The following is a 127,887-nucleotide window of genomic DNA, read 5'->3' as shown; positions in this document are numbered from 1 at the left end:
AACCTGTAACACAAGCCTGTAAGCCTCAGTTATTCTGTTGCTGCAGTTAGCTGAAAGCCAAATGGTTGTTGGTTAAAGCAGCAGTCACAACCTTGCTACCTTTCAGCATTGTCATTAGGAAGAAATTCCTTTACTATGAGAGTGGTGGAATGCTGGAACGAGCTGCCCACAGGGGTGGGGGAGGCCCCATTCCTGGAGACGTACAAGTTTAACCTTTATTAGAATAAACCAAACCAGGTTGGAAGAGACCTTCAAGATCATCGTGTCCAACCCATCAACCAATCCAACCCACCCAAACAGCTAACCCATGGCACCAAGCACCCCGTCAAGTCTCCTTCTGAACACCTTCAATGACGGCGACTCCACCACCTCCCCGGGCAACCCGTTCCATAGCGCAATCACTCTTTCTGTATAGAACTTCTTCCTAACATCCAACCTGAACCTCCCCTGGCGCAGCTTGAGACTGTGTCCTCTTGTTCTGGTACTGGGTGCCTGGGAGAAGAGACCATCATCCGCCTGTCTACAACCTCCCTTCAGGTAGTTGTAGAGAGTGATAAGGTCACCCCTAAGTCTCCTCTTCTCCAGGCTAAGCAGCCCCAGCTCCCTCAGCCTCTCCTCATAGGGCTTGTGTTCCAAACCCCTCACCAACTTTGTTGCTCTTCTCTGGACTCGTTCCAGCAAGTCAACATCCTTCCTAAACTGAGGGGCCCAGAACTGGACACAGTACTCGAGGTGTGGCCTAACCAGTGCAGTGTACAGGGGCAGAATGACCTCCCTGCTCCTGCTGGCCACACTGTTCTTGATGCAGGCCAGGATGCCATTGGCCCTCTTGGCTGCCTGGGCACACTGCAGGCTCATGTTAAGCCTACCATCAACCAGCACCCCCAGATCCCTCTCTGCCTGGCTGCTCTCCAGCCACTCTGACCCCAGCCTGTAGCACTGCCTGGGGTTGTTGTGGCCAATGTGCAGAACCCGGCATTTGGATGTGTTAAATCTCATGCCGTTGGATTCTGCCCATCTGTCCAGCCTGTCCAGGTCTCTCTGCAGAGCCTCTCTACCCTCCAGCAGATCAACTCTTGCCCCCAGCTTGGTGTCGTCAGCAAATTTACTGATGATGGACTCAATGCCCTCATCCAGATCATCAATAAAGATGTTAAAGAGCACAGGGCCCAGCACTGATCCTTGGGGCACACCACTAGTGACTGGTTGCCAGCTGGATGTGGCACCATTCACCACCACTCTCTGGGCTCGGCCCTCCAGCCAGTTCCTAACCCATCGCAGTGTGCTCCCGTCCAAGCCATGGGCTGACAGCTTGGCCAGCAGTTTGCTATGGGGGACGGTGTCAAAGGCCTTGCTGAGGTCCAGGTAGACTACATCAACAGGCCTCCCCACATCCACCAGGCGGGTCACCTGATCATAGAAGGAGATCAGGTTGGTCAGGCAGGACCTGCCCTTCCTAAATCCATGCTGGCTAGGCCTGATCCCTTGGCCATCCTGTAAGTGTTGTGTTATTGAACTCAGGATGACCTGTTCCATGATCTTGCCTGGCACTGAGGTCAGGCTGACAGGCCTGTAATTCCCTGGCTCATCCAACCAGCCCTTCTTATGGATGGGCACCACGTTGGCCAGCTTCCAGTCCTCTGGGACCTCGCCAGTGAGCCAGGACTGCTGGAAAATTATGGAGAGTGGCTTGGCCAGCTCATCTGCCAGCTCTCTCAGCACCCTAGGATGAATCCCATCTGGTCCCATGGACTTGTGGGGATCCAAGCTGCTAAGGAGAGTTCCAACTACCGCCTCATGGAACATAGGGAAACTGTGCAGCTCCCTGGCTCCTTCTGCTAGCTCTGCAGACCAGCTGTCAGGAAGACGTTCTGCCCTTCTAGTAAAAATTGAGGCAAAGAAGGTGTTAAGTATCTCTGCCTTTTCCTTATCCTTGGTTACAATGTTCCCCTCCGTATCCACCAAGGAGTGGAGGTTTTCCTTCCCCTTCCTCTTACTATTAATGTATTTATAGAAGGACTTTTTGTTGTCCTTCACAGTAGAGGCCAGTTTAAGTTCCAAGTGTGCTTTTGCCTCCCTAATTCTCTTCCTACAAGACCTAGCAACATCCTTAAACATTCTGTGGGTTGCCTCCCCTCGCTTCCAAAGGTGATACACCCTCTTTTTTTCCCTCAGTTCCATTAAAAGTTCATGAACCATCCAGGCTGGCCGTCTGCCCCGGCGGCTCATCTTCTGGCACATTGGCACAGCCTGTCCCTGAGCCTTCAACAATTCTTCATTGAAGTAGGTCCAGCTCTCCTGGACCCCTTTGTTTTTAAGGACTTTATCCCAAGGAACCCTCTGAATTAGTTCCTTGAGTAACCCAAAGTCTGCCCTCCGGAAGTCCAGAGTGGAGGTCTTCTTGCCGCCCCTCTTGGCTTGACCAAAAACCGAGAATTCAATTATCTCGTGGTCACTGGACCCCAAACACCCTCCAACCACCACATCACCCACCAGTCCTTCCCTGTTGGTGAAGAGGAGGTCAAGCATAGCCTTGCCCCTGGTAGGCTCTCGCAGCACCTGGGATAAGAAGCTGTCCTCCATGCATTCTAAAAACCTTCTAGACTGTCTCCTCTCTGCCGTGTTGAGTTCCCAGCAGATGTCAGGCAGGTTGAAGTCACCCATGAGAACAAGGTCCGGAGATCTTGAGACAGCCCTAAGCTGCCTATAGAATGCTTCGTCAACATCTTCCTCCTGGTTGGGTGGTCTATAACAGACTCCAACCAGGGTGTCTGCCCTGCTGGTCTTCCCTCTAATTCTTATCCACAAGCATTCAACCCGATCATCCCTAGCCTCCATCTCAATGGCATCTAGTGCCTTCCTGATGTAAAGGGCCACCCCTCCACCCCTTCTTCCTCGCCTGTCTCTCCTGAAGAGCTTGTAACCGTCAATTGCAGCGCTCCAGTCGTGTGAGTCGTCCCACCACGTCTCTGTGATGGCAACTATATCATAATTTTCCTGCTGCATCAAGGCTTCCAGCTCCTCCTGTTTGTTACCCATGCTTCGTGCATTAGTGTACATGCACTTCAGCTGGGCTGCTGGTTTCACCTCCAACTCTAGCTTGTCGCCCCCAGACTCTTGTCTGAGAGGACTCTCTTCAGCCCCTTCCCCCTTCGAAACTAGTTTAAAGCCCTGTCTATGAGACCCGCCAATTCCCTACCCAGGATTTTTTTATCTTTGGGGGACAGTTCAGGCGTGATGTGACTGAGCAACCTGTTCTAGTTGGGGATGTCTCTGCTGACTGCAGGGGGTTGGGCTAAATGACCTTTAAAGGTCCCTTACTACCCAATGCATTCTGTGATTCTCTGATTGTCACCACTGGCCACCGCACACCAGTGTTAGGCTGTGAGCTGCTATCTGTTCCCTGGGCACATGGCAGACCCCTGCATTTCTGGTTAGTGTATCACTTTTACCCCTTAAGCAATATTAGTGGCAGTTAGCAAATAACTAAGAGAATATTGTCCATGTGAGGAGAAGATCCAAAGAGGAAGGCCTAGCAGGTCATCCAGTTTCTCTCTTAGATATGGGAAAATTGTCCTCTGAACTTCATAGGCCAGCTTTTTATGCTAACTTAAAATGTCCCTACTGAAAGCGGCCTGGAGCTTCCAACACATCAGCTGTCAGCCTGCTCCACAGCCTGCTATGGCACTGCACAACCTGTGTAGTAGTAAGGGTGACATTGCCATGTGACTTTGCACAGATTTGCATACAAATGTACTTTTCAAAGGCTAAGTGAAGCCACAGGGGAATATATTTATTTATAAGTGCCCAGGAATAAGGGTCACAGGAACAATCTAACAATTCATGTTAATCCATTGCTAGGGCTTACCCACAAAATAGATTGTATAAATTATGCTGTCCAATGCATAACCATTTTTGTGTGAGTGTTTTTAGTCAAATAAAAGGAAGTATTTTGTCTCAAAGAGGCTCACAAGCTACAAAAGATAAAAGAAGCAAAAAGGCTTATTCATCATGAAATAAGGGGTCTCCTGTGCAGATTGCTATCAAAACAATTGCATCCAGTTCAAATTCAAGCCTTCATGTATGTCAGAAATTTCACAATGGCAGGCTGGTTTTGTGTCTTTGTCCTCCCCCCCTCTTCCCCTAAGCAGATCTCTCATATCATTTGTCTTCTGAATTTGCCTGGGAAAACATCAAAATAATGAAGGAGCATGATTTGCTCTCGGCTGGCATGTATTTATGTATGAAGGGGATACACCAGTTGGTTTACATGATAGCAGCTAAAACTACAAATTGTATTTGATATAACTCATTTTTCTCAGCTTTCTCAGTTAGTAGGTTAGTACCAAGAGATTTTGTCACAAGAGGGTTTGTCTTCATATAAATCAGTAATCTGAAAGCTAAATTCAGGACACAAAGGCAATATGTGTCTGATTCTAGCTGGAGGGTTGGTATGAATCTCATTTCTTCCTTCTCACTATTCCTGACATTTAGAAATCTGTTTTGATATTTGATTGTATTACTCAATAATTAATCCAGGATAACTTAGGACATCTCCCACCAATTAAAGTTATTTGGTTTTACTCAACCATTTCTCAATATCATACTTGCAAAAAGGAGAAATTTGTTTACTATAAACCATACCTACATGTCTGTTATTCAGGGAGGGCCACATTACATGGATGAAATTATGTCACAGCAGGATGAAAGAGTTGATCCTATCTACCCACCTAAGCCAGATACTTAGGACACACCTGACTGCTCCATGGGTGTGAATGGATGAGCATGTGTACCTCATACATACAAAAGCACAAATAAAACAACAAGTGTGCTCCAGCAGGACAGAAATACCTGTTACTGCATTGCCAAGGTGCTTCAGCTCAGCTGTGGGAGCCTGTTTCTTCACTCCAGGGTGGTGTAACTAACCCCAGTCATGATGCCAACTGTGCCGTGACCATGGAGGTTTGCCAAAACATCTGTATCCATGCAAGAGGCTTGTGCTGGAGTGGTTTGGTAGCCGAGGGTTGGCCATCCTCACACAGCCCCCACCAAGACAAATCTGTGGCAAGGACGTGGTCAGCACCTGTAAATTAACTGAACTTGATTTACTGGCTGAAATGAGGAGCAGTTCCAGAGGGAGGTCAGAGAGGTAGCAACCAGCAGCTTCAGCCATCTGAGAAGTAGCTGGCAGGGAGTGTGTGAATACAAACTGTGTTTATGGAAAGAAATTAACAAATATTTTCTTTATTAAAATGTAGTTTAACTTTGTTGGTCAAAAGAAGGTAAACCTTGGAAATTAGTCATTTGTGTCTACTTTGCTTTTAATTCCCAGCCTTTGACTGAAGGGAGACTCAGTTTCACTACAGAGTGAGCTGACACATTTGTTCTAGCACCATTCTGCTGTTTTGAATAGTGCCTGATCTGTGAGCTGATCTGATAAATGAAGACATTTTGTGCACAAATGGTATGCATTTTAAAGAGCTCCACAGTGTTAACAAACTGCTCTGAGAATGATGAGCCCCACTGGGAAGCACATAACTTGAGGCACTCGAGGAGATGCAGACTCAAGCAAGGTGGTCCACTTGGAAAGACTGAGGGGGCACCACAGAGCTGCTTTCTAGGGTGGGCATGAGCCTTCATTTACTTTTAATACAACCTCTACATCCAAAATGGTCAATGAATTCTGACCATGCAAATGAGAATACTGAGTTTGGAGAAGGCAACACCTCTGCTGTCCATTGCTTGTGACATGAATGCAAGTGCTGCACATAGTGGTATCTGTGATTCAAGAAAGATGTTAAAATATTGGAAAGACATAAGAATGAAAGAATGAATTCACTGGGGTGAAAGCATCAGTGCATTCAGTTCTAAATAAAGGAATTCAAGGAGTTGCTTGATTTCTAGGGATCCTTGGCATTGTTGGAGAACTCTGCACAAGGGTAATAGTGAGCTCTGTACTCCAGCAAACAAAGCTACAGGAAGATTAAAATCTGTGAATAAAAGCCAGGCAAACAAATAGAAGAAATGTGGCATATTTCATTGCTCTGGTTCTTTTGTGTGGCAATTTTGTGGCACTAACACTTGATTTCAGGATGTTTTTGAAGTGATTTATGTGACATTGAAGACTTGGGCTCTTTACTGGGTACATCTTTGGCTGAAGATTTAGAATGCCTCCTGAAACTGCCCTCTGCCCTCTGATAGATTACTCAGTGTGACAGACTCCAATGTCACTGTTGTCACAGTGACATGGCTGCCTAGCTCTCTGCTTAGTTTAGGGCTGCATTTCTATCTTTATCTGCAGCAGAGTGACTTGACCTTTGAACACCTCAGTTTAGGTGCATTCAAAGACTTCTCTGGATGCAGTGGTTAATTTTTATTTCATACAGCTCAACTGGCTGTGTTTCCTGGGGTTTATTTAGAAACCAAGAGTAAACTGTTTAGCAGGTTCTTTATTTTTTTTTCCTCCTTTTTGGGGAACAAGAACTGACAGCTGTCTTTCCTTATTAACCTTTCCAGCATTTACAGAAGCTCTGATACTAAGCTTCTCATGCTGAACATATGTTATAGTAACCAGAACATTTTAGTGCAAAGTGAAAAAGCAAACAAACAAAAACCCCCCACAACACTTAAGACACTTAGGAAATTAAGTTTTCATCCATTCCTTTTACTCATTCCAATAATTTTCTGCTTAAGAATTCTCAGCCTAAAAATTAGTTCTCTGTTTTAAATGGCAAAACCCAAGAGGCTCTGATCTTGAGATGCTGTGCGATGATGTAATTCACCACAATGAAATGGATAGACTTTGTCACCTCAATATTCTGAATCAGAGGTGACTCCTTTATTTCATTTGAGCAGAAATGGTTGAGCAGAAACAGTATAAACTGAAACAGCTCCTGAAAGTCAAATTTCTTTCTCTCTAAAGCTTCCCAGATAAATTTCCTTGGATAATGCCCAGTACCAAACCTGACCTGCATATGAGAGTGAAAAAGCTGTGTCTTACAGCTGGAAAAAATGTCTAGCTGGGACTGACTTCTAAGGAAGTAAGATTTTTTTTCACTAGGGCTTGCACAGCAGCAGACCTGGGTGCTTATGGGGATTGTAATGGAGTGGTGGTCCTCTGCTGAGACACCCAATTAAACTCAGTTTTAAATCCTCCTGAAAGCTTGTTTGTTGGAGGACTCATTCCAGAAAATCTCCTCTTATCTATTAGATTAGGTTGCTGAAACCTATTGACCAAAGCCACAGTAGTATATTTTCTACCTGAGGAAGTATCCACAATGATAGCCAGAAGATGCTTCAATTCAGTTATCTTTGCCAGTTATATCCCAGGTTTTGTGCACTGTTAAATGTGGGTCATGAAAACATTTCCACAAAGTCAGACTTCAGATTTGCTAGAAAGAAGAATAACTTTCCTCTGCTGGAATTTTAAAAGAACAGGCTTAAACTCAGCGTGGTTTATTTTCTTCCCTTCCAGATATTAAGGAGAAAAAAAAAAAAAGAAGAAGCAGAAAAATAAATCAAAAAGAGCTGTCTGGCTATAAATATGCCCTTGCATAAGCACATTAATATGATACAGTCACAGTGTTTTGTTTGCTATTCCTAAGAGGCAAATTACACAAGGATGGGTTTCTAAAACTTTAGCAGCAGTAGTTGTGAAGATAAGGAGCACAAATGTCAAAACAGCAATAATAAAGCAAGCATGTTACATTTCTGAGTCAAATTCTACTGATCTGCATTGCAGAAATGTGTAACACCATAAATAGCCTTAAATCAACCAACTAATTCCAAATCTGCATCACTGTAAATGGCAGCACAATTTAACCCCCAGGTACTGTATTTTGTACTGAGAAGAGTAAGTGTTCTGAGCTGGCTGCTGCTGCTGCTGCTGTTTATAACCAGACACAAATTGTCATTGCTGCAAGATAAAACTGCCTGCTTTTCAAAGCTGCCTCCGTGGCTGTGTAAGGGAACAGGGTATTTTAAATGTTCTTTCTACAATATGTGCAATCCCAACAATTCTTTTATAACTGTCTGCTGGCTCCACAAGAATAATACCTTGAGGCAGTAAGGAAACATGAACTTTATTAAAAATTTCATTAAAGAAATGAATAGCAAGCTTGGAGAGAGAGAGAAAAGAGGGGGCTTAAGCTACAGGCACTGCATTATACTTTAGACCTGCAAAGATAGAAACCTGTATAAGGTTTTGACTTCCTAAGTACTGTGTAGTTCAATGCAAAGTCAAATGATGCTAAATGTGCTTGGAAGTATGAACAAATTTTGTTCTCCAAAGATCATTTTATGAAACAGAGCTGATCTTATACTTTTGTTACTGCATCTTCATTTTAGCAGTACGTGACAAGTGAGGAGGGTTGGGGGGGAGAAACAAAAAAGTGACTCTATATATTGACCCGAGATACCCAAATTGAATAACTCAAAAAAGATTTGCAGTGGGATATATTACCTTTAACACCTTGGAAAACATGGAGCCTAATCCTTAGGCAAAGCAGCAGCCATTAGTAATGGTTAAAAATAAATCCATTACTTAATTCCCACTGTGAAATTTCTGTTGGAGTCACTAAGGGGTGTATCTAAACCTCATAAGGAAACTTCCCTTCCCCAAAGCCTTCTTTGTGGCAAACCAGTCCTTTGCCCAAAGGGCTTTTCCTGAAGAACAGTGATTGGCCTACATAGATGGACAAACTTCAGCTGCTAGTTTTGCCATGTTCACAGCAGGCAAATAGTTCTGTTTCTCCAGAGCTGTTGACACAAATTTCTTTCATTATTTCATTACAAAATCCTGTAAGTCAAGGCAATTTGATGCATTAGCCTTTCTACTGTAAACAGTGTAGAAACCTACTCCTGACGAGTAGCTCTTCCCTTCTTAGACAACATCTTCCCATTCTTCATGGGCATGCAGATTTGACTTAGAAATTGTAATGCTAATTTAGTTGTTCCTAATTATGACGATTAGGTTTGAAGTAATTCATTCTCCCTCTCTGCTTGATTACATACTTCAAAAAGTAAGCTTTCCTAAAATTACATGCTCCTGGATCTGGTAGCTTACAGAGCTTGCTCATAATGCATATGAGACTGTGGTCTACGTTCTTAAGAACCATTTAAAATACTTCTGTCAAATAAAATGCTATGATTCAGACCCTTGAGGGAGCGATAGGCATAATTGTTCCAGTTTCTGCTTTTCACTTGCATAATTTAACCAATTCCTTTGTCCCTCAAGTAAAATGAAGGTGCTTTTCACGCTGGGTAGCATGTAGCTTGGCACTGGAAGCAACTACTAGAAAACTAAGGCAAACCTGGGACACAAAGGAGAACAACATGAAGGGACAGTGGCAGCTTATACATGGCACAAAATGAGGATTGTAAGGTAGCTCAATACATCAGACTTTGACAGACTTTCCTATGCTGCAGCACCACTGGACTCAACAACTATCCCTGATCCACCTGTGAAGGGTAGGTTGAAGGTTCACAGGATCACTCAGGATCACACTTGTCTGCCTTTTCTCCAGACATCCCCTAAGTTACTTCTGTAATTACAACAGCATGATTCCATACAAGGTTTTGTGCATCTCAGCATTGCCAGGAATGCCTCATATTCGCAATTCACAGGCTCTCCATAAGCAGATTGTGAAACACAAGTGAAGTGTGAGGACAGCAAAGTGTACACAGTGCACTCACTGCCAAGGCACACTGGTAGTACCATGGTCTCTCTCCTCTCACATCTCAACTGAGCTGTCTTTCTATCACAGTTCAAAATGCTTAGTTTTTTATCCACTGGATCAAAAAAAGAGTAAGAGGTGGTCATACTTATGACTGCTATGGAGACCGCTTCTGCAGAGCAATAGGAACACAGCCCAGCTGAATGCACAGAGATTTTGTGGTCATTCCCAGTAGGTGTTCAGCAGACAACAGAGAGACATCATATAATGCTGGTTCCCTAAAGAATGGAGTCTAGGTCCTCAGCTTGAGATAAAGCTGCAGAGCCATTCCTGAAAGTCTACAACAGATGAGAAGGTCTCCTCTTACTACCTGTACTCCACATTTGATTACTGTTACTGCTATACAGACATCACTGCAATGGGAATGCAAAATGTATACAAAGGGACAGCTAATAGAAATGCTAATTAATATTATATATGGACATTTAAATTACCTAATCATTTGTGATCTGTTCTCACAGGCTCACCAGTGCTAAAAATTTGCCTCTCATTTACTGTTTCATCCTGCTGTCAGGGCATGATGGTACCGATTATTTTGGATTACTTCAAGTGTCTCATTCTGGATCTGGTGATCTCAGACTCTCACACATCTTCAGTGCAAAGAGGGCTGCTTCTGCTTCTGTGCACAGCCATTAAATAGGTTGTCATTTGCATCTCTTTTAAAGCCTACTTGCAGTGAAAGTCTGGGAACATTCATTATAAAAATGCAAACTGCATTTCTCCTAAACCAATTAAAATGACAAACATTTTCTCAGGTTAATAGAATTTACACATCAGGTGGCATCATAAGAGCACCTTAATTTTTTGTATTACTTTTTTTGCAAGTAACTCCTTGAATGCTCAAAGAAACCCTATTTATACAGAGACTCACTTATCTTCAAACAAACACTTCCCTTTGATCTAAACTTCTGTCATTCCTACCTTCATGGATAAGAAAAAAGATGATAGATCTTAGTACGAAGCTTGCAAGAGCTTTACAAACCTGGCACTCAAACCGAAAAATTCAGAGAAATGAATCTGTAATGTTCCCACGAGGGGAGCAGTGGTGTTTGCAACACGGGTTCGTCATTTGCCCTGTGTGGGGAATCCTATTTGACCACCTCTGGAAGTGTCAGCTTCTCTCCAGCAAAGCTCTCCCCTAGCCAGCTGGCTGCTGACCTTGTGGAATGTACCAGCTCAGCAGCGCAGGGGCTGATCTGCTCTAATTCCCTCTCTCTGGAGCTTTTCTTTCCCACCAGAGGGCATACACAGAGAGCACACAACCACCTTCAGAGGAATTTAAGATATATATATTGTGCACCAGATAAATGAGCCGACTCAAATGCCAACATTTTGTACTTGATTCTATTCAAAGGGGCTATTAACTCATTCTGTTGCTCACTGGGCAAATTATTCCACTTGCTACAAAAGCAGTTGGTTTAGCACACTTTTGTTTGACTTTGGAGAGCGCTGGATGCGCAGTGCCTTTGAATAAGGCCATTCATTTATTTAGCTACTGAGCTAGCTGGTTGTACTGTACTGGCATTCACCCTCATCTCCCAGTACCATGGAAATAGTCACTCCCTGGGCTCTAGGCTTTTAAAATCTCATGCTTCAAATGTGAATGTAAATAGAAGTCATTAAAGCTGTTACAAAAATATGTGACTGCAGTGATAATTTAGGTGAATTCTGTGGAATAAGTGTGGACAGGAGGATGGCTGTGAGGAGGGGAGGCAGCAGCTAAGCAGACTGCCAGGGCATCTCCTGAGGATAACCGAGGTCCAGAAAATGGGTGGCACATGGCATGTTTTGAACTGGTCCTTATCACAGTATCACAGTATAACTTAGGTTGGAAAGGACCTCGAGGATCATCGAGTCCAACCTATCAACACAGACCCTATGACTAGACCATGGCACCAAGTGCCACGTCCAATCTCCCCTTAAACGCCTCCAGGGATGGTGACTCCACCACCTGCCTGGGCAGCCCATTCCAATGACGAATGACTCGCTCGGTGAAGAACTTCCTCCTCACCTTGAGTCTAAACCTCCCCTGGCACAGCTTGAGACTGTGTCCCCTTGTTCTGGTGCTGGTTGCCTGGGAGAAGAGACCAACCCCTTCCTGGCTACAACCACCTTTCAGGTAGTTGTAGAGGGCAATGAGGTCACCCCTGAGCCTCCTCTTCTCCAGGCTCCAGGTTGGAATGGTAGCTATACAAGCACCAAAGAGACAGGTAGGTGAGGAAGGAAGCAGACAAGGAGAGAGAACATGAAAAAAAAAAAAAAAGGAAAAAATAAAGGGGATTGAGTGCACCATCAGCAAGTTTGCTGACTACACTAAATTGAGCAGGAGTGTTGATCTTCCTGTTGATCTACAGGAAGGCACTGTAGAGAGATCTGGACAGGTTAAATTGATGGGCTGAGGTCAGTGGAATGAGGTTTAACACCACCAAGTACAGGGTCCTGCACTTTGGTCAACCCCAAGCAACCCTGCAGGCTTGGGGCAGAGTGGCTGGAAAGCAGCCCGGTGGAAAAGGATATGGTGGTGTGGTGGACAGCAGTCTGAACGTGAGCCAGCAGAGCGCTCAGGTGTCCTAGGTCAGCGGCATCATGGCCTCTATCAAAAACTGTGTCCCCAGCAGGAGTAAGGAAGTGACTGTGCTGCTGTACTCAGCCCTGGTGAAGCCATAGCTTGAGTCCTGTGTTCAGTTCTAGGCACCACAGTATTGAAAAGATACTGAGGTCCTGGAGTGTGTCCAGAGAAGAGCAAGGAGGCTGGTGAGGGGTTTGGAGGGCATGTCATGAGAGGAGCAGCTGAGGGAGCTGGAATTGTCTAGTCTGAAGAACAGAAGGCTAAGGGGAGATACAGCTCTGTACAACTACCTGAGAGGAAGGTGTAGTGAGGCTGGCGTTGGTCTCTTCTCCCAGGTAACTAGCAACGTGATGAGAGGAAATAGATTAAGGTTGTGCCAGGGAAGGTTTAGATTGGGCAGTAGGAATACTGAGAGAGTGGTGAGGTGCTGGAACAGGCTGCCCAGAGAGGTGGTAGAGTCGTCATCCATGGAAGTGTTCAAGAAGCTGGTCTTAAAGGTCTATTCCAACTGTAATGATTCCATGATTCTGTGAACTGCTTCCTCAGTCTACAAGGGAGACGCTCCTCAGGGTGGGCACTTAAACGGTTTCTCGGGCCCCAGAATGGACCCTACCATTAGTCAGAACAGATCTGGGAAGCCGCTGGGACAGGCTGGCCCAGGGGCTTCTTCTTGGCCTCAGCTTAGTCGCCCGGGCCAGCCGGCCACCTCTGCGCAGCGCTCACGTTGCCCGGCGAGCGGCTGCCGGAGAGGCGGCAGCCTGCGATGGCGGCGGGAGGAACAAAAGGCTTGTCGCGGGTACCCGCATGAGGCCCGGCTCTGCCGTGCCGTGCCGGGCCGGGCGTACCTGCGTGAGGCCCGGCCGAGCGGCGGCGGGCGGACTACCTTTCCCGGCGTGCCCCTAGGGGCCTCGGGGCGGTGCGAGGGTAGGGCGCCGCTGTGGGAGACAACATGGGCGTCTGAAGCCGGGGTGAAGGTAGGGATGAGTTGTGGGTTGTGTTTGGTTTGCGGGGCGAGGCTGGTCCGAAGTGCTGGGTGGGTTGTGCCCAGTCCTGCCGGCAGTGGAGGGCTGGGGGATCGGGGCGGGGGCCGGGCTCCCCGCCCCGCTGCCGCCGGGGCTGGCTGCCCGTGGCCCGGCGCCTCTCAGCTCCTCTCCCGTGCAGTCAGCTGCAGGCGCCGCGACGAGGGAGGCTGAGCTAAGCCCGCCCCGCCGGACGTGGCCCCGGTAGCTGAGCAAGAGGCGGCGGGCGGAGAGGGGACGGGAAAGGGACATGGCGGAGACCGGCTCCGTGCACGCCACCAGGTTCGAGGCGGCCGTGAAGGTGATCCAGAGCCTGCCCAAAAATGGTAAGTGCTCCCTGGGGGACGGCCTGGGGGAATGCCGGTGGCATCGGCGCAGGGCCCGGCCGCCCGGCTGGCACTTGGGAGGTGGGCAGGGCCCGGGGACGGGGAGGCCCTTCTGCCGGCGGCCGCTTGCTCCGGGCGAGCGGTCCCCGGGCCGCGGTGGTGCGGCCCGCAGAGTAGGTCAGGCCAGGGCAGCAGAGCCGGCCGCCCTCGGCCGCCCCGGGCCTGCCGCCTGTCAGCAGGCAGCGCCTGGAGATGCGCCTGGAGGCCTCGATCTTAGTCCTACCTTCTGCCCGTGCTGAAGAAATGCCTTGTTCTGAGGCTCCCGAGCCCAGGACAGAAGTTCCCCAGAGAGGCGCCCGGCAGAGAGGGCGGAGGGGACCTGTCAGCGCCTCTCGGTGCCGGGATGCAGGGGAAGGGCCTCTGCCTCCCTGAAAACCTGCAGTTGATTTGACAGCTTCAGAGCTGTTACGTTGAGTTTCCTCTGCTGAAAGTGTTAACAGGATGGGAAAGTGAAAAAGATCCGAATCTATCTTCTCTTTTTTGACCGGAGTAATGAACATAATTGGTTATTACATGCATCGTTGAGTCGGTTGTAAATAAAATTAGGTTGGTTGAAGTACTAAGATAAAGTATTTGATCGAAGGGATTAGTTATGGATCTTCCCCACCAGTCATTACAGCTTTTTATTGGTGTTTTCTACCTCTACAAAAGTGTGTGCCACAAAAGAAGAAGAGAAAACTGGGAAATGCAGTGAAGCTATTACTGAAAGTGCTGTCAAATACTTGAAGTAAACAAAAGCACTGTGGAAGGCTGTGTTTTGGGTTTGTTGTGTTTGGAGGGTTTTGTTGTGTTGTTTGGGTTTTGTTGTGTTGTTTGGGTTTTGTTGGGGTTTTTCGCTTTTTAATTTCTGGAGCCTTTCAGGACTTGCGACATACTTTTGTTTACCGTTAAACTGAGTGCAAGGACTTTGGCTTTGTTAAGGACTACTTTTTTTTTTGGCAAATTGTAATTGTGGAGCATGGTTTTAGGAGTAGTAAAGGTTACAGTCTCTTAAGTTCAATCTGGAACTTGTTTTTAGTGAAGTGAATATTGTCAGCGGCGCTGCTTCATGGTAGATGAAGTGTGCTCCATTGACTTAAACTGTACTCTTGTGACTCAGGCTGTAACAAACTGCAGGCTATATTCTCACAGAAATATTAGGCTTGTAAAATACACTTTTAATATTCTTGATTACAATTTAATTGTATTTTAAAATGCTTCCACTAGGTTCATTCCAGCCAACGAATGAAATGATGCTCAAGTTCTATAGCTTTTATAAGCAAGCAACCCAAGGACCCTGTAACATTCCACGACCTGGATTTTGGGATCCAATTGGTAGATATAAATGGTAACTTTTCATGAGTTGTTTTGTTTTTGTTTTATTCTTGGGAGTAGAGAACTTTAGAAGAGTAGTGCTTGGAGAAAGAATTAAGTGAGATTATTTCTCTGCTACGAACATTCACAACCTTTGCTTGAATTAATTTTCTGTTTTGTGGTCCAGCTTTTTAGCTCAGATAATTTATAACTTCTCAGAGTTGCAGGTGAAAACATTCCCTCAACTTCTGCAGGTAGGCAGGTTTTTCTTGGGCAAACACCGTCATGGTACTTCTGCAATGTTTACCCTGTGTCGTAGAACAGAATTGTAGGTGCTCTGCAGAATGAGTGATGTAGATGAGTGTCTGGAACTCTTCCTTCTCAAGTTTTCTTGCCTGATGTGAGCCTGAAGTAATTAAGTGCTCACTGACAGCCACTGAGACAACTTGAAGCTCATGGGGAGAGATCTGATTTGTCTTTCTGGTTTATCTGCTCAGTGGCAGGGCTTCCTACTGTCTGTGTTTTCCTTGTGCTGGCAAGACTTCCTATTGACCAATTGCTAAGGTCTGTTTGAAAAGCCATGTGAATGCTTTGCTGATTACATCTTGATGATTCTTTGTCCTGAAAAACAACTATTGACTGCTGCCTGATCATGATCTTCTTGGGATCTGTAAAATTATTCCTTTGACTATATATTATTTTTTCCCCCCTCCTTCCTCCCCAGTCTCTCCAAGTTAGGGTGAAGGGGGTATCTTTGCAGAGGACTGGGGCAGTGAGCTTCCATGCATCTGGTTGGTTGTAGCTGAAATGTGAGCCACCAACCTTTGGGGTTTTGCTGTAAGCGGGACAAATGCTCTGGCAGAAGGATGGGACGGTATCAAAGTGCAAGACTGAGTATGGAAATACTTTTTTCCATTCTGTGTTCTGACAGATTCCTTGTGCAGTATGGATAAATATAATTGGATTTTTCTGTCTTGCAGAGCTGGAGAAGAGGAAATTTTGTTTAGGTGATAAGTAGCTGCTGTGGTTAAACTATTTGCCTACTAGACTGATGTGTCTAGTTGCTAAACTTGAATAGATTTTTCTTGTAGCTTGTTCTAACTTGCTGACAACTGTTTCTAAGTGCTGGCTGAAGTGTCTGTGCCTGGTCTTTTTCTGCACTAGAGGGTCTTAGAAAATTCACTTAATCAAAAGGGAAATGTGTCTCTCTTATCTGGGCTTGTTAACAGCTTACTGGGTACAAGATCACAGCTGGTCAGCGGGGGGACTCTTCAGTTCCCAGGCTGTTCAGTTTGTACCACTATGTGATTATCCTAGTAAAATAGGCATTTGGACTTAAAAAAAACCCCACAGAAACAAAATTGTGAATTGCTGTTGCCTTTTATTTGCATCAGAGAAACTTTGGGCCTTATGTAACTGACCTACTTAAGACCAGGATGAAAAAACCCAGTGGGCCCTGAAGATACTGAACATGTATACGGCTTTCTTTCCTAGGGATGCTTGGAGTGCCTTGGGAGACATGTCCAAAGAAGAAGCCATGATAGCCTATGTTGAAGAAATGAAAAAGGTAACTTCACTAATGGTTGAAAGAGATCTTCTAGAGCAAATGTGCCAGAAATAAATGAGGGCATATCAGAAGGTTCTTGCTGACTAATGCTATCAAAGCCTCAAATGAATTACTGCCTATGTGAACTGTTAATTTCACCATTATGCTGTTCAGTCCATGAGGAGAAGAAAATCATGTAGTTCTTTCCAAAGCTGTAGAATTGGGGTTGCTTTCAGAGCTGGTGGGAAGCTTAAATGACAGAGCTAAAGAAACTGAAGCACTGAAATCATCATAAGGAGGGCAGTGGTGAAAACACTGAAACTTAAAATACAAAAGAAAAGCTGAGTTACTGCACACAGCCTCAGCTCTCTAGAGATGAGAGGTAAGTGATCTTGGCAAGGGAAAAAAACAACCCTCCAGAGGGACTTCAGAAGCAAGGGTCTCATTCTCATGACTGGAGACATGAAGATAATGAACGCGTAAACTTAATAATCTCTAATTTTTAAAACCTCAGCAATCTGAATTTTCAGTGCTTGTCATGGAAATATTCCTCATGTATTATTATAGTTGCAGTCAAAAAGATTTGAGTCATTTGGGCTGTCTTATTTGGAGTGCATGTGCAACTTGTGAACACTCATAGTTGCTGTATTAAACAGGAATTGCAGCATCAGCTAAAGTAAACACTTACAATTTCTTATCTTTTATTAACTGACTCTTTTCACTGCAGTCTTTCCACTGAAGTTGTTCTAGGTAACCTTTCCAGAGTAAGATTATTTACTGTCAGCCTGGATAAAAGTACAATTGTAATCTGTTATTATAAAAGATTAGCATAAAAATCTCTGTTTCAAGGGGTTCTACTCTGAATACTTCCCTTTCTCATAGGCCCCTGTCTTCATACTGAATAATTAACAAGTTTAATGGTTGATCTAACAAAAACTTTTACTAGGCACAGAGCTGGAATGTGAATACTGTTCTCTTTTCTGCCTGTAATTTTGGTAATGTAGTTCCTGCTGGTACTGCTGTAACTGATTTAAAATGGAAAATAAACAACTCCAGAAAATGCAGAAGGCCAAGCATTAATTAATTTGGTCAAAAAAAGTCTCACAAAATATTAATTCCTTTTGAATGAGTACCACAAGATTTAGTGCTTCATTTCAGGTCTTGGATTCCAAAGGTATTAGTGCTGCAGCAGAGCATCTTTTCATTTTCAGTGTGCTGGCTGGTTTGGTCAAGACACAAAAACTAAGTGAAACTGCAGTTTTTGTCCTAAAAACCCCAAAAACCAACCCTAGTAAGCCTCCTGTGAGGCTACTTACTTGACCCTAATGAAGCTTAAATATTCTGCCTCTGTACAGATTACATGTGGGGACTGGAGAGCAAATGACTTCTTGCCTTCCTCAGCTTTGAGACTGAGGAATCTATTTACCCTGCTTTGATGCTGTTTCAGATCTCACATTTGAAATACTAGCTTCAGCTTTTCTAGCCCAATTGATTCTACTTGAAATTTCAATGGAAGTGAATTTCAGCTGGGTCTGCTGGGTTGTTCTATCAGCACATACTGCACTAATCCTCATGGTGTTACTCTGGGCATTCTGCTATTGCTGCATAGGTATCTATGTCTAAGAGGGCAAAAAAATCACTTGTCTGCTGGATTGTGTAAGATTGCCCTATCCCCCATGCCCTGGGGCATGTCTCTAGCATTGACACAACGATTTTGGGCTATGTGTGCATCAGAAAAACCTGTCCCAAGATACTTTTATAGTAAACTTATTAGGTGGTGAATTTTTTCCCTTCATGTGATAGCCTTGAAAATCACATCTGTAGAGGAGTGTGTATCTATGTCAGGTCTCGAGTTGCTGGTGGTGGGAGATAACCAAAGATGTCTTTAGTCTTAGATAAGATGAATCTGAACTCAGGAGCATTTTGTATAAGGTTAATTTATCTTCCAAGCAGCATTTCTGAAACTTTATATTGCAATACTATTTGAAGTGGTTTATTTATACTTCAGATACCTTGTTTGGTTTAATATCAGAAATGAGTGATACCTTAGGATACGTAAGTGTTAACAGTGTGGTGTTTCTCTTTAAACCAAGAGTCTTTCCATGTGAGTTTTCTAATATCCAAAGCAAGCAGTAATTCAGGGTACATAACAACTTACTTTGCACTTCCCAATTTTAAGACTACATGTTATGCCTGGTGGCTAATAAAAGTGAGCAATTGATTTTGCTCGTGGAAGTAATTGTTCTTTTCTTGCTCATCTTAAAGCTAGCAGTTTGCAAAACTCTAACAGGAATAAGATTCTAAGAGTTGCTTCTAGTTGCAGAGTACATTGAGGTCTGTTTAGAGCAGTTGTGTGCAGCCATCGTAGAAATGCATGTATGGAAGCTTACAGTGCAGAGGTAAGTCCATAGCAAACACAGGTGTTACTCTAGCATAGGTTTCTTGGCTCAATCAATGCAATTGAAGTTAAAAAATAGTTGAGTTAAAAACAAACAAACAAATCACAAAGGTGTCCTGTCTCTGGTTCACATCCAGCTGTGTATCTGAGCATGGAGCACTTCTCTCTTACAAATATGGAATGCATTACATGCACTAAATAGATCAGAAAAGTGGCAATGAAATTGCAGTTTGGTTGTTGTCTCTTGGCATCCTTGATTGCCTTGGTACCTGCTAGCCTACTTGCAGCTCCTGCTTTGTGAAGTAGTACTGTAGCTTTTGCTTCTGCTGCTGTGTGATGTGCTTGCTGCTTTAGAGCATCGTGCTTTGTGGCAACTTGAACCATCATCTGTTGCTTTCTTAGTGTTGTTCTGGAGAAGGATGTCTCTGTAGCTGTTAGTTTGCCTTTTTCCTGAGTCCTTTCCTATAGCTGTTGCTTCTTTAAAAAAAAAAACAGAAAAAAGGGATGAAGGAGGAACAAAGCTGTCAGCAAAAAGTTTAGTTGAAAGGATTTAGACTGGAATGGGACAATGCTATGGTATGCTTTTAAATGGTAGTTATTGAATCTCTTCTCTTTGTTTTAGTTTTAAGATTTTGCTTTTTTATCAGGTGGTCAAAGGTACTGGTTTTGTAATTTCAAGTGAAGACTTTTTTTTCTCCAAAGATGAGCTCCTGATTACTTCCAGGGCAAGATTTAGTTCTAGTTTGCTCTTCTTAGCAAGTCTTTGCACTGTCCTGGTTTTGCTGTATTCTGTCCATTTAATTTGGGTTCAGACAGGACCCTGTATGGCTACTTCTCATCTGCTCAACAGTCCATTGAAGATGGCAGGTTTGACAGATAGAAGGAATCTGCTAAGGAAAAAAAGTCTTTCAGTTTCATATTCTCTATGGGAAGACATTGTAAACTAATTTGCATCAGATAACATCAGTCTCTGGACCTTTGAGCTGGCTTAGTTGGAAGGTGCTGAAGTAACAGATTCCAAAGCCTTGTAATACTGTGCCGAAGCAGTCCTTCAGTGGTAGCAAATGCATTAGCTCTCCCATCTTCTTGTTACCTAGAAAATGTTAGTGCAGCCATTTAAGGTTCCTGTTTGGTTCATTTGGTTTATGTTGTTTGCTTTTAATTAAAGAAAAAAAAAAGTCCCAATAACTCATTGAGTGACTTAGTGAAGTGCTACTGAGCTTTACAACAACCAGCACTTTCTGAAATCAGTTGAGATGAGTGACTCATGGAAATGCTGTTTCATAAGATGCTTCATGTTTTGGCTTTGTGCAGATTCTTGAGAGCATGCCAATGACGGACAAAGTGGAAGAGTTACTGCAAGTGATAGGCCCTTTCTATGAAATAGTAGAAGAGAAAAAGAACAGAGGATCTGACCTAACCTCAGGTTCGGACACATAACTTCCTTTGTACTACTGATCATTACAACTCTGCATTTTGGGGGGGCTTGTGTCAAAGTGATTTTAAAGCTAAATGTTGCATCTTTCTGTTAATTCTCTTTACCCTATGGCAGTTCAAATGGAGAAAGTCTCTAAGTATTTGGAAGGTAGGAATAATAAATTATGTGTAAGTCCATCTTTTCCATTGTTTTGGTGCTGTAGTAACTTCCTGCTGGCACTTGTGACTGCTGGGCTTGCCACTTCATTGAGGCTGGGTTTTGGTTTCCTTTGCATTTGAGGTACAGTACAAAGTTAGACTGGGAAGCTGCATACTCAGTCCTTGCCTACAGGCTTTTTGACCTGCTGAAAAATGGAAAGTATATAAAGCAACTCCCCCACCCAAATCGTTTCTGCCTTTTTATTGATAAAAAGAACAACTTGGAAAAAGAAAAGGAGCTATTTGAAATGTGTGCTGCTATGTCCTGCTGTGGCTGTGGATTAGCAAACTGCATACACAGCTGGTAATCCAGCTCTGTCAGCTCTGATCTGAAATTTAGAGGGGGAGGAGGGGAAGAAGGAAAAACCCCCACCCCATACTCAAGATCTGTGCTTGGTTTCTCTAGTATATACAGCTTCTAAGATGGGCTTGTGACACTTTCAGGTTAGGTTTTCTGAGGCTGAAGTTCATGAAGTGAATATCTGTTTAAACATTTGAAGTCCCTGACAAGTGGCAAACCTAGAGGTGTCACAGCTGCATGAAAATCAGTGTGGTGATTTTTATTTGAATTTTTTTTTATTTGGCAGTGCCATTGTGACAGTGTTTTGAAAATAACAGTTATGCTGCAGGTAATGTGTTCCAAAGGCTGTAATAGAAGGCTAACCATTGTTTGAATGCGTCTTGGAGTTGCAGTGAACTCTTGCTCTGTTGCAGTTCAATTTCTGAGACCATTTGGAGACAAACTATCTCACAAATGAATTGGTTTAATGTGTTTTAAGAAGTAGGAGTCAGCTGGTTAAGTTGCCTTTTGTGGGGGGCTTTTTTCCTTCACACACCTTAAAGGACCATGGTTTTGAGTTTTGGTTTTGGTGTCAAGTCTCAGAGAAACAGAAGCCATTTTTCAGAGTTTTTTGAGGAAAGGCAGAAGTTCAAGTGATCATTTTTGAAATCTGGGTGGCATTTTTCTCAACTAAAATTGAGTATGCTCCGTGGCTGGGATTTAATGAGCTTGCCTGACAGCTGGATTGACAGGCAAGATTAGAGGAGTATCAGTAGATTCAGGTCAGTGATCTGTGTAATAAGGATTTACTTGGTCTTGGTGTCTGTGGCACAGTGCCAAAAGCTATTTCTTAAAGTGACTTGCCTAAGCAAGGAGAGAATCACTGCACTTAAACCACACCTATATCAATAACAAATTCAGCCTACTGTTTTTTTGACAGGCAGCTTGAGCACAAGGCAGTGTAAGTAAAGCAGCACAGCAAATTTCAGCTTTGTCTTGTGCTGTTGGTGGTGCAATAAATCTGATGTCATCACTCATATGGTTTAGAGGTGCAGCATCTAATTATGCCACAAATGAATGGAAACAGAATTTTCACAAAGTCTGTTTCATGTTAGTCTTAAATGCCGTGGTAAAGTTCGTTGAAACCCTTTCTTCAGTGCTCTTGCCACTTTCCCCCATTAAAAGTGAAGCTGGAAATAATATTATTGTTTGCAGTACAGGTCTCAGTATTTCCCAGAAGCATGGAAGCACAAATGCATTCAGTCTCCCAGATACACACTGAAGATAGGACTAATCTGCCCATGTCTAACATGGTGCAGATACTGGTGACAATACTGTCAGAAGTTGACGCATACTTATGTTTTGGTCATGCAAATTCTTCCAGTTTTCTTTCTTCTCCAGCCCCCAAGCCTCTATTCTCTTTAGGTGCTGTTGCAGGAGATTGTGTTTTCATGGGCACACAATTGGTATGTTCTGGAAAGTGGGACCCTTCTTTGGGTCTTTGACTTCATACTGCATGCCTCCATTTTCTGTCTCATTCTGTTTTGAGTTTGTCCTCCAGTTTTCTTCCATCAGATTTTAACTGCATGAAGATTACTACCTAATTGTTTAAGAAATGTATGCCACTTACTCAAAATCAAGGGTACCCTTGAATTAGTGAAAGGTTATCTGGAAGTTTAGTGCACATTGCTTGTGGCTGGCATATATCATCTCCAGCAGACTGTCCTCAACAGAGATGTGGAGCCTTTTAGAGTTGAATCCTACTCCTTGTGGTTTCTTTGGACAAGTTAAATACAAACCATTGAAATACTGTCTTCCTGAATCAAGAGAGCTTGTTGCTGTCCTTAATAAAGAGCACTGAAGCCTGACATGCCAGCATTAAAATGACTTACCATCTATTAGACGAGGACAACCTAGCTGGGTCCATGGGTTATGAATACCCAGACTTGGATGTGTTGGTAAAGAAAGCAAAATCAAGAATTCCCTTTAACAGGCTGAGCAAATCTGAGGGCTATTTAAAAAAATGTGCAACTTGGGTAGTGTTTTGAAAGCTTATCTTGCAGTGGTGTGAGAAGCTTAGGTTCTCTGGAAAGTTCAGGCAGTAGTCTTTTCTGACAGGTATGGAGTACTTTTATACTGAGGAAATTACTGACAAAGGATTTTCAGGTACATGAAATACTATCTGTCAAAGAAAGGAGTGGGCTCTTAGCTGTCATAGTGCTGCAGAAGAGAATGGGTAACTGTTGCTGTATTACAGAAGGACTCTTGCTTACAGCTGCTGGAAGAGTAGAGGGAAGACTGTCAGGGGAAGTGGGAGAGGTGGTTTAGAAGACCAGCCTTTCAATTTTTCACACTTGCTGTAAATGTAGAAGAAATCTGATGTCCAAGCCAGTGCTAAGACAAGCTTCAAAAGACCACTGCTCAGTGGACTGGAAACTTTCCAAATGAGCACTCAAACATTATTGTTATGTTATACCTGAAGAAGCCAAAGGTGGGCTCGAATTGGCACCCTACTGATGTCATACTGGGTGAAAATACCAAAGGTTTCAGAGCCAGCTCATCTTTCTCTGTATGTTTGTGGATGGTTTCTTTTTTTCTGAATGTGAGTAAATCCAAGGTGGAGGATAGGGGAAAATCCCCTACCTGAAAATCCCTACCTGACAGGTCTGCACTAAGTTATCTCAACAAGTAAACACAGTATCTGGGAGTTGTTTACAAGTTCTTCAGCAGAATATTCCTGTGTATTCTTTCTGCTTTGTAACAGAACATTTAAAAATCCTATTAAATAAAGATGACCCTTCAACTTTGTGCTGAGTAGTAGTACACTTTGTGAAGACTTAAGTCCTGCCCCCAGTACTGACAAGTTACACCCTGCAGAGGCTGTGGAAAGTTGCAGCATTTATAGCATCCCACAACTTTGTCATCCTCATGAGAATTCCTCTCCTGAAAACTCTGCTCCCAGCTGTATTGCAGCTATGCCACGTGAAGCCCTGTTGAAGCAAGGTGACTCCTGTTGGTGCATTTGTTGGCTCTGGGCAATGCTGATTGCAGTGAACCATGTTTGCACTGGCAGCCCACCCAGGGCACTGCTTCAGGAGCAGCTGGTGTGAATGGCAGAAGCTGACCTGGCTCACAAGCAGGTTCAGATAGTCAACAATTTGCTTAGTGTCTTTCTGCAGTGCCTGTGGGAGCTAGGGTTAAAAGAGGACATCTACTGAGGCCAGTGTGCTTTTAGAACAAACAAGTATGTGTAAACACTTCTGTTTCAAAGGCAAAGATAGTGCAGAGTAAGCTTGGTAGTAGTGCAGGTAAGCTTGGAGGGGGAGATTGCATTTGAAGAAGTCGAGTCTGTTCTTAATTAGGATTTTCAGCTAGAAACACAGCTGATAATGCATTTTCACAGTGCTTTGGTAGATTGCATATGATAAAATGTTAGTTGTGTCAAAGAACATCTCATGTTCTTATTTTCAACATCTTATCTTCTTAGTGGAGCATTTGATGGCTCACTCTTTCTGCTTGTATGTGGCCTTTTTGGTGAAACCCCTTCTCTTTGATTCATGAGCTCACTTGTTCATTTGTTTGACTTGAGATGTACTTGCTACACTGATTTCCTTTCTTCTCTTTCCTTTTTTCCTTACTAGGATTTTTAAGGGACTCAATGGCTGTGAATCTTCTTAGTGCTCTGTTACTCTGAAGTAGCTGTGCTTTAGTAGGGCATGTTGGATGGGTGGTAGCACTACAGCTAAGAGGTGTGTTAAGGCAGGGGAAGCATGGGGCAGGAGAGGGTGAGAGGGACTTCTACATTTCTGTCCTTTGAACTTCCTCCCTAGTTTCCAATGGTAAATTAACAGCTACAGTTAAAGTTACAGATTACATTCAGGGAGGCTGTTGTGAAATTTACCATACAAATACTTTTGTTAATATCTCACTAGTGTAATAGCTTACCTTCAGAAGCATCTAGAACTCTCTCCGCAGCATTTGCTGCAGGATGGGATTGTGGTAGGATTAAGGGCTGGGTCAGCAGGTGCCAAAGTCAGCAGGGAGTCTCAATGAGATGTGGATCAGTGTCTCAGCAAGTTGTGGCTTGTCCTGTTGCAGTATGTGCCTGCTTCGTGCTTTCCAGTTAAATCTGAGCCTACATTGTGATTTGACTTCAAGCTGATGGTTTTATGCCACTGCCATCTAACAATGTTGGAAATTGGGGCAGAACATCAGATAACCTCAAGCCTGAAGATAGCAACAGCTCCTCTCTCATACAGAGCAGTACAGAATGTATCACCACAGGGTATAAGCAGCAGGGTATCCTAGTGTGAAAATCTAAGAATCAGAGTGAGCTAAGAGAAGCTTTCTTCCATGAAAAGAAAAGCCTGTCTGGATTCTCTCTCATGCTGGATTGAGTCAGCAGTAACAGGTTTTGTGCATAATTGCTTGTTGGACCTGGATTTTTTTCCTCCAGGCACGCAACAGTTGACTGCAGAAGGAAAGTAAGTTGTCAAAAGCTCTTCAGGTTTTGAGAATTCAGCAGATGTACACACTTGCTATAAAATGTTGGTGGTTTACATTTTAGAGGTCTCACTTGTAGTGAAGATCTTGTGAGGAGACAACTGCAGTCCAAATTTCTCACAGCTCTGTTCTACAAAGACAAGCTACAAAGAAGTAGTAGTAAACAGAGGTATGGGAAGCTGGGGAAGAAGAGATGTCGGTAGTCATATCTTGATTGCTCTCAGAAAAGTGCCTGGTGGGCATGGGCTGGTGTTTAATGTCTCACTTTGTTGTCATAAAGATAATTATTTCAATTATAGCCTTTAAGATATATGGAAAAGCCATCTGGGAGGCTGTGTTTGATATGGACATTGTAGATGGCTGTTCAGCTGATCAGCTTGGAGTAAGTGGCAAGAGAATATAAGCTTAATGCTGCTTCCCATTTGTTGTTTCGTGGGGTGGTGGGCAAAACAATACTTGATTCAGGATACAATGCTAGATTGGAGTTTCTGGGCTGTAGGTGGCTCAGCCACATGGCTTTCTGTTGCTTTCAAGCTTAATTCCATTTTCCCTGTGGAGGTCTGAGTTCACTATGTTCATGTTTTGCATTTTCTGGGAGAAAAGTACAGAGTGTCATGATCCTTTCTGCTTGCTATGTGAAATTAAAGTTCCAAACGTTGACTGTACCTTTGCCATGCAGAAGAGGGCTTAACATGACCTGCTTGTTCTTCCAGAGGGAAATAGTAGCTCACATGCACAGAATGATAGGGGTTGGAAGGGACCTCTGGAGATTATCTAGTACAACACCCAGCCAGGCATGGGGACATCTGGATTCTGAAATGATCTTAGTGTTCTTGCAGGTTACTATAAATACCTATGGAGCACCTGTGCTGTGTTCATTCTCATATGTGATTGCTGGCTAAGGTGCTGACAGTAAGTTGGCCTTGCTGTGTGCTTGGTGGTTCTGTACTGGTAGCCTTCGTGAAATGCTATGCTGGTGTGGGCAGGTTGTCTCTACTGGTGGAAGGTTCAGGGGTGACAGGGAGGAGGAAAATGTGCCCAGGTCAACCCCAGGACTTGATAAACTTATTTATATGGAAAGTATTCTGAAAATTCAAGGGAGCAGGTACTGGTGAGATGGATGGAGATGAGACACTGTATGGGTACCGAAAAGAAGAAAGGTCCAGGGTGACCAGTCACTAACCCTAGTACCATACTTGCCATTTACTGTAGATGTCTAAGAAGCTGCTACTGCCTCTGTTCTTATCCAAAAACTATTGTTTGGATCTTTATAAATGGTAAAGAAAGACATGGATATTGTTGATTACATTGGTTTTTGAAATACAGCAGCATCTCTTTTGAGTGTAACAGCTTGAAGAGCTCATGAGTAGAGAGAGGAATGCTGAGAAAACAAGGTTGTAGTCTTTTTGAATATATGAAAAGGAAGGCAAAAAGGAGGAGAGGCTTCTTTTTCTGCATGATAGCAAACTTTAGGAAGACTAAACCACACAGAAAGGAAAACTGTCTAGGGGAAAGTGTGGTTTCCACAATCTGTGGGGTTAGGTAATGCATTTTTCAGAGGATGTGCATTTAATGCACATACCATTGACAAACCAGTGGTAGTTAAAGTAAGACACTGTGTATTTTTCTGTCTTTGTTTTTGACAGACCTCTGTGAAATCTCTATTTGTGGTGGCAGCTGGTTTGAGTATTGCAGACCAGATGTTGCAGGGCAGACTGGGCCCCCTGAAATTTGCTTTGTAGTGGGCTGTATTAAAAAAAAAAAAAGAAGGAAATGAAGGTTCTTCTGGCTGGAGAGATTATTGCTTCCAGATGCTTACATAGCCTTTTCTCGCTGCAGTCACTCCTTGCGGTCTTGGGATATGTGAGTTTCAAACAGGAGGTGGAGATTTGTGCAACTAAGTGTGTTGGAAATGGCAGAATGTGCTTGCATAAACTTGTGATGGAGGCAGAGAGCCTGCTTGGATCAGTAACAAGTATGAAACAGGCTGTGATGCAAGACAACAATTCTGGTTACCTGGATTTCAAAACAATTTTACACAGCCTATGGGCTCTAAGGCTGAATTTTGACAGAGTTTGAGCCTAGTTAAAACATAGGTGTATGGAGAGATCCCCATATGAGGTAGGTCAGGGAAAGAATCTTTTAGTGGGTGAGATTTTTGCTGCTGTTGAGCAGATAATAAAGTGATGGTATCTTACAAAAGCTCAGAATTTTTGTTACATGGTGGTGTGCACAGCTAATGTTTGATGTGATTCACCTGCTGTTGTTGACTAGTTCCTGGTCCCTGGTCTCTACAGAGAATAAGAGGCTGTTGGACTTGTGTGAGGATACTGTGTTGTGCTGAGCCAGCCATAGGTACATTGGATAAGAAAGATGTGCCTGCTCAGAGAACCCAAAATAGAAAGCATTTGAGAACAGCCTGCTAGGCTGTGCTTGCTCTGTAAAGTGACCCTTGAGCTGGGGCAGATCCACAGAGGATTTGAGCTCATAACTCCCATCTGGGTAACAAATTGCCTTGAAAGATGTAGGCAGTTAGAAATCAGATAGGTATTTTTGAGAAACTTGGCCCTGTTACACAGGTCATTGAGAAGAGTTGTAGTGTTGCCTCTTAAATATATTGAGAATTGCTCTTATGAAGTCTCTTAATAGAGCTGACACAAGAAGATAAACAGCTACTGGAAGCTCATGGAGAGGCTATGTCTGTTCTTTGCATCCTTTCCATCTCACTGTTTTGTTGAATCCTTCTTCCTTCTGTTTGCCTGTTGTTACTGTTACACAGCTCTTACTGTATAGCTGTAAAACAAAAAGGAGAGCAAAGCAACAACAGAAAACAAAACCAAAACACACACACAACCCCCCAATCCAGACTTTTTCAGTAGAACATAACTCCCTTTACAGCTGCAGAGCAGAACAGCTTTGATTTAGAGAACGGTCACAAATCTCACAGTTGTTTGTAGGTGGTGAGATGAAAGTAATAAAGCAAGAGAGATTCTACAATATCTAAATGAGGGCAGCAGAGAAAGCTACTAGCATTTTGCCTGCAGTTGTGGGTGAACAGAATAAGGGAGTGAGGGATGGTTTGGATTAGCACAAAGCAAATAAGGTTTTAAAAGCTTGCTTGGCTCTTATATTTTGTATTAGAAGTTATGTTCCCCAGGGAGTAGCCACTAACCGACTAACAAGGACTGTAGAAGTCACTGTTGGTTGGCTTTGTTTAGTCTTTAATGCTATCACCCCCAATGTTAGGCATCATTGCTTGTTTCTTAGCTGATACTTAGAGCAACAAGGAGGGTGGCATCAAGTCATGGTTTTACCATGTGGAGAAAACAATTGTGGATGGACCTGGTGAGGGAAACAGTGTGAGCACACCATTAGTGTGGTATTTCAGGTGGCCAAAGCTTTTTGATGCAATGTTCTTCAGACTTGGCATCAAAGCAATGCCTCTTTGTAGTCTACAGGAGCACTGATGCTTAGAATGACTCTGGAAGAAACATGATGCTGATGGAAGTCAGTTACTTGTGTGTCCCCACCTCATGACACTGTTAATCTGCTACTCCTTAACACTTTCTCTGAGTTCCATGATGTTATTTAAATACATGCAGTGTATCACTTAGTTTCCCCAAATGAATAATCTTATGGAAATAAAGTGAAGAGACAGCATGCTTGAATATTCAGAGACTTTCCCTTCAAAAAGGTAAATCTTAAGGAAAAAAGCTTTCAGAATAGCTGGAGCTCTCTATAAATGCCTTTAGTGGGGTGAGGAGCTTTACACTTTTAATATGCCTTGTTTCACTGCTAAATGTTCCTCCTAAACTTGTCTTTCCTGTTTACTCCCACAGCTGGGTAGGACACATGGATGATTGTGCCCCTGTTGCCTTTTTTTGTTTGGAAGGGAGGGGTGATGCCTGCCTTCCCATGCCAGGGAAGCTGTGTCTGTGCTTAGCGATCATGTTGTGAGAACATAACTGCTACCTTACCTCCTCGCACTGGTTCTCAGAAAAACACCTCAAGAGCTGGATTTCACAATAAATGAGACATGCTTATGAAAAATAAACTGGAAATATGTTGGGATTTTTCTTATTTCCTTGGAAAGAAGTGGTGTTCTTCAGTGAGAGGAAAATGAGCACCTGATTGCTTTTCACTCTTGTAGTCTACCAGGGAGACAGTAGCTTTTCAAGTTCTCCTTTAAAGAAGCAGGGTTTGTTTAAGTCTTTGGATGAAGGTTACATTAAATCAATCCAAAACAGTGATGCAGGGTGCTCACACTTGCAGTAAGCCTAAGACTTGATGATCTTTGAGGTCTTTTCCAGCCTTACTGATTCTGTGATTCTATGGACAGGATGTTTAGCACATCCACTATGTCTGTGTAGAAAGTCAAGTTATTTTGCCTTCTTTCTTCCTTGCTTTTTTTAAAGCACTATGGATAAACTTTGAAACTAGAGGAATGTGGGAAGGCTCTTCCTTGCAAGATTAAAAGCAGAAACCTCTTAGCTCTAAATTGCCACTCAGCAAGGAAGGTAGAGGAGCTGGTTTGGCAGCTCCGGTATAACTGGATGCTCTTTTGCTGTTTGTGTTAAGCCTCACTGTAAGAATTAATCTTACATGATCCTGACAAGGGAATGTAGAAATTAGGCCCTTGGAGTCTGCATGTAAAATGTGCAAATGTCTCACAGGAATTGTCCCCCTCTTTTGTACCTTAATCTGTCCAAATACAGGGAGCTGAAATGATCGTCAGGATGAAGTTGGCTTTTTTTTAACTGGCTGTGGTAGAATTGTCCCTTAAATTCTTCATATCTTTTAACTTAAATCTTGACCTTGCAATTTTCCATGCAGTCAATTATTTGTGGTTCTTGGAGTGATCAAAGATGTGGATGACAAGAACTGAGCAGCTACTTTGTTTCAATGTTATTATTCTGGCCCTATTTGTGTAATTGGGCTTGCAAGCAGGTGCAGAGGGTATTTATTTCAGCATGTTTTTCACTGAAAGCAGAACTAATTTCTGTGTGCCCTTTGCCAGATAAAGATCTGTGTAAACTTGAGTCTTCTTGCCATGTCTTGCACCTGCTTACATAGCTGCAGGAGAATATGCATGGGCTACTGTGACCCTGATTCACCTTTTCATGTGAGAGCCTTGTTGCTCACATAATTGAATAGAATATTTGAACGTTTGCCTTTTGATTTGAGTGCAATTTGGAAGTAGTTTTAGCACTTCTGAATTTATAAGAGTGTGCCACATTGCTCCTAGATAAAAATAGAGTCCTGATCTGAAACTTGGCAGTGAAAGTGGCTGCTGTCCCTTTCCAGTAGGTTGGAGGTTGGAAGAGACCTCGAGGATCACTGAGTCCAACCTATCAACACAGACCCCATGACTAGACCATGGCACCAAGTGCCACGTCCAGTCCCCTCTTGAGCACCTCCAGGGACGGTGACTCCACCACTTCCCTGGGCAGCACATTCCAATGACAAATGACTCGCTCGGTGAAGAACTTCCTCCTCACCTCGAGTCTAAACCTCCCCTGGTGCAGCTTGAGACTGTGTCCCCTTGTTCTGGTGCTGGTTGCCTGGGAGAAGAGACCAACCCCTTCCTGGCTACAACCACCTTTCAGGTAGTTGTAGAGAGCAATGAGGTCACCCCCGAGCCTCCTCTTCTCCAGGCTAAACAATCCCAGCTCCCTCAGCCTCTTCTCGTAGGGCTTGTGCTCAAGGCCTCTCCCCAGCCTTGTTGCCCTTCTCTGGACACGTTCAAGTGTTTCGATGTCCTTCTTAAACTGAGGGGCCCAGAACTGGACACAGTACTCAAGGTGCGGCCTAACCAAAGCAGAGTACAGGGGCACTATGACTTCCCTGCTCCTGCTGGCCACACTATTCCTAATGCAGGCCAGGATGCCATAGAGTTTCCTCAGAGTCATTAGGGATCTCTTTGTCATTAGTCAGGTGAACCACAAAAGAGAAGCATTAAACCAATTAAGGAAAAGCTCATAGCAATGAAGAATTATTTGGTATGTCTTCTAATGTGGAAATACTTTTGAAGAGCTTTGAGTAGTAGTTTAAAGGGGGAGGGTTGTGGGGTTTTGTTTCTTTCAACACACTTTTATTTTCCTCTTTGAATTTTTTTCTCAGGCCTTAGCAATGTCATGAATTCCACTCCAAATATAAAGGCTGTGAATGGAAAAGCTGAAAGTAGTGACAGTGGAGCAGAATCAGAAGAAGAAGGGCTTCGTGAAGAGGAGGAAAAAGAACTGCAGCTAAATGACAAGGGTATGTTTTCTGTCCCTGCCAAAGTAATTCTTTGGCAGAAAATCCCAAAGCATTATGAATGCTGAGCTTCTTCAGGAGAATTAGATGCAAATCCACGTGGATGCATGGGTGAAAAATAGCAGTGCCTCAGCCTGGGTTACAGGATTCAGAACTGGTTCAAATTGGTGAGCTGTGCTGTGCAATGTTTGACTCGGCTAGAAAGTTCTGTCAGTGGGTTAGCTAAAAGTCGGTACCCTGTATTGGTTTGGGTTTTGTTGCCAGTGCTGTTTGTAAGTGCTGTGTGTGGGTAGTAACAGAGTTTAAAATCATATTTATTTTTTACTTCAGAGAAAATAAAGCAGAACTTTCAGTGAGATTTCTTTAGGGGGCCCATGAAGAGCTTTGAGAAATATCAGCATTAAGTGAAAGTCAAATCCAATTACTTATCTAGAATTCTCTACAGATTATTTTCCTTTGAGGGCATTAGGGGTTTTATTTAGTTTATCAGAGAAACCTACTTTGGATTTGCTTACTTAGGTTTCAAGTACCATTTGCTCTTTATGCAAATGAAATAGTTTATTTGTGCTTCTTCCAAGAACAGTGCAATCCCTGGGGATGTGAATCCAGGAGCACATATAGATATTCTTCTGGAGATACATTGTCTGTGCAATTCATTAGGAAGTTAGGTACTTGCAGAAATACCTTTTGAGCTATTAGGTGCCTAGCTTTCTAGTTGCAAAGTTTTCCTCTTCTTTTACAGGCTACAAGAATGTGAAACCAGACTCAGCAGCTGCTAAGGATTTGGAAAGCATTGTTACCAATGGCTGCTGCGAGGACAGCTTTATCCCAGAGATGCAGAATGGCATCCAGACCAAATCTGCCCTGAATGGCTTGAACCTGAAGGAAGAAGAAATAAAGCCAATGGAGCAAAGCTTAGGAACAGTTAATAACAGTGCTCACCAAGGTATTGTCCTTGCAAGACCATGTCTTCATTTGCACATGTTTGTCATGGAAAGCTTAATCCTGGGATTCAGAGACTAGCAGTGATGCCTTTCAACTGTAGAAACCTGAAGAAAGTACTCCAAAACTAACCACATTTCATACTGCTTTAAATAAGGCTTTCTGCTAGGATCTTCCACAGAAAGAGAGATGAGTTCAGAGACAGAGCAGCCCCAAACCTACAGAAATACAATTGTTTGCTTTTCAAATCATGATAGTGCCTATGCAAATACTGTTTGCCTTTCAAAGCTCATTTGTAGTAAAATGACAAGCACTGATATCTTACTTGTCTTCCTCAAAGGCTGATCATATAAATGCCACTGCTGGAACTGCTGGCTAAATACATCATTTTAAAACTAACAGAACTTTAGGCAAAACTTTGTGCTGAGCTTAGGAAGGAGAGTGGAATGGACAAGCTGAAATGAAAATGATCAACTCAAGCTGCAGAAATGCCAACAGGAGGTGTAGTTTTTACCATTAGTTAAAGTTTTATATAACTCCTTTATTAATTAATCCTCTTTATTGAAAGTCTACCTTCAGGGTGACAGTTAGGTTGTGGTGGGTTGAAGTTTCCCCCCAGCATTAACTTTTGGCCAGACCAACTCACTTAGAAGCAAATGAAGCCGTATTTACAAGCAAAAACTACACTCTACAATGGAATGCAATGAATATGTACAAGATATGCAGGATTTACAGTGTTATACAGATACTTACAATAAGCAAACACTATGATACCCTCCCTGGTCAAAAAGACCAGGGAAGCCATTCCACTCATCCCCCCTACTCCGCCCAAGCCCCTCCTGTCCCAAGAGAGAGAGGAGCAGAGAGAGAAAAGCAGTGGCTTAGACTCAGCCAAGGCCAGCCAGGAGCACATTGTCTCTCCTGAGCAAAGCAGAGACAGCTGAGATCAGAAGAGAAGAGAAAAGGAGCTGGAGGTGTTTAGGAAGAGAGTGAATGGGGCACTTAGTGCCGTGGTTTAGTTGATTAGATGGTGTTGGGTGATAGGTTGGACTTGACCATCTCGAAGGTCTTTTCCAACCTGGTTAATTCTATTCTATTCTAAGGAATGGGGAAAATTGTTATGGTACAGCTCCCCTTGTCCCAGATAGTTACCCAATGAATTTGTTCAGAATCATCTTTTGCTTTCCTTTCTACACCCAATAGTGTTTTATTGATATTTTTCTCCTTTTCTGCTTGAAATCTGCAGCTAAATTTTTAAAGGCATAGCCTAAAACCACCACATAGGTGAAAGGGGCATGAGGTGAAGCTCAGCTAGGAATTTTAACTCATTGCTTGTACCAAGACTGGCTCACACTTACAAAGCCTGTGTGTATCTCCTTTGCATACAGCTGCAAACGATGAGAGCACTGAAGAGGTCTCAGCAACTCAGCACTTAACCAGTGATTCGGACAGTGAAGTTTATTGTGACTCCATGGAGCAACTTGGACTAGAAGAGGTAGTGTTAGTACTCCTAGGTGTATTTTGAAACTGCTATGCTTCCTATCTGTCAGGTGAACCTGGAGGTGCCAAGGGGAATGAAGTAGCTCATGCATACATCTACCCTGTCTGGACTATCAAGTTCTGTTCTTTTTATTGTCAGTCTGTTAAAAACTTAGTTACTACTGATCTAAAAGCCTTGAAATTTTTGCCCTTGGAATTTGTGAGGGGAAAGTATCAAAACCAACAACACAAAGAAACAGCTGTCAAAGCCAACAGTAAAAAAGAAGCTGAGGCCTGTGTCCACAAAGGAATTTAGTCTCATAATGTACATAGGGACCAGAATCCAGCTGTCCTAAGAAGCAGGGATTGTCTTTGTAACAATGAGCTGTTTGCATGTTCTTTTTGGCCTGATGAATCCTCCATCTGTTTGTCAGAATAAAGAAAGAGTGAGCCTTATCAGGTGGCCTGTAGGCCAGAGCCTGGAAGTGGCCTAGGTTTAAGGACATGGGAGATGACAGTGATTGCTGGGTTCTCTTGTACTCTTTTCAGCTGTGGTGTACATCTCTGACTTTCATATGAAAGGTGGGCAGCAGCTGTGCTGGCTTAGTTTTAACTGGGGTTGTGCCCCTCATCATATTAAGTGTAGTCTCAGTTGACTTACTGGTTGACTAACTTGTTGACTTTGTTAACTACCTGTCGACATAGTTGACTTATTTCAGAGATCTGGTTTTGGTGTGAATTTTGTGGCTTATACTCAAAACTCCTAGTGTCCTTTTTCTGGGGAAGGACATGTATGAATGATGCATGGCATCAGGAAGTACGCTGGTAGGTTGGACATGATGATCTTGAAGGTCTCTTCCAACTTAGTCTGGTCTCGTCTCCTCCATTCTCTCCTCCATTCTCTCCTCCATTCTCTCCTCCATTCTCTCCTCCATTCTCTCCTCCATTCTCTCCTCCATTCTCTCCTCCATTCTCTCCTCCATTCTCTCCTCCATTCTCTCCTCCATTCTCTCCTCCATTCTCTCCTCCATTCTCTCCTCCATTCTCTCCTCCATTCTCTCCTCCATTCTCTCCTCCATTCTCTCCTCCATTCTCTCCTCCATTCTCTCCTCCATTCTCTCCTCCATTCTCTCCTCCATTCTCTCCTCCATTCTCTCCTCCATTCTCTCCTCCATTCTCTCCTCCATTCTCTCCTCCATTCTCTCCTCCATTCTCTCCTCCATTCTCTCCTCCATTCTCTCCTCCATTCTCTCCTCCATTCTCTCCTCCATTCTCTCCTCCATTCTCTCCTCCATTCTCTCCTCCATTCTCTCCTCCATTCTCTCCTCCATTCTCTCCTCCATTCTCTCCTCCATTCTCTCCTCCATTCTCTCCTCCATTCTCTCCTCCATTCTCTCCTCCATTCTCTCCTCCATTCTCTCCTCCATTCTCTCCTCCATTCTCTCCTCCATTCTCTCCTCCATTCTCTCCTCCATTCTCTCCTCCATTCTCTCCTCCATTCTCTCCTCCATTCTCTCCTCCATTCTCTCCTCCATTCTCTCCTCCATTCTCTCCTCCATTCTCTCCTCTTACCTGACTCTTTCCTGAGGATCTAGAGAATTCCTTTTAGCAAATGAAATTTTTACCCAGTAGTGAAGCATGTTGGGAAAGGTGATTTGGTAGAAGTGCTGCCAGGTGATTTCCCAATCATCTTGTGTATCCTTCCAGCTTGTTTGGGATTCTATAATTGAAGTGGGTGGATAATTTGTTAAGAGTTTCCCAACCTGCATGAGGAAAGTTCTAGGTTTTGAGCAAAATAACAGAAGATCAGATGTATGTGAATAAATACACAAGTAGAACTACAGATGAATCAATTCAAAATAGGTGATGATTAAATTTGCAGACTTAAATTCAGCTTTTCATTGGTGAAGAGGTAGCAAACACCCTGTCCTTCAGTTCTGATGAGACAGGTTTATGAGCAACTTGAGAAATGGGATTTTGGCAACTGTTTCCATTTCTTTGCCCCTTTTGTTTTGCTTTTTTTGGCCCTTTGGTGGAGTTACTTTTCAGGTAGCTGAGGTCCCCAGTCTGCTTCAGCATGTGCTTGTGTGAGTGCTTGGCCTTGGCACTGAACAAAGGATTACTTGAGCCACTTTAAGGCAGTTTAAAAACTGTTGCAGAAAATGTGATTGTGACCTGGCCAACATAACGTTATTAGTTTTCAGTTTCTTCCTAAACTACTGCAGATTTGGAGTGAGGAGTTGGTGGAACACTCTGCCAACACTCTGCCTTTCTTCTCTTTGGTGTGGGATTCAAGGTGCAGCCAAGCTGTTTTGAGCAGACTGATGATAAGCAACTTGATCTCTGCTGTGAGCAAGTGCTGATGGCACGTGGCAGGGTGGCTCACGTCCAAGTTAGGATCCCACTTCATTCTCTAAGAAGCAAAGACAATGATGCAGAGGAAAAATGGATTTTCAGATCTTAATTTTCTATTTTAGTGATTCCTGGGTGTTACTGTATCGTGGAATTGTCTGGAGTAACTCCAGGTGTTATCACTGTTTGGAGAATATTTACCTCAAATGCCTTCTGATTCTGAAAAGGACATTTAGACAATAGTAAGCACACTGTGCAGGGAAACAACTGTTCTTCTTAAAAGTCTTAATTCTGGGCAAGCCATTTTCTTAAAGTGGAAGTAGAGATGATGTTGTTTCCTTTTTATTGATTAACTTGTCACATTTTACAGCATTTAACTGCTTGCTGCTGTTCATTTGTAGCCCTTGGAGATGATCACGTCAGCTAAAGGACCTTTAAAGCATTCAACCCGTTTCTTGGACATAGAGCACAGTCTTCCATCAGAAAATGCAGATTTACCAAGGCCTGCTTGCCTGACTTATGGGAATCTCCAACCTGGAAATGCTGTAGAGGGAGCAGCTCAAGAAGAAGGTGAAGTCAAGTGTGGAGGAGAAGATGGCAAAGCCAGCAATGGAGGCCCTCACAAAGAGAAGAAAGGTGGAGAAAAAGCAGATTTCTACAGTGTCAGAAGAGGGAGAGGTATTGTGCACACTGCTTTTGTGTTCCTCACTCTGACTGCCATAAGTCATTGGTGCCTGAGAAGCACTTGCCTGTGTTGTCCAGTGAGATAGTGATGCTGTGTATTGCTTCTGTCCTTCACAATAGAAACAGGTAACAAGATCTAATGACAGTGGGTGGCAATCAGCTTTATCTTCAGAGTATTTATTTCATTCATGGTAAATATTAGAAAAAGATGTTCTTGTGTTTTGGGTGTCCCATACTAAGCACATTGGCTTCTTCTGGTTTGGTTTATCTCAAACTCCAGCTGCTCTCCTGGGACCTGTCTGTGCACGAGAGGTTTCTGCACAAGTCACGTACTTACTTTTAAATGCATATGCATTTATACCTCTGTGGTGTCTTAACTGAAACCATGGAACACCTTGGAGAGGTGGCATATAATTTTTTATACAGTTGGGAGTGTTTGCCACACTGAGGTCTGAGTGATTCTGACTGTCCCTATCTTATTGACAAGCCACCCTTCAGATATTTATAAACATTGATAAGATCCACTGCTGGCTTTCTCCAGGCTAAGCAGCCCCAGGTGTCTGAGCCTTTCCTCATCAGACAAGTGTCTCCAGTGCTTTAAACATCCTTGTAGCTTCTGATGGACTCTCTCCAGTAGTTTCCTGCCTGTCTTAAACTGGGGAGCCCAGAACTGGACAGGATACTCCATATGTGGTCTCATCAGGGTGGAATAGATGGGGAGAACCTCCCTTGACCTGCTGGATGCACTCTTCTTAATGCCCCCCATAATAAGACAGGTCTGACTTCCATTTTGCTAGGGTAGGCTCTGCTGCTGAACTTGACTGAAGGTGAATTAATTTTTGCTAAATGTTTATGCAGTCCTAGGAGGTTGAATGATACTGCACAGGCTGCAGGAAACAGCTCAGATGAGCTGCAGCAACCTCCCAGTGGTCTGAACTGTCTGAACACGGCCTAGGATTAGGAGCATCGCTCTCAGTTTGGGAGGGGGGAAACTGAGCTGTTAAAGTCAAACATTTCCACTGGAGCTGGTGGCCCTTTCTGTGGTGTATGGATCTATTGTTTTTATTCTTCTCCCTCAAAACAGGGCACAGACTTCAGCCTCTAGGAGATGGTTCCCAGGGTGGCCAGATGGGTAGTGGAGGGGACGGAGAGCGCTGGGGAGCAGACAGAATACCCAGGGGTAGCCTCAATGAACAGATTGCAGTAGTGCTGATGCGGTTGCAAGAAGACATGCAGAATGTCCTGCAGAGGCTGCACATGCTGGAGGTGGCTACAGCATCACAGGTATTGCTGAGTGAAGTGATGTGATTGGGTTTTATTAGGTTTCCTTGGAGATTTTATGCTTTTTTGAGCTGAAAATTTCAGACAACAATTCCTGACACTAAAGGCATTGCAGTTAGCTTCTGGAGTTTATTTCAGCTTAAAATGTCTTAGTGGTTACCTACTCTCAGGAGCACAGTTGAGGACTGCTGCACATCAGCAAACCATGCCCTGGAAATTCAAAATGGTGCATTTCCACCCAGAAATTCACCATCTAATTTTGATCAGACTAGCCTCAGCCAGAGTTATTGTTAGTAATTTGTGATCCCAGATGATTTCTTCCATCAGCAGATCTCAAAGTATTGTCCAAAGAAAGTCAGAAATTAATCTAATCTTAATCTTCCAGACTGGTGAATGTTTGCAGGCAGAGCTTGTGATTCCATTTTTCAGTTAGCAGAAGACTGATTCTTTTCCTCACAGAGTAATCTTAGAGTTTCACGTCACATACACAAGACAGGCAAAAAATCTTGAGCAAGTGTAGCTACTTACTCCTTTCTGTCTGTTCAGGAGAATAGGATATGCCTTGAGTGTAGCTGAACCAGCAACCTAAAATCCTTTGGTTTTGTTTCACTCGCTGATGTGTTTTGATCTACCTAAGAATGAGAGCGCTGTACAAGCAGTACCCTCTGGGATGCACATACTCGGAGGCAGCCAGGGAAAAGGATTTATTGTAGACCATGATGCTGCTCTCTCACAGCAGTCTTTGTTTGTATTTAAAGGCAAAATCTGCAGCAGAACAGTCAAATTCTGAGCCTGCCTCCTCTGCCAAGGTAAAATACTGGGGGGGGGGGGTGTGTTATTTGTATAATGCAGTGTGAATGGTGAAGGGAGATGAGATTAATATTTCATATCTGGCTCTTGCTGTGTACTTTTATCCAGCTCTTAGTGTGTGCAAGTGTCTCCCTTGAAGTTATTGGATTCAATTTTCTTTTCTTTTTTTTTGTGCCTTACTAGCATTTTCTACTTTGATACTGTAGCATTTCAAGTGCATACCTGGATTATTGGATGTGTACACAGGTTGCTGACTAGAATTTGTTTCTTTTCCTTAGAAACCATCATGGTGGCCCTTTGAAATTTCTCCTGGAATCTTAGCCTTTGCTGTTGTATGGCCATTTATTGCCCAGTGGCTGGTGCATGTGTATCTCCAAAGGAAGAGAAGGTAAAGGTGTGCATGCCTTGTTTCCTCTCTTTCTTCTCTTCAGACCAACGCCTGGGTTTTCACCTTAGATAGGACACAAAACATTGCCTCCATGCATCAGAAGAGCACAAGGGTGTGCTCTCAGTAAGGCTTTGGCAGTGTAGCTGAAACTTCAGGTCAGGATCCACATGGGCAGCTTGATAAGAATTGCTCTGATAAATCCTATTTCTGAGTTCTTTGTCTCAGGACCTGTCCTGCTTTGCTCTCTGCTGTGTGCAGCAGTGACTTGCCACTGTTGTCCTCCAGGAGGTTCCTGTCAGCCAGTTTCTCTGTCCTGTTGAGGTCCCTCTGGACGGCAGCACCACCCTCTGGCATGTCAGCCACTCCTCTCAGATCTGTGTGATCTGAAACTTGCTGAGGGTGCACTCTGCCCTTTCACCCAGATCGTTAATGAAGATGCTAAACAAGAGTGGACACAGTGCCAGCTCCTGGCATATGCGGCTAATTACCGACCTCCAGCTAGACTTCTGTCACTGAGCACCGCCCTGTGGGCCCAGCCCTTGGTGCTGTTAACGAGACAATGGCCACACAGTCTGCCAGGGAGTTGTCCTGACCCAGAGCTGTCATTAGCAGCAGTGGTGGCACCTGCATGGTGATGAAACCAGATGTCACCACTGGGGCTGTTGGCAGTCACACACAATCCCTGTTTCCTGCACCGGTATGAGAAGATTCCCATTGCAGCAGCAAGGACCACGGCTTTTGGAAATCAATGGAATTTTAGCATCAGAAGCTCCTCTGAACTTCAGTGCTTGTAGCTCTCAAGTGGCCACGTTGTCTGTCTGAGCAGTGTGCTGTTCTTGTAAACCTTGCTGATCACCTCTGCTGACCTCTCTAGCAGCCTCTGAATGCCCAGGTTCAGTCAGAAATCAGTGTGTAGAAAAGTGTCCTTTCCAGCACTGTCTCTGATGGATTGTGCTAATGATTGAGAGCCGAGATGAGGAAGCAGATGGTACATTATTTGTAGTTTGGATTTGTCCAGCTTCAGCTTTCACCCACTGGATTTTCCTAGATCTTTATCTACTTGACAGAGAGCTTCTGATATGTTTTCCATGGGTACTGTATTGCTTAACACCAGGTCATCTCTTAATCTCTTGCTTAAACAAAACAGATGGAGCAACCGGAATCTCACTTCAGAGCTGTTTTCCAGCCTTGGGCTGGTTCTGGTGGCTCTTTCCTGAATGCTCCAGTTTAGCAACCTTCTTTTTGAGTCCAGGACACCAGGATTTGTACCATGTTCTGCTGATGGTGATACTGGCATCTCTGTGAGACATGGAGACAGCACAGCCCCAGATAGTCCTTGTTTTGTTTGCTCATTCATGGACTGTATTAAGATGAGATGAACTTCAAGAACAGAACAACTCAAATTTCTGTCTTCTTCAGACACCTTCTTTGTTTCTGAAGAAATCAGCCTGGGGGGCAGAATGTAAAGATCATCTCCTCCTGTGTCTCCTTTCCATTGAGTTTCATCTCCTTTAACAATGAAGCTGATCAAATGCACTCAGAGAAAAGGGAATTGCAAACCAAGAGTCCTTCTCTGTTGTGCCATTGCCACTTTCAACTTGCACTCTGCACCATGTGGAAGTTTAGGGCACAGCTGTACATGTGTGTTTATTGGCCATGTCTGTGTACTTGTGGCATTGAACCTAAGAGCCTGTGCTACCTTGTGGAGCTTCTGAACTTTCACATGGTGGAGCAAACACTAGTGGGGAGAAGGTCTTCTGTCCCTGAGAAGGGGCAGCCCTGCTCAACTCTCAGCACCTTGCAGTGTGGTGGTTCTGGCTGATTGAGGCTCTTGAGCCTCTGAATCTGCCTCATTCCTTTATAGGATACTTAGTGCTGAAAATCTGAGCAGTCCTATTGGAGCCCTCACTGAAGACAGCTTGAAAATCTGAACCCTGAGGGCTCTAAAATCAGAGGACAGGCAGAAATGTATCTTTAATGATCATGATTGTTGAGAGCTGTTCAGATTCAACTCAGCATTTTATCTGATGGTGTGTTTTGAGTCACTGAAAAACCAGCTGGAAGTGTTGCTCTGCTGTGAGCCAGCAAACCACTGACTGCTGTGGTCCAGGCCTGTTCTGAGGAATTTCATCTGCACTCGAGAATTCCCAGTGGCATTTCGTGCTCCTGGGTGCACGTTGTGCCTGTACTCTAGAGTTGAAGGTTGTTCTATAACTTCAGAGGGCACATTTTGACATTTCCTGGAGCAGTGTTGTATTTGAGTGGATTGGAAGCCATTGACATAACTTGTGAAAAAGAACATTAACTTATTTGGTTCTTCTTTTAGAAAACTGAACTGAGAATTGATGACTTTGCTGAAAGACTGCTGGAGAAGATGGCCCTGGAAGGTGAAGGAATTCTGAAATCTCATGGAATTGCAAAATCTGGGATGATTCCTTCTGCTGTAGTAATACTTTGTACTACCTTTGAGCTAAGCATTGAAGGACTAACATTATTGAAACTTGAATGATTCACAGCTCCTAGGCTACAAATAATTCCATCCTCAAAAAATCATAGGAACATTAATTTTGGAAGGTGCTTGTGGAGGGGCCTGCAGTAATTACTGATGTCAGAGGGTGAAGAGGATATCATCTTTGTAAAAGAGGAAGTGAAAACATACAAAACTGTCACTTTAATCTAGAAATGATTTTACATCCCTGCCTCTTTCTCCACAGGGTTAGACATTATCAGAGGAAAGCACTAATAAAGTACAAATTCAAGACTCTGTAAGCTGTTGGAAAAATACAGTCTAGCTCTGAGGAATGTAACTGGTTCTTCTTGCTGCTAAAAGAGTGTGGGCAAATTCCCATGTGCACTGAATCCTTTAGCATCGTGCAGGAGATCTGGGAAGAGATATCAGTCAATATGGAAAGATAGAGACACTAGGACCAGAGGGACTGGAATGGAAGGGTGGAGCAGTGCCTGGTACAAGGGAGCCAGCTAAAGCAGCTGCACCTGACACTTCTATCGCTGAGAACTTGTCCTTGCTGGCAGCAGCTGGTTGGAGCTGAAAGGCAGAGTTTAAGCACAAGCTGCTTTCAGATGAGAGTAGCCAGCCTGGTAAGCATCTCTCTGAGCTCAGTTCTGTCAGTTTGTCAAGATTTAATCTTGCCCTAAACTTGTGTGGACTTGTTCCAAGTCACATGAGGAAAGTTACCAGTTCTGGTTTTCTTCTCTTATCCTTCTATTTCCTTTCAGAACAAAACTCTTCAGCTAATTTTGGTGCCACTTATCTTTCTTCCCCACCCCCTATTTATTAATCAGCAGACAGTGACAACCTGGTGAAGTCTGCTCACCTAAAGCATGCTTTACACTAAAAGTTAATATATTGTCTAAATCTCTAGCAAAGGGAAATGTACTCGATTTGACAGAGGAGTAAGACATTCATTTGCTCTAAAGAATTACATCATACCATAACCTGTGCTTAGGATCTGAACCTTCAGGAATGCCACACTGTTCACGCTGTGCACCTTGTACAAATAGAACTGTTGAGGGAAGTTTATCTTTGTGTCCTTCCTGAAAACCTTTTATAGTTTGGAGAACATTTTTCATGCACTGTAGACATTTTAATACAGCTCTACTGTATAAAAATGTAACCCCAGAACCAACTCTTTGTTTTACCAGAGCAATTTTAATCCTGTTTTTAGTTAAGTATGGGGTGTTTTTAAAGAGTTCCTTCCCCCTTCTTCCAGTTTTTCTTACTGTAAAGCTGAATTGAAAAATAAAATGTAAAGAACCTCTTTGAGGACTGCTGTAACACTCAGGTGGTTCCAGGTGCCAGAGATGAGTTTTGGCATGAAATGTACCAAAAACTCAGGTTTGAACAAAGCTTCTGCTGTGACCTGAAGCCATTGTGCCTGTAGCTTGAAGTTCCTTAAGTGTTTGACTTCTTACCATAAAATGATAGAGATGACTATACAGGAAGGATAGTGAAGCTTGAAGGTCACTTTAAAAGCCACCTCTTGAAGCAGTGTAGCTCATGACAGGATGAAGCACCCAGGAGTGCCTCCTCCCCTAGTTTCTACCCATGACATATTGGTGTCTAGCTTTTAGAGGTGGTACAGACATCCTCTAAGATACTGAACTGTTACCTTCCCCTGAAAGAAATGTAGGCCTGTGCCATCCTTGTTATTTATTCATGTTCAATAAACCAATCCCTTAATACTTGCTATTTTATCCTGCATTTTCTTACTAGGTAATAAGTGCTGTATCCTAGCTGCTTGGGCTGTAGAGAAGAGCCTGCTGGCTAGTGTCAAGCAACAGCCTAGCAGCAAGTTATGCTTTCCCATTGCCAACATTTGTGCTTCCAACACTTACCTTTGATCAGTCTTTGCTGGAGTAGGGGGAAACAGCCATTCCACCTCCCACCCTCCTCAAAGCAGGGTCAAAAGCATGACCAAAGTCCAGAAACAAGGCACAGCAGAATGGCAGTATTTTATTTTAGGTTTATATTAAGTGTTCAAGGTCAACTTTTTGAGAACACAACAGAGGGGAAAAGAATGGATTTTAGACCAAGTAACCACATACAGACCAGCTTGTGCTGCAAGCTCAAGAGGCGTGGCAGCATTTCAACATCTTAGCCTCCAAACACTGCACACATGCTAGGTGAGCCTAACAGCAAGTTAGTGGCAGTAAGAGTTATCCAAGACTTCTATTTCTGTGTAAGTGTGAGACTGTCACACCTAGCACTGGGATTTGCTGTTCTCAGATCCTAAGAATTAGCACTTTTGGTTCTTAGAAGAAACTTCCTTTTTCTCTCCCCATTCCTTTCCCAGCTACCTGAGGGGACAGGAGAAAGCTTAGCAGCCACTGTTTCCTCAGAATTCCATCAATAAATCTTGTCTTTCAGGAAGCATGGCAATGAAGGGACAGCTCCCTTTCCCTGCAAGAGAGATCAGTTCGAGACATGAGAGCCACTTAGCCAAAACCACTAACAAAGTGCTTGGCACTGGGCCACTGGCACCGCCATCTAGCCAAGTGCTCTTCAGCTGACAAGCACAAAGCTTGAGAACAAAACCCTGCAGTAAGTCAGCTGAGAAAGATACCTATGCAAGAAAAATATCAAAGGTAGAAATTTATTTGTAGGCATGTCTAAAGCCTGGCAGATGTAAGGCTGTGTGGCATTTACAAGTCAGTTTAAATACTCACCCCCTCCTTAGGATTTCTAATACTGAACCTACCCTTGTGGCTTGAGTTCAGACAAAAACCCCAGATCTGGGTGGCAGTTTAAAAAGCACCTTGGACATGCAATGCATTACAGTCTTCATAGCAGCTTCAGTAAGACCAATACTTCACTTGTTAGCTAACACCTGGGTGATTCTGTTTTCTGTTATCTGACAGGAGTGAGCACAGAGAGCATCTCCTACTTAAAACAAGCAGTTGCTAAAACTTTCAGCCCCTCTTGGTACAGCGTGTGTGGTTACAGTGCAGGAACGGAAGCACAGCCTGTGTTCAGTAGACTTGTTCCACACATCCTCTCCCTGCTCCTTTGTCTAGGAAAGGGTAACCACCAGTGGGACTACTGCTTATCTATCATGCCACAGCTAGCCCAGCTAACCTGGAACAACACTGCCTGTCTCTCTTACCCAGCAAGGGTTAAAACACAGAACATGGCATGGAAACTTCCTACTTAAAATTCCAACTTTCCATCTCCACCAGGAACATCAGCTCTGCTCAGTGGACATCTATTTACACTGCACAGAAAGGGCTGCTCCCAAGCCAAGCTGCCAGCACCTGAGCCACCAATACCTGACTTATAATTAAGTAATTAGTATGCACTTACATCCTTTCCCTGTTAGGTTTAACTGGGATATAACTTCACACTTCCTAACCAGAGTTCAGAAGCCCCACCATTGCTCCAAGGAATATAACCCTCAGGCATCTTAGCAAGGTGCAGTAAGGGAGTAGCATGAAAGCACTTGATACCAGCCAAGTTATGTAGAGTAGCTTCCCTTGAGAATAAAGGGCACAGCAATAAAGACAGACTGATAGAACACCCTACATCTGGCAAGGAAACATAGTTCAGACAAACTAGTGTTACAGGACAACCTGCAAGTGTGCAAAACCAGAGCAGTTTGCTTATCATGATGCTATAAACTAAATCCAGACACAGTCAGGTGCTGAGCATTGTTCCTGGCATCAAAGTAGGAGGTGTCAGTTTCATCATCTGGCTGAGGTATGAAGGGCATCGCTTGATTCTGTAGATTGTCCCAGTCCACACCATGGAAGAGGGGATGCTGCTTCAGTTCTGCAACAGAAGTTGATAAAAGCATTGTGAGCCTCCTTTGGTTCAAGCCTCATAGTCACTTTGTCCACTCAGTGGGTAACTCAAATTTGCTCTTATTTCCCCCTTTTGGAAACTCACAAACATGCAGATTGCAGCTGGGCTTCAATTACCACAAACCTCAAGTATTTAAAGTCCTTCTACAGGGCTTTGGTATAGCACATACTGTCTAACTCTGTGTTCCTTTATACACTCAGTAAAGGCAGGCTGACTCCAAAGGAAAAGCTCCTTTGCATTAACTTCTGGAGGATGCTTTTAATCAAGGTTCCTAAAATCAGTTAGGTTAAAGCCAGCAAATATCTGTTACTTAGTTATGTAAGAATAACCTTTGGGGCATCAGGTGTCAAAACACTAAACAGGGCACAACAAATACAGGAAAGACCACAGCTTGTTCTGGTACTATTCATGGAACCTGAAGAGTCCATGTTTCACAAGGAGGACATCACCACTGAGATTGAGAACAGAACAGGTTGGAAGAGACTTTCGAGAGCAAGTCCAACCTATCATCCAACACTATCTAATCAACAAAACCATGGCACCAAGCACCCCATCCAACCTCTTCCTAACACCTCCAGTGATGGTGACTCCACCACCTCTGTGGGCAGCCCATTCCAGTGGGCAATCACTACAAAGAACATCCAGCCTAAACCTCCCCTGGTGCAGCTTGAGACTGTGTCCTCTCGTTCTAGTGCTGGCTGCCTGGGAGAAGAGACCAGCCCCTGCCTGTCTACAACCTCCCTTCAGGTAGTTGTAGACAGCAATAAAGTCCCCTCTGAGCCTCCTCTTCTCCAGGCTAAGCAACCCTAGCTCCCTCAGCCCCTCCTCCTAGAGCTGTGCTCCAGACCAAATAAAGGCATTTTAATACCAACCCTTCAGACCAGCTCTCTTGGTGCTGTCAATGGTTAGAAGAATGTCTATTGCATTTTGAGCGTTATCAGACAGCTTCTCCTCACCCTCAGGCCAGGGAATATCTACAGAGAGATGCAAACAAGTCAGTAACTCAAACCACAAACCAAGTGTTGGCATTGCATACTTCCCCTAGTTAATGAAACCAATTACCTCTTCTCAAAATGTTTTGGAAGACTTGGGTGGGGGTTTCATCATTAAAAGGTGGAACTCCAGTTAGAAACTCGAACAGACAGACTCCAAGGGCCCACCAGTCTACAGCAGAATCTGGTGAGAGAAACCCAGGTCATTACACTGCCACAAAAGTTTAATCATATTTGCAAAGACTGGAAGGTTAGCCATGGCAGAAATTGGAGTGTGTTTAAATCCTCAAAAAATTCTTTAAAACAAAGAGAAAATAAGTTGTACTTAATAATCCTGCAGAAGATATAATATATTAAAGTGCTTCTTAAAGCCAGTCTTGTCCTTAATTGATTACAGGTAATAGCTGCTTTTACTAGTAAAAGCAAGGAGGCTTTTAGGAACAATCTAATTATCAACTCCCATCACAGAGAATCTGGGAGCTGATGTGTCCAGGACATTGTGTTGTGAGAAGAAACAGCTGGCTTAACACCTGCTCCACAGCCTGGATGAATGCTCTGCGTTGTGACCTACATCATTGTCTTGGTTCTTTGAGAAAACTCCAAGAACCCAAACTACTGAACTTCATTTTCATTTGTCCAAACTTACATCAAAACACTGGCAACAGGTTGCAGAGACAAGTCAGCACACAAGCAGCTGGAGTCACTTTCCACTACACTACAGCTGATTAGGGCAATGTGTTAGTAGCCATCTCTCCTTTACTGATTTTGGTTTTCCACCTTCTATTTCCCTCCCAAACTCATTTTATTAACCTACTCAAAACCAAGCAGGCAAAGCAACCCCAGACACCACTGCATGCATTCTGAGCTTTCTGCACCTTTAAGCCATGCCCACTCAACTGCATTAAAAAAAACAGATGCCACACTTGCTGCAAAAAGAATCTTTGAAACAGAGGAAGTGTAGTTTTTTGGCATACAGAAAACAGATAACCAACTTCCAAGTTAAAAACCCAAATGTCTTAAGTAATTTCAAAAGGACTATTGACTAAATTTAGAACAGCTGAACACTGAAATGTGTACCTAGTAATCTAGTGCACTTCTAGCAGCTTTGAGTAGCAGCACAAGTGCCCCACCAAGCTAAGCATCAGAGCAGTGAGAGATCACACCCACTGTTAGAAGTACTTGAGTGTTCAGATGAACTATTCCCTGCTTCAGTCAAAGTCTAACAAGATCACAACTCTGAACAATGGAGTAACACAGGTTTCACCTGGTCTAGTGGAGGTTGCCCCTGCTCATAGAAGGGGGTTGCAACTAGATAATCCAAACCATTTTATCAATCTGTGGAAGTTTAACCAAAGATGAGATGAACTCCTATCACGTGCCTGCAAGCAAAAACCATAAGTACCAGGTCTTGAACCCTCTTCACCCACACACAGTAAATCAGTGCATGAAGTGAAAGGAGGCAATAAGAAAGTGTCTCTGGTTTATGTTCTATTACAGAATGCCAATGGCAACTTCACTCCTGAAGTGCAGGCTTAGGTGTGATTTCTGATAGCCCAGTCAGTGAGGCTGATGGTTCCTGAATCCTCTGAGGAAGCATCATGTGTCCTTATGTGGAATGCACACTGGGCACATCTGAAACATGGTTCACCCAGACAGTTCTCTTGGGAATTGTGATCTAGTTACACTTTGACTATCCAGTTATGCTGAGCACTCCATTTCTGCACAGCATGTATCAAACTCACCAGAGATCTGAGTCCCTGCATATGAAAAGACAATGAAGAACATTACAATTATTGCAAAAACCCCTACCAAACACAAGCATCAAATAATAGGTAGGATTTTCTGAAGGCATAGGAATGCAGATTGTATTTTTTCCCTCTCTTGAGGTAGTAGCTCAACCATAAAAGGAAGATGACAATGTTACATCTGAGTTAGAAATAAAACAGTTTTATAACGTGATTCTAGTTTGGGATCACAGCTGCACAAACAGTGAGGGAAAACTTGAGTTCCAAAGGCAGAACACTCTGGTTTTACTGAAGGTACCCATTATGTTACTTGAAGGGTTTAGAACTCTAAAGACATATAGAAATGTAACTATGTCACCTTTCAAGTGTTTACAAACTCCATGTTTGTCTGCCTTACCATGGGATTTTGTCAAGAGCAGCTCAGGTGCCAGGTAGTCCGGGGTCCCTAGGATGCGTTCACCTTCCACTGGGGCAGCTCCTCTTCTTACACTCTTCGGAGTCCTGTGTGGTGCACCAGCATCTCCAGGTGTCTCAAAGATGCAACAAAGATTTCAGATGTTAAACAAAACCAGCTGAGAAACTGCCATCTCCAGGTTTAGTAAGAGATATAACAGGTGTTTAGTAATGGGTACAACAGGTGATGCCAACTAACCAAATCAAAGACTCATTACATCAGGAAACCTTCAACTACTCCTAGGGAGCACCATTCTGCACTACAAGCTGGATGAGACAAAAGAGCAGTCCCCTGCAAGTGTGAAGGATTGCTCAGGGAAGTGGACAGGCAATGCATGTTGAGCTAGAGGTAAATCAGGGGACACCAGTGAGAGATGTCCCTGCCCATGGCAGGGGGGTTGGAACTAGATGATCCTTGTGGTCCCTTCCAACCCTGACTGATACTACTATGACACTTACTGCTAAGCTTTTACAGAAATTAACACTGGCCACACAACAGGGGAAAGGCTGTCAAAGGTCACTTAGACTACCCCAAACCACTCCTTTTGCCTAAGTTAACAGCTGAAATAATTTTAGTGCACTAATGTCTAACACATGCACAAAGTTTCTACATGTCTCCTGACATACCTGATAGACCCTGTATGGTCTTCCTTTCTGTAATGGAGTAATAGCTGTTGGGTAAGAGCCACTGCAAGCAGGTGAAAGATCCATTATATCTAAGGAAGTCATGCTGCATGGCTCAGATGCATTGGATAGATTAATTGGACTATTATAGCTTCGAAAAACAACAGCATTTTTTTTGAGGGCACTCAGTGCTTCCATGACCTTTTCTGGAGGAGAAGATACTGCATCAAGGGAAGTTTCTTCCATGTGTTTTTGGTCATTATGCTTGTCATGATGCAAGAGCTTGCTGTCCTGGAGAGTATGTGCTTCCTCTCCGTTTTGCAAGACATCTCGGGACTCTGGAGATGTCACCAGCACACCTTCTGCCTTTGGTTCCTCAAAGGAAAGGTCTTTCACACTTCTGTCCAAATCTGAAAGCTGCTTTTCTAAGTGGCTTTCAGTAACAGACATTTCTGTTAACTCAGAATCCGCACCGAGGATTCCTAAAGGTTTTTCATCAGCAGTGCCCAAGAAACTCGAGTTCATGTACTCTTTTGTATCCTGCTTTTCACAGTCTGCATCCAGGTCACACATGAGGTTTTTGGCAATAGATGGAGTAAGTTGGTTTTTAACTGTTTGCAGGTTACCAAGAGAACTCTTCATTTCCTCCTTGCTTTCACTGGGGTTAAGTAGGTGTCCATCCTCCGAGAGCATCAAGGACTGAATTTCTGCTGTCAGACCTGTCCTTTGGCTTGCTCCAAACTCCAAGATCTGACAGCCACGCTTATATTCTGCAGTGCTTTTTTTGACATAGTTAAGCTCCTGACAAGGACTGGTGTCCACTAGTGCAAAGCTTCTTTTCACACCTGGCTTTTCAAGAATGTCTTCCTCTTTGAGGGGCTTGACAGGCTCATTCTCCCTTGAAGATGGCTGCTGTTGATTGGAAGTTTCTGCTGTTTCATTAGCCATCTCTCTTTTATTTACAAAGTGCTTTTCTTCCCAAATCTCATTTTCAGAAAGACATTTTCTGACTATGCCTTTCACATCCAGTGTGGTCACAGGAGTATCTATTACATGAGAATATTTACTTTCCAGCTGCTGCCTGCTGCCAGAATCATTGCTGCTGAAGGGAGAAATGGCAGACTCCAGCTCTTTTTTCCTTAAGTTTTTAACACCTTTGCTGTTCAGGAATTCTGCACTGGAAGGGAGAGCTGTTTTGCCTGTTGCAGAACATGGTTCATCTTCACTTTGCTGCAAGTAAGCACATGAAGTTTTGAGTATTGAAAAAAACAAGAGGGCTACAGCTGTATTCTTTAAAATACCTTATTTCCACTTCCACACAGAACTACAAAATGGGAAGCATTACTTGTCACTGCTAGTGGTTACAAAGAACAAATATGACACAGTAAAAAGAAGCAAAACTAAATCAGGAATAATTTTACCCTTTAAAATCCTAAATAAGTTTGCTAGAATACAATGGAACAAGCAGTATTTTTAAGTGCCTAAGGAGCAAAACATACAAGAATTGAAGGTGGTTTTGTGATTTTTGTTATGCTAAGAAGTTCTTAGAAACTAAGAAACCCCAAACCAAAGCACCCCACCATAAACCCTGTGGTATATTACACTTCACAGATGGAAAAAAAGAAGTCTGATAGTATGGGAAATGGAAGATAAACCAATTATAAACTCTTTTAACCAGAAGTTTGTGTGATCTAAACAGTAATTGTGCTAAGGGACTAAAGACCACAGCAGCATTTTTGTGCAGGTCTGTATTAGTACAGGATTTCATTAACAGTTTAAGAAGGTATTTCCTATCAGCTGTAATTACTGGTCTTGGGTTAATTGATACAAAACCCTTCAGTACTACAAACTTTAAGCTTTTTCAGTGGCCAGAAGTTTGAAGCACATTATTTTTCCCAACTTCTGCCTTTAAAGAAATTTTGTCTGAAAACCTGAGCTAATGAAGCTGTAGGGATAAGGTCAGCTTCCAGAGAGCCAGTGCTCCCAGTGTTGCCCACCTGTGTGAAGAACAGGACTAAACCAGTGCCAGTAGAAACCTCCTTCACTCCTTTGCTGCAGGCTAAATGGCACTCACTCTGCCTGTTATGCTGCACAAGAGTATTTGAAGAAAAAAATACTAGTTTGATCCAAAGCTCCTACTCAAAGTTTACAACCCCTGCTCCTGTAGGAAGGCTCTGTATGCTTGAAATCACTGGAGAAAGACAGTAGAGGAAATCTGCAACAGTGCACATACAAGTACAAGCCAATTTAAATGTAGAGTGGGAAGATGGAACAGTCCTGACCTCTACATCTCTCTCCCACCTGGGGCTGCTGCAGCTCTCTGATTCCATACCAGACAGGCAGGTGACTGACTGACTGCTGGCACTGGAGGTACCAAACCTGTTTCTTGACTGCAGTAGAGAGGCAGTTAAACTTCTCACTGGCATCACAGGAGTTAATTGAGAAGTCTCAAGACCTTGAGAGGAAAATAAAAATAAGTCAAATGTTGATACAAATAAGCAACATAGTAACCAACTTCACAATACATCAAGTTCCACAGAGGAAGTTACAGAAAGCAAAGCATGACATCATTGCTGTGGAAAATGATTTTCAATGAAAGGATGTCAAGAACTGCCACTTTCTGTAAAACCCTGAGGGCTCATTTTGCAGTTGAAAAACAGATATGAGAAGATGACATGTAGGTGAAAGTGTCAGACCTGGAGGAACAGTAAACAGAATAGACAGCAAGACACTGATGCAAGCACACCTTTTATGAAATGAGTCCAAGCTACTCACATAAAATTAAGAGATCACAACCTTCCAGCCAGAGTATTACCCAGTACAAGGCTTGGTATACTCACATGTTTTGAATAATTTACTGGAAATGGGGGTAGTTTCCTTCAGGATGGTAGGTAAGGGAGAAAGCATTCCATGCAGACTGTCAGATGATTGACTTGAATTGTGCTCTGGCATTTTCATTCCAACAGGAGTATACTATCAAGCAGGAAGAAACAGTTAATGGAGCATGAACAAAACATGCAGGATTGAGAGTGTAACTTCACGTGTTCTTTACGTTTGCATTGGAGTTTAGCCTTGCTCATTCACCACATTTTTTTGAATCACAACTGATAGTCAGCAGTTTGAAAGAGAGTTTCTGGAGCATGTCCAAAGAAGGGCAATGAAGTTGGTGAATGGTCTAGAGCACAAGTCTTCTGAGAAGCAGCTGAGGAAACTAGGATTGTTCAGCCTGGACAAGAGGCTGAGGGAAGACCTTCTCACTCTTCACAGCTACCTGAAATGAGGCTGGAGCCAGGTGGGGGTCAATCTTTCTCCCAGGTAAGAAGCAACAGAATGAGAAGAGGCCTTCAGCTGCACCAGAGGAGTTTTCAGATTGGACATTTGGAAATGACTTCACTAAAGGACAGTTAAGCATTACAAGATGCTGCCCAGGGAAGTGGTGGGTTCACCATCCCTGCAAGTGTTCAAAAAATATGTAGATGTGGTGCTTAGGGACACAGTTTAATGGTGGACTTGGCATCATCAGGTAATGGTTGGACTCTGTTTCAGAGGCCTTTTCCAGCCTTAATGATTCTAGGATATATAGCTCAAAGAATTCACTGCAGACCTTCAAGCTGCTGGAAATGAAAGTCATTCTATCAGCCAGGAGAATTTAAGGTATTAAAGCAAACTAAAAGAATCAAGTACTTCAAAGAATGAGAATTACTTACAAACCCCAGAGAACTGATGAGAGACAACAACTGCCCTGGAGTACGCGAGTAGTCTTGTTTTGGCTTCACCATTGATGGTGTCGTGAGGATATCCACCATATTTATCTCTGAAAACAGACCCCAAGAAAATAAAGCAGGTCAGGTTTTCCTTTTGCTGTTACATAAGCAAAATTTACAGGCATTCACTTCAGTTTTATCAAATAAATTTAGTCACATACTGAACAAATACACAAAAGCAGCCACCAAAACCAAGTGAGGACATAACCAGCTCTTCCTACCTATACAGTCACCATAAAATTAGTTTATAAATACAGAAACAAAGTCCAATTTCTTCTCCAATATACTGCTGTATTAAACGTGCTAACTTGATAGCCAGCCATGAGTTTTAGGCAGCAGTTCCAGCCTATAAGCTAAGATGGTAACTCCAGGCCAAACACTGCATTCGCTCTTGAAGGCACCTCAACAAAAGCTACAAGTTTTCATACATAAAAATTCAACCTTAGATGCCATCTTTTGCTCATTAAAGGTAAGTAGACTTATAGCTAACATATGTTCCACAAGACACAGTAATCCCATTAGAATTTATAAATTAAAGCAGTATAGAAAATAGTCTACTTTGGATTTTCTGTTATACTCTTAATTAAAGCCCTTCATATGAAACTCCACAACTGACTGAATTTCTCCATTGTTTTAACTCCATAAAAGGATGTGCCCACCAGCAGCTGTCTCAAAAAACTGAGCTGGTGCTGTGCAGCATTAGTGTGGCTGATGTGGCTAAGGCATCAGAAGTGCCAGCTAGCTCAGGAACTGGCTGTTCACCTCAAGAGCTGCACAGCCTATTGACTATTTAGTTCTGTTTTCTGCTACTTTGATAGGGTATGTTCATAGGCTAAAGCACTGATTTACCATCTTCTGTTAGCACTCACAACCTCCTCCTGCCCCTCACATTAATGTCTGGAATGGTACAGTTCAGGATGGAAAATAATATATTCAAAGACAGAGAAACATGCACTGAAGGACAGAAATAGACAGAGGTACAAGAAAAAGCCAGAATTATTCATTCACTATTTGAATTCCCTTAGTGGGCTTCATAGAAAACTTTGAAATCCATGCACCTCAAGAGAAACACTCTAGGTCAGATTTCATACACCACTGTCCCAAAGAACAAATTTTAGCCTCTGAAGTGTAATGCCTGGAGCAGACCCTCACCTTATCAGTACTTACCTACTAAAAGCTAGATATTAGTGTAGCATTTGGGCTTAGTTAACTGAAACCTGCTTTCTAGGGAATGTAAAGCATTCAAGAATATGGAACCCGATAGAAATACATTCCAATGCAAACAAAAGGATACTGACATCTCTTACCTCTGTTCAGAGTAACTCTGGAAAGTCCAAAGTCTGTCAACTTTATATGGCCCTGATTAGAAATGAGCATATTGTCTGGCTTCAGGTCCCTGAAGACAGAAATGTGGTTGAAGTCAGCAAGAGGACAACTGAGCAATATTAAGTTAACATTCAATACAAAATATTGGTTATAGCTGTTTCTCAGCAACATTTTTTAGCCAGAAGCCTCTAATTGGGGAAGTACACCAGAAGTACATCCACCTAAGTACTGCACAAACACCTCAGGCCTTGTAAATCCACTGTGAATGTCCCAAGAGGTGCATATTCTGTTTCAGCAGGTTTAAGTGTTCCTCATGAGTACTACCATCACATCATTTACTACTGTGTAGCTCCTTTGCATGACAAGTACAGATGACAAGAAAATTCCAGCAAAAGTTCTCATAGATGCTCTGTAGGCACCACTGCACACAGCAAAGAACTCACTACAGGGGCAGCATTAGAGCAGTCATTGTCCCTTTGTCCTACAGTTAGAAGCCTGCAGCATCCAGAGGGTTCCTGAACTAACAGGCATTTAAGGGCTACAAGGAGAGATGACCTAGAAGGCAGCATATCGGACAGACTGCTTCACTGGGGGAAGAGCACACAGGCAGAGAAGGTTGTGTGCATCTGTCTGCTTAACATATGGACAGATTTCATTTCAGGTGTTGTTTCACAGCATTGCTCCAGTACAGAGGCAAAAGGAGCCTCCAGAAACTCCAGCAAGTGTTACTATGGCATGGTGACAGGTTTGGTATTTGAGTGAAAGAAGTGAAACTCAAAAATAACAAAGGCTTATTTGTAAGAAAAACATTAGAAGTATTACCTGTGGATTATCCCATGCCTGTGAAGATAGTCCAGAGCCAGTGCTGCTTCAGAAATATACTTGATTGCCATTTCCTCATCAAAATACCCATAAATATGGAGAAGAGACTTGACATCTCCACCAATAAGGTACTCCATCACCTGCCAATCAAGACACATTTCAAATTTGCAAGTAATGAAAACCCAACCCACACAAGACAGCTTTCACTACTAAGAAAACAATTTCACAGAGCAGAAGCTGAGAGAAGCTTCCTTATGTGGACATTTCCCAGGAAATACCTTTCACTTGGCTAAAATAAGTAAAACCTCAGAGAGCAAGGACCTTTTCATCTTAATAGACCATTTACCTATTCTTATATTACTTGCCCAGCCTATGCTCTGTAGTCAGCTCTCAAATAACCACTGTATTCAGCTTTTTAATTAGCTTCTAAAAGATTTCTCTATTACAGAAAATAAACTGCAGAGCACTTCAAGGCCAAAACCAAAAATGCCATTGATATTGATTTGTATTGAGAGGAGGTTTCTCAATGATTTTAGTTTCCAAGTGTTAATATACAATACTAAATTCAGACCTGAGCCTTGTGAAGTAAGTACAAATGTCTAGACATGTATGCAGTGAGAGCTACTGTGCATTTAAGACATAAAAAAGCATCTAAAAAAAGATATAAAAAGACAAGGAAACCCCCACACTATTATGGTCCCATGTTATATTCAGGATATAAAAAGTTAGTGGGATTCCAGAAACTCACTTTAATGGCAGGAAAAGCAGCCTTCATTTACACTCAAAATGCACTATGCAGTAGTGCACAGCAACTTTGTCTCAGAATTTAATCAAGCTGATCAGTCTGCTTACAGCAAACCAGAGGTTTGGTAGACAGTCTTAACCCATATCTTTGTGTGCAGGTAGTATGTAAAATCATATTGAAGTCCTGCTGTACTCCACAGTGCTCCATATGGACTAACACTTAATTTTGCCATAGTTATCCTCTTGTCATATGGGCAAACTACCATAATGAATTTGAAGCACAGGCAACAAATAAAAGATTCCTTTAAGTGAGCCACAGGACATCTTCCAGTCAGATTCTGCTTGAAGAGAATGGTTTATTCTGCTTTCCTTAAGACTTCTACATATTCCTAAAATAGGTTAGCTATTAGAAAAGACTCCCCAGTAAAGGGAACACAAGTGGAAAGATCTCAAAGGTACCAGGGGAAGAAAAATACTTCACTTGCTCAACCATTCAGAGAAAGAAGAAAGTAGAAGTGATGCAGCAATACCCATCCCTACCATATAACTATGTATTCAGACACAGCTGTAGTTATGCACTACATTTTCAACACTATCATAAAACACCATAGTAGTTTATTTACTCACTAAATAGATGTTATTAGCTGATTGCAGTGAGTAGTATAAGTGCACAATGAAAGGACTTTTACTGAGAGCCAATGCATCCCGCTCTGCCTGGACCTGGTGAACCATGTTTTTGTTGATCATGTCTGCTTTTTTCATCACCTGAAAAACAACATAAAAATCCAGTAAACACTCTTGTCTTTGTTCAACCCACAGTTCCATAGTCAAAGTATCACAGTATAACTAAGGTTGGAAGAGACCTCGAGGGTCATCAAGTCCAACCTATAAACACAGACCCCATGACTAGACCATGGCACCAAGTGCCACGTCCAATCTCCTCTTGAACGCCTCCAGGGATGGTGACTCCACCACCTCCCTGGGCAGCACATTCCAATGATGAACGACTCTCTCGGTGAAGAACTTTCTCCTCACCTCGAGTCTAAACCTCCCCTGGCACAGCTTGAGTCAAACCATTTATCTCTGCACTTCAAATTTGCTTGTGTGTATGCATATAAAACAGAACTGTAACTTCATGTACAGACAATTTTAAACCCTAGGTTATTCAAGAACCTTTTTCATTGCCCTCCTAATTCAGTCCTGAATGGAAGTCACATTAGTAATATTTACAGCAATTGCACACATCAGAAGATGAGTAGGGTCAGCAAGTATATACACCCAAGCACTCAACAAGTCTTGCCATCTCCTCAGAGGCTAAGGATTGAAAATACAGCACAGCAGCAAACCATCCCATCTTGATATCTAGAACTGCATTTGTAACAAGTGCTGACCTTAACTCTATAAATATCTAGCCCTTTTTTAAGTGTTGTAGCTGTAAACAATCCATAAACTTCATTACAATAATGCTCAATGATTTACACGAAGGTTCTCACCTCAAAATGCTTTTAACGAGCTCATGCAAACAGACATACATTGCTCTGAAAGCCAACGTCTACATAGCACTATTTTCACATTTTCTTTGTGTACTCTGTGGCTCGTTATAGCCCTTTTAATTGCAAAGTCAAGCTCACAAGCCATCAGCAAATTTTTTACTACTGCCAAGCCCAGTTTGTTCCTTTAGGTAAAACATAGAAAACGCAACATTTTTTCAAAACAATATAGTCAGTAAAAATTCTTGTTATAACCTGCTCTTTTTGGGTATCTCTGAGGCAGATTTTTAACTCCTGAACAAACGTGGGAACGCCTCCCCAGCGGTACAGCTGACTGGAGGCAGCTACAGGTATTTACAAGCAAGCAGCAGGCCGCACGCTGACGCTTTAGAGGCTTTTGGAGTCGTTTCCTCCACTCTTAAGGTACTTCCAAAAGCAGCTGCTATCGGAAGCCTCCGAACCAAAGCTTCCAGGGGGACAAGAACTTGAAGAGAGATAAACACGGACACGCCGACAACACGTCTTACAGGTCCTTAGCTTCTGAGAAGGGAAGGTGGCGATGGAGATCATGTCCAAGCAACCCAGGGGCCTGACAGGACGGGCCCCCGCGGGGCGCCTGCCCTCTGCCTGCGGGGTGTCCCTTTCCCACACAGGGTTAAACAAAAGCGGAGAGCGGCGGCACCACGATTCCAGGCAGCGAGAGGGCTGAGAGACGGCTCGGAAGCGGCCCTGTCTACAGACGGTACCTCACCTTCACGGCATAAAGCCTCCCCGCCTTGCGGCCCAGGTACACCTTCCCGAAAGCGCCGCGGCTAATGGGCTTCACGATGGTGAACTCCTCGATAGAAGGGGGCCGGGGAACCTCGACGCGCCTCGGGCCGGCAGCAGCAGGAGAAGCAGTCGCGGCGGCTCCCCCCTCCTCCTCTGCCGCCGGCCCCCCCGTCCCCATGTCTCAGCCGGGCGCTGGCTCCCCGCGCCGTTTCAAACCGCGTCCGCCCCGCCCTGCGCGGCAGCGGCCAACGGGCAGGCGCGCGGAGGAGGGCGCTGCTCTCGCGAGAGCCCTGGCGCTGCGGCCGTTACTGCCTGGCGGAGGAGCCTGTGATGGCTGCCGCGGCGGCGCGACCGCCCGCTTTCCCCTGCGGCAGTGAGGCCAGAGTCCTGCGGGGGGCAGCTCCCTCTCTCACAACCCCGAGCAACGGCGGGGACCTTCTCGTACCTGCTCTCAGACGCGCCCGTCGCACACAGAGTCGCCATTGCTCTCTGGCGCAGGCCTTTGCGTGGTGGCGGCTGCCGTTGGTGCCCGCCGGTGCTGTCTGGTGAGCGGTGTGCTCTGGTTTGAGCACAACCGGGAGCAGTAACGTGTTTATTAGGGACAGAGATACGCTGAATAACATTGGCTGTAGTGTTGCCTTCGGGATCTGCAAGTTCTGCTCTAGTGCAAGTGTCAGCACTCTCTATGGCAGACCATGTTGCCTCATTATAGCCTTCCCAGCCTCATCAGGACTCATTGAAAATGTCCTCATTTATTGTATACAGCAATTAAAAAAGCGTAGCATTATTTGAGCTTTTTTTTTGTTTAATTATTGGAACGTTGTGACAGACTGTCAAAGCTTTGACTAATAATTACTCACTTTATCACCTAGCTTTCTAATTTGGTCATACATTGTCCCTTGCTGTAAGGAAGTATTGTTCTCTCAATCCCATGGGATGCTTGAAGGTGTAGGAGTTCAGCAGAACTTGGTGTGACACATTAAGGATCTGGAAGGCAACATTTCTTTGCAAGGAAATGGATTTTTGTCTCATTTTCTTACATGCTTCCCTCACATCTTCTCACACTTGGATACTTGCAAGCTGCAAGAGTTGTGTGTAGCCAAGATGGCTTTATTAGAATAAAACCTTTATTAGAATAAACCAAACCAGGTTGGAAGAGACCTTCAAGATCATCGTGGCCAACCCATCAACCAATCCAACCCACCCAAACAGCTAACCCATGGCACCAAGCACCCCATCAAGTCTCCTTCTGAACACCTTCAATGACGGCGACTCCACCACCTCCTTGGGCAGCCCATTCCAATGGGCAATCACTCTTTCTGTATAGAACTTCTTCCTAACATCCAACCTGAACCTCCCCTGGCGCAGCCTGAGACTGTGTCCTCTTGTTCTGGTACTGGCTGCCTGGAAGAAGAGACCATCATCCGCCTGTCTACAACCTCCCTTCAGGTAGTTGTAGAGAGTGATAAGGTCACCCCTGAGTCTCCTCCAGGCTAAGCAGCCCCAGCTCCCTCAGTCTTTCCTCATAGGGCTGTGTTCCAAACCCCTCACCAACTTTGTTGCTCTTCTCTGGACTTGTTCCAGCAAGTCAACATCCTTCCTAAACTGAGGGGCCCAGAACTGGACACAGTACTCGAGGTGTGGCCTAACCAGTGCAGTGTACAGGGGCAGAATGACCTCCCTGCTCCTGCTGGCCACACTATTCCTGATGCAGGCCAGGATGCCATTGGCCCTCTTGGCTGCCTGGGCACACTGCAGGCTCATGTTCAGCCTGCCATCGACCAGTACCCCCAGGTCCCACTCTGCCTGGCTGCTCTCCAGCCACTCTGACCCCAGCCTGTAGCACTGCATGGGGTTATTGTGGCCAATGTGCAGAACCCGGCACTTGGCTTGTGTACAAGTGTACACTACCTATCCATTCCTTGCTGTCACTGCTGAGGCCTTACTGTCTCTTGGCGTGCTCTGGATTAGTGATGACAAACTGCTTTCTGGATGGCTTTTTAATGATCAGGAGATAGAATAATGTGATCAGTTATTGCCCTCCAGTTCTTGCTTACTTCAGCCACATTAATCATAGGCAGGGTTGCTTCCCATTATCTTTGTTTCCTTACTTAAGCTATCTCCATGGCTACAATCTGCCTTGTTGTGACAGCAGGTATAGGGATTGCTGTACAATGTGCTCTGACCTTGTTGCCAGCCTCCTGTTCCAGGGCACAGGCCGCCTGACAAATCATGGGTGATAGCACCTTATTGGAGCACAGGCCTTCTGCTCTCTGTTTACACAGCAGAGTGTTTACCAGTGTTTACTGCTCTGTTATGCTCTTGGTCATTCTTTTAACCCTTTTATTACTGTTTTTATGTTGCTTTCACATAGCCATTGCTGTTCATAATTTATTCACACTGATTTTACTTTGTTGCAGTTTCTACATCAGCAAAGTGCTAGCTATAGAGAGGTCAATATAGGATAGGCTTTTCCTGTAGATTAGACTCATTAGGCCTTTCTTTGGCCCTAAGATACATCCTTACAAACTGATAATGTATAGGGAGGCCTTGCTTGTACTTGTGAAGGGGTACTGCCATCCCACAGATACAATTCAATAAGCAACTGTAGGAAACATGTTTTAAATTAGCTTTCTGTAACGGTATTAAATACAACTGATCATTGGCTGTATATGTCATTTAACTCTGTAGTAGCTGTGCCTTGTCAGCAGCTATTTCAGCAGAGAAGCCCAGCAGAGATTGCTCCTTTTGGTGCAATCAGGTTATGTCAGGTGTGAAACTCTGCCACAGCCCAAGCTCACCCGAGAGAATACCTCTGATCCCTGCCCTCCAGGCAGCACAGGCTTCATGGAGAACTACTTCCTGGGGTGGATCCAAGTAAATGTTCGTCACCTTTTAAGGTGGTTTTTGGGTGTGGTTTTATGTTGTTGTTGTTGGGGCTTTGGAGTGTTTTTGGTGGTGTGGGTGGGTTGGTTTGTTTGGGGGGTTTTGGCGGCTCCGCCGCCAGCCTCCCTCACCCGTCCTGCCTGGCGCTTGCGAGAGGGGCCTAACTCTGGCCGCCCCCTGGAGGCGGTGATCCCCGGTCAGGGGCAGATCTGGCAGCTCCGCCGCCCACAGGTGACAGCGGGCACCCGGAGGGGCCTTCCTTCCTTCCTTGCTTGCTCGCCCAGGGCATCTCCGAGGCTTGGCTTCGCCCGCACCCCTCTGCACCACGGCTGCTTTCCATGCCGGCAGCCCCGCCGCCCAACCCTGCCTGCAGACAGGCCTGCCCGGGAGGATGCTTTGCTCCTCATCCCCCACCTCCTCCTGTAGCTAGAGATTTGATTCCGCACGCCGCACAATCGGGAAACGGGTGCTAGGAAACCCGGTTACGAGGCGGCGGCTGCGCGGGGGTGGAAGGGAGAGGCAACCCGGAAGCCCTACCGCCGCCAGCCGCTTCCGGGCCAGGTCCGGGCCCGGTCACTACCGGCGGTAGGGGGCGGCCATTTTCCCGAGAAGTGGAGCTGCGGGGCCCTCTTGCTGGCGGCGGCGGCGGCTGACAGGCGAGCACGGCTTCTGCGTCTGGGCTGAGGAGCGGGAGAGGCGCCTGTGGCTGCCGCCGCCGCCGTCCCCGCCGGGAGGATGTTTTCCTTCTCAACCGTGCAGCCTCAGGTGAGGGGACCGGCGGGGCGCCCCGGCGCGGGCCCGCTGCAGTGCGCAGTTCGCCTCGCGTGAGACCCCGTCCCCACCGGGCAGCGGTCTGGGGCTCGTTTCCTGTCCGGGTAGAGGTAGTGAGTCTGGGCGGAGGCACTCGGGCGGCCAGGGGAGTTGCGGGCCTCCGCTGGAGGAGCCGAGATCCTGGCTGCCACGTTTTTGGGCTTTGGAAAGCGTCGCTCGGGTGTGAGCGAGCGAGGAGACGAGTCGCGGCGGCACCGAGCGTGGCAGCGCGGCGAGCCACCCGTGGGGGCTACAGCGCCCTGGGACCCTCACCTAAGGAAAAAAGTATAAAGGGAGCGGGGAGAGGAAGGCGCAGAAAAAGCTTGTAAAGTCCCAAACAAAGTAACCTGGAGAGAGCACTTTTTAGTATCTTTTATATCAGAAGCCGGGGTGGTGGTGGTTTATTACGGCTGAAAGTAAATTGTGCTGTTCATTGTTAGGGGTTCTTGTGTAAACCAAAGAGAAATAATTAGAAGAGTCGGTGAGGGAAACACCCGCAGTTATTTGTTACGTAGAACAGGCTGACCGCAATCAGGAAGGCATCTTGCATTAGATAATGAGGCTGGTGGGACTTGTGGGGTTTATGGACTTGGATCCAAACCAGTGGGCATTAGTATGTGATATTGGTGTTACACAGCGGGATTTGATGGTCCTTTCCAGATGTCCAGGATGTGTTGATTCCTTTCGTTAGTGACAGGGCCATTTCTGATGGTATTTTTAGGAGTGTGTCACTCTGCCTTTTCATGGTGGGTAAGTAAGGAAGAAAGCTTAGTGGGCGAGATGCTGACTTTGACCTGTGGAGGCTTTATAGTTTTACCACAAATTCCCGGAGTTTAATTACAACTTTGAACAATTAATTTGAGGTAGTTTTCATGTATCTCAGCATTGTCTCTTGATCTTCTGTCTAGTCAAGACAGAGGTGCAAGTTCTTGTGGAAGGACTTTGACAGAGGCTTAATCAGGTGCAATCAGATACTGTTTCAGAAGCCAGTTGCATCCTAACTCTCCTAGAGATGTGTAATGAGACCAAGGTGTTTTGGGAATGCTGGAATTATTTGTTCCCTATGTTCACAATAGACATAGTCATGTGCCAGATGAGGAGTCCTGATGTGGTGCACCTGGACTTCTGTACTTTGATGAGGTGCTGTCACTGATATGGAAGTAAATTGTCATGATTCAAAGCTATTAAGAGGCAGGCACTGAGCTTTCTGTTCAAGTTGGTTCAAGGGAAAGCAGCACGGTGAGATTTGTTGCTTGGCTATCTGTCCAGGGATAATCTAGAAGTCTACCACTACGTGCAGTACCTCAGTTACCATTCTTTTATCTGTTTATATTGTTTAGAGAATATTCTCTTCTGTGGCTGCGCTGTGAAGTCTTACCAGAACAGTGATCCTTGGTTTGTCTTGATGCACACCAAGACAGGCTGAGTTATTTTAAGTAAATACTTCTTACAAGGAAGAGAATGTCTATGAATGAGAATAACTATAAACAGGTTTTAAACATTTTGAGAGACGGTATCAACTTGCAGACCTTTCAGTGCAGAAGTCATTTACTATTGGCTTTCCTCTCTCTCTCCCCATATTGCTTGTGTTTCTGGGTTTGGGCCATTTTATTGCTTTTGGGGGGAAGAAACCCACCTATTTGGAATGTAAGTTAAAAGACTGTGATGGGACCTGGTGATTACAAGGGAAAACTTTATCTTTTTTTCCCCAAAATTTTGTATTTGTATGAAATGATTATTAGGTTTGTAACATTTGTCAAAAGAGAGTTTTTACTATCCAGTTGTCTGGGTGCAACAGCACAGCTCTAACACAGCAAACAACTGATGAAAAAATTCCTCCAGAATTTGTTGTTGGGTTTGGGGATGTATGAAGTGTAGTAGCATTTTGGTTCCCTGCTGTTTCAGCAAAGAACAATGTAAGAATTTGCTTATCATCGTTATTATTTTTGTAAATAAGCATTTCCTTAAGCGCAGTTTGAGGGCAGTCTTTGAGTCTCCTGAGTGCTGATGATCTGTACCTACTTCTGTTTGAAGTTCTAGTGATTATTTTCTTGAAAATCAGGAAAAGAAGCCTCTTACTATTTTTTTTTCCTTCCAAGCTCTGTCATTCATACTTAAACTTTCTTTTTTCTTTAAGTAGAGGCACCAGCTAGCACTGATGTTGAAACTAAGTTTGTGCTTTCTAGTATGAAGTCCTCAGTTAAAAGGCAGTGTACAAGATATGCAATCATAAGTCAGGACTTGGAATGGAGATCTGTTTAAATAGCTAAAAGAAATTTCAGTGATTTTGTTTTTCCCCTCCCCAGGCTACAGTTCCTCTGAGTCACCTTATCAATGCCTTTCATTCACCAAAAAGTTCCACTACTACTGCCAGCACAGCATCTGTACCACCTGTCCAGAGGGACACATCACCAGAACATGATCCTCAGAAGAGCGAGGTACTAAAATCTCCTTGGAAAAAGTGGTGCTTTGCATGGTTTAGTTGATTAGGTGGTGTTGGATGATAGGTTGGACACGATGATCTTTAAGGTCTCTTCCAACCTGGTCTGGTCTATTTTCTACTCCTATTCCCTTCCTACTCCTATTCCCTTCCTACTCCTATTCCCTTCCTACTCCTATTCCCTTCCTACTCCTATTCCCTTCCTACTCCTATTCCCTTCCTACTCCTATTCCCTTCCTACTCCTATTCCCTTCCTACTCCTATTCCCTTCCTACTCCTATTCCCTTCCTACTCCTGTTCCCTTCCTACTCCTGTTCCCTTCCTACTCCTGTTCCCTTCCTACTCCTGTTCCCTTCCTACTCCTGTTCCCTTCCTACTCCTGTTCCCTTCCTACTCCTGTTCCCTTCCTACTCCTGTTCCCTTCCTACTCCTGTTCCCTTCCTACTCCTGTTCCCTTCCTACTCCTGTTCCCTTCCTACTCCTGTTCCCTTCCTACTCCTGTTCCCTTCCTACTCCTGTTCCCTTCCTACTCCTGTTCCCTTCCTACTCCTGTTCCCTTCCTACTCCTGTTCCCTTCCTACTCCTGTTCCCTTCCTACTCCTGTTCCCTTCCTACTCCTGTTCCCTTCCTACTCCTGTTCCCTTCCTACTCCTGTTCCCTTCCTACTCCTGTTCCCTTCCTACTCCTGTTCCCTTCCTACTCCTGTTCCCTTCCTACTCCTGTTCCCTTCCTACTCCTGTTCCCTTCCTACTCCTGTTCCCTTCCTACTCCTGTTCCCTTCCTACTCCTGTTCCCTTCCTACTCCTGTTCCCTTCCTACTCCTGTTCCCTTCCTACTCCTGTTCCCTTCCTACTCCTGTTCCCTTCCTACTCCTGTTCCCTTCCTACTCCTGTTCCCTTCCTACTCCTGTTCCCTTCCTACTCCTGTTCCCTTCCTACTCCTGTTCCCTTCCTACTCCTGTTCCCTTCCTACTCCTGTTCCCTTCCTACTCCTGTTCCCTTCCTACTCCTGTTCCCTTCCTACTCCTGTTCCCTTCCTACTCCTGTTCCCTTCCTACTCCTGTTCCCTTCCTACTCCTGTTCCCTTCCTACTCCTGTTCCCTTCCTACTCCTGTTCCCTTCCTACTCCTGTTCCCTTCCTACTCCTGTTCCCTTCCTACTCCTGTTCCCTTCCTACTCCTGTTCCCTTCCTACTCCTGTTCCCTTCCTACTCCTGTTCCCTTCCTACTCCTGTTCCCTTCCTACTCCTGTTCCCTTCCTACTCCTGTTCCCTTCCTACTCCTGTTCCCTTCCTACTCCTGTTCCCTTCCTACTCCTGTTCCCTTCCTACTCCTGTTCCCTTCCTACTCCTGTTCCCTTCCTACTCCTGTTCCCTTCCTACTCCTGTTCCCTTCCTACTCCTGTTCCCTTCCTACTCCTGTTCCCTTCCTACTCCTGTTCCCTTCCTACTCCTGTTCCCTTCCTACTCCTGTTCCCTTCCTACTCCTGTTCCCTTCCTACTCCTGTTCCCTTCCTACTCCTGTTCCCTTCCTACTCCTGTTCCCTTCCTACTCCTGTTCCCTTCCTACTCCTGTTCCCTTCCTACTCCTGTTCCCTTCCTACTCCTGTTCCCTTCCTACTCCTGTTCCCTTCCTACTCCTGTTCCCTTCCTACTCCTGTTCCCTTCCTACTCCTGTTCCCTTCCTACTCCTGTTCCCTTCCTACTCCTGTTCCCTTCCTACTCCTGTTCCCTTCCTACTCCTGTTCCCTTCCTACTCCTGTTCCCTTCCTACTCCTGTTCCCTTCCTACTCCTGTTCCCTTCCTACTCCTGTTCCCTTCCTACTCCTGTTCCCTTCCTACTCCTGTTCCCTTCCTACTCCTGTTCCCTTCCTACTCCTGTTCCCTTCCTACTCCTGTTCCCTTCCTACTCCTGTTCCCTTCCTACTCCTGTTCCCTTCCTACTCCTGTTCCCTTCCTACTCCTGTTCCCTTCCTACTCCTGTTCCCTTCCTACTCCTGTTCCCTTCCTACTCCTGTTCCCTTCCTACTCCTGTTCCCTTCCTACTCCTGTTCCCTTCCTACTCCTGTTCCCTTCCTACTCCTGTTCCCTTCCTACTCCTGTTCCCTTCCTACTCCTGTTCCCTTCCTACTCCTGTTCCCTTCCTACTCCTGTTCCCTTCCTACTCCTGTTCCCTTCCTACTCCTGTTCCCTTCCTACTCCTGTTCCCTTCCTACTCCTGTTCCCTTCCTACTCCTGTTCCCTTCCTACTCCTGTTCCCTTCCTACTCCTGTTCCCTTCCTACTCCTGTTCCCTTCCTACTCCTGTTCCCTTCCTACTCCTGTTCCCTTCCTACTCCTGTTCCCTTCCTACTCCTGTTCCCTTCCTACTCCTGTTCCCTTCCTACTCCTGTTCCCTTCCTACTCCTGTTCCCTTCCTACTCCTGTTCCCTTCCTACTCCTGTTCCCTTCCTACTCCTGTTCCCTTCCTACTCCTGTTCCCTTCCTACTCCTGTTCCCTTCCTACTCCTGTTCCCTTCCTACTCCTGTTCCCTTCCTACTCCTGTTCCCTTCCTACTCCTGTTCCCTTCCTACTCCTGTTCCCTTCCTACTCCTGTTCCCTTCCTACTCCTGTTCCCTTCCTACTCCTGTTCCCTTCCTACTCCTGTTCCCTTCCTACTCCTGTTCCCTTCCTACTCCTGTTCCCTTCCTACTCCTGTTCCCTTCCTACTCCTGTTCCCTTCCTACTCCTGTTCCCTTCCTACTCCTGTTCCCTTCCTACTCCTGTTCCCTTCCTACTCCTGTTCCCTTCCTACTCCTGTTCCCTTCCTACTCCTGTTCCCTTCCTACTCCTGTTCCCTTCCTACTCCTGTTCCCTTCCTACTCCTGTTCCCTTCCTACTCCTGTTCCCTTCCTACTCCTGTTCCCTTCCTACTCCTGTTCCCTTCCTACTCCTGTTCCCTTCCTACTCCTGTTCCCTTCCTACTCCTGTTCCCTTCCTACTCCTGTTCCCTTCCTACTCCTGTTCCCTTCCTACTCCTGTTCCCTTCCTACTCCTGTTCCCTTCCTACTCCTGTTCCCTTCCTACTCCTGTTCCCTTCCTACTCCTGTTCCCTTCCTACTCCTGTTCCCTTCCTACTCCTGTTCCCTTCCTACTCCTGTTCCCTTCCTACTCCTGTTCCCTTCCTACTCCTGTTCCCTTCCTACTCCTGTTCCCTTCCTACTCCTGTTCCCTTCCTACTCCTGTTCCCTTCCTACTCCTGTTCCCTTCCTACTCCTGTTCCCTTCCTACTCCTGTTCCCTTCCTACTCCTGTTCCCTTCCTACTCCTGTTCCCTTCCTACTCCTGTTCCCTTCCTACTCCTGTTCCCTTCCTACTCCTGTTCCCTTCCTACTCCTGTTCCCTTCCTACTCCTGTTCCCTTCCTACTCCTGTTCCCTTCCTACTCCTGTTCCCTTCCTACTCCTGTTCCCTTCCTACTCCTGTTCCCTTCCTACTCCTGTTCCCTTCCTACTCCTGTTCCCTTCCTACTCCTGTTCCCTTCCTACTCCTGTTCCCTTCCTACTCCTGTTCCCTTCCTACTCCTGTTCCCTTCCTACTCTATTCAATATCATTTTAATTGAATTTAATAATTGACTTGTTTAATAAAATAACGTGACTAAACAGAATGTTAACACACAGACTGTAACTTTTAGACAGAATTTCAGTCAGCCAGTGATTTGGCAGTGAGGATTCCACAAAAATACATGATTTTATTAAAAAGAAAAAAAGCTAGTACTTGTCTCAGTACTAATTTGCAAATGAGGGAATTTGTTTTCAGTTTGAACTGCTTTAGTTGTGCCCTTTTGTTCATTTATCTTAATTTAGAAATTTTTCAGTCCAAACTCTGAAATATAGATACTGTACCAAGCCAGAAAGTTAATTCAGTTATTCTTAATTACTTTTTCCCCCCTAAGGTAATCTTAAGTAACTTTTGAACTTTTATTTCTATTTCTCAGTCTGTATTTAGTTTAAGAGATCTGGGATTGTCTGACTTGAAAGCTAATCAGTTCAAAGAACTGGTGAACAGGTTGCTTCCTGGCTACTGTGCAGAAAACAAAGTCTCTTCTCAGTGGCACACATCCTACATCTCTGCTGAATCCTTCTTTGAAAATAAGCATGGTATGTTTCAGAGTAAAGTGCTTATGAGTATTGGTAAGAGTTAGATTATAGAGGTGAATGTGGTTTTCTTTACTTCAAAACTAATCTCTTGTGACATAGAGAACACATGGCTTAAAAGAAACCCTTCAGTGAAAAGAGTTTTAATGTTCCCTATTGCATACAGGCTCTCTCTAGAGTTGTGCTGTCAGCTCTTGGGAAGTTTAGAAAACCCAACCTGGATTATTCAAATTTGTATTTGAAGCTGACTGCTGTTACACTTGTCTGAGCTCAGCTGTAGTGCAAGTGCACTGTCTCTTAATGATGAACCTCAGCCAGGAATTTCTTCACCAATTTTTTTCACCAAATAGAAGAAACAAGATTTTGCTAATCCAGTGTATCAGTGTCATGAGCATCTCTCATTTACAGTCCTTTTTTGCTCGAAGCAACATTACCTAAGAATTGCTGACATAAACCAAGAGTGGTTCCTTACAGTTAAAGGTGTTTTGTGGGGATTGGTCTAAAATCCAGAAAGCAAGGCCATTGTAGATGCTCTAGAACGTGTTAGAAAAAGAAGCCTGTATCTGACTTCTGAGGTGCTGGCCTTAGACTATTGCAGCTCACAGAAAGAGTGTTAAGAATAATAGCTTGGGGCTACTGTTAGAGAAGAAGTATTAAATTGCATTGTGAGGTGAGAGATAAAAATATTAGCCCAGAGGCAGCTTCCTGGATGCAAAGAAAGCTGCAAGTCCTTCAAGGCTTTGAGAGGTGAACATGGAAGCTCATCAGACTGGTTGCATTCACAGCTGAGAAGGCAAAGTTATAGGTGTAAAACTGCCACAGGCAAGGGAGATGCTAAATCTTCAAGCACTTCTAGTGGAGGTGATGGCATTACTATAGATACGTGTCTGCTGTGCATATACTTGTGCATTAAGTGAGGAGAGATTTGTGGTTTTTAAACCAGTGTGCTCACAGTTATGTTGTATTAGGCTAGCCAGTAGCATTGTAGAATGAAGAGTTAATTTTTTTCCCCCTCCTTCTCATAGTTCCTCAGTACTTCTGTTGCTAACTTGTAAGCTGGTTTTACAATCACATGACATTAGAAAAAATAGTAGGAACTTTCAGGGTTGTTCTTTGCTGTCATAGATGTATCTTGTGTATATAGTGATAACTAGTCACTAGTGATAACTATAGTGTGTATAGTGATAACTTCTTCAGAATATGTAAAATAAACAAAACACCCCCACATTTTTGTGATGACATTAGCTTCTGGAAGAGAACCTCAGGTTTTTTCATCTCCTTCCCACATCTCAGATGTTTCTTAAACAATTCTTACCTGCTAAAGGAGGAGAAGTTCTTAGAGCCTTTGGGAACTAAACAACAGACAAATGATGGTCCTCTTGTCTCGCAGTCTATAGCATGCTAGAAATAGCATCTGCTAAGCACATTTTCACCATGATGCTGATTTGTTTATTCTTGTTTCTGTATTGCGTGGGGACTGTGCAGTTTGAAATGTTTGCATACATTATACCTGGTGAGCAATCTATTCTTTAATGATGGCTCTTCCAACTTTGTGAAAGTCCTGTCCAGTCTAGATAATTTCATTCAGCTCTGTACAGATGTGCAAAGTTCCCCTCCTAGATACAGCTTCAAATTTGAGCTTCTGGCCACCAGCATTTTTTGAAAGCTCTTAGCAGAAAGAATTCTGCTATATTGCAAAGTTCCTGACCTAGCAAATAGTTAAATGTCTTTGTACTGGTTAATTTGGTTAGTTACGGATGCTTAAAAGATCACAATAAAACAGAATTGATATTTAACAGTGAGAAAAGAACCTATGCAGTTAGAAGTGATGTTTAGTTGCCTTTTAATAGATGATGTGTTTACACTTTGCTGTTTCTTTTTACAGGATTCGTGGATATTTTCAGCACTTTACGCTCATCTTGTTTGTACAGGCAGCATCCTAATCCCCTCCACAATTTCTGTGCAGATGTTCGGTGCTGGCCAGGTATAAACCAGTAAACCACACTGGTTTTAACCTCTCTAGTATCCTTTTTTTTTTTATCCTGGGAAAGTATTTCTGTCTTGGAGGTGTCACTCAGGAAATGATGGCAAACTTCCAGGAGGAATTTTATATTGCTATCAACACTTTCAAATTGTTATTTTTGCATTTCAGCAGTATGTTGCCAGAATTAAGGTAGTAAACATGGTGTAGCTATGGAACATTGTTCAAAGATGTTGTTATTTGTGGGTCATATTCTGAAAAGATGATAGCTAGCTGACTACTTCTGAATCAAAAAATATGTTGGATCAAGTATTCAGCCAGATGAACTTTCGAAGGTGTTTGGTAGCTGATTTAAACTACTTCTGGATGTATACTGGGTAACAACAGGCCTGCATTAGCAAGAGCATAATTAGGAGCTCAAGGAGTTCAGGCTTTGTCCTTTATTCAGTTCTTCTGACACTACATCTGAATACTGTGTCTGGTTTTGTGTCTCATGGTTGACAGAGAGATGCTGACAAAATGAAGATAGCCCAGTGGTGCACCACAAGGAAGGGTTCAGATCCACAAGCATTTAATGTACAGAGGAAGCTGAAGGATCTGAGATTTTAAAGTGATCAGAAGGGAAATGATCTAATTGCTACTGGAGCCATATTAGTTACCCTTCTCTTGCATGTCTTGGAGAAGAGGTAACAAAAGCAAAGGAAATTCTAGCTGTAAAATATTCACAATGAGAATAGCTAAGTTCTGAAACACTGTCTGAAGATGTTGAAAACACAGCACAACACTGAGCTGAAAGAGGTCCAGATTAACTGTCATGTTAAGTTGAATCTGCTGATCAGAATTTGAAGTTTAAACCTCTTTAGAGCAGAGGTTTGACTGGATCACCTGTAGAAGTTCTTTTTATTTGGTGCTGTTCCATGATAACAGAAAGCTTAGTTAAAACTGATTGTCTGGTATTGGAGATGATTTTGAAACACAGCAATGAAAGAAGGTGAACGTTCCTGGCTTCTCTCATCTGTGATAAATCTGAACTGCAAAGTTTGCAGTTCACTTTTTACCGGGGGTATGTTGGGCAGATCATACTCAGTTTAATCACCATAGTCTTCATATAGTAGCTTCTGAAATGTCTTTAGCCTCTCTTTTTAAGCAATAGTAATGGATGTTTTTAACTTATTTATCATCTCTACTTTCAGTTTACATCCAATCACGGAACTTCAAGACTTTGAGATCAAGAGCAAGACGTCTGCAGTCATCCTCTGAACAATTTACAGAAACAAGAAATTCACTTTCATCACTTTTGAAGGTAAATATAAGTAATACTGTGAAGTTGTTTGGGGCTTATTCAGGCCATATCTTTATCTTGAATAGAACTTCAGAATTTACCAAGGGTGTTTTCTTTCACTAGCTTGAAAAATGTCTTAATTCTGGAACTTGAGTTCCTAACATCGTCTCAGTTTTCTTACTAAAACACAGATTTATTTCATATGTCACCAACATAATCATTACTTGAAAGTTTTAGGAGAGTAGTTTGAGAATATAAAAATAGTTTTAAGCTCTAGAAATCATATTCTGGTTTTGTGGCTTTGTTAAAAGCAGCTTGGAGTCAAAGTAGGTAAGGTAGTCGTGTATCAAAACTTAGTGTATACTAACACTGCTGTGGAACATATTTTAGGGCTTTATCCTCAGGAAGCGGAGATTTGATGTTGAAAACTTGGATACATTAATGAAAACTAAAAATATCCCAGAGGCACACCAGGATGCTTTTAAAACTGGTTTTGCAGAAGGCTTTTTGAAAGCACAAGTATTCCTGCAAAAAACACTTGGTAAGTTGTTTTAGGTCCTGTGCCTTGTCTTTGCATTCAAAACGTTGTTTATTTAAGCCCATATTGAAACTTTGTTGTTGTTTTCTTTTACAGATTCCTTAAGAAGATCACGTTTGCTTTCTTTTTTCCTCTTTGTTCTCTGTTTTTATCTTGCTATATATTCATCATTTTTACCTGGGAAAGGTTCCTTTTCCGATGCTGGTAAGTTGACTTTTCTTTTCCCTCGTGCTGTTTCTCTTGTGTTGTTCCACCCAGCATGGTTAGCACAAACTGTGTGTGTTTTCACATGATTGTTTTAGGAGAGCATTCCAATCTACTAATGAAAGAGGCTGCTGTGGAGCCTCTGATTAACCAAAGCTGGTTATGGAGCCAAGCAGATTAAAACTCAAACTGTTTACCTATTATTTGTCATTGGATTTAGAGGATGTGTTACTTAGATCAGCAGTAGGCAAAATGGTTTTATTAATGGTGCCCAGGCAGCCAGGAGGGCCAATGGAATCAGGAACAGCGTGGCCAGCAGGAACAGGGAGGTCATTCTGCCCCTGTACACTGCACTGGTTAGGCCACACCTTGAGTATTGTGTCCAGTTCTGGGCCCCTCAGTTTAGGAAGGAGGTTGACTTGCTGGAGCGTGTCCAGAGAAGGGCAACAAGCCCTATGAGGAGAGGCTGAGGGAGCTGGGGCTGCTTAGACTGGAGAAGAGGAGAGTCAGGGGTGACCTTATTGCTCTCTACAACTACCTGAAGGGGGGTTGTAGACAGGCAGAGGTTGGTCTCTTCTCCCAGGCAGCCAGCACCAGAACAAGAGGACACAGTCTTAGGCTGCGCCAGGGGAGGTTCAGGCTGGAGGTCAGGAGGAAGTTTTACAGAGAGAGAGTGATTGCCCATTGGAATGTGCTGCCCAGGGAGGTGGTGGAGTCGCCATCACTGGAGGTGTTCAGGAAGAGACTTGACGGGGTGCTTGGTTGCATGGTTTAGTTGGTTGGGTGGTGTTGGATGATAGGTTGGACGCGATGATCTTGAAGGTCTCTTCCAACCTGGTCTGGTCTGGTCTGGTCTATTCCTATCTGTGTATCTCTATCTGTATAAATATACTCAATATAAAGATGACATATGATATATAGTAGTACAGTTGCATTACTATAGTATTATAGTTTCATGTATTACATTATAAGTAAAGATAAATATAGTATTACATAATATTGTATTCTTTATTGCAGTGACAGACTAGTTTATAGTGACTAAGTATTTGGGTGGCTAAATTATCATCTTGAAAAATCTATTGGAGAGTGTGAAAATGATTAAAAGCTGAGCTGAAATAAATGGAGAATTTCAGTGTCATACTAAGTTATGACCTGAGAGAGAGCTTCTGGATTTTTGTACCTGATTTGGATGCAGGGCTTTCTCTACTCCAATGAGTAAAAAGTGCTTACTTCACTGAATGAATTGCAGCTATTTTAAAGGTTGGGTTTTTTTTTTAAAGTAGCTGTTGTTCTTGCTGGACACTTGCAAATGGAAACATGCCCTTTTAAAAGGGCAGGTGTAAAGTTAGTAGCTTAATGGTATGCATTCAAGTGCCGAGTTCTCTCTTGGAATGCAGTGACTTCATGTGTGAACTTGTTGTGTAAATTTGTTGTTCATCATCTGCTGTTTGCTATTAGTACGCTTTCGAACATCGAGTATCTTTGATGCAGCAGTTGACCCCATCCAGCTGAAAAATGTCACCTTTGAACATGTAAAAGGGGTAAGTCTGAGTCCTTGCTTAGCTGGTCACTGTGAGCCTGAAGAATGTCATCCTCTCTTAAAGAAAGTTCTTTGTATGAACCAAAGCTACCCAAAAATCAAGGAGGGTTTTAACGACTCTTCTGTGTCTTCTTGACTTACATTTTTAAAGTCTAGAATAGCAATGGGCAGGCCATGAGTATTTGTTACTCTGTTTATTGCAGACATTGGCCAGTACAAGAAAATGGTAATGCCATTTGATTGTTTCTCTCTTAGTGCCATCTCTTTTGGTTATCTGATACTGGGATATGAGACAGAGATTCTCAGAAAGAAGTGGGCATGTCTCTGCTGATGGGATAGCTTTGTTTTATTCCATTCATCTGCTCTTTGGCTGGCAATGGCCAAATGAGGACTTTGTCCTTCTCCTTCCCCTTAGACAAATAGATAAAATTAATCACTTTTTAACTAATTAGACTTGTATCTTGATGTAGGTTTTTTGATTCTGTATTTATCTTGTTAGTCAGATCTGGTCTTGAACTGCTCACTTATTCCTTCAGCATTGTTTACTTCAGTATTTACTGATTTATATGAACAGTTCCAGCATGTAGGTTGAAACTTGGTATCCACACATCCTATAGTACGCTGTTATCTCCTTTCTGTTGTGTATTTTTAATCAATAGTCAATTAGAGACTTAGTCTCTAATAGAGACTTAGTCTCTAATAGAGAACACCTACCAAAAACTGTAGTGTTTTATAAATGCTTAATGTATTTTGTGACATGTTTTTAATGTGTAGGTTGAAGAAGCTAAACAAGAATTGCAGGAAGTTGTGGAATTTCTGAAAAACCCACATAAATTTACTGTACTGGGAGGCAAACTTCCAAAAGGTAAACATCATTGTTTTAGCAGAAGTGAAAATTGTGCATGGCTGTGGCTGTCTTTGTTAGCTTCAGTTTATACTGAATGACTGATTTACAGCCCCGCCTTTTGGGTATTTCTTTGCCTTTAGGGAATCAAAAAGTGTATGACCAAATTGGGCTTAAATACTGCTGGTGTGTTTAGTTTGTATCTTGGAAAAATAGTGAGATAATGTTAGATGGAGGTGGTGGGTTTCCTTATTTAAAATATCTGAGGAATAAAGGAACCTTCAAGAAGAATTGTGAAAGCTTCTTCCATAAAGCACACCCTTAAATGAGGCCCTTGGGTGTGGAGGAGCAGAGGTTAAAGTGGTTATGTTGCATGCTTCCTGTCTTACTTTCAGTTCTCCATGTGTAATGATTAGTCATTACTGCCTGGTCCTTGAGAGAAGAAGCCACCTCCTTGGGGGCCTTGGGGGTGTCCAAAGTCAGGCTGGAGGAGGCCTTCAGCAGCCAAGTCTAATTGAGAGGTGTCCCTGCCCATCACAGGGAGGTTGGAGTAGATTGTATCTAAGGTCTCTTCCAACCTAAGCTGCTCTATGAAGCAAAGATACCTGGGTGTACCTTAGGTTTGGTAGAAAATCAACAATTTGAATTGGAGTAATTATGTTAGGTCAACAATAATATCAGAGGTAATGAGCTGTGACAGTGCAGAGGGCTGTAGATTGCAGGCAAAAAGCCTCTCAGAAATCAAACATGTGTTTGTAATTAACAGCCTCATTTATGGGGTTAAGAATTAGTATTTCTTTAAAGTCCCAAGGCAGCCTTTCAGAAATGAGGTACTGAACTATAAAATCTCTGCTTTGTCAGTGCCATGTATCATAGTATGAAAACATACTCTGATAAAGTTCTGTATAATTGATGTTAATGCTTTTTTTGAGTAGAACTTTATGTAGCCCAGAGATTTTGGGGTCTGCTTTATTCCCCTGGCCCCCCCCTTCTAAACTGCCTCTATGAGGATGTATTTATTTTAAGTTAGTATCTTCCTGCCACATCTTTAAATGCTGTTGTGCCTTTTCTCATTTGATAAAGACAAATCATGTAAGTTTGGTCTTGAACACTTACCCAGGGTAATGCAAAAATGTCCAAAAAAGAAACACCTGGATATGCTGGTGTTAGATAAAACTTGCTGTGCCTTCCTTAGCTGTTAGTTTAATATACAGCAGCTTCTTACCTCATAAGACAGAGCTATTTATGAATATTGAACTCTTATGAATACTGAACTCTTAAAAAGCCTTTTTTCTTCCCTGTGACTTTTCCAGCACCTTGTAGTGCTTGCTAGCTGTCTTAGTTCAGAAACAAATGTTTTCCTTCAAAGGGATGATTAAGCTTGATTAGAGCAGGCCAGGTGAATCTGTAGTACATAAACTGGACAAGTCCATTTCCTGTTAGTGCTTTACAGAGTTTCATTACCTGAAATGATTCACTTCAAGTTCCACTTTCAGAAACAGCTAGGAAACTGTCAGTTTGTGGAAGGTACTGTTAGGGGTTGAGTTCACTGCTAAACCCAGCAGTGGTTTTGTAGAATACTCCTATAAAAAGCCTTTCAGAAATCAAAACTGTGTTTGTGTTAGCAGCTTCACTTACAGAGCTAAGAACTGATACTTCTTTGAGGTCCCAAGTAAACCACCTTAGTCTGAGAAGTCTTCTGTTGCTTTGATAGTCTCACAGATCTTGGTTGTTGTTTCCATACAGATCAGAGTGTGCCTGTATCTGTTACAGGAAGCTTCTTCAGACAGCAAGTAGAGACTAAAGTGGGTTGTTAACAGCATTTTGAAACACGGTGCACAAAAGCAGCAGTACCTATGTAAGAAGACTGTGGGGGATTATCATTTGGGCTTCTTTTGTTTGTCTTTCTAGGTATTCTGTTAGTTGGGCCACCTGGTACTGGTAAAACTCTTCTTGCACGGGCTGTAGCTGGTGAAGCTGATGTTCCATTTTATTATGCATCTGGATCAGAGTTTGATGAGATGTTTGTTGGTGTAGGAGCGAGCCGCATCCGAAGCCTGTTCAGTAAGTGAAAGATCTGTGCTTTTGAAGCCTTCTCACATGCCAGATGAAGTGTTGAGTGTTGTCTGCAAGTTTTGATGAGGTACTGTTCTGGTTACTGGAAAGCAGTAGTGTATGAGGCTAGTAAATACATCTTTAATTGTGTAGGCAGAACTCTGTGACCATCAGTTAGCTGCAGAATCTTGTGACTTGTCAGGCACAATTACAACAAATTGCCACTGATGTTACAGCACTCCCAGAGAGAACAGAAGTAATTTGATTAGAAATGTCATGCTCTGTAAACTAAATGGAACATTCTGAATGATAATTTGCTTAGTGCTATATGTAGGTTTGAAAGAAATTGTAAATTTAAGATGAAAAACAGTGTTAACCTCAATTACATCCCTCATGTTTTTATGTCTTTTTAAAATGTTCTGAATTAGAGGTTTGTGGCATCACAGTGCAGCACTAAGCTGAGATTTCCTTACTCACACCCATCAACAGGCCCTGAATAAAAGGCATTGTAATGAAGTTCATAGCATCAATGTTTAGGTTGTTAACTTCAACAGGAGTGTGGCCAGCAGGTCAAGAGAGGTGATTCTTCCCCTTTCTCTGCTCTTGTGAGATCCCCACCTTGAGTACTACATCCAGTTCTGGTGTCCCCATCATAAGAGCAATGCAGAGCTGTTGGAGCTAGTCCAGATGAAGGCCACAAAGATGATCCAAGGGCTGGAACACTTCTGTTATGAGCTTAGCCTGAGGGAGCTGGGGTTGTTCAGCCTGGAGAAGACTCCAGGGGGGCCTTAGAGCTGCCTTCCAGTACCTGAAAGGATGTACATGAAGACTGGAGAGGGGGTTTTCATAAGGGTTTCTAGTGATAGGACAAGGGGGAATGGTTTTAAGCTGAGGAAGAGTAGAGTTAGACTGGATCTTAGGAAGTTCTTCAGTATGAGAGTGGTGAGACTCTGAAACAGGTTGTCAAAGGAGGTTGTAGATGTTCCCTCCCTGGAGGTGTTCAAGGCTGGGTTGGATGAGGTGTCCCTGTCCATGGCAGGGAGGTTGGAGTAGATGATCTCTAAGGTCCCTTTCAACCTAAGCCATTCTAAGATTCTCTGAAGAGGCTTTCTGTTTTCAGTATGCAAATGACTATTATCAGGGGAGAGAGGAGACCAACTTCTCTCTTAAATGGAAGATCACTAGTGTCAGGCATATACAGTGAATAAAGGAGTTCACATTTGTAGAAGAAATGTGCCTGGCTTCACCTGGAAGGGATGCAAAATATAATGTGTTGTACCTTAAAACATGCATTTCTTTCTGAGGACTGGTGAAGTTTAGATGACTGATTTGTGTTTTGATTTTACAGATAGGACTAGTTGGGTGAGATGATTCACATCCTGGCCTGCTTGTACCAGTCAACAGTCTTAAAGTTTATTGCTGCATTTTTATGTTTTGTTTTTCATACCTGTAAACTTGAGGGGGAGACCTTTGCTGTAAAATAACAAGCAGGTTGTATTGAATAAGTTGCCATTCAGACTCATCACATTTCATGTTGGTTTTTAATAGGTCAGTGTTCATGACCAAAGCCTGTGAAATAAACTGTTACAGGGAGCTGATACAAAATGTAGTGAAAGTTTTCCTAGTCATTTCTGGTAGCTTGGTATGAATAAGCTCATATAGAAGTGAAGAACTCTGCTTCTCTTTGCATCATTTACTTTTAAAAGTATATTCAATTTTTAGGCTAAAATCAGGACAGTTCTGGTGTCTAATAGTGCACTTCAGTATTTCTATTACTTTTGGATTATAGAATCCTAAATGACAGACACTGTTGCTGGGTGTGACTGAAGTGTCCTTTTGCTGCTTTTCTTCTGACAGGGGAAGCCAAAGCAAATGCTCCCTGTGTTATATTTATTGATGAGTTGGACTCTGTGGGTGGGAAGAGAATTGAATCTCCAATGCATCCCTATTCAAGACAGACCATTAATCAACTTCTTGCTGAAATGGATGGGTAAATATGTGGATCTTGAGGGCACCAAAGGGGCTTGACTGACTGGTATTTTGAATATCTGGGTGTTGGAGGTTTTTTCCCCTTTTCTTTGACAGCTTTTATTTTAGTTTCCTTCAGCTTTACATAATACTTTTAAGGATATAAATTTAAGATGCTTTTATGACTTTCTGGTGCTGCCAGCAGTGGAATTAATGACCTTACAGTAAATAATAGAGAAGCTTTTAAGTTGTAGCAGCACAGTAGCTGCAAAATTTTTGCATTTCTCAGGGGCTTTTTTTTAGGCTGGCTTTATATCTACAGGAAGAAGCTCCACTCTGAAATCAGGGCATATCTTTAACCACTTGCTGAGTTAAATGTAGTCATTCTTGGATCACATGTTGGGGTTTGATAACGTGTTTTTAACTGGCTAGCTGAGGTCTTCCAAAATAAGTAGTTATTGACAGAAAGTCGTGTAAATTGTTTCTCACCTTTTCTTCGTTACAGCTTTAAGCCTAATGAAGGAGTTGTTATTATTGGTGCAACAAACTTCCCTGAGGCATTAGATAAGTGAGTATCATGTATTGATTATTTTTATAGAGCATGTATTAAAACAAAGCCCAAATCCCCAAAGATCAACAACATTGCTTGTAATAATCTTCAGGTATTGCAGTGCTAGACCTCTTTAAAGAGATGTTTATTGACCAGCTTTTAGCATTTAAAAGGTTGTTGAGTTAAATATGGAGAAATAAATTTCGTGCTTCTAAGCATCAAGAAGTTTTGGAGGTTTTTGTACTTAAATTGGCCAGTTGCATGCCTTGTTCACAATGCAAAACTTTAAACCCTTTCAAATGGGTTAGTGACAAACATATTTCACCTGTCTTTTTACGAGCAGCAAAATGCATTCTTTGCATCTGTGCAACAGACCTAGATATCTTCAGAAATCTCAGACAGGTTTTTGTTCCTCATGTATGTTGGTAGCAGTTTATTGTGGCATTTTTAAGTCAATGTCTTAAACTCTTTTTTTTTAATCTCCTTAGTGCTTTGATACGTCCTGGTCGCTTCGATATGCAAGTTACTGTTCCCAAGCCTGATGTAAGAGGTCGTACAGAAATCCTGAAGTGGTACCTTAATAAAATAAAGTATGATCCATGTGAGTAAATACTAAACTGCTGGATCAGCCCTCTCATGGATTAGTCCTTTCTTCCATCAGCAGTTGTGGTTTACCATGTTCCTCAGTAAAGAACACAAAAATTGCCTAGAATGCAGTGTTCTGAGGCAACCTTTGTGTCTAGTCCCCACAGCTCATAGTGCTTTAAGAACTAGGCTTCGTTTCTTCTAAAGCTGCAATTTATTTAATGTGTTCTTTTTAGTAGAATGTGATTCTTGCTTAGAATTCATTTGTTTATTGTTATTTCCTCCTGATGCAAGCCTTTTCAGGAGCGTTATGGACACTACTGACAAGCTTGCTTGTGTTTCCCCACAGCTGTTGATCCGGAAATAATTGCCCGAGGCACAGTAGGATTTTCTGGAGCAGAGCTTGAGAATCTTGTAAATCAAGCTGCCTTAAAGGCAGCTGTGGATGGAAAAGATATGGTAACCATGAAAGAGCTGGAGTTCTCCAAGGACAAAATTCTAATGGGTAGGATTTTATAATAAAGATGTGGTACAGTACAAAGGGCTTTTCTTGTGTGATTAGAACTTCTACAGGGAAAAAAAAGGTTTCTACACTGATGTTCTGGTTTGCCTTTTTTTTTTTCCCTCTTTGTTTTTTGTTGTTGTTTCTAAAATCAGTAAGTCTCTTGTTAGTTAATTCTGAAGAGAGAACCATTTGAGACCAAAGAGTAGTATGTACATCTAATGTGGAATACATTCTGTGAAACTTGGTAGTTTTAAAAGTCAAACCCATACAGACTTAATTTGTCACCATTCCTGTAGGAAAGCTGAGAATAACCAGACACCTGAAGCTTCTGTTTAACTAACTTGTCACATGTGATGCAACCATCTATCAGACATACACACTAAAATGGAGGAAAGAAATGCAATTTCCTGATACTCAGGCTGCATTTTAAATCTGTTCCTTTATGGGCAGTGTGTGGGTAGATTATTTGGAGGTGCATTTTAGACATTAAAACACTACTCGGAAACATTTTGCATTTCATCAGTGCCACTTAATTCTGCTTGCATGTTGCTCCTCAGCTACTTTGTGCTCTGTTTGAGTGATGCAGTGTGTGGATTGGGGTGGTCAGCTGCACAAAAACTTTGATGTTCCTCTGTTTAAGGACCTGAACGTAGAAGTGTAGAAATTGATGAGAAAAACAAAACCATCACTGCCTACCATGAATCTGGCCACGCTATCATTGCCTATTACACTAAGGATGCAATGCCAATCAACAAGGCCACTATCATGACACGAGGAACAACACTGGGACATGTGAGTATTCCTAGAATTTTATGTTGGTTTGGCATTGTTGGGGAATTTGCCAACAGTGCTATTCGTTGCAGTTCTGTTAATGCATGTTGTATGTTGACATGGCTGTGAGCAGCCTCTTTGGAAGCTCGGCTGTCTTCTCTGTGTGACAGAAAGCTTTTTGTCTTCATTGGGAAATGAAACAGCAGATGCTGGAGTAATAGTTCACATACACAAGGAAAGACATGTAAATATGTTTGGTTCTCCTCCAGTTAAAATAGCAGCCAGCAGCAAAACTTTGAAGACTGTCTGAGGACTGGAAAGCAGAAGCATTGCTCTAGTGTGCTTTTAACACAGACAGCCTTTATCAAGTTGTTCTTTCTCCAGTGTGACTTTATCTAAACCTAGTTGCTTACCCACTTTGTTTCTAGTATAGATGCACCTAAACTTTTCTGCTTTGCCTTTCACTGCCAAGCATTTGAACAGAAAAATCATTTCTATTAGGTCTGGTTTTGCTGAACTGTATCCAAGTTAAGATGTTCAGTTAAATAAAACCATTAGCCTGAATCCTCTAGGCAAGTTGGTCTGTGTCCAGTACAAGAAATGGATAGATTAGGTTGTTCTTTCTTCTGGTGGTAGGTTTAAATTGTCAGGTTGGATGACGCCTTGAGTGACCTGGTCTAGTGGAAGGTGCCCTTGCCCATGGCAGGGGAGTTGGAACTAGATGATCTTTTATGGTCCCTTTCAGCTTAAACCATTCTATGAATCTATGAATTGTAATGTTGTCTGCATGGCCTGTAGGGGTCTATTTCAGCTGGTAGACTAAGCGTCTCCAGGCACACTTGATGAATGCCTAGAAGAGGCCCAGAGCATTCAAACTGTTGCACAAAAACCTTCATATCTGCTTTGGATATAAACAACAATACTTTTCAGGTTATTTCAGTGTTCTGGGTTCATTTACCTGACCATAGTCTATATCTTACAGGTATCTTTGCTCCCAGAAAATGACCGATGGAGTGAAACTAGGTCCCAGTTGCTTGCCCAGATGGATGTCTGTATGGGAGGAAGAGTAGCAGAAGAGCTCATATTTGGGAGTGATCACATCACAACAGGTCAGCTGATGGGGTAGTTAGACCAACTTTTGAACTAAGTTTGTGGACTGGCATGTTTAACTTGGTTTCAATAACCTAATTTAAATCTCTTTGCTGTGTAGGTGCTTCCAGTGATTTTGACAATGCCACTAAAATTGCAAAACTGATGGTGACTAGATTTGGAATGAGCGAGAAGGTAGCGTCCTCAATCCTTAAATACTGATGTGGTGCAAAGCAATGTTCTGTGCTGTAACCAAGTGCCTGTGTGGCTGGCTGATCACAGGAGGCTAAGTAGTTCTGGCACAGAAAGAATAAGCCTTTTGACTGTCCCTGCTATGGAGGACTCAGCTGGGAAACCTGTATATTTGACAACTTCATTTTGGAATTGAGGATAATTTGGAGTTGGGGGGGGTGACAGTGTTGCCTTTTCTAGACTTCTGAGAAATGTATTAGTTATCTTTATTACTCAGTAAGTGTTGGTAGTCTAGGGATTTTATTTTTTTGAAATTAGAAAACATTATGAGACTCTGTTCTGTGACCTGTTGCAAGAGAAGCCTGCAGTGACTACACAGCTGATGAGCACACTTCTTGTTTTGCTTCCTTTGCAAGCACTTCAGCAAACATTTGATTAATGATTTCGCTTGTTTGCACCTAGGAGCAATAGGTGATGAATTTTTACAGTGTTTTGTGTGTATTAATGGAGCAGTGGCAAGATAAAGCTGTTGTTTTGTTGTTGTTTAGCTTGGTGTTATGACCTATACTGATACGGGGAAAGTCAGCCCTGAAACTCAATCTGCAATTGAGCAGGAAGTACGATCACTTCTGCGGGTAAGATTCTCTCCCCCTCTACTCTCCTTCCTTTATTTTGGGATGACTTTGGCCATCAGTTTACTTGATCATTCAGTTTGGTAATGCACACTGGTGAGAATGCACAGGGGATAAAAGTATCCCCAAGCATTTAATGAACCTGCAACTTTGAATCTCTGCATATATCCAAACTGGTTTTGTGATCATTATGCATAACTAGTGAGAAACAAGGCAGCAGTGTTGGGGTCTTGAGTAACACTTCAACACTTCTTCTGACAGTTGGTCAGGATTGGTGTTTTGCCTATTCAATTCATAGGGGGACCAAAAAAAAAAAGTATGGCTGTAAATTGTTTTAGAGCAGACCTGAGTGTTTTGTGTTACTCCCACATTTCATAACTTGCAGCTAAATAATTTTGTACAGAGTGACAGGAGGGGCTGTATCTCATCAGACCTGCCTTGTCCAGCATCCTGTTCCTGGCTGGTTTCAGCATCCTGGGCTTAGGGGGATTTGTAACATTTGATATTCACAGAATTTCCAGATCCCTGTTGTGGCAATCTGAAATAGTGCAGCCCAGGCAGAAGAATTATTTATGTTGTAACACTCGACTGAGGAACACTTTGTAGCTGTTTTGGAACTGACTTGGTCCATGTAAGAACCACCTGTGTAGAACTGAAAGTTAAATTGAAGCTTGTCACCCTGGCAACCTGCATCTGGCCACACCAACTGGTAACTTGTTTTGTAGCTTTCTAGAAGCACATAATAATTCAACAGTTCTAGAAGCTTTTGCAAGCTCCACTCTTTAAAGAACATTCCTTCAGTGCTGCAGCACTGCAAAGGGAGAATCAAATACAGCTCATTGAATCAGCAGCATTTCAAATCTAGTGAGCCTTTTCCAAGTCATATGTGAAAATACTAAGGGTTGTCTGTTTGTTTCAAGCTGTATTTACCTCAAAACAAATTTTAAAGGGGAATCTTGATGTTGTTTATGTTCTAAAGTCTCAAAATCTCCTTCCACCTTTTTGTTTTTTTCAAATTAGGACTCTTATGAGCGAGCAAAGAACATCCTGAAGACTCATGCAAAAGAGCACAAGAATTTAGCAGAAGCTTTATTGAAATACGAGACTTTGGATGCCAAAGAAATCCAAATTGTTCTGGAGGGAAAAAAACTAGAAGTAAGATGATAATTTCTGGGTGCAGTAACTGATAATTGAAAGAATGTACATCTAGCAATGCAGTAGTCTTACGCAGCGTAGCCTTTTTTTCCCCTTCCTGATGTGTGTATGGCATTAGTGACACTTTAATATGATTCTGTCTCCTGTGAGCTTCTGTTATTCATCTCTTTTTTGTGTCTCATCAGACACATGAAATAAAGCAAGTTCCTCATCCCCTGCTCCCTATACTTTTCCCACAAGAAGTTACTCAGAAGGATAAATCTCAGGGTTGAATTCAGCATTTTGGTTCAGTCAAATGTTTTGAAGCTGAGAAAAAAAAAAGATGGCTGGTGTGTTCTGGCATTGCTTCCTGGGTCATGCTGCTGTGTGCTTGAAGTGGTACCCCAGCATATGTGCTGTGGAGAGTGACAGAGTGATTTGTGAAGCACTTGTGTGTAGTCTAACTAATGCTGAGACTCTGAAGCTAGAGATCACTTTTAAAAGACTTCTCCTTTAGACATGTAACAGAACAGCTCTAAGAACTGGGTGGCCACACAGCACTTCTCCACTAAAAGGGAGTTGTGGGAGCTCCATGCTAGACAAAACCATTAGTGATTGTGTTCTCAGTGCTCTTGGGGTTAAAATACACACATGTATGGCTAGGAGAGAAATCTTCATGCAAAAGCAACAGGCTAAACATGTCTAAGCCTCTTTGGACCATGTTTTGGGTCAAACTGTGGCAGAGAACTTAAGAGAAGTATATGTGACCTCTGATTGCTGCTGCCAGGATTCTTAGGTGTTTGTTTTCTTACTGCAGTAGATGGCAGACAGTGCTTTGATGGCAGTGCTTTCACACTGCTGGAGATCCTACAGCCCTAGTTACTACTGTGTATGAGTTTTTCATAATCCAACAGGTAATTTCTCCCCAAAAGGTGATACTGCTCACTAAAGAGGAGCTCAGAAAATGTTTGAAGCATGTGTTGTTTCAAATAACATTCCCAGTTCTGTTCTGTGTAGAAGTAGGGGGAATAAAACCTTTTCTTTTAGCCCTTACAGGAAACTCTGAAAATTCTAAGCTAAGGAAAGGGTTTTGAAAACTAAAGCAGTTTTCAAAGCAAGTGGAAGTTACTGCTAGCCAGTGTTCTTTTGATCTCATGGAGCTGGCCTGTTAGAATATCACAGCTTGATCATAAACTTTCTGCATAATTAAATGTAAATTCCTGGGCCTATGACCTTGTGTTGCAGAAAGGGCCTTTACTAGTGTGCTGCTGTTGAAGGTGATCACCCTTGGGGTTCAAACAGTTGGGCTGGTGCCAGTCAGTGTGATTGGCAGTTGGCAGCAACAGTTACAGCTAGAGTAGCATAGTGGTTTAGAGTTTTCTGAGTGTAATGCTTGATTATAACCTCCTTTTTAAGGAAGAGCACATGAATTACTTTTTTTTCCTTTCAAATCCAAGATAAACTTTCTTTTTGCCTGTTTTTGTCAGCTTCCTAGAGTGCCATCCCAGTGCATCATGGGAGCACTTCCAAATGTTCTAAACCAGTATACCAAATGCCTAGGCTGACTAGTTACAGCTGTCCATGTATTTTAGGAGTATGCCAGCAGAAGCAGAAATATGCTGCATGTTTGGCATCTGGTTTTGGAGTAATAAAGGTTCATTTTAATTATGCATATTGGGGTTTCTTTTTTTTTTCCTTCTCTGTAAATTGCTACACACTGTAATACCATGTTCCCTACAGTGTAAATGGAGGTGTACAAACAGACTTGTAAATAAATTTAAGAATGATGGCGAAGTGGCACTTTCTGTAATTAAAGTGCTAGGGAATGTTCTCCTTAGAAATACAGACCTTTTGTCAGTTACTGCTGCAGTAGCCTGTCGGGGAGCAGGCACCTTGCAGGACCCACGGAGCTCACACTGGAGCAGGTTTGCTAGCAGGACTTGTGACCCTGCTGGGGTAGTTCATTCCTGAAAGATACACCTTATAGAGGGACCCATGCTGGAGCAGTTTGTGAAGTCCTGTGGAGGAGAAAGGAGTGGTCAGTTCTTCACACCTCTGACACAGGCCCCGCTCTCTGCCCTCACTCTGCCGCTGGCAGGGAGGAGGTAGAGAAGAGTGGGAGTAAAGTTAAGCCTAGGAAGAAAGGTACCTTGTGCTACGTTAGAAACCTACAGAGAGTTTGTCTCCTGAAGGTATACAATTCACTTCAGTTTGAGGCAGTTCTCATTTCTTCTAGTCATGCTGTAAAAGCTCTAGGTTTGAGCCTCCTGGGGGAAAATTGTCTTTGGGCTCAGAGCTGAGTTACTGCATTAAGGTAAACCAGCAGGAAATGCCAACTTGTGGGAGTTCGTCCCTCCAGTGTAGATTGCCTAACAAACCTGTAATGTGGTCCATTAAGCTGATGCCATGGTCAGTGTTCAAAATAACTTTAATGCATTCAGCAAACAATTCACAAAACAACAGCAGCAGAGTCAAGCACATAGGCATAAGAAATGCAAATCCATTATGTGTGTTCTCGTTCCTCCTGTTATTTTTCTTACCTGGATTTTCTGAAGCCTTTCTTTCTCTGGTGCATTTATATTTTTTTGTCCCTCACTTTGTTTTACATTCCCTGAAAGCCACTGCTTTTTGATCTACATACAATAAATACATATATTACATATAACTTAGGCACAGAGACACTCTTTATCGTTTCTTTAACTAAGCTCAAACTTTTTAGAGTGGGTTATAAGGGGTGATCTGCCAAAGCTTCCAAAGAAGGTTAAAAACACTGGAATAAAAACAAGGCCATGAAGAGCCCCAAACAAAATAACAAGGAACATGATCTTGAAAAATGTCCTAAAGATGTAGGTTTTGGCTGCAGCCAGGACAACGACTCCCAGGATAGTAGAAACTGCACCTTGCAATACTGGGTAACCCAGCAGGGAGAGAGCTTCGATTGCCCTTCTGTTGGCCGAGGACTCTCCGCTGCTCACAAAGGCATAGGAAATGTGAGCAGAGAAATCTACTGAAAACCCAATACAAATGACCAGGTTGATCATGGATATGGAGTCTAGATTGACACTCCAAAAGGTCATGAAGCCAGCCACACCCACTATGACAGAAGCTATAGCAAAAGTCACCCACAGGCAACACAAGGGGCTGGGAATGAGCAAAAGGGAGACAATGAGCATTGCCCCAGCAGCAACCACGATGTTCTGAATGGTGTTCTGCACTATGACCAGGTACTGATCGTAGTAGATGAACGCTGGGTGGTACACCAGTAATGGCACACTGCACTGCCTGGCTGTCTCTCTTAACTCATGGAGAAGGTTCTTCTCATCAACAGCTGAGGTCACATTCACTGTCTGGATGAAGAAACGAGAAGCTTTGATTTCATCCTGAGTCCTGTTAATGTCCCACTTAAAACTGGGAATGAAGTGGAACATCTTATCTAAGTTATCAAGGAAAAGAGTCTTATTGTTTAGATCTAATGGAAAAGCTGTGTACACTCTCAGCCATGACTCTGAGAGGTTCTTATCTACATATGAAATGGCCTCTAATTCCTGGGTGCAGTTCTCAATGCCAAGGCGAACAGTCTCATTCCAGTAATCTACACTTTCAGTAATGACAACCATGACCCTGGGGCCATATTCTGAGAAGTATTCCTCATTGTCATCATAGAATGGACCAACGTACGAGTCGTCGCTGGCCAGATTCCGAAGGTCGATGCCTTCCTTGATCAGCGTGCACCCATAAATGCTGCCAGCCAGATACGCTACGTACAGCAGCACCACAAGTGGCTTGATCCATTTGCTGGTGAAGAAAGGGCCATAGTACTTCTTAAAGAATATGCTCATTGGATGCTCGCTTTCTAGCTGAGGTGAGTGCCCAGAACAGTTGCCTATGCAGCAAGCGTTGTACAGGCAGGACTCGGTCTGACCTTCACCTCCTCCCACACGCATGCAAGTCAGCCAGTGCCGGTTTCCTTGCTCCCTTTTATGGTTTAACACAAGAATTGCCCCAAAGAAGGTCATGGTATAGATATAGCAGAAGACAAAAGCAGTGCCTGTGTAAAGGCAAAATGACTGCACAGATGGAAAAGAAGTCCAGGTGCCAATGAAGAAGGCCAAAACATCAGTGAGAGTGGTGATGGTGACAGAAAGTGCTGCTTCTGAGTAAGTCTCAGCCAGCAGAGACTTAACGTTGGATTTCTCTTTTCTTCTTAAGCTTTGTTCCCAGGCAGCAATCATGATGAACATGTCATCAACGCCAACCCCTGCAAGAGGAGACAAAGTTAAGGCTGCACTGCAACTGCCAGCACTCAACAGAAGCACAAAATCAATCACATTTGTTTCTGAATAAAATGAGGCTGGGAACGTTGCTCTAGTGCTGATGCAAGGTAAGCAGGCACAGGAAAAGAGATTCTTTGCATGTGGCTGAATTTATTACACTTGAGAGACCCCTGGTGCCCTGAGGGGTTGTTGATCCCTCACCTTACTCTGCTGAAGGACTGAGCACACCTAGCCCATCTCTGACTGTGTGCTGCAGCTGCTCTCCAGGTGTTCAGTGGTACAGGTTACAGAGATCAAAATACACTGCTTACTGTGATGTTCAACTGTGAATGAAGAGCCAATGTGCTTGTCTCAGCCCTGCTCTAGGGATTTTAACCACAGACCTTTCAGTATTTTGCCAGTGTGACTCTCTCAAGGGCTCTTCTATTCCCTGGAAGTTAAGTCACATCAAAAGGGAAAGCAAGACTGTGTGAACAGAGGAGCAAGCATGGCTGATAGAGCTGAGCCTAAAAGAACAGCAGAAATCACTACTGACTGCCCAGAGGAGTATGCACAGATGAATTAAGCAGCAGGTCAGAAGGTGCTGCTGGACAGCAGCAAGCCAAGCTGCTTCTGGAAAGCAGGCAGGATTCACAGCAGTTCATCCCATCTAATGATGGTTGCCTTCAATGCATTGTTCTAATCTAAGGAAGAGTGAAGTCTGCATGTTCTCTACAAAGTATCTGCAGAGTCTGGCTTGAGCCCTTTCCCGAGGATCCAAAAGGGTCCTTCTGAAATGCAGACACTCTGCAATTGATGAGCAAACAAAACAAACAGAAAATGCATTGGAATTATGCAGGAAGCAAAGAATGATGTGTGCCCTAAGGAGCGTTTGCATTAGGCATCTAATATGACACAGAGCCTCTACCCACCTGCAAGTTCCACGTGCTTCCTTGGCATGAGACTAAGACAACATCACATGAATTTATCACATAGAAGATGAGAGAAGGACTTTAAAAGCAGCATTTTACTTGCAGCAACATCTAATGGCATCTGAAAGTCTGGCACTGACTGTCAGCAGTCTGTGCAAATGTGATGCAATGACATCAACTTCTCTGAGGTTTGGGGGAGCTGTGTGCACATCTGGTCCATCACTTCAGGTGCACAGTACATAGTCATTATGTTGCAGAGGCACGTTCACCCATTTGCAAACGAGGTGGATTTCCTACTTGCAATTACAGACAGTCCTGCACATTACCTAAGTTGTATTCAGGCCCAATGTTATCAGAGCAAGCACTACATTCTACAATGACTAAAGGTGACTTCCCCTCACTGCAGGATGGATCTGCCCATGACCTTATGCTCACATAACAGAAGACCAACACCCTCAGCTTGTAACTCCACTTTGGTTTCGTATCAGACTCCAACTCACTTCTCTACTTACCCAGAATGAGAAACGGTGCAGTTGCTACAGTGACCACAAAGGGCACTCCACAGAAGAGCAATAATCCAAAGCTGCTCAATACAGCAAAACCAGCAGAGAGCACTCCACAGCATGCAAGCCAGACATTATTTCTTATGCAGCTCGACCTGAAAACATTGTAAGGATGATTTTAGCCACATGTCAAAAATGTCACTAAGGTGTTTGTCACAAGAAATCCACAAGCACCAACCACAACCTGTCTGGGAAGAGAACTCTTGATGAAAGCTGCTGTTTGGTATGACAGCTCCCAGGTGTCAGCACTGGGCAAGGCTCCTCTCTATAGGAGGTGCCAAAGAATCTTCCTGCAGGCCATTTCTATACATAAAGATAAGTGCTGACCCTCAAATCAGTAACAAGAGCTGGGGAAATTAAGATGCATGACCTCTGTCAGTGAGGGGCTAGATTTAGGGTGACCCCCAAAATGATAAATGTTTAGAAGCTCTTTCCTTTCACACAGGTTCTTGGTGGAGCTTATCAGTGTGGAAGCATCTCTCAGGCAGTGAGCAGCGTGCAGAGCAGCCTTCTCAGCAGACAGATTGGCTACTAGCCAAGGTGCCCTCAAGAGCTGGCTCAAGGATTTTCTATGAAATATTCCCAGTGGGAGATTTTACACCACACTGAGAAGGTAAAAAGTTGCCTCTTGCCCAGTTTTCCACATTTTCCAGGCTGTAGCCCATTTATGAACTTCAGGAGAACCTCTAAACCCCAAGGCAAGAAGCATGTGTTGGTGGAGCTGCCCTTTGACTGTATGCCAAACAGCTGTATCCAGAAATTGGACAGCCTTAACAGATACAGTGCTTGAGGCAGGCACTAAACCAGTAAGCCAATCCCTCAAGTAGAACTTTCTTTCACAAGACCAACTACAGCCATAAGGGTGGCAAATGTACAATGGTGACCTTCCACCAGCAGAGAGATAGGACAGGTTAAGTTCTCTGTAGACAGCAGGGAAGGCTCAGACTCTACTAGCAAGCAGAATACCTAAAGCTGTACCTGGATTTGCAGTAAACTATGAATCTAGAGCTCATTCACCTGTACTTTAACTGAGCAGGTGGCAGAAAAAAGGTGCAAACAGAGCTCCACATCTTGTTCCACCTCCTCCTCCCTCCCCTGCTTCCTTCCTCTTTTTAACTTATCTTTAATCAGTAGGTTGTGGGCAGGATGAGGACAGAAGCTATGAAAGAAGCAATAGCATCACTTATTCCTTCCCTCCCCCCATAAATGAGGACTTCTCTGATTTTGTTGCATCTTTCTGGTGATGTCCCCTCTGGGTCTGCCAAGCTGAGCTGTAAGTTTTAATCAAGGGAAGTGCTAGTGCAGGATTCTGCTGCTGCCAGGCTGTCCCCCTCCTGAATATGGGAACGCAGAACCCTTTCACCCTTCCAAGTCTTTCCTTTGCCACAGTGTATTTTGGTGTCAAAGTTACAGCACCCTGGGCCTCTTGGAAAGATCTAAAGTGGGGAGTTGTTTCAGTGGTTTAAATCGCTCAGGATTTTTGTGAGGCAGGGACTACAGAAATGGCTGATGGCTTCGGAGGACAGACAAATGGATACTGGCCTTCAAGTGTGCAGTGTGAACTGAGCACTCACTCAGGTGTTTGTGGGGCAGGGACCACGAACCCCATGTAAGCCGCTGGGAAACAGGCACAAGCAGGAGAGAAGCGGCAAAGGATTGACCGTGCCTGTTGCCAAATGTCACGAGAAGTCTGCAGCTTCAAGAAAGACCTCACTTGAGAAGAGCAGAAATCAGTTCAGACAAGGTAAAGAAGGGTGGAGGTCACTCCTCCTTGATCCATCCCTTAAAAGAAAGCACTTTACCTTAGGCAAGAGACGATGGAAAAGGTTATTGTCAAGAAATACGTTATGGAGAAGAGTGGGATCACGCTCTTGGTATTTCCCTCAAACTCCTGCTGCCTGGACAGCGAGGTAAAGTAAGTCACCTGTGGTTAAAACAGCAAGGAAAGAGAAGATGAAGCACTTGTAGCTCTTCCCTGGTCTCTATCCAGACGCAGAGGCAACGCTGAGCATCACATCGGCACTGGCACATCCCCGTGGCCCTCACACCCTGCAGAACGCCCCAGCCTGTTCTCTCCTCCAGCTCCTTTACCGGCCGGTGACGCGGTAGCCCGAGCACCCCGGGTCTCGGTCCCCGCAGCTGCTTACCTGAATGGCGGTGAACTTCATCCCCGCCAGCTTTGATGGGAAGTCCTGCAGGAACCTTTCCAGCCACCGCTGGCTCTCGGCCGCCTCGGGGCCGTCCTCTTGCAGGTAATACATCAGCTTCAGGGCCCGCGCCGACACCACCCGCCCGCCGGCGTCCGTGCTCACACCGCCCAGCGCGGTGCCCAGGAAGGAGGCCCCCATGTAGGGGTAGGTGATGTTCTGCGGGGCGGGCGCCGTCGCGTTGGCGGGGCGCGGTAGCAGCGGGTTGGGGCTGCTGCAGGGGCCGTCGGTGGCACTGCGGGCGCAGAGGCGCTCGTAGTCGCTGTCTGTCACCGCCGCGTTCAGCTTCAGCACCTCGTCCCAGGCCTCCGGGTCCAGGACAGAGTGTCCGTCCAGCGCCACGGCGATGAGGGAGGCGTAGGCTCCCTCGGTGGGCAGCCGTGTGGCAGAGAAGCCCTGCGAGTCATTAGTGGGGAAGTACTGCTGCACGAAGTCGCGGTCGGCCTTGGCGGGACCCTCCGTCGGTGTGAACTGTTGCTCGATATCGTTCGCTTGCCGTTGCGGCAGGAAGATGAAGCCGGCGCCCAGCCCGCCCGACAGCATCAGCGGCAGCAGTACGAAGGGCCAGGGGCAGGCGGCCACGCTGCACCCCAGCCCTTCGAAGAGCCTCCTCAGAGGCCGCTCCATACAGTTGGTGTTGCGGCCGGAGCAGCGCTCCGTCTGGCTGTGCGACTCCTCCATGGGCGGGAGGGGGGCACGGACTGCCGCTGCCAGCCGCGCAATGCACAGCTCTTGCTGCGCCGAAGGAGAGCCGCCCTTAGGCCAGAACCAGTGTTTTACCGTTGTGTGCCCAGAACTAGCGCTTTAAAAGTTGTGCGGCCGGAGCCGCCCCGTGGTGCAGGCGGTTGTGCCCTCCCCCGCTCTGACTCACCGGGGCTTCCGCCGCCTCGCCGGTCAGGCAGGCGGGGAGGCAGTTCCCCTCGCCACCTCCGGGCTCGGGCCCCCGATAGGCAGCCGCCCACCGCGCCCGGCCCCCCCGCGCTCGCCCCCCCCCCCCCCCCCCGCCTGCTTTAGCCCCGGGGGTGTCCTGTCCCGCCGCGGTACCGTTACAGTTCCCTGCCTGTTGAGCGCTGCCTGGAGCCCGGTTGTGCTGCTGTGTTGGCTGGTCCCCTCTGCCGGGAATGGCCCTGCTCCTACGCATCATCCTCCTGACCTTATCATCTCTCGTGCTTTCCGGGAATCCGCTGCTGTCATGACTTCATCACTAAGGATTATTCTTCTCTCCGGGAGCCAAACATGGAAACTGGTGGTGTACAGCTTGCGGTGTTTGCCCTCCGGGTAAACAGGTTTATAAAAGAAGGGGAGTGAGAGCTGAAGAAGTAAAAGACTTTGAAGCCAGGTTTAGTGATTGCAATGGGCAAGCCACGAAAGCCTCAGTGGTGTGGTATGCCAGAGCATTGTGCAGTATCAATGACAGAAAGCATCTTTCCAAGTCCAAAAAATGCCCTGCAGCCTGGTGTGCCTGACACTGGTGAAGTGATTTGAGTGCCCTCTGGATGAGAACATTAAACTCAGCTGAAATAACAGAGGTGTGCAGCCAAATGGCTAGAGTGAGACAGGCACTTCGTGCCCTTCTCTTGTGAACAGTGGTGCACTTCACTCTTAACAGCGAAGTAGAAATATGGTTATTGATATAAACCAGAGATTTAACAAGGTTTGATTGCAGATGTGACAGCTGTTTAACAAGATTCAATGCCAAGGTACACTTCCCTGTGTAGAGGACAGGGCCCAACAAAACTATTGGACAGATACTCTCATTGAGTCATGAGGTTCAGAAATGACTTTCCATGTGTTCTGAACTCCTTCTCAAAGGGGAGTTTAGGTGCAGCTGGATCCAGACTTAGCAGACTTGGTCAACAGTTTGCGTTGAAAGGACTGTATGTGCACAATCAATAATTTGTATCGCTTAGCATTTCAGAATTCAGCATGCTTTTAATTACTTACTGAGAACCTGCACAAAGATTCTGTTCAACCTCAAGCAGTAACCTTGAGAGGTGTCCCTGCACAAAGGGATAGATCCTGACAAGCAGCCTGCTGGTGTGCAGGAGAGCTCAGCAGGCCCTGGGCTATCCGCTGTTTATGGACTAAGATAATTGCCTTCTAGTCATACTTACATACCCTCTACAAATGTTAGTTTCCTCTGAATTTGGCTTGAGTCAGACATTGACCTGCACTGTGGTTAGGTGAGTACACAGCTCAAATTGGGCCATGGCTATTACAGTGTTATCTGTCTCCCTCAAATCTGCATGACCAGCTGCAGCCATTACTGTCTATCACCACTGGTGACTGTCACTTGAACAGAGTTATGGAAAGTGAAGGTCAGGCTGGGGGCGGGGAGGGAGCAAACTTCCACACCTTTAAAAGAAGCAGCTCTGCCCACTCCTGCCAGTACTTGTAAAGAAGAGTTGTTGGACTCGATGATCTTTGAGGTCTCTTCCAACCTTAGTGATACTGTGATACTGTATCTCTTCTCTCTCAACATAAGGAGATAGGCTTGCCATTTGTTTTATGGTTGTGTGTGTAAAGAAGCCAGCCAGGCTCTGAATTCCTCTGTGGGATTTAGAAGGCACTTAGAAGCTGTTTCCTATAGCTCCTAATTAATTTTTTTAACAAATCTGACTCCCAACTGGTAGCTTTTCACATGCTGTGTTCTTGACAGTGGAACAGATCATGGATGATCTGCTGTCATTGCAGCAGATGTGAAGAGACAATGTCCAGCTAAATGCTTTCCCTGTAAAAAATGGCCATAAAGGTTAATGAATTTTTTAAACTCAACAAAGCAGAAAATAAAAATTGGCTGCTTGTCATTGCCAGTTCTTTTCTGGCTCCTCAGGAGCTGGAGACAAGCTCTGGTAATGAGCAGGACCTAGGAAATGGTCTGGCAGCAGAGGCTACCCAGGCAGGGTCCCCAGTACATAGGGCACAGGTTGGTGCCTTTAGGTTAAGTCGTTGTGAGGCTTGGGAGTCTGACTTACAGTGTGAGAAGGTGGCTTTACTGACTCTAAATTCAAGGTTATTTCTCAAGCAGGAGGTATGTTTCAGTCTTCTCTCCAAGAGTCTGGATTCTTGTCCTTATTCCCTGGCCTGTTCATTAATGCATTTTATAGTAAATTCTAATAGGATAAAATCTGAAATACTCCTTGGGTCAGGGCCAGGATCCAGACTACAGGACTTCCAGCAAGTCACGCTCTTCCTGTCTTTGTGGATGGAAGTCCAGATTCTCTCCTGATGTTTGCATTTGCTGGAATTTTGAAGGTGAGATTCCAGGGAATGAGTGTTTGGAAATACTGCCATATACATAAATACCCACAGTAGCACAATTTTTTTCTGATTCCCAGTGCTAACAAAAAAAGAGGCAAGGAAAACAGATACATACCTGACATGCCTAGAGGAGAATTGAGGATAGCTGGTGTCCCATGTTAAAGCAGCTTGTTCTTTCCTCTTTTCATGTCTGTGGCAACCTAGAAATACAATCAATTAATTTCTAATATCCCCAATGGCCTCCTCTCTAGGTGGTGTTAGAATATGCCTAACACTGGTACATTGTCCACTTCAGGACTGCATAAACCAGTCAAGAACAACTGTAAGAGACAAACCAACAACCAAACAAGCAGGTCCTGTTCAGGTGGCTGATTTATCTCCTGGCTGCACAGCATTCACAGTCAGACCATTTCCTAGGAGGGCAGGAGACCTGGGTTCAACTCCACCCTCAAAACAAGGTGGCACAACCACCTTTCTTCCACAGCAGGGGCTGCTGAGCAGCAGGGGCTGCTGAGCAGCAGTGGAATGTTTGTATCTTGGAAGAAGCAAGGAGACTGAAGAAAGAGAATTTAGTCCAGATCTCCTTCAGGCACAGCCCAGGAAGGCTCACAGATGCAGACAAAGGTTTGGTCATGGCTTGAATTTCACAATGGGTCCAGGGCTGAACCAGCTCCTAGCTGAAAAGGCAGCAGGGTAGGGAGAGCAAATGCAGTTTCCAGTCTATGGGACTTGAAATGAAGAAACAGCACACTCTCACACTGGTGAGACTCCCTAGTTCACAGCCTTCTGTGTTTGAAAGTTCATTTTCAGTTAATCTCCTCAGACTCCATTTCCTGTCTCCTCCTCTAGCTGTGCCTTTGTTCACAAACTCTGTGAGAATAATGATTTGGAAGAGTAGGCTGTCCTCAGTAATGCAGAGACAACCATGTGCTGGTCTGTGTCTTCCAAGCATTACTGAGTTTGGAAGTGATCCAACCAGTTCTGTAGAAACAGAGAGTCATTTAGGCAGGAAAGGCCCTCTGGGTCTCATCTCATCCACACCTTGCTCAGAGAAGGGCTTGGCATGGGTGCTAGCCAAGGTTGCTCATGGCTTTGTCCAGCTGTGTTTGGAGAACCTCCAGGGGTGGGAACTCCAGAGCCTCTGGGCAACCTCTTTCAGTGTTTGACTACCTCCATCATGATTTTTCCCCCTTATCAATGTCAACATTTTGGTAGTGGGGCTGCAGGGATAGCCTCTGTGAGGAGAGTGCCAGGGCTACCCTGAGCCGGTCACCTCCAGTTCCAGCTGTCCTGGCCCACCCCAGGGCATGACTGAGCTCATCCTCAAGGGAATCTGTGGCACCTCTGTGAAAATACCTTCAAGTGGAGGGTGGTAAACACCAAGCAAAAGGAGAAGCAAGGCCAGAGCAGGAGGAGCAATGTAGAAAAAAAGACCACAATGTGGGGTAAGGAGGAAAGAGAGAAGACCACACCTGGGCAGAGCCAAGGGGCTGCTTGAACAGGAGCTAAGAGGTGCAACCCAAAAGGAGCTGCTGCCAGTGAAGGAACCACCATGCATATGCTGGCCCCCGTCTCCTGGGCCACCCAGCACCTAACCCAAGGGGCTGAGCATAGCATATGGTGAGGGGCCTGAAGAGCAAATAGGGCAGGGGAGGAAGGGGCACCTGAAGGGAAGTGTGTGTTTCCTAAGGGTTGGCTGGTTGTTTTCAGGCTTCTTTGATACCAGAATCTGTAATTAATTGTTTATTAATTGTTGAATCATTGAATTAGTGGAAAGTCTCTGAATGAACAGACAGTTTCTGTCCATATCTTACTGGAATTTCACTTCATACAGCTTGTGACAATTGGTCTTTGTCCTTTGCTAGCACATAGAATCATAGGATCATAGAACAGTCCAGGCTGGAAGGGACCTCCAAAGGTCATCCAGTCCAACCTCCCCGCAGTTAGCAGGGATGTCCCCAACTAGATCAGGTTGCCCAGGGCCTCGTTGAGCCTCGCCTTAAGTATCTTTAGAGAAGGGGCCTCAACCACATAACTAAGAACAGTCTGTCTTCTCTGCACCTTCCTGTAACATAGCTGAATACAGCAAGAAAATCCTCCCCACTCTTGGTCTTCTCCAGGCTGAATCTAGGTCTCTTACCTGATTAATTGTGTGCTCCAGGACCCAGCCTTTCAAGGTCCTTCAGTGGTGTCACTCCAGTAAGCTGGTACCCCTCTTGTGCTGGGGAGCTCAGCCTTGTGCACAGTACTGCAGATGAGGTCTCATGTGCTGAATGGGGAAAGATCATCACTTCTGTTGAAGTTCTTTGTAATTCAGCTCACTCTGTGGTTGGCCATAGTCACCACAAGGTTGTGTTGTTGTCGCATGTCCATGTGCTGGTGACTCATGCTTAGCTGGGTGGTGCTTATAGACTTAAAATGAAATTTATGTGTAAATTCTTATGAAATAGAGTGGAGGAACTCTCCACTTTTTTAACTTCTGAGCTGCATGAGTACTTGTTTCCAAGTGTGCATTAGTGATAGCCCCTATTTGCTGTGTATTTCATAGGCAGAAAATTGCTCTGGGATTTCTGTCTTTCAAGAACTCCCTGCAGCCTAAAATAATTTCAATTTACAACTGCAGAGATATTGTAGAATCCTCTTATCTGAAATTGAATGTGATGAGATATAATTTCCTGTGAATTTGCCTTCTTTCTTGAAAATGTCAGGAATTCTAGCTCGTTTATTCCATTGTTTGAAATATTTAGCATTTTGATCTCGCCTCCTGAAGAGAACTGTGGATTTATGAGGAAGACAATAGTCAGAAAGAGGGATAAGCTGTCATTTGGTGGGTAGGTTCCCTTCAAGACTTGAGTGATAGACACTCGTGTAGCTAAAGGCATAGAGCCTTTAGCAGTGAATCCAGAAGCTGAAGCTAAATCTAAGTGGCTACAGTCCCCTAGTGGGATGAGGAGACAAAAGCCTCAGAAGGATGAACAACAAAAGTAGAGGCTATGGAGTGGGAAGAAGTCCTACATATCACTTAGCAAGAGGAAATGATAACTCTGTGGGGGGTAGAGCATGATTGTGAGTCCTTCTAACTGGGTGGCTGCGTAAGGAAAATTAAGAGGATGTAAGGAGGGCAAGCACAAAGGAGCTTGGCTTTGCAGCCTAGAGGCTACAGTGTTTGTTTGGGAGGAGGAAATGGTTCCCAAACAAGATTAAGAGTTTTATCTGAAACAGTCACTCAAATAGCAAAATAATTCAGGGTAGAAGGTACAAAACCTTCCTAGTGATTCCCTGATGCCTAGAGGAGCATTGGTGGACAGATGAGTTAGATTGTGGTGAACTGTGCAGTGAACAGTTAGCCAGAGCTAACAGTATGTTAGCTCTGTGTGTCACCATCTCCAGTGCCAACCAGAACAAAGCTAAGTGAATATCATTGGTGCTTTGTTTTGAAATAGCCCACTCATGCTGGTTGAGATAAGTGTGCTCTGGGCCTGCTAAAGCACATTAAATTCATAGGAGTGTGTCTGTCTAGAACCTCATAGGCTTGTCCAGAATGTGTTACTTACTTCTTGAGCCCACAGCACTTTTGGATGTGAACAGGATTGCAACAACAAGAGCTCAGGGATCTCTTAAGATGAAGGTAGAGGAATCTTTTCAGTCCACCTTCCATATTAGGTGACTGCAAGTACCTACATCATGGAATGACTTTCTTAAGTCAGTCAAGTATGTCCTACACCTGTTACTAATGTGTTTTGGAGCCTCATTTTAGCTTTCTTTTTTTCACAGGAAAGCTTTAACTTTAGGTGTCCCTCTGCTTGAGCAGAGGTATTGGACCAGACAATCTCCAGAACTATTCTGTGAATCTATGAAATCTTTTATTTCCCACAACTTTTGTTGCCATGCTTGCAAGGAAGGAAGAAATTGGGGAGGCAAGCCCACAGGTGAGCAGAAGTTATCAACAGTTTTTCCCCTGGGCAGTTGTTCACCTGTTTGTTCCTTGTCTTGGAGATACTGCTGTTAAGAATTATCAATAAAGGCTGGAAGCATAGCCTGAACTGCAGAGGTCTGAGATGGATTTAGTTCATTTTGCTAGGAGCTTATAGCACATAATATATCTTAGGGGTCCTTTAATTAATGAGCAGCTCTGACTCTTTGCCTGCCTGCTTCTTAGATGCAGAGGTATCCCTACAGTGGAGTGTTTATCTGTGCCTATGTCCTGGGTTAACACAGCCTGCTTTCAGAAGCCCCCCTCTCCCTACAGATCCAGGAGGGAAAATAACACAAAATCTTGAGTCTGGCTGATTGTGACCATTTTAGGCTGTGCCTTTAAGAAAGGGACAGTGCCTACCACACTGAGCTAAAAAGCTGCGATAGAATTTTACTGGAAATGATCTAATACACAATTATCTCATCCTGTTTGCAGACAAGTGCAGCAAAATGCAGAAGCAGCAGCAGAAGCCAGCGATAAAAATGGTTCCCTCCATCCAGGCCTGGCCTGCAGCCAGCCCAGCAGAAAAGCCACATGCCCCAAACCTGGGAACTGGAAGCAGCAACTGGAACTGGAAGCCCCACATGCTACAGTCTGAACTTCAAGCCCCATAGTGCTGTGCTCCAGCCAGCACTTTCACTTTGAAACTGGTATGATGGCAGCATACTATGGAATATCATCAGCAGATTCAACTCAACCCATGACATTCTAGTTATGTATTCACTGCCTGCATTTTTATCTGTAAACATGAATGTGTGCAGTTGGTGTGTCTGAGATCTTTCAAGTGGATCCTTTAATTCCTTTGACTTTAGTTATCTCTCTGTTGGCTGATGTTGGCCATTTGCACTTCATGAGCTGGTGTGTGTTTGGGGTGGAGGTGCATGTCTTGTGTGTGAATGTATGTGGAGTTTCCTAAAAGAGTGAAATATAGTTGCCTGCAAGACTGGCACAGCACCCTGTACTTTTGACCAGTTAGAAGCTCCCTTTCGTAACACATGTGTATTTAAACAGAGTTATATGGTTGCCTTACCACTTGCATAAGACCCTTGTGAGCTGCCAGAAGATGCAGTTACTGTGACAGCTTGTTTGCAGTCTGTAATCCTGTAACAGCCTGCCAACCTGCACAGCTCTGCTCTTTAGCTGAGGGCTGTTAGCCTGTCTAGGAAGAAAATCAGCTTTTCTTAAAGACACAGTTTGGAGTTGCTTGAGCTGTTAGCTGAGGCCTCAAGCTATAATTTGTTAACTGTCAGGTAGAGAGCTTCTGTTGTACTTAATGTTATTACTGTTTTGGTTACAGGCTAGATTTAAATTTAAACAAGTTATTTCTGCATCAAAACTCTTAATTGTTCAATAATTTAATGCTAGGGAAAAGTGTTAATTGTCTGCACTTGAATCTCAAGGAAAGTCAGCGAGGCAGGCAGGTGTAGCAATGGTCAGTTCTGTGGATGAGGGCTGGATCAAGGGTGCAAGGGGGTTCACAGTATCACAGTATCACAGTATAACTTAGGTTGGAAAGGACCTCGAGGATCATCGAGTCCAACCTATCAACACAGACCCCATGACTAGACCATGGCACCAAGTGCCATGTCCAATCTCCTCTTGAACGCCTCCAGGGATGGTGACTCAACCACCTCCCTGGGCAACCAGTTCCAATGATGAATGACTCGCTCAGTGAAGAACTTCCTCCTCACCTCGAGTCTAAACCTCCCCTGGCGCAGCTTGAGACTGTGTCCCCTTGTTCTGGTGCTGATTGCCTGGGGTTCCTGGAGCCAGGAACAACTGAAGAAAAGCAAGAAGCCCCTGTATCAGCAACTGTAGGAGGTTTAAATGGCCCTAGGGAGCTCTGTGAGCAGGAGCACTGCAAACAGGGATGGAGAGGGCGCAGCACTTCATACAGCAGTTTGCACAGGAGGGCACATGAGAGGGGCTGTGCACCCTGCTTATAGCCCACAGCCTAAGAAAGTACTCTACATCTCTGCCATAATGGTGGACACTTGCCTCAGACTTAAAAACAGTGTTTCTGCAAAGCCCTGATGCTTTCACCCGGGTAGAATTCATAAGAAAGGAGACTTCAGTACAGATGGTAGGTTGCAGTGAGTGCCCAGACTCTTCTCCTGGGGAAAAGGTAATTATCTGCAAAAGGTGTGCACAAATTGATCTGTTGTGTCAGGTGGCTGAGTTGCAGGAAAAAGTTAAAAGGCTGCAAAATATTAGAAGGGCCAAGATGGAGATAGGTAAGTGCTCCTGTGGCAGACCCCACAGTGAATGAGGCACTTTGAACTCTGGTGACCCACAAACCCAGAACTCCAGTTCCCAACCTCAAGCATTACAACCAAAACCAGATAGGAACCTTTAACAGCTTCCACAAGCAAGGTCTGTATGGAGAAGCTGCACCAACAGCACACAGTGGATACCACAAAAAGAAACCACACATGCTCATCTGCTGGTCTGATAGGAGTCATGAGAAGTATACTGCCTTCTGGGAGCTAAGATCCAGGACACTGCTGAGTGGGTGCTCCAGCTTGTCAAGAGCACAGCCTTTTATCCATTGCTACGCTTTCATGTGGGCACAAATGACACTGTGAGCCGGACTGTGGGCCAAATCAAGAATTCAGAGCCTGAGGGTGCCAGAATCTGAGAGTGTCCAAGTTATCTTTTACTCCATGTTGCCAGTTACAGGAAAGAGTGCAACCAGAAATAGTTGTATAATGCAAATCAACTTGTGGCTTTGTGGCTGGTGCCTTTGTGAGGGCTTTGGCTTCTATGACAGTGTGACATTCATAGCCTACTAGATAGGGAAGGAATCCACCTGTCTAGTAGAGGCAAGGGAATCTCTGGCAGCAAGCTGGTCAACTTGGCAGAGTCCAAAATAGCAGCAGTCACTAACTGGGGAAGTAAGCCAGGCCAATCAGAACAGCCACAAATGTTCCTTAGGTGCTTCCCAAGATGAGAACCAGAAGACCAACCACCTTGAGTGTATATATACCAGTGCACGCAGCCTGGGGAACAAGCAGGAAGAACTGGAGCTCCGTGCCCAGTCAGAAAGTTCAGAGGAATAACTGAAACCTGGTCTGACAACTCACATGACTAGAAGACCATGATGGATGGCTGTAGGCCATAAAGACAAGCAGGGAAGAATAGGAGGAGTCATGCTCTGTGTTAAGAAGAACTCTGAATTCTAAAAGTCTGCTGTGGGGGCAGGTTGTAGAAGCCATATCTAATGCCTCTAGGTCAAGACCAGAGGGGTTGTCTCTAAGAGGGATTTTACATTAGACATCTGCTGCTGATCTCCAAACCAAGACAATGATACAGCGAAGTACTGTTTGGATCTCTTAAACAAGCTTCAGGTCAACAGAGCCTGGTTCTCATGGTTGACTTTATCTACTTAGATATTGTTGGAAGAACAATATAACAGCTCACATCAAGCTCCATCAAGTTCCTGGAACATATAGAGGACTACTTGCACATGCATATGTTAGATGTGCCAACCAGGAATAAGGGACTGCTGGACTTGCTACTCACAAACCAAGAAAACCTGCTTTGTAATATCTTTTTTTGGAGATAGCCTTGGCTGCAGGGATCACAATATTGTGGAGTTTGGGACCTTACTGAGCATGCCAAAGGTTAGTACTAAGAATTTAGAATCTAGAATTCTTCTAGATTTTAGAAGAGCAAACTTCAGCTCACTGAGAGTTCAGATGGGAGAGATTCCATGGGAAGCTTCCATGGAGGATAAAGAAGCTAACATGTGCTAGGAGTTGATTTCAGGAACACTCTCCTGGAAGCACAAAACCAGTTCATCTCCTTTTAAGGTAAAAGAAGCAGGCAGACCAAGAGTAGGCTTAACTTCTGAGTCTGCTCAAAGCCAGAAGAGAAGTGTACCAGAGACGCAAAACCAGACGAATATGCATTGAGAAATACAAGGTCATTGCTAGGGCATGCAGACATGCAGTTAGAAGAGCAAAAGCTTGGCTTGAATTGAAATTGGCCAGAAATGTCAAAAAATACAGGAAAGGATTCCACAAGTACTACAGAACAAGCAGAAACAGAAGGAAAATACTGGGCCACTGTTGAACGGGAGACATGAATTAGTCACCAACAGTGCTGGAAAGACAGAGGTTCTCCATTGTCTTTACCAGCACTGTGGGGCCTCAGACTTTGAGAACAAAACTTGAGGTTGATATAAGCACAGATCCACCATCAATGAAGGAAGAGTTGGTATGGAAACTTGTACAGGAGTTTGACCCCTACAAATCAATTGCCCCTCACATTATCTACCTGAAGGTCTTAACCTGAGGCTGATGTCGTTGTGAGGCCACTCTCCATAATCTTTGAGAAGTTGTGGAGCCTGGGGGACATCCCAGAAGGCTGAAAGAAGGTGAATGAGAAAAATCAGAAATAATCACCTCAGGGATGTGGTGGATTTCCCAACACTGGACATGTTTAACATTCAGCTGGAAAGTGTGCTGGGCCGTCTTGTCTAGACTATGCTTTTACCCAAAATACATTGGAGCAGATGATCCTTGAGATCCCTTCCAACCTGGCATTCTGGAACTCTGGCATTTTGAAATTCTGCAATTCCAGCATGCTGGCATTCTGTCACTCTAGTGTTCTGTCATTCTGACCTTCTGGTGTTCAGGTATTCTGGCACTGTGGCATTCTGGTCTTCTGGCACTCTCATATTCTGTGATGTTTTGGAAAATGCTTGTTGGTGTTTGCTGTAAAGGCTACACATGGCTTTGCCCAGTGGATCTAGGCTAATTCCACTATTTCACCTCTGTATTTATTTTTTAAGTGTAGCTATGCACAATTGTGGTTTGTTTTTTCTAAAGATGAGTAGTCCAAACACCCCACTTTAAAGCATAAAGTTAGATGCTATTACTCAATAGTAGAATTGCCAGGGAAACATTTTGAAATAGCTAAATGCAATACCATGAGCTGGGAACAGAGAAAGCTGGGGATTTTGACAGGATGTGGTATTACTTTCCGAGAAGCTGTGATTCTGAAGAAGAAACTGGCATATAGCAGTTTATTTCATATCTCAAGTGTGTGGGGAAAAGAGTTAATGACATCCTGGCATATACCAAAAAGAATATTGAGTATATAGGGGGGATAATTCTACTGCCTTCATCTGGATTTGCCGAACTTTGACCACCGGAATTGATCTGACTTCCCCAATACAGGCCTTTAGTCTGTTATCCTCGAAGAACAAAGCTAGCTGGCTAGTATAGACTACATACCTAATATTTAGGTTGCTCAGCTAGAATAGAATAGAATAGAATAGAATAGAATAGAATAGAATAGAATAGAATAGAATAGAATAAACCAGGTTGGAAAAGACCTTTGAGATCATTGAGTCCAACGTATCATCCAACACCATCTAATCAACTAAACCATGGCACCAAGCACCCCATCCAGTCTCTTCCTAAACACCTCCAGTGATGGTGACTCTGCCACCTCCCTGGGCAGCCCATTCCAATGGCCAATCACTCTGTGAAGAATTTCTTCCTAAGATCCAGCCTAAACTTCCCCTGGTGCAGCTTGAGACTGTGTCCTCTTGTTCTGATGCTGGTTGCCTGGGAAAAGAGAACAACCCCCACCTGGCTACAACCTCCCTTCAGGTAGTTGTGGACAGCAATAAGGTCTCCTCTGAGCCTTCTCCTCAATGATGTGTGGTCGGATTGGTTTAGCTCACATTGAAAATAATGGCCACAGTTGTGCAGGATTCATTTCAGTATTCTTCCTGATACTTAACCAATACCTAGGCTTGAGGTTAGGAGGAAGTTTTACAGAGAGAGAGTGATTGCCCATTGGAGTGGGCTGCCCGAGGAGGTGGTGGAGTCACCGTCACTGGAGGTGTTTAGGAGGAGACTTTGTTGCATGGTTTAGTTGATTAGGTGGTGTTGGATGGTAGGTTGGACACAATGACCTTGAAGGTCTCTTCCAACCTGGTCTGGTCTGGTCTGGTCTATTCTATTCTGGTCTATTCTATTCTATTCTATTCTATTCTATTCTATTCTATTCTATTCTATTCTATTTATTGGTTTCAGAGGGTAATTGTGAAAATATAATGGAGGTTGCATAGTGAGTTCCTCACTCAGATGATGAACACACATTCTGCTCTGCTGGGGAATGATAATGGTACCAGTACAGACAGGAATGCTCTTTAGATGGGTAAAATATTGGGATTTTTGAGTCAGCTTCAGACTAGCCAACTTGTGCATCAGTCTGGTAATGACATAATTGGTTACCTTAGTTAAAGAAATCACTAAGTAACTTTCAGTAACCTCAACAGTCCTAAAAGTGAGTGAGTGAGATTTGCAGGAATGAAATGTAGTGCAGAATCTGAGCTTTTCAGAGTAGGTTACAAAGCTCTTCAGCTGCAGAATAAAGTAATTGTGCTCAGCACACTGCTTTTTTGCTGTCTTTGTTGGATCCTATGACCATGGAAAACGTAACCTGGTATGTATTTCCCTGGCCCATCCAAAACTGTCTTTCCATTACCAAGTCAAATAAGGAGAAAGATGAGTTTGAATAGTTGGGATGAAATCAGATGAGGGAGAAATAAAAAGGCATCTAGCAGAGGCTTCTGAACTTGATCCCTTCCAGAGGTTTCATTGTTTGTTTTGCTTTCAGGAGGGTAGAAGTTTTCAGAAGGAAAGCTCAATAATGCTTTTCATGTCCTGGTGGACTCAGGAATATTTTGGGACTGTCTTTTGACAAGGCTTTTCGTGCTTGTGTGTTTAAATATTCTTGCTTGATAAAAACAATGCAGCTGTGGAATCAAACAGGAGGCTCGGTTTTTAAGAGTATGGAGTGTTTGTGCTAATTTTTCACGAGTAGTGCCTTCAACAAGTAGATGGGGCTTTAAACACACTAGTCCAGATTTGCTGATATTAAGAGCAAACCAAATGAAGCTGTTATTTTAAAGACGGTCTTTTAACTCATATTCTTAAGAGCATAAAAATGTTTACGGCCTATTTCACAGCAAGGGTATCTCCAATTTATTGTTTTACTAACTGTAAGCAGATAAGACAGAGATTTTTGCTCTCATCCTGGTGATTTTGTCGAGAATTTACTGCTTCAGGGAAGTAGTTTTGAACTTTAGCCAAGGTCACAAATACTGTGACTCACTGGCTTTTTTCCTATGGAAGGCGTTAACATCTTCACCACACTGCAGCGTGCGTATTCGAATACGAAACATCTCAGAATCCTATATAAGTGACTCCCAAAGACCCAGCCTGTCAGTACACCCTAATGGGATAAGGTAAGACTTACACAGCTCACTGGATAACTCTAGAGATGCCAAAGATATATTTTATGTCGGAATCAGGAAGTGCTTATTTTTCTAGGGTATGCTGTTAAAGTGCTAACTTAGGAGAAATGCTTAAAAGTGCCTTTGTAATAAGACTATCTGTGTTGGGCATTGCAGCTTTGGGTTTGCAATGATATTAAACTATGAAACAGAGAGACTAGACAATTTTGAAGGACTAAAAGGAAACAATTTTTATAGCATTGTAGAGTTTGAATGGTTGGTAAAATAGAATTTACTCTTAGAAAGATTCTGTTCTCCTTGGTTTTGCTAGGTGGCCTTTTAGCTTTTTCTGTCTTAGCTAAAGGAACTGAGAAGTCAGTTTTTCAAAGTGTGAATGTGAGCAGTTGCTTTTAATTTCACATTTCAAAGCAAAGCTCCCAGTAATGGTAGCTATGAATGATGTGTAGGGCTGTGAAACAGACTCATCTCTGCTTTGCTGCTATCAGTCAACAACTGATAAGGGCTCTTTGGCACCTGCTGTGGTACCACCAAGAGGAGAATCTGTCACCACTGCCAAAAGTCCCCCCAAATCCCTTTCCACATGAATCTTTTCCTCTTTGTGAGTTGAATCAAGTCCAGGAGGACTGAAGGGTTCTGAGATGGGCATCCTGCTGAGTTCTAATTAATCCAATTGAATGGATTTTTCTCTCACAAGTTGCCTTCCCAGCATTAAGGGGTGTGTGTGTGTGTGTGTAAATCAGCTAAAACCAGCTTTAAATTCTTCTGTTTCATTGAAAAAGTTTGTGGAGTCACTTCCCAGCAAATTACTCTCCCTGTGAAGCTGCACATGGGCAGAAAGGGCAGTTACTGGCATGGCTGTAGAGGCACTCCATGCAGACTGTGCATTGTCAGGAGGACAGAAGTCTTGTAGCTTTTGGTGGCTTTGAGCATGGCTGGTGGGGCTTAAGCTGGAAGGACAGAGCAAGCTGATTTAGGCTAAAGCTAGGCAGCCTTGGGGTCCAGCAAAGCTGAACTCTGACAGTTTTCCCTTCCAGGCACATTTCTGGGGTGTGGAAGAAGCACCTTTTGTTCCTTCAGCTACTTGATTGCCTGTTGCCTGTTTGTGTGGTCTGATTTTAACTGGTAATTTTTTTTGGGAGATCTGCATTGTGAACTGATAGAGTTGAAAACGAGCCTTGGTCAGTGCATAGCTCACTGCTGCCAGCAGAGGTGAGGCAGAACTGATCTAGGGAGAGGCTCAAGAGCTGATCAGCTGCTTACAGGAGCGGCAGAGGTTGACAGTAAAAAGAAAATGTTTATGAATGAAGAGTTTGGGGAGTTAGCCAGGGATTTCCTTGTAAAAGTAGGGGAACAAGAAAAATACTGCACAGCTCTGATCACTGTGGGGAGTGCCTTTGCTTATCATGGCCAAAAATTAAGATTAATCAAGCTTTGAACAAGTCTTTGTGTTTGTGGGAAGGTCAGCTTTTAACTTATTTTGGGATTTAACCCACATGCTGACCAATACCCACTCACTTCCTGAGAAGTGAGCTGTGCTTTCCACCCATCTCCTCTTTGGTGTGGATTACCAAACTTTGGTTCAGATGTCCTGCTATGGATGCCTCAAACTTCTTGTGCACCTGCTTCCTGGCTGAGCATGGCAAACTGAAAAATCCCTCATTTAGGATAAGCACTACTTAGCAACAACTGAATCTTGAGTGTGTTATCAACATTTTTCTCATACAGCACTGTGCCAGGTACTAGGAAGAAAATTTACTACATCCTAGCTTAAACCAGGACAACCTAAGATTTATCTAATGATAAATGCAGAGTTGTTTAACTTGACTGACACTTACACCTTTGTTGTGCAGCTCAAAAGATGGAGATTGAGGCTGGAGATGAAATTGCTATTGTTGGAATAGCATGCAACTTTCCGGGAGGTGAGTCTTGGGGAAAAGCAAAGCAGGCTGCTGGGTGAACACTGAAAATCACAGCCACTCACTAATGTTGAGGTGGAGGAAAAGAAGATTCTACCTCTTATAAATACACCTAAATTCTGTCTCTTGTACAAGCTAGAAAGCTGGCTTCAGTAAAGAACTGCTAGTGCCTACTGAAATAGCAGCAAGCAGCCTGCAGTAGAGCTGTCTCCTATTTACACAATTGTATTTACAATTGGGCCCTATAAAAGTGTTAGTTGACTTTATATTCTGAGATTAGATGGCTGGCTGAGATTACATGGGTGGCTGAGAGTAGATGGGTGACTGAGATTAGATGAGTGGAAATGTTTATATAGCTGTGAGAGATTGCTGGGTTCTGGCTGCTGCAGTTAAACTGTCCATACCCTTTGCATTAGATAGACACAGATTTAAAAACTCCAGAAAAATTGCAGGCAATGGAATGCAGTTTGTCCTTGCAAGGCAGCATTCAGCCCTAATGGTGCTAGTCTCTCCCTTTCCTCCTTTTCTTTCTTGCCCTCATGACATTTCAGTTCCTGGCTTCTCTCTGTCCAGGATTCAGTAGAAACCTAGTGGTACAGTGATAAGTCTTGTGGCCCACAGCTTGCTGTGAACATGCCTGAGTCTAGTCACGTGCTAATAAATACACAGCGGCAATCTGGTACCCAAGGATTAAATACAGATTTGGTGCAAGCCATTTGTGCATCCAGACATAGCCAGTAAAGGGACTCTCTTCAGAAAGTTGTTCTTCATTGCCTTGCTGTGTAGTAAGTGGACACATGATTCTGCTTGATCAGCCTAGGTTTATTGGTGAGAGTTCCCTGTAGGTGTGTATGAGTTTCTGAGTCTGCCAGGGAGGAGGGGGGAGCAGATAATTTAATCTACTTTTAAACCTTTTCACAACAGGAGATGGCATTGACAATTTCTGGAAAGTCCTGGAGGAAGGCAAAAACTGCACAGTTGAAATCCCCACTGAGAGATTTGATACCAAGGACTGGTATGATCCAGATGAAAACAAGCCAGGGAAGATATGCACGACACGAGCAGCTCTGCTGGATGAGTGAGTCTGTTCCACTGCTGTGCCACTGGGTTTTGTTTTGTGCTTAGTCTGATGTGTACAGCTGTGCAGAGGGTGCAAGGCACAAGAGAGCTTGCCAGTGGGCCCCAGAACTGGCTTTCTTTTCTCTCCCAAGAAGAGATTTCCTGGTGTGTGACACTGATGAGCAAATTTAGTTGCAGGCCATGTTCAGCACAGATGTTTGTGGCTGTGCACACATAGGGCCTGTGATTCCATAAGCCAACATGAATGTACATACTCACCATGTCTCCTGTCACCTGTAGGAGTGTCTGCATTTTGAGTTCACAGAAATTCACATCCATTGGGCATGAGGTGGTATAGTTTGGATCTGAGATGGGCTCCGGCCTGTCACATAATTATTATTGCTTATAGCACTGTGGACCACAGAGGAAAGTGGCAGGGTATGGACTCTGAGCTGTAAGAATTGCCTGCCAAGTCTTCTCCAGTTTCAGCCTGAAGGTTAACCAGCTTTGCTGGAACTCAAGAGCTCATCCTGTGCTTATAGGGACAAGTAGCTGCAATTGGGATGCAAATGTGACAGCTTAGGAACAAAGTAAGGAAGTCTGGTTTTGCTAGACAGTCAGGGCATCACAGACTTATTGTGAGTGTTGTACCTACTCATAAATCTCAACTACTCATAGTTTTATAATAATCTTGCTTTTCCCCAGGCTCATATTCTGATGTCTTTAAAAAGGGAAACTTTTTATTTATTCTAAGTCACTCCTCCATAGTACTGAGAGAGTATGTATGTGTAAGTATCAGATAAAGAGAGCAGTGAAAGAGAAAATCTGGAGGAGCAAACTGCACATACACAGATAAAATATTTGGAGTTTATTATTAGAGAAGTATGATCATCTCTAGAAAATATCTGAGCTGGTCCTCTACTTAGTGTCTTGCAATAACTTGGAAGACACTATTTAGAACTTGTTGCTTAAGGCCACATTATAGCACAGTCACTGTAGATTTTCTGCAGATTTTCATAATCTGAGGAGTCCTCTTGGTAGTGGTGGGATAAGCACATGACTAAAGATGTCTAGGAGTGGGCTCATAACTCTGAAATGCAGATCCACTGATAAAAATTCTTATGTTGCGATGGGACATGAAGCATCCTTGGCCTATCAACATTTTCTTCTGCTCTGGTTTTCATCATAGTGCAGAATATGTGCACTTTGAGTCCTGAAGTGGATGCGTATTGTCCATACGTTGTAGCATGTTCTGGTCTGTGTCTTTTAGGTTCAATACATTTGACAACCACCTGTTTGGCATTAATAACACAGAAGCTGAACGCATGGATCCGCAACAGAAGTTACTGATAGAATGCACGTACAAAGCGCTGGAGGATGCAGGAGTCCCTGTAGAAGCTGTCAGTGGCACCAAAACAGGTGTTTTTATTGGTAAGATGAAAATGTTATGGTGAAGAGAGTCTGTGTGAATGTTCTAAAGATTGGAGCACTCCTGTGTAAACTTCACCTACCTAACTGGCAGTGGAGGTGTAGGGCTGCTGTACTATGCCACTACTTGTAATTTTTGGGTCTCAGTAAGGATTACAGGGCTGCTCTAGAAGTTCAAGATGCAACTCACATACCCATTTTTGGTGCTCTTCTTAGACTTGAATTGGTCTGGTGGTTGGACTAGATGATTGTTGAAGGTCACTTCCAACTGAACTGCTCCAACTGTTCTCCATCTCTTTTGTTCACTGGGGTTAAACTGACACATATTGGATATTTTTGCAGGTCTTATGAATCGAGACTACGAAATTGTAACAAGCAGAGCAGTGAGTGAAATCAATCATTATGATGGTACCGGAACAGCAATGAGCATTGCTGCTAACAGGGTCTCCTTCACGTTTAACCTGACTGGGCCATCGCTGGTGATCGACACTGCATGTTCGTCTTTTCTTTTTGCTCTGCACTACGCCTTGCGAGCCATTAAATCAGGTAACAGGGCTGAAGAGGTGCTGGACAAGGGGAAAGACAACTGTTTGTGTCTCTCACCCTGCAGTTCTCAACCTGAGCACGCTTCTGTTTCACTCCAGGAGACTGTGAGGCCGCAATCTGTGGTGGAGTGAACTGCATAATAGATCCCCGCACCTTTGTATCTCTCAGTAAAGCAAAAATGATCTCTCCAGAAGGCATAAGCAAACCGTTCTCCAAAAAGGCAGATGGGTATGGAAGGGGAGAAGGCTGTGGTGTTGTTTTCCTCAAACCTCTGAAAAAGGTAAGAGAGCTTGAGGAGCAGCCTAAAATAAGACTGATGGCTTACCTGAGTTTTGTATCTTCAGCTCTAAACTTTACTCTCCAGAAGAGATTTTATAAATCAAGCATAGGATGAATGAGGCACTTATTAAGCATGAAGCATTGAGGTACTTCCCCTACCATGGGGCAAGGATCACACATTTACAATTAGTTTCACCCTCTGTCTGTTCTTGGGTTTGTTGTCTTGTTTTCTGGCATCTGGAGAAAGCCTGTGAAGAGTAAAGCTAATTTTACCTTTTCATGAAACAGGCAAAGGAAGACTACAGCAAAATCTGGGGTGTGATAAACATCAGTGCTGTAAATCAGAACGGCAGGTCCACGACTCCAATCACAAGACCTTCTCAAGTGGAGCAGGAGAAGCTGCTGCGCAGCATTTACGAAAGCCGAGTGGATCCCTCGGTGCTGCAGTACATTGAAGCTCACGGTACAGGAACCGCTGCTGGAGATCCTACTGAAGCTGAAAGCCTAGGCAATGTCATCTGTAAAAAGAGATCCTCACAGGTTTCCATTCTGAGAATTGGTTCTGTGAAAGGCAATATTGGCCACACGGAATCAGCTGCTGGAGCGGCAGGGTTAATCAAAGTGCTCCTGATGATGCATCACGGGAAGATTGTTCCATCCTTGCATTACTCAAAGGAGATGAGCAGCATCGATACAGAGAAGTTAAACCTTACCATTCCCACAGCTGTAGAGCCCTGGGAAGAATCCAGTGAGTATGGAAGAGTAGCTGGCATCAACTGCTTTGGATTTGGAGGAACCAACGCTCACATTGTGGTGAGGCAGGTCAAGCAGCTTGAGTCCCTGCCAGCCTTTAGGAGGCCCCTCGAATTAGTTCTGCTGTCAGCAGCATCAAGCAAGTCACTTCAGATGACAATGGCCGACATGGCTGAGCAGCTGAGCACCAGAAACTCCATCACTCTCCCCAGCCTGGCCTATACGTCTGCCTGCAGAAGAAGCCACACCAGCCACAGGTACCGAAGAGCTTTTCTCACCAATTCTCTCCAACACTTGCAGCAAGAGGTCGTGTCGGCAGCAAGTATTGAGCTCACCGTGTCGAAGGGGGAGCCACAGCTGGTGTTTGTCTTCTGCGGGAACGGAGTGACGCTGCCAGAGTTCAGCGAGACCCTGCTGAGCTCAGAGCCTCTGTTCAGAGACAAGTGCAAGGAAATAGAAGCTCTTTTCCAGAAACAGGCTCCCATCAGCCTCCTGCCAGCAGGAGGTCACAGTCCGCAGGATTTGCTGAACCCAGCGCTTGCCCAGCCTCTGCTTTTCACCCTGCAGGTGGCCTTAGCTTCCCTTCTGAAATACTGGGGCGTTAAGCCAGTGGCTGCCATCGGCCACTCGGTAGGGGAAGTTGCTGCTGCACACTTTGCTGGGTACCTTTCCCTGGCAGATGCAGTCAAAGTGATTTACCATCGGAGCCGGCTGCAGGCAAAGACGACTGGGGGCAGAATGCTGGTGGTCGGCAACATCCCTGTCGAAGAGATCGCGGAACGCCTGCATCGCTACTCGGGAAAGGTCTGCATTGCAGCTTTCAACAGCCCCCTTTCCTGCACCTTGTCTGGGAATGCAGACGCCGTGGATGCTGTCCAGAGAGATTTAGCTCAAGCTTTCAGCCAGAGAAAGATCTTTCTTCATGTTTTAAATGTCCCAGCTGCATACCACAGCCCCAGCATGGACACCATACTTGAAGAGCTGGAAGCGAGCCTCCAGCCTTTAGGAAAACAGAAGGGGGAGATTGAAGTGATTTCAACGCTGACAGGGCTGGCTGCTTCTGAAACTGACTTTGCTCTGGGCAAGTTCTGGGCCCAGCATACTCGTGAGCCTGTTGCTTTCACCCAGGCCATCAAAACTGCAGCTAAAGACAGGGAGAATGTGGTGTTTGTGGAAATAAGTCCCCACCGAGTACTGCAGCGAAGCATCAAGGAAACTCTGGGGAAAGACACAAAGGTTTTCTCATCCTTGCAGTCTGGTACAGAGGATCAGACGCTCTTCAGCCTGGTAGGAAACCTCTTTGAACTGGGGTACAATCCCAACTGGCAGCACTTCTATGATGGCTATCAAAGTGTTCCTGTGGCCATTCCACGGTATCAGTTTGACCGCAAAAAACTCATGGCCTGTCTGGACATCCACCAACAAGCCAACCAAAGAGGTGTCAGCTCCAGCCACCCCTTGATTTATGGCATGGGCAGTAACAAGATGGAGTTTGGCTGCCTGGTGTCCCAGGACACAACGTCGTACTTATATGAGCACAAGAACAACGGTGTGGCTTTAGTACCTGGTGCTTTTTACGTGGAGCTTGGTCTAGCCTCTGTGTTGAGCAGCTCAAGTCCCAGAGTGCCTCTGAGTACTTGCCAGATGAGCATCAGTTTTTCTGCACCATGTGTTCTGACACAGAGTTCCCAAGTCTTGACTATCAAGCTGAATGCACAAAAGGCAGTGACAGCCTTTGAGATCCTCTCTTCCTCCAACGCAGTTTATGCTTCAGGCCAAGTTGCCAAGGGTCCTGAAGCTGTGGTGGAAGAAAGCACCATCTCCTTCCAAGACGTCTATCAAAGATGCAGGTCAGTGATTAGCGGAGAGGAGATTTACGAATCGCTGTCTCAGGTTGGCTTTCAGTACGGCTCCATATTCAGGCAGCTGAGTGATGTGCACTATTGCCAGGAACTGAAGGAAGCTATAACAAGCATCAAGGTGAACAAGGAGACCCTCAAGGAGATGTACAACTACTGCATCCATCCAGTGCTGCTCGACTGCTTTCTGCAGATGACTGCTGTCTTGACCTCAAGGACACTGCAGTCCAAAGCAGGCTTTCCTTCAGGGATAGGCAGCCTGGTGGTGCTGCGGCCGCTGGAGGAAGAGATGATGATATACATGAGAACGAGCAAATCCTTTGGGAACAGCCTAGAGGTGTGTGGATGCTTCATGGACAAGCGTGGCTCCATTTTGGCTGAACTGAAGCGCGTGGCCATCACATTCATGAAGCAAACATCTTCCAGAGACAATGAGTTCATGTTTGAAAACAAGTGGAAAGAAATCTCTCTTTCACAAACAGTTGGACATCTTGGGGCTTTGCCCAGAGTGCTGGTGTTTGCTGACAAGTTTGGGATAGCTGAGCAGTTGAAAAAGTATTTGCATCCCAATTCAAGGTATGTCCTGTATGAAGACTGGGAAGCCCACCTGGAAGGCAACGCACAGAATAAAATGAGATCGGAGGTTGAGGATTATGAAGAAATTCTGTTCCTGTGGGGAATTCAAAAGTTAAATGAGAATTTCCCAAGCCAAGTGGTAGCCCAAATGGCAAAGTGTTGTGAAGCCTATCGCCAGGCCATTGTGGCACTAAGAGAGAAAGCATCCCGCGGTGCAGTGCGAGCGATCACCTACAGAACAACGGAAAGATATGTAGACCACCTGAACTGTGGGTTTGCCTTGTACGGCATGACCAGAACTTGTGCTGTTGAAGTGCCAGAAATCGCCTTTCAGATGATTGACCTCAGCTCTACCAGTTCCCTGGACGTCTCAGTGCTAGCAGACGTTCTTGTCAAATACAAAGTTGCAGACTACCCGGAAGTTTGCATCAGCCACGGAAGAATTTATGTGGCAGAAATCAGACGCACACCTTTTGTTGATGCAGACTGCAACCAACCCATCAAATCTCCCCAGAAGTCAGAGACGTTCACTTTGTACACTTCTGATCCCTACACAGCCAAAGACTTGTCTGCTGAATTATACCCCAGCTCTGCTACTCCTCTTGACAGACAGAGTGTGGAAATCCAAGTGGATAAAATATGTCTCCACTCGGAAGATTATTTTCCCATCAGTGTTTCTAGTCGAAACTTTGGCAATACACTGTACTGGAACTCACAAGCAGTAGACAAACATGGGCTGCTAGTGCTTGATTTCAGTGGCACAGTAACAGCAACAGGCAGCGATGTGAAGAAGGTTAAAGTTGGAGATCAAGTGGTTTTATGCTATCCTGCTGCTGCCTCATCCAGAGTTCGGGTTCCAGGCACAGTTTGTTTCAATGTCAAGAAATTCCCATGCTTTCAGAGTGTCCCTTGTATGTCATACTTTATAATTGCATGGGAGATCTTCCATCAGAGGTTACCCAAGGGGAAACATGGCAAAACACTGGGTATTATTTCTACAGAGACCTCCTCAGTTTTGTGCCAGGTTCTTTCTGCGGCAGCAGAAGAGATGGGTTGGAGAGCAGTACTTGCAGAGCCCGCTCCTGGTAAGCTCCATGACATAAATTTATGCAATGCCCTTGTTGTTCTGCCACCAGCAAAGAGGCTGTCTCAGGAGGATCTGTCTCACATGCACTTGCTTAAAGATGTGGTGCTAGTGTGTGGGAATCCACAGTCTGATTGTATTCAGAATGTCAGTGGAATTGATCACGAAAATGTCACCTTCCATATCCTTACACTTAGCAGCATTTTCCAGAAAGCACCTCTAAAGGACCTGCAAAAGACTGTGCATGCATGGATCAGTTCTCTGGAAATGAAACTATTTAGACATCTGTCAGGTTCTGTTTTTCAGCAGACTAAGAGCTTTGAAAGGGTGAACTCTGTGATGTCCTACTTTACCTGCAAATCTGTCCCACTTGCCGTACTGAGAAGGCAGAAGGACATCACTGTGTCTTCTGATATACCAATCTATGAGCCCCCAAAGAAGCTGTTCAAGCGGAGTGCTATTTATGTAGTAGTTGGAGGCCTCACTGGGCTTGGCTTTGAGACAGTGAAATTCATAGCTGAGCATGGAGGAGGGTGCATTGCAATACTCTCCAGGAGAATGCCAAGCAATGAGAAGCAAGAAGAGCTGAATGTTTTGAGACAGCACTATAAAGGGAGCAAAGTGGTGTTTGTGCAGTGTGATGTTACTTCAACCAGTGATGTCGAGAAAGCTTTCCAATCCATTGTGAACATCTTTGCAGGGAGCCCAATTAAAGGTGTATTTCAAAGTGCTGTAGCTTTACATGATGGCCATCTTGAGGTTTTGACCTTGGCTGACTTTCAGGAAGTGCTGAACCCCAAAGTAGCAGGGACTCTAAATCTTCATTTGGCTACCAGAGGCCAGCAGCTTGACTACTTTGTGTGCTACTCCTCTGTTACTTCCTTTCTTGGCAACTCCACCCAGACAAACTATGCAGCTGCAAACTCTTTCTTGGATGTCTTCTGCCTCTACAGGAGGAACTGTGGGCTTTCAGGCCAATCCATTAACTGGGGTGCTTTGAACCTCGGTATACTGCTCAATCAAAGCTATATCCAGAACATCCTGGAATCCAAGGGCATAGACATTCTACAAGTGCATGAAATCCACGAGTATCTCAGGAAGACCTTGCTTGTGAATAACCCACAGCAAGCTGTTGTCAAATTAAACTTCCAAGCTTTATTTCATCATGTTTTCTCTCGGATTGCTTCCGTCAAGAGTCGCTTCATGGCAATTCTGTTAGAAGAATTCAGTGACAAGATTGAAACACGTGAGGAAACTCAAGTGCAGGATACTGCCTTAATCAAACCTGAAGACTACATCACCTTAGTGGTGAGTGACATCACAGGATCAAATGCAGATGAACTAACCATGAACACAACACTTTTGTCTTTGGGCATTGACTCCATGTTAGCTATGACAATTCAGAACCGTGTCTTTCAGGAGAGGAAGGTGGACATACCTCTTCTGAAACTGCTGGATCCTAACACAACTCTGTCAAGTTTAGTAGTAGTTTTAGAAGAGAAAAGCAATGAAAGTGAAGCAGTTCAGGAAAACAATGATGCAGTTGAAAATGCAGAAAATGAGAGTCGTCTGTAGGAGTCTTCTTCGTAGAGTAACTCTGATGATACCTGGACCCTTTGTGGTATCTCAGAACCTGCCACTGCAGACAGAGTAGAACATCCTCTGGTGCTTAATGTACTTTCCTGCACTGACCCAGAGAAAACCTCTTGAGGCTCTTCTACCATTGTGCTAGATGGATCCATTTCAGTCATTTGTTTGACTTGTTACTTTCAATATTTTGTACCTGCCTTTTTCTATATTTTGAACTTGAAGTAGTTCAATTAATCCCTACATACACATTTCCACGTGGCAACTTTGCTCAATACACATTGCATTTTAAAGACCATGAAAATCTTAATTAGAGTGTTCTGTTTGCAGCTATAAATGATGAATCTACATGTGAAGCAACATAGAATTATCACGGCTTTGGTCATGATTATCTCCTGAGTGCTTTCTTACTTTTTATGTATCATCGAATGTATAGAAATGTGGGTCTCTTTCTGAAAGATGATGTGAATTTCTAAGGTTTGTTCTCTTTTTCCCCCCTTTATGTCTGCAAAAATATTAACAGTTTTCCAGTTGGAAAGTATATAGTAAAGCAACTGTTCTTGTTTATTAATTAACCACTTTTGATGAAAATCCAAATAACCAAGAATAATAAATTACATTTAAGAGGAAAACCTAAAGTGTATGTTTGTCTTATTTTTTTTCATCCCTCATCTGCTCTTCTAGTTCACCTTTTCTTAAATCTTAACTCTTGCCCTTGTTTAACAAGCAAATACAGATTTTACCCAAAGACACTGAAGGAAACTTTGTTTGTAGTGTCTTAATGTGGGACTACTGTTCTTGTATTGTTTCTCCCTTTTAGATCTAATTATCATTGACCCTGAGATGTCTTGTAGCATTCTTCAGTGCACAGAGTATCCATGGACTATGATACCCCCTGAAACTAACTCTTCGCCAGGCCAGTTAAGCCCACTTCCCTCAGCTTCTCGTAGCTCTGATGCACCAGCCCCTAGTCATCTGGTCTTGCAGAAGCTGGGGTGGGCTTCTTGCCACAGTCTCCCCGAGGTGCGGGGACAGGGGCTCTGCACAGCGGGGACAAGCACTCAGGAAACTCCTGCTTGCCCCGGAGGTGTTCAAGAGGGGATTGGATGTGGCACTTGGAGCCATGGTTTAGTAGTCAGGAGGTGTTGGGTGGCAGGTTGGACTTGATGATCTCTGAGGTATCTTCCAACCTTATTGATTCTGTGATCTACAAAACTGTGCCCAGTTATTGGCTCCTCAGTTCAAGAGAGACAGGGATCTACTGGAGAGTGTCCAATGGAGCGCCGTAAGGATGATTTGGGGACCTGAACATCTCTCCTGCGGGTGAGCGCAGGGGGTGCGGAGGGCCCGGTTCAGGCGGCCGTTCCGCAGTGCTGAGCTCTCCGGTGGCGGTGCGACCCGCTCCCTTGCTGCCTCTCTGCCGAAGAGGTGGCAAAACCCCTTTGTATTCGGGAGGAGGCGGACGCCCAGGAGCTATCGCGCCCACCCTCTGTTGAATGCTTTCCTTTGCCGATATCACAGTATCACAGTATAACTTAGGTTGGAAATGACTAGACCATGGCACCAAGTGCCAGGTCCAATCTCCTCTTGAACGCCTCCAGGGACGATGACTCAACCACCTCCCTGGGCAACCCATTCCAATGACAAATGACTTGCTCGGTGAAGAATTTCCTCCTCACCTCGAGTCTAAACCTCCCCTGGCGCAGCTTGAGACTGTGTCCTCTTGTTCTGGTGCTGGTTGCCTGGGAGAAGAGGCCAACCCCTTCCTGGCTACAACCACCTTTCAGGTAGTTGTAGAGGGCAATGAGGTCACCCCTGAGCCTCCTCTTCTCCAGGCTAAACAACCCCAGCTCCCTCAGCCTCTCCTCATAGAGCTTGTGCTCAAGGCCTCTCCCCAGCCTTGTTGCCCTTCTCTGGACACGCTCAAGTGTTTCGATGCCCTTCTTAAAGTGAGGGGCCCAGAACTGGACACAGTACTCAAGGTGCGGCCTAACCAATGCAGAGTACAGGGGCACAATGACCTCCCTGCTCCTGCTGGCCGCACTATTGCTAATGCAGGCCAGCATATGCAAGGTACAGGTGGCTGCGAGGTTCCCCTCAAGGGCCTATGACCTGCCAAAATGGGCGGGGGGGGCGCCGGGTGCGGCCGATCACCAGCCGGCGCCGGCTTTTCTCTTCCCTCTTCCCTCCTTTTTTTCCCCCCCAGTTGCACCTTGTGACAGGACAGGGGGTAATAGATATAAACTACAGCACAGGAGGTTCTACCTCAACATGAGGAGGAACTTCTTCGCTATGAGGGTGACAGAGCACTGGACCAGGCTGCCCAGAAAGGTTGTGGAGTCTCCTCTGGAGACTTTCAAGACCCGTCTGGATGTGTTCCTGTGTGACCTGTGCTAGATTCTATGGTCCTGCCCTGGCAGGGGGGTTGGACTCTATGACCTTTGGAGGTCCCTTCCAAACTCTAATATCCTGTGATTCTTGAAAAAAGACTGAGAGACCAGGGGCTGTTTAGTCATGAGAAGAGAAGGCTGAGAGGGTACCTTATCAGTGTCTAAATATCTGAGGGATGGGTGTCAGGATGAAGGTGATGGTCTCTTTTCAGTGGTGCCCAGTGGTAGGACAAGGAACAACAGGTACAAGCTGGAACACAGGAGCTTCCACCTCAACACAAGGAGAAATTTCCTTACAGTGAGGGTGACAGAGCACTGGAACAAGCTGCCCAGAATGGTTGTGGAGTCTCCTTCTCTGGAGACTTTCAAATCCCACCTATTCCTATGCGGCCTTGCCCTGGGTGATCCTGCCCTGTCAGGGGTGTTGGACTAGATGATCCCTAGAGGTCCCTTCCAACCCCTAATATTCTGTGATTCTGTGATTGTGATAGCCTTCTGCTGAACTGACTCAAGCTTATCTATATCTTTCTCATACTGGCAGGTCCATACTTGGACCAGGGTTCCTGCTGTGGTGTAATGAGTATAGTGCAGTGAATAAAGGTGAAGAATCACTTTCCTCAACCTACAGACTGTGCTCCTGTTGGTTGTTAGCCTTCACTGCTGCCAGTGTGTGTAGCCAATTCCTGCTTGGTCACTGCTTTTCGGGACCCTCTGGTTCTGTTCATCCAAGCTGCTCCCAACCAGTAAGTCCCCAGCCCATAGTGTCGTGGAGCCTAGCTATCTCACATGCAGGAGTAGTGCAGGGGGCTTTCCATCCCAGGTGCAAGGCCTTGCATTTGGCATGGTTGAAATGAATGGGCATTATCTCAATCTACTTGTCCCTCCAAAGAGCAGCCTTCCCCTTCAATGTGGCCACCAAATTCCTAAGGCATGATTTGCCAATGTTTCAGTGATTTGAAGGCCATTAGTTGTCTTTCTCTAGACATGCTTTGATTTGCCCAGTAGGCTTCTAGTATTGTGGTTAATGTGCTCTGCCCAGATATTTTCTTTGGTAATCTAAGAATTAAACCACAATCATGTGAAGCACACTGAAAACCTTCATATAATTTTTATATAGATCATATTACTATTACTTCAAGGTGTTGAAAGTTGTTTGGTGATGCCCTACATTTGAAAAAGCAATCTGTTGTCACTTCAAAACAAAGTCACTCACCCTGTGTTTTGTAAGTCACTATTGCGTTATGTTGATAGAAGCAGAAGTGGAGATGATTTTGTGAAACTAGAGAAGAAATGAGGAAGAGAGAAGAAAAGGAGCCAGAGCTTGGTGGGGTCATGTCAAGCAAGACATCTCCAGAGTTTGCATCCCCAGCTCCTGAGATGAGTGCATACATGGATGAATGTAGGCAGCCAAGTTTTGTTAAGTAGGTATGAGAATCTCTCATGCATGGTGCAGTTGTAACTGAACCTATTTGGTTTAGTCTTGACAAAGACAGGTCTGATTCTTTGAAACGGAAACACCAACTTCATCTGGCTGCAGCCAGTGCTGCTCTTTGACCAAAGCAATCACTCTTCTTCAAAGCAGCACTGTGAGAGCTGGATTTTCATAATCTACTGATGGTGCTTGTATTGTGAGGGTTTGCTGAAGGAGCTCGTATCTTCTGTGGCTTTTGGTTTGGACTTCTTCTGTGGATTTGTCATGAATGTCCCAGAGACTAGAACATTTGTATAAAAACAAAACAGTTGCCAGCCCCCAAAATGTATAGTAAGAGACCTGATCTTGAAAAATACTCTGGCAAAGTGAGTTTCAGCTGCAGCTGGGGCAATTAGAATTTTTTTTCTGACAGCAGCAGTTTGTAATGCAGGGTAAGACAGCAAGGGCAGAGCCCTGACTAATCTCCCATTTGTCTCTGACAAATACATAGGATATATGACCAGAAAAATAGCCTAGAAAATCCACACTGATGACATATTTGATATCCTGAAAGTAGCAATGAGCTGGAGCAGAAGGAAAAGTTACCCAGGAGCAACAGAATGGACTGCAAAAACACAGAAGCAACCCACAGTGCCATGGGAGCAGTGATAAAGTGCTGTTCTCTATTACCAAACATCATAACTGGAACACAAACAGGACCTTGAAGTTCTTGCTTATGCTTCTGGATTAGTTTAAAAGGGTTGGTTTTGATTCATTAGTTGCTATCAAACATAATTGTTGGAGAAAAACTGTACCTGTCATTGCCTCCTGAAAAATGATGTTTTGATCAAAATCTGAATGGCAATTAGGCAAATCACTTGTGAAAAAAAGAACCTGTCTCTAACAGAAGGCTTTTAGTGACAATGTTGTTTGGTCTTTGCAATTAATCTCAGACAGAGTTACTGCATGGGTTATATTTGTAAAGATTCTGTGCTCTCAGTTTCCAAACTCTCAGTCCTGTTATCAGAGGAAAGATCCCATTAGCAAGATCCATATTCAGTAATAAGATAATTAGGACTCCAGCACAGTACTTGGAAAGCTTAATTTTTCAGTTAGAGCCTGAAGTGATATAAAATTTAGCCAAACTGCTAAAACAATTGTCTCCCCTTCCTCGGGTACAACCACAAATCCAATTAGTCAGATATGTTCTAAACAGCAGCGACATAAATACAGAAATAATGGCCAAGAGCCCCAATGTTCCTTTGGGAAATGTGCTCATGGATGCACTTTTTGCCTCAGGAAATTAATCAAAACATGCCCCCTGTTGCGTAAAAGGAGTTTGCAGGATGAACTATGAGCTTCATGTTCCTGCAAATACACCCATATCTGTTTCTTGCTTTTTCTGGGTCAAATAATGCCTGCTAACATGCATGTCAGCCTGCAGCTGTGATCTGCATCCGGGTCACAGGCAGCAGCCAGGCTGCGGCGGGACCCTGACATAGCAGTGGACATAGCTCTGGCAGGGGCTGGGTGATGGAGCCTCAGCTTACAAGCATTTCCCAAAGACCAGGGCTGGCTGTGACCACGGCCTCCCTGCACTGCCTCTGGGAGCCTTTCCCCATGGTGCCAGCTGAGCTACCTTGGTTCTGAACCCAGGCAGCCAAACCCCAGGATCTTACGAAGCCAACTTGCAAGTTCATCTTCAGGTAGTGTCCCAGAGAAGCAGGTATTCTGTTGATAGTGACAATGTAGTTGCCCTCAGTCATAACTTATTACTGCACAAACCTTGATTACCACTGTTAAATAAAAATGCTGTATCCTAAATGGATCCATACCAACGTTTTAATTAATTTAGTCAACAGATCAAAATGAATCTTACTTGACAGGCTGCTCCTATGATGCTGGTGGAATGCTGGCCTGACTGCTCCTTACTGTTTGCACGTGTGAAAATGATGAGAAATAATGGCATTAATAACAAAACAAGGCATTGCAGGAGCTTGGAGAGCTGCACCAAAGTTCTTCAGGCATCTGAGGCTCTTGGGATGATTAAGGGACTGGAGCTCATCACATATAAGGAAAGGCTGAGGCAGCTGGGATTGTTTGACCCAGGAAAGGGAAGGATCCCTAAAGGGAGAATGCGAAGAGGATGGAGCCAGACTCTTTTCAGTAGTGCCCAGTGACAGCAGAAGAATCACAGACTGAACTGTGGGAGGCTCCTTCTGGACATCAGAAAACACTTTTCTATTGTGAAGATGACCAAGCACTGGCACAGGCTGCCCAGGAGGTCGTGGAGTTAGAGGTATTCAAAAGCCTTTTGGATGTAGTCCTGAGAAACAGGTTCTAGGTGTTGTGGCTTAAGCAGGGATTATTGGAAGGATTAAATGTCAAAATATTATGGTCCAGGTGATAACACAAAGGGAGAAAAAGTACACAACAAGAGGTGTCTTCCTGATGAGTAAATCTGTTAATGTGATCTAAAACATTAAACCAGGCCTTTAGCATGGAGTCTCTAATCCCGTTCTCCATGAAGTCAATAATATTGGCTTTCATGAGCTGTGGAAGCCTGCCCAGTGAGCATTGTAGATGGCTGTTCCTTAGATTTCCAGGAACTTAACTCATGCTTTGTCTGGTAAATCTCCCTGGCTTTAAGCCCTGGAAGTACCACAGGTAGCTATGGTGATGACAGGATTGTGTCTTTTGTGTAATTACCTGGGCAGCTTGTGTTTTAGAAATCTTCCTCATCCCTTTTTACTGTCATTTCTGGCTTAACAGTTCCACACCACTCAGCTCTTACTTGATAAAAGCCTCTGTTACAAGGGCAGATGGGCACAGGACAAATGCACCTGTGCCCTCACCTCCTGTGGTGGCTGTAGTGGCTAGCTATGACTCAGAGGACAATGCAAATTCCCTTTGTTGTCAGTATTACACAGAGCAAATTCAGTGGAATTTATCTGCTTCTTTGGAAACTGCTCAAATCCACATTTAACTTGTTGATGCTGCAACCCTTACTCCAAATCAAGAACCCAACCTCTAAGCAGTGCTGTGGTTGTGTAAGCATCACTTTCAGCAAAACCTGTTTGTGAAAAGAGAAGTTTGCAAGATAGAAATGTGGCTGATAATGTGTGAGCTGACTTTAAAACGAAGCAGTTCTTTAAAGATCAGAGGTGGGTGCTTGTGTGCACTCCTATACATACACACATATCGGGCTGTATATCCTACGTGTTTGAAACAATTTCTGCTGATAAAACTGGTTCAAAGTAAATTCAGTGAATGAGGATTTGAGTTGCCTTAAATGTTGACAGTTTGCTGCCTAAGCCTCCACTTCGACAAACAGAAGTCCTTACTCCGCTGAGTAGATCTGCTGAAGCCAACAGATTTTACTCATAGCTAACTGTGAACAGAAACTCACAGGGTAGGCTCCTAAGGTTTAAAACCACAAGAGCTGGCTTATGGTTAGCAACAAGGTGGTGTGGTGTTTTTTGTTGTGTTGTGGGTTTTTTGGTTTGGTGGTTTGTGTTGTTTGGGGTTTTTTTTTTTTTTTGGCTTTTCTCAGCAAAAGAGTTAATAAAATAGTCCAGGTCTTCAGACAGAAGGTGATGGTCTTCAGAAAGGATTTGTGCAGAAAGCAAGCTCCTCATTAGCTGCTGTTCAGACTGGAAATGAGTATGCAGCAGTTATTCCCTGGGCACTCTGGTGGGAAAGGGATAGTGCAGAAGTCATGCAGTTTTCACATGGGGGACAGCAAGACATTTGGAATTTGTGACATGGGCACTGAACACAGATCCAAATACTTGGGGTTGATAAAGTCAGTAGTCTCAGGGTGAGACACAGAGGGTTTTTACAGTTTGAGACATGCTCTCCTCAGGTACACAGAAGTAATTAAAACCTATGGAAACTCCAGAGCTGTTGAACACTGCAGTTGCAGCACCCATGGCAGGAAGAGCTTTGATAATTCCTGTTGACATTTCTGAATGAATATCATGGCTGTATTTTATAGATTATATGCTATTAATACTAGTGTGGCAAATCAGAACAGATGGTCCTTACTCTGGTTGCAAACCTAGCATGGCTTCAAACTCCTCCTACTCTGTTTATCAAGTTGACCATGTATCACTTGAGCAGTCTTCATGAGTGATTACTGTGAAGGTTGACTTGGTTAAAAATCAACTGGGGTTAATTAAATTTGTTTCTAAGGATGTGCACATCACATCAGGGAAGAGATTGCTCAATATTTGCACTCCTTAAATATCTGCATGGCAGAGTTATAAAGTGAGACCTCCTGTTTTCAACATCTCTGTGCAAACGGGAAGCAGCTGGTGACTTTGGGACAGAATGAGGATGAGCTGGGCTAGGTTTACAAGAAAGAGAGTCTCAAATAGCTCATGCAAATACAGGCTGCTCCTCCCTGTAGAGGAGCACTGGAAATATTTCTGCTTTCCACACTTGAAATTAATACTTCAAACTGGCAACAGAAAACACAGCTGAGCAGCTGAATGCAAAAAACTCAACTGCTGTCTCTGGACTTGCCAAGTGACTTGCCCATAGAAATGCCAAGTTTTCTTGTGCTTTTCAGAGATAATTTGGTTTAGTACTAAGCAGAAGAAATGTCTGTCTTCATTTTTTTAAATGTCCCAGCTGTGTTCCACAGTTTAAATCCAGCACTAGAAACCGTGAGGAAAAAAAATAAATAAAAAGAAGGTACTGGATTTAAATGAACAGAAGTGGATTCAACACTGCCTAGGACGGCTGCTTCAGCAGAGGAAGTCACAGAGCAATGCTCAAGGAACGTGAGGCTGTGATATTTATAGGCAAGCAATTAACAGATAAAGAGGAGAAAACCCCAAGAGTCTGTAAAAACATGCCCTCAAAGAGAGGTTAAGCAATATGCAATTGACACTGGGCTAAAAAGTAGTACTCCTCCTTATGCACTGAGTATCACAAGTCTGTTTGACCTGGGAAGTAATCCTGACTGGAAACCTGTCTGTGCATCATTTGCTCTTTACCTGAATTGTTTATGGGAGTTTTCTATGGCCACAGTACCATTTGATTACAACAACCCTTGTGGTCTGCCTGCGTGCCTGCTGCTGAGAAGCACGAACTCTTGCTTTCTCAGTATCACTTAAGTTGGAAAGGACCTCGAGGATCATCGAGTCCAACGTATCAACACAGACCCCATGACTAGACCATGGCACCAAGTGCCACGTCCAATCTCCCCTTGAACGCCTCCAGGGTCGATGACTCAACCACCTCCCTGGGCAACCCGTTCCAATGACGAATGAAGGCTCTTTCCTTGCTAGTTGTGGACTTCAAAAGCAGAGGTTGCAGTGGCAAAACTACAAAAGCTAAACAAAAATCTGGCATTTTGCTCAACTTAAATTCACTTTGACAATTGCATTTGTCAAATAAAGAGGAAGAACAGGTGCAACACATCCAAGCATTAACATAGAATGTCTTGAAAAGTTAGGGTTGCTATTACAGAATAGAGCAGAAACCTGAGAACAGTGACCACTGCCAGTAAGTGTAGCATCACCTGCTTCTGTATCCTGAAAATGTTATTTCCCCCTGCAAATTTTGCAGTGTTCACTTAGCAGTGCAACTACACTTGATGGATGCGACAATCCGAACAAGTGCTGACAAGAACCAAACTAGGATGTGTTGGGCCAAGGGTTAACTTGGCATGCTGGTCTGCACTGTGAAACTGTAGGGACACAGCTATGGCCTGCCACAGGAGTATCACTTCTCTTCTAGTCAGTGCAATAACGTTTGGGCTGTATCTTTGTTTGTATTTG

At 44.1% G+C, this 127,887-nt stretch overlaps 5 protein-coding genes across 19 annotated transcripts; 3 read left to right on the top strand and 2 right to left on the bottom strand.

Moving 5' to 3' along the window:
- Positions 1–13,188: 13,188 nt before the first annotated feature.
- ACBD5 (acyl-CoA binding domain containing 5) lies at positions 13,189–43,762 on the top strand. 4 transcript variants are annotated; one of them, XM_068146074.1, is made up of 14 exons: positions 13,189–13,277; positions 13,465–13,648; positions 14,915–15,035; positions 16,496–16,568; positions 20,260–20,371; positions 20,498–20,530; positions 31,484–31,621; positions 32,361–32,564; positions 33,949–34,055; positions 36,793–37,069; positions 38,160–38,359; positions 39,115–39,165; positions 39,445–39,560; positions 41,881–43,762. In XM_068146074.1, the coding sequence occupies exons 2-13, from the start codon at positions 13,573–13,575 to the stop codon at positions 39,556–39,558; spliced, it is 1,506 nt and encodes a 501-aa protein (XP_068002175.1). In that variant the 5' UTR covers positions 13,189–13,277; positions 13,465–13,572; the 3' UTR covers positions 39,559–39,560; positions 41,881–43,762. The 4 variants fall into 4 exon arrangements, with proteins under 4 accessions (XP_068002175.1, XP_068002173.1, XP_068002176.1 ...); XM_068146072.1 differs by having other exon boundaries at positions 13,190–13,277; positions 39,445–39,554; XM_068146075.1 differs by lacking the exon at positions 20,498–20,530 and having other exon boundaries at positions 13,190–13,277; positions 39,445–39,554.
- Positions 43,763–44,007: 245 nt separating this feature from the next.
- On the bottom strand, positions 44,008–58,779 carry MASTL (microtubule associated serine/threonine kinase like). 2 transcript variants are annotated; one of them, XM_068146070.1, is made up of 13 exons: positions 58,585–58,779; positions 56,971–57,108; positions 55,600–55,739; positions 54,759–54,847; positions 53,395–53,501; positions 52,528–52,660; positions 51,970–52,142; positions 49,691–50,917; positions 49,008–49,140; positions 48,608–48,622; positions 46,936–47,049; positions 46,746–46,847; positions 44,008–45,840 (listed from the first exon to the last, which is right to left on the bottom strand). In XM_068146070.1, the coding sequence occupies exons 2-13, from the start codon at positions 57,103–57,105 to the stop codon at positions 45,683–45,685; spliced, it is 2,526 nt and encodes an 841-aa protein (XP_068002171.1). In that variant the 5' UTR covers positions 57,106–57,108; positions 58,585–58,779; the 3' UTR covers positions 44,008–45,682. The 2 variants fall into 2 exon arrangements, with proteins under 2 accessions (XP_068002171.1, XP_068002172.1); XM_068146071.1 differs by lacking the exon at positions 48,608–48,622.
- Positions 58,780–62,059: 3,280 nt separating this feature from the next.
- YME1L1 (YME1 like 1 ATPase) lies at positions 62,060–86,414 on the top strand. Its single transcript, XM_068146069.1, has 19 exons — positions 62,060–62,255; positions 64,607–64,738; positions 68,713–68,875; positions 70,758–70,856; positions 72,047–72,156; positions 72,526–72,676; positions 72,770–72,877; positions 74,336–74,418; positions 75,192–75,282; positions 77,173–77,325; positions 79,174–79,306; positions 79,790–79,852; positions 80,323–80,435; positions 80,769–80,924; positions 81,565–81,716; positions 82,678–82,804; positions 82,906–82,979; positions 83,525–83,611; positions 84,629–86,414. Exons 1-19 carry the CDS (start codon positions 62,226–62,228, stop codon positions 84,770–84,772), a joined length of 2,169 nt encoding a protein of 722 aa, XP_068002170.1. The 5' UTR covers positions 62,060–62,225; the 3' UTR covers positions 84,773–86,414.
- A 738-nt stretch (positions 86,415–87,152) lies between these two features.
- Positions 87,153–98,194, bottom strand: LOC137444912 (patched domain-containing protein 3-like). Its single transcript, XM_068146068.1, has 7 exons — positions 98,099–98,194; positions 96,074–96,158; positions 93,742–94,008; positions 92,638–93,453; positions 92,293–92,414; positions 90,440–90,585; positions 87,153–89,000 (listed from the first exon to the last, which is right to left on the bottom strand). Exons 4-7 carry the CDS (start codon positions 93,376–93,378, stop codon positions 87,439–87,441), a joined length of 2,571 nt encoding a protein of 856 aa, XP_068002169.1. The 5' UTR covers positions 93,379–93,453; positions 93,742–94,008; positions 96,074–96,158; positions 98,099–98,194; the 3' UTR covers positions 87,153–87,438.
- LOC137444911 (mycocerosic acid synthase-like) lies at positions 89,040–118,943 on the top strand. Of its 11 annotated transcripts, XM_068146058.1 has the most exons (11): positions 89,040–89,123; positions 90,936–91,103; positions 95,805–95,952; positions 99,733–99,887; positions 100,370–100,584; positions 109,061–109,129; positions 110,051–110,204; positions 111,456–111,616; positions 111,956–112,159; positions 112,258–112,439; positions 112,727–118,943. In XM_068146058.1, exons 6-11 carry the CDS (start codon positions 109,069–109,071, stop codon positions 118,283–118,285), a joined length of 6,321 nt encoding a protein of 2,106 aa, XP_068002159.1. In that variant the 5' UTR covers positions 89,040–89,123; positions 90,936–91,103; positions 95,805–95,952; positions 99,733–99,887; positions 100,370–100,584; positions 109,061–109,068; the 3' UTR covers positions 118,286–118,943. The 11 variants fall into 11 exon arrangements, with proteins under 11 accessions (XP_068002159.1, XP_068002157.1, XP_068002160.1 ...); XM_068146056.1 differs by lacking the exon at positions 95,805–95,952; XM_068146059.1 differs by lacking the exon at positions 99,733–99,887.
- Positions 118,944–127,887: the final 8,944 nt, after the last annotated feature.

This window comes from Melanerpes formicivorus, unplaced genomic scaffold (genome assembly GCF_026170545.1).
Source record: "Melanerpes formicivorus ecotype bairdi unplaced genomic scaffold, bMelFor1.0.p_v2 SCAF_13, whole genome shotgun sequence".
NCBI classification, from domain to species: Eukaryota; Metazoa; Chordata; class Aves; order Piciformes; family Picidae; genus Melanerpes; species Melanerpes formicivorus.
This window is presented reverse-complemented; position numbering and strand designations above follow the sequence as displayed.

Coding starts and splice junctions, on each gene's coding strand:
- LOC137444912 (XM_068146068.1), bottom strand. CDS start 93,378: ATGGAGGAGTCGCACAGCCAGACGGAGCGCTGCTCCGGCCGCAACACC. Junction 90,586..92,292: donor TCCATCGTCTCTTGCCTAAG/GTAAAGTGCTTT, acceptor CAATGTTTTCAG/GTCGAGCTGCATAAGAAATA. Junction 89,001..90,439: donor TGCACCGTTTCTCATTCTGG/GTAAGTAGAGAA, acceptor CTCCTCTTGCAG/GGGTTGGCGTTGATGACATG.
- MASTL (XM_068146070.1), bottom strand. CDS start 57,105: ATGAAAAAAGCAGACATGATCAACAAAAACATGGTTCACCAGGTCCAG. Junction 55,740..56,970: donor CAGCTAATAACATCTATTTA/GTGAGTAAATAA, acceptor CTTGATTGGCAG/GTGATGGAGTACCTTATTGG. Junction 46,848..46,935: donor CCAAAACATTTTGAGAAGAG/GTAATTGGTTTC, acceptor ATCTCTCTGTAG/ATATTCCCTGGCCTGAGGGT.
- YME1L1 (XM_068146069.1), top strand. CDS start 62,226: ATGTTTTCCTTCTCAACCGTGCAGCCTCAG. Junction 72,157..72,525: donor CACTTTCATCACTTTTGAAG/GTAAATATAAGT, acceptor AACATATTTTAG/GGCTTTATCCTCAGGAAGCG. Junction 72,677..72,769: donor ATTCCTGCAAAAAACACTTG/GTAAGTTGTTTT, acceptor TTTCTTTTACAG/ATTCCTTAAGAAGATCACGT.
- LOC137444911 (XM_068146060.1), top strand. CDS start 109,069: ATGGAGATTGAGGCTGGAGATGAAATTGCTATTGTTGGAATAGCATGC. Junction 109,130..110,050: donor AGCATGCAACTTTCCGGGAG/GTGAGTCTTGGG, acceptor TTTTCACAACAG/GAGATGGCATTGACAATTTC. Junction 112,160..112,257: donor CTTGCGAGCCATTAAATCAG/GTAACAGGGCTG, acceptor GTTTCACTCCAG/GAGACTGTGAGGCCGCAATC.
- ACBD5 (XM_068146072.1), top strand. CDS start 13,573: ATGGCGGAGACCGGCTCCGTGCACGCCACCAGGTTCGAGGCGGCCGTG. Junction 32,565..33,948: donor TAATAACAGTGCTCACCAAG/GTATTGTCCTTG, acceptor CTTTGCATACAG/CTGCAAACGATGAGAGCACT. Junction 39,166..39,444: donor AGCCTGCCTCCTCTGCCAAG/GTAAAATACTGG, acceptor TCTTTTCCTTAG/AAACCATCATGGTGGCCCTT.